At 43.6% G+C, this 144,179-nt stretch overlaps 4 protein-coding genes across 8 annotated transcripts; all 4 read left to right on the forward strand.

Moving 5' to 3' along the window:
• The first annotated feature begins 7,615 nt into the window (after window positions 1-7,615).
• On the forward strand, window positions 7,616-8,539 carry LOC106588440 (myeloid-associated differentiation marker-like). Its single transcript, XM_014177448.2, has one exon. The coding sequence runs from the start codon at window positions 7,616-7,618 to the stop codon at window positions 8,537-8,539; it is 924 nt and encodes a 307-aa protein (XP_014032923.1).
• A 3,865-nt stretch (window positions 8,540-12,404) lies between these two features.
• Window positions 12,405-80,845, forward strand: LOC106588447 (testis-expressed protein 2). 4 transcript variants are annotated; one of them, XM_014177491.2, is made up of 14 exons: window positions 12,405-12,616; window positions 13,387-13,476; window positions 34,935-35,017; window positions 47,857-49,396; window positions 56,094-56,294; window positions 57,465-57,789; window positions 58,037-58,281; window positions 58,439-58,603; window positions 59,376-59,475; window positions 67,356-67,482; window positions 76,604-76,717; window positions 76,898-77,107; window positions 77,490-77,610; window positions 77,737-80,845. In XM_014177491.2, the coding sequence occupies exons 4-14, from the start codon at window positions 47,882-47,884 to the stop codon at window positions 77,896-77,898; spliced, it is 3,285 nt and encodes a 1,094-aa protein (XP_014032966.1). In that variant the 5' UTR covers window positions 12,405-12,616; window positions 13,387-13,476; window positions 34,935-35,017; window positions 47,857-47,881; the 3' UTR covers window positions 77,899-80,845. The 4 variants fall into 4 exon arrangements, with proteins under 4 accessions (XP_014032966.1, XP_014032946.1, XP_014032956.1 ...); XM_014177481.2 differs by having other exon boundaries at window positions 12,411-12,616; window positions 13,384-13,476; XM_014177471.2 differs by lacking the exon at window positions 34,935-35,017.
• Window positions 80,846-81,010: 165 nt separating this feature from the next.
• On the forward strand, window positions 81,011-94,611 carry ccdc40 (coiled-coil domain 40 molecular ruler complex subunit). Of its 2 annotated transcripts, none has more exons than XM_014177505.2 (20): window positions 81,011-81,074; window positions 81,561-81,594; window positions 81,842-82,036; window positions 82,303-82,417; window positions 82,568-82,707; window positions 82,826-82,909; window positions 83,322-83,541; window positions 84,127-84,284; window positions 84,957-85,079; window positions 85,275-85,396; window positions 85,962-86,205; window positions 86,574-86,756; window positions 87,292-87,537; window positions 87,802-88,015; window positions 88,395-88,564; window positions 88,988-89,079; window positions 89,464-89,584; window positions 89,888-90,076; window positions 93,555-93,713; window positions 93,998-94,611. In XM_014177505.2, exons 3-20 carry the CDS (start codon window positions 81,893-81,895, stop codon window positions 94,250-94,252), a joined length of 2,979 nt encoding a protein of 992 aa, XP_014032980.1. In that variant the 5' UTR covers window positions 81,011-81,074; window positions 81,561-81,594; window positions 81,842-81,892; the 3' UTR covers window positions 94,253-94,611. The 2 variants fall into 2 exon arrangements, with proteins under 2 accessions (XP_014032980.1, XP_014032991.1); XM_014177516.2 differs by lacking the exon at window positions 81,011-81,074 and adding an exon at window positions 81,076-81,164.
• A 9,273-nt stretch (window positions 94,612-103,884) lies between these two features.
• On the forward strand, window positions 103,885-119,037 carry card14 (caspase recruitment domain family, member 14). Its single transcript, XM_014177435.2, has 21 exons — window positions 103,885-103,977; window positions 104,913-105,379; window positions 107,261-107,398; window positions 107,797-108,122; window positions 109,918-110,076; window positions 110,269-110,388; window positions 110,540-110,665; window positions 111,336-111,482; window positions 111,649-111,777; window positions 111,926-112,029; window positions 112,808-112,866; window positions 113,182-113,245; window positions 113,608-113,824; window positions 114,000-114,126; window positions 114,934-115,174; window positions 115,441-115,504; window positions 115,738-115,843; window positions 116,218-116,382; window positions 116,631-116,749; window positions 116,979-117,094; window positions 117,250-119,037. The coding sequence occupies exons 2-21, from the start codon at window positions 105,166-105,168 to the stop codon at window positions 117,455-117,457; spliced, it is 2,949 nt and encodes a 982-aa protein (XP_014032910.1). The 5' UTR covers window positions 103,885-103,977; window positions 104,913-105,165; the 3' UTR covers window positions 117,458-119,037.
• The last annotated feature ends 25,142 nt before the right edge of the window (window positions 119,038-144,179 follow it).

A 144,179-nucleotide genomic window follows, 5' to 3' on the forward strand; every position in this document is an offset into this window, starting at 1 on the left:
TGTTTTTCTTTCTAGTGGCGAGATAACAGACAAGCTTTAAACCCATTGGATAGCAGCACTATGCCTATTGCAACCGACAGGACAGTTTGTGGGTTTTTGAAATAGGTTATCGTCACCTTTCTCTCATTTTAGTCTTGTCACATTTCACCCAGTGTAGGCGGCATTTGATCATGATCGTCTAGGTATCGTCATGAGAAATCAGGTCATCGATGACAACTTTCTTCATAGTTATGGTCGACAAACTTTCTCAACTGATCCTGAGCTTCCTATCTTCTTCTGGACTATATTTTTGAGGTTCTCAAATGATGTTCGTCTGTCTATTACTCCTCTGATATCAATGCAGTCAACGTCAGCTATTGCTGAATAATCAATGGCGCCAGCTTGTGCAGGTACTATTACTTTAGAAGCTTTGATACTTTGTGGTGCCGAATTGAATTAAAATCAAATCAAATTGTATTTGTCACATGCGCCGAATACAATTGGTGTCGACCTTAGCGCGAAACATACAAGCTCTTTCCCAACGATGCAGAGTTAAACAAGAAGATAAAATACAAGACAAATGAAACACACAAGAATGAAGCTATATACAGGGATTACCAATACCATGTAAATTGAATTGAATATCTCATCCCAGGTAGTCTGGTCTCTTATAAGGCACTGACCAGAAGTGAGGTGAGCGAAGCCACATAACCCAGGATTGAGTGGGTAACTCTAGTAATGTTTGGGCCATCTGATACAGCTGCAGTATCATCCTGTTTTCAAGTGCAGGGGAGACTGTTCTGGTGTCAGTCAATCCTGTAAACATACTTTTTTGGCCCTACCTGTTTTTCAACTTGGGCTACCCTGAGAACAGTGCCATTCAACCATTCTGTAACCACAACTTGACGCCACATCACTGATACGAAACCAGAGACTTAAACCTTTACAGTATGTCTCTATTACATAGAAACAGTGTCCCCGCAACACGGCTATAGGAGCCTGCTGCCTAACTGACGATTGCTCAAATATCCCCTTTTCGATCTAAAGCGAAAAAGGGGATATCACCTTTAAAGTCATAAATGGTTATCTTAAGAACATTTCTGTAACATCTCAAGCAGATCAACTGTCATTATATGACCCTGAGGTGGTGACATGAAGCACACCTAGTATAGTTTGTAGTTATTGTGTTTCATTGTGCTATTGTGTGAATAGAACTAGTTTTGTATTCCAACTGGCTAAACATATTATATCTAATGAGAGAGAATATAGTTGTATGTATCATTGGATTCATTCCATAGTACCAGCAGATAAGAGCTGAATTGCTTGATTCAACTAACAATGTTCTGATTAAAAAGACAACGTTAGTTGCTCTCTTCAGTTAGAGGGCGCTCTCTATAGACTGGAGGACTGTATGCGGAAGAATGCCCAATCCATATCAACCCCTCCCCTACCCCCTCAGCATTTGTAGGTCATGACGAAGCATTTACCATATTCCTTATCCAACCTCTCAGGTCTCCACAAGTGCATGAGAGTAGGGGTAAGGGGTAGAAGCTAGTGGCTGTTTTGGGATGAGCACCACATGAATGTTCAGTTACAATGACATCCCCTATTCTATTGTACTCCCGGGCTATGCGTTTGATGTATTTGATACCATTCCACCTATTCCACTCCAGCTATTGCCATGAGCCTGTCCTCCCAAATTAAGGTGCCACCAACCTCCTATGGTGTGTGTGTATGTGTGCGTGCCTGCATTTGTGTGTGTACGTGTGCACGTGCACGCGTGTTTGGGTTCACGTGTGTGTGTAATGCGTGTGTGTGTGTCGTATGTGCATGTGTGTGCATTTACGTGTGTGTGCATGTTGTGTGTGCGCTTGCGTGCGAGTGTGTGTGCGGGAGGTTATGACCAAACCTGATGCTGCCCTGTGTTCTTCATGTCCATATCGACCGAAGTAGACAGTGTGTTTACAAGCCTGCCTGACGCGCTCACTGTACACTGTGACAAAGCTTTGATGTCCCCTTCCAAAAACACACACACACTCACACATGCCTGCTCCCAGCCCCAGCATGCAATACAATGTTGTTTGGTTTAAAGCGGAGAACAGAGGCGATTCTCTGCTTTTAAATGATTAGTTCCTAAGTCGGCCGTAATGATATAGTTTGACTGAAGTGTGCAGTTTATTAACTGCATAAAGACGATATTATTAGTGCTGGGGAGAAGGCAATCGGCGGGCTTCGCCTTTCAGCTTAGCAGCGGGAGTCTGTGGCGCTTTGATCTGAATCATTGCTAAATGTCTTTGTGCGATAGAGGGAGCCGCTGGAACCAGCACCGGGACCGGGGCCACATCAATTATTCACTCTCCTCTGCTTTTCTTTCCCTTTCTTTCCCCCACCCTCCCTTCTTTCCTCCCTTCTTCTCTCTTTCCCCCTCTCTCTCCAAAATGAAATAGTTGCTCATCTCTTTTTTTTGTGTTAGGCTAGTGGGGGACAATTCCTCCTCTTTCTGTGAGGTGGCTGTGTCCTTGTGGGTAATCAGTGGTGCCCTTGTTCGTTGCTGTGTTATACCATCTACGGCCGTAGATATACGTACTCAATAATTAGGGCCCTGAGTTTTTCCTGGTCAGATCACATGGTCCTGGCAATAGTAGATAGTTTATGATATAGATCAGTCAGTGTCTATGACTCCTTATAATGCATAGCGGTAAAGGATACATGGCACTGAGAACTGCAGTGCAGAAACTTGCACAGCATGAGAAACAGTTCTACATGACTCATCTGAAAGCCACATAAAGGATACGATCTACTCTCAGTCCTTTGGTTGTGTCTTACATTCAGTTGCAGAAAGCCACAGTTCATCTTTACACTTTGTAAACCCAGTTTATTCACTGTTGTCTAATGCCTATAGTCATTGTCTGTATTCATTGGTTACCTATTCCAATCAGTATTTTTCTTTGAATTTTAAAACATTTACGTGATGTGATGTTATTATGATGTGTATGAAATATTGATTCAAATTCGTACGAGGTCTGGCTGTTTTCGAGAGCCAGTGTAATTCATATATCTACCACATTGTGGCACTGTTACTCAAATTACCTCCTTATACACAGATAGCAGGTAAGATAGACCACTTTTAGCATTGTAGATATTGAAGATCAGTCATACAACAGATGCACCTTTTTCAACAAAGTTTCTTAAAACCAAAACTGATAACGATTCCTCCTGAGATATTCGACTCCATCGTACATAGAATGAGGCAAGCTCCATCACTACACAGTCAGTTTAAGAAATGCATTAACGTGTAAATTCCAAATAAAACTCATTGGAATCAATGGACAATTTCTACTTTGAAATGAAATTCCAACTCAACTAATTCTAATTTTATAAATTCATCCCCAACCTCGAAGTGCTAAAGCCTCATACATTACTTCCAAACAGCGAGCTACCTTGCATTGGCATCGGTAGGTGTTTCTGTTGTATATCTGCTATTGTGTGTCTTTGTGGCGTGTGTCTTCTCTTGTCAGAAGGCCGTTTTTGAACTTGAGCAGTGTGAACACATGGGAATTGATGTATCCCGTGTCTATATATAACACAGAAAGCAGGTTCAACAACTGAAGTGACTGTGTCGGATCGTGACAAGACTCTTTGTGTTTGTGTACAAAGACACACACACACACACACGCATAAACAAACGGACGCACACGCACACACATACACAGACACATCATACACAGAGTACACCAGAGGTGGGACCAATTCACTATTATTCCTGTCACAAGCAAGTCTCAAGTCACAAAGGTTCGAGTCTCGAGTCGAATCCCAAGTAGAACGGGTCGAGACTCGACTTAAGTCCAAGTCGTGCATTCTAAGTTGAGTCGAGTCACACGTTTTTCCAAGTCAAGTCTCAAGTCAAGTAAAAAAAATCTATACCTGCAATGACTTGTTCAACTACAAATCGAATGCTTGGGACTATAAGGTTCCATCTGACATTTTTGTCAAAAATGAGTTAGTCACATTTCATAGATCTTTATATGGTTCTTCTTATGTCTGTGAAGTTCTATTTTTTAGAAAGTACATTTTAAAATGCAAAACTAGAAAGATCTGCATGAAGTCATTTGAACTTGGCACTGTAAGGTTCTATCTGCAGTACAATCACAAGCCTGAACAATTAGAGATGGCCCAATCAGAACACATGTCTTTGCCATCTCCCTCTAAGTATGGTTTAGGCTAGTCTAGACAGCAGTAATGGCACCCAAGCAACAACAAAAAGTCAATGATGTCACATCGTTGTTCAGTGATGACTGTAATTCGTCTGATTATCCTAATACATTTCTTAATGTATTTGATGATGTGTTCTGACTCTAGATTGGTAAAATGGTGTTATTCTATCATTTATTTAGTCAAATAGCTAGTCTTCTTAAAAACGGAACATGTCTAATACGCACGCATACATCATGAACGGAATTCACGGAGGCACACACAGACAAATAAACAAATGTACACACACACTAACAAACACATACACATAAACTTACAAACACACTCAGACCCACTTACTCACAAACACCCAAATAAACACATGCATAGGCAGAAAAACACATTATATACCGTTTGTACACACACACACACACACACACACACACACACACACACACACACACACACACACACACACACACACACACACACACACACACACACACACACACACACACACACACACATTTATCTGCACACCTCAAGCACACACACAAGTGTTGTCAAATGAAAGAGCAACTAAGTTATTCTTCTCCACCTCCGGTACCACTCCCCCGAGGACTGTGTAGAATCAAATGTTCCACATATAGCTCCTCTGAAAAGCACTTCAGTCAAATGATCTACGACACCCTCCAATTGTCAATGGGCCTTGGCTTGCTTTAGGAGTACCCAGCTGTAAATCCAGACCTGATTTATAATAAATATAATCAAACACCATTTAAACAACATTCAGTTCACACTGACCATATTTATGCCTCCATAAACGGGGCCAAAGGGATTGTGTGTGTTTGCGTGCATGTGTGCATATGTGTGTACCACATTATTTACAGTAACCAGAAACGAATTGTTCGCCATCATTTTAGAAAAGGGAACAACATGTCATGTGAACTGTGTCAGGGAGAAAGATAATGATGTTTTGCGACAGCGTTATTGTGGTCACCTGCAGCTACCTACACTATGAGACTGAGAGTGCTGCAACCATAACAGGAAGTGTAGCCAGTGAAGTGAAGAGGTGGGCGGAGATAGCGGGTAGGGTGGCGGAGAGGGGTGGGGGTATACAACCTGGTCTCAGAGCATTTCATATTATTCTCTATGTGAATCCAAGAACCTCCATTTAAAATAAAAATGGTATTTGTCACATGCGCCAAAATCAACAGGTGTAGACCTTACAGTGAAAAACAAGCCTAACCAACAATGCAGTTTTAAGAAAAATAGGTTTTAAGTAAAAAATAAAAGTAACAAATAATTAAACAGCAGCAGTAAAATAACAATAGCGAGGCTATATACAGGGGGTACCGGTAAGTCAATGTGCAGGGCACCTGTTAGTCGGGGTAATTGAGGTAATATGTACATGTAGATAGAGTTAAAGTGAATATGCATAGAAAATAAACAGAGAGTAGCAGCAGTGTAAAAGGGGAGGGGGTAATGCAAATAGTCTGGGTAGCCATTTGATTAGCTGTTCAGGAGTCTTATGCTGTAGAAGCTGTTAAGAAGCCTTTTGGACCTAGACTTGGCGCTCCGGTACTGCTTGCAGTGTGGTAGCAGACAGAACAGTCCATGACTAGGGTGGTTGGAATCTGACAAATTTTAGGACCTTCCTCTAACCCTGCCTGTCATGGATGGCAGGAAGCTTGGCCCCAGCGATGTACTGGGTTGTACTCACTACCCTCTGTAGTGCCTTGCGGTCGGAGGCCGAGCAGTTGCCATACCAGGCGCAGATGCAACCAGTCAGGATGCTCTCGATGGTGCAGCTGTAGAACCTTTTGAGGATCTGAGGACCCATCTGAGTCTCCTGATGGGGAATAGGTTTTGTCATGCCCTCTTCACGACTGTCTTGGTGTGCTTGGACCATGATAGTTGGTTGGTGATGTGGACACCAAGGAACTTGAAGCTCTCAATCTGCTCCACTACAGCCCTGTCGATGAGAATGGGGGCGTGCTTGGTCCTCCTTTTCCTGTAGTCCACAATCATCTCCTTTGACTTGATCATGTTGAGGGAGAGGTTGTTGTCCTGGCACCACACGGCCAGGTCTCTGACCTCCTCACTATAGGCTGTCTCATCGTTGTCGGTGTTGTGTCATCGGCAAACTTAATGATGGTGTTGGAGTCGTGCCTGGCCATGCAGTCATGAGTGAACAGGGAGTACAGGAGGGGACTGAGCATGCACCCTTGAGGGGCCCCCGTGTTGAGGATCAGCATGGAGGATGTATTGTTACCTACCCTTACCACCTGGGGGTGGCCGTCAGGAAGTCCAGGATTTTGTATGATAGGCTACGTTTCGTATGGTATGTATTAATTTGTGGATGTCCTTCACCCATTTCGTATGATATGTTACGAATTACAATTTGTATTATAAGATACATATTTGCAAACGTACAATATGTTACAAATTTGCAAAACGTATTATATGTTATGAATTCTAGCTATGTGGCTAGTTGCTCGGCTAGTGGTTAGGGTTAGGGATTAGGGTTAAGTATAGGAGTTAGGTTAAAGGGTTAGGGTTAGGGAAAGGGTTAGCTAAAAGGGTCAATTTAGGGTTAGGCTTAGGGGAAGGGTTAGCTAACACTATAAGTCGTTGCAAAGTAGCTAAAAAGTAGTAAGTAGTTGGAAGGTTGCTAATTAGCTAAAATGTTAAAATTGTCCATGATGAGATTTGAACTTGCAACCTTTGGGTTGCTATAGATTTGCGTTAAAGGCCCACCCATCCTCCTTGACTTTAGTTTTTTGCCTTATGTAACCATACTAAACATAATATATCATACTCATTTGAGTGTCCTGGCTTTATGTTTACTATGATACGTCTAGTCTATGAGACCAGGCTGGTGTATCGGAAGCACGAGATAGAAGAGTGGTGGTTTTAATCGGGTTTGCATTGTGTTTGCATTGTGAATGGTATTGGTGGTACAGGACAGAGTGGAGATGACCGTTGGCTCATGCGCTGAACTGACAGTTTAAGTGATTTTTGGTGCCTTTCATTTTGGGCCTACCATATTCTGGTTCCGGAGGGTTCTTTCCTGGATTTGGAGTTAGCAGAAATGAGAAATGTACAAGGGGATTCGTCATCTGACTGAAAGAGCTCAACAAGACGGCGTTCTTTTTCTCAGTTGGTGGGAAATGTTTTTGTGAGTTGACTCTATCCTGGTGCAGTACATTCTCCTGGATAAGGTTGTTGACATCCTTTCAGATGGTGGAAGCAAATTTCTGTTTTAACCGAAATAGACGTTACAACTTGAAATTGAGCTTGTCCAAACTGAGGTTTAAAGAAGTATTAGAGGAAGCAAGACACCTCTTTGCTGCTCTACAGCAAAGCCTGTTACAACATTATAAATCTCTGTCTACAGCCTTTTGGACTTTCTCGTTTTGGACTTTGTTTGGGAACCAACACCATGCCTGTAATTGTACTGGAGGCCAGTGATCTAACCAGCCCTCTGTCGCTGGTGCGTATGTGGGCTCTCCTGTCCGGTTGCCTCACCTTCAGCCTGGTAGCCTCCCTGGTTACCCCGGAGCTGAACCCTGACACCCACCAGCCCTCCTTCAGGATCCTCTGCATGTTCACCTGGTGCCTCTTCTTCATCCTCACCCTCCTAATCCACGTGATCAACGTCATCCAGTTCCACAGCCTGGTCCCCATCTCCTGGAAGAACCTGACCGTGACTGTGGCGGCGCTCGCCGCCCTCATGACCTTCAGCGCCTCGGTCACCTTTCCTTGGGCGGTCATGGGTCATGAAGATGTCTGGCCCCGTCCTATCGCCGCCTCCTTGGCATCGTGTCTCACCTTCCTGGCCTATGCAACCGAGGCCTACCTCATCCGCACCCAGACCCAGGACCAGAACGGCTACATGGCCAGCGTACCCGGCCTGCTCAAGATGCTCCAGCTCTGGGGAGGATGTGAGATGATCGTCTTGGTGGTGGAGCAGGTCCGTGGAGCTTTGGTAAAAGGAACCGGGGTAGGGTTGGCAGCTGTAGGTTGGCAGCTATGGGTGTCTGGGGCGGTGTATGCCCTCTGTCTCCTAATGTCCCTGGGTACAGTAATGGTGGTTCTAGGGGACTGTGCTGGGCGATGCCCTCTGCCCTTTGACCGCCTGCTGGCAAGCTTCAGTCTGACAGGGGTGCTTCTCTATGTGGTCGCCACCATACTGTGTTTTACCAGAGTGCTGGAGCTAGAAAAGTCCGGCCAAGACTTCACAGACAGGAAAACTGGGCAAACCCTTGTTGTCATGGAAGCGGTGATGACCAGCATTACTCTGTTAGCTTACACAGTGGACCTGGCCTTCTCTATCAAACTGCTGCGGGATAGGAGTCATGCCTGAAGAAGACACGCCTGGATAGTTGACCTTCAGAACACATAACATGTACATTATGGATATTAACAAAGTCATCGTGTATTATAGGAGAAGGGGACACATTGCCAAAGCCCATGAAATATTAAGTTCTGATGTCAACTTTATATTGATTGGAGCCTTGAAAATGAAAAACAAATGTCATAGATATTTTCATGTACGATATCATGTGCACAGTTCTGGGGATTAGTTCCAGTACATGTAATTCAACTAGTAATTTAACTACATTTTGCAGTAGCTTGATGGTAGTTTAACTCAATTAAAATATTTGTAGTGTTTTCAGTGGTCAATTACTTGTTTGCCTTGTAGTGGTGTAACTTTTACTGCAACTGGGTAGTTCCACCAATTCGGTGCCTTTTGAGATTGTTTAACTTGGTGAAAATAACCTGTTTGATTTCAACTAATTTTAACATTCTGTCATAAAGAGCACATGTTCAACTTAATAAAAAACAAGTTTTCCTATCTCAAAAGGTTAAATAAAAAAAATGATTATAGTAAGTGCCTATTAAGTGCCAAATAAAGTAACAGGGTTGACTGTAACAGGGTTGACTGTAACAGGGTTAACGATTTCATCTTAAATCAGCCATGAATCCCCTTGTGACAAGGGGAATGGAAGCTTGTTGTGTACAACAGGTAGGGGCAATTGAATGCAAGCGTCACCCAAAAAATGTAAGTGTTAAAACATTTCTAGCCTATCTATGAGTTACAGGGTTGACGTGTTATGCTCGACCCACTCAATTATCCATCACAAAACACCAGAAAATAACCGAAGAGTGGAACCAGCCCACCTGCTTTTCCAGAGGATTGAATAGGTCACATTCTAAATGTAATCCGTCAGTTACTAGTTACCTGTCCAAAATTCTAATCAGTAACGTAATTTAGGGATTACCTTAACTCAGTAACATAATTGGATTACTTTCAGTTACTTTTGGATTACTTTCCCCTTAAGAGGCATTACAAGAAGACAACATGGATCCATCAAATGTATTTTGTGTGTCATCACTCGCTCAGGTGGAATGAAGTTATGCTGCGTTTGTAACCAAGTGAGAAGTGTGAATTTACCACATACGACTGGGAAAAACCCACTTTAACGACCCTCCAACTGGTCATTACTAGTGGGAAACTCGTCTATCATCCTGAGCTCCCACTTCTTTCACATGCTGACTTCTGACGTCACCGACTAAAGAAATTACGTTATCAGCATTTTCTGCAGTTAAATGCAACAAAACATTATTTATAAAAAGCAATCTATTCATATGGTTTTGAACACTATAATTTGTTTACAAGCATGATAGCTGTACTTTTAGTGTATTAGTTTACACAGCTTGTTGGCCATTAGCCAATCAGTGTTTCTCAACGAGTTCAAAGTACATGAATGCATCCAACTGGTATTTACGACTTCACAACTGGTAAATTCCTACCTCCCACTTGGTTACAAAGCAGCAATTAACTTGCACCTTATTTCAATGCTGAATTGAATGTCATTGAGAAAACAGAAAGGTGTCATAACTTATTTTTTTCCCCTGCAAACACCCTTTCTGAATTTAAAAGTAATCAAAAAAATTATCATCTAGTCTTTCAAAAGTGTCTGTTATCTGATTACAATCTTTTTTTCTGGCAGCGTAACCGATTACAGTTACAGTTTTTTTGTAATCAGATTACATGTTACTACCCAACCCTGCTTTAACACTACTATTTGACTATTAGATGTTCAATGTTTCTTTTAGGCAAAAAATATTTAAACAGGAATAGTTTTACCATATTAAAACAAGAGTTCAGTTCATGTAACAGGGTTGACCATAAAATGAGGCACAGATTCCTTAAAACGAATCACTAATCACATTAAATAAATGATAATCTTCAGAAATGACTGTCAAAGCAACAAAATGACTAAGGCTTTACAATGATGGTGAATACTTGGATATATTTTGGGGTTAAGTGGGTTACAAACTTCCTGGAAGTCACAGAGGATGCATTGAGGGATATTTGAAAATGCTGGATTTTGGCACATGAGCAAATCTTTATTCAAATAAAAAAATCTGATTGATTGAATTCTCCATGTGGTCTATATTAAAGGGCACGTCATTGAAAATAAGGGGGTTTTAAAATGTAATATTGGTGCACAATTTCTACTTAAAATATCAAAAGGTACTCATTTCGTGGAACAAGCCAACTGCCCACTACATTTCCTACATTTAAAAAAATATATAGCAAAAAAAGAAAAAAGAATAACTCAATATTAGGATGGTGTTCCTAATGTTTTGTATACTCAGTGTATATTTGTATACTCAGTGTATATTCGTATACTCAGTGTGTATTTGTATACTCGGTGTAGCTTTACTCTAGCTCAACTTCTTCCAGTGTGAAGTAATTGGTAACTTGGTAAACTATTTTTATACTCTTAGATTTGTAAAATTAATTTGAAATAATCAATCATTTTCATCTATTGAAACTGACATAATACAAAAAGATTTGACTGATCCTGAGACATATACATAAGAAGACTACAGTTGAAGAGTAAAGTAATATTTCAATAACAGTGAGCGGGGCTTGACAGACTTGAGAAGCAGTGAGGACTTATTAAGGGAATAAATGAAACAAAAGACTAACATTACATTTATTCTGTGTCACAACTCATTACCATAACCCCACTGGGGAGTTGGTAGGCAGACAAACGTCATCACACTGCAGATTTCAGATACTGTGCCAACTGCCATGTTTCTGTCTGGGCAGAATTCTCTTTCATCTTGTCTGCATGCAAGGGGCTTAGTGATTTAATTTAGAATACTTTGAGTTTGTAACTTGTCTTGCTTGTGGTTCTGTCTTTGAGAGATGAAAGATACAGAGTTAGGAAGGAAGTGATTGAATTGATTAGACGTCTTGAACAAACAAGGTATGGTGCAGAGTTGTTTCTCAACACTCTGTTTATTGTTGGTATTGCCTAATATTCTATAAGAGTTTGAATAGAGTCTGTGATGAATCTAAACATAGTCTAAATGTAATTTGTATAAAGTAAACATGTGCATTAAATGTAATGTAGCTAGATTCCAGAGATGATTTTCTGTAGTGGATACAAACATGTCCCAAATGTATTGGGGGAGTAGCAACAGTTATAAGTCATTAACACTAGATGGCGATGCTTTCATTACCATGCAAGCCTTTAATTCAAATAATTCAACTTCAAACTAATTGCACTTTTGTCAACCAAGGACAATCTTAAGCTGTGTGAAAGTCATAAAATGGTTGAGGTGAAAAAAAATCCAACTGTGATTAAATTACATCATGATCTTGATAGTATTCAGTACCGCATCAACATCAGGACCATCAGCAGGTTTACATTTTTTTTCAAGATAGAATCCCATTATATTATATAAGAACAAGCAATTCCCACAAAAGTTATGTTTATTTTTCCAATGGATTCAATGACACAAATAATAATTTACTCTTTGAAATCAAGAAACTCAATGATGCATCATTTCAACTGAATGCTGTGCATTTAGTGTGCGTGTTAGTGTATTTGATGGCTAGATAGTCAAGAACAATTATTGCTTATTTTTTGTAGTATTATGAGACAATCCACAGTGAAAAAATCCGGAGACCAAAGTTACAAAGTGTATCTGTGTGCTTCAACTGTGCTCCAGTTCTAACCTATAAAGGCCAATGTCATTTTCATTGAACATTTTTCGTAACCTTTTTATCTGTGACATGTATTTCAAGTCCATTTTATAGTCCTAAAATTAAAATTAAAACAATCCCAAAACTTCTGTATAATCAATCCCCGAACGGGTTCGGGTTGATGAGCCTACTTATCTACTTTGATTACTCTAGCCTTGGAAGACGTTAATGGTTTTTTTTTCACTCAGGAACTTCTTCTTCCAGCAGTCAGCTGTCAACAGGCTGGGCATGAAATGAGGCTCAGACAACGACGCAGTACTTGGAAGTGATAACAATACAACGTTTTGTTACTGTCCTGTAAACTGTTCATATCCATTCAGTGGATTTTGTGATCCTGCTCGCTCGCTCGAGAGATTATGAACTCGGGACACGGTAAGCTCTCGCTTGTTTAGGCAAAAACACACCTCTTTATCGGAGTTTCAGTTTTGACACCTTTGACTTTGTTGTCGAGAAATGTCACGTTGCCAGCGGTTTGCAAAGATTGTTTTTCACAAACGACTTCGTTGTTATTTTTGTAAAACAAACCGTTTCGAGCAGGGGTTTCACAAGAGTGAATGTTGAAATGTAAAAGCGAGAGTTGTTTTGGGACAATTAACGTTAGCGAGCTAGCAACTAGCTAAGTTAGCTAGTCATTAGGTTTAGATGCATCCCAAACTAAACTAGGGAGCTTGCTAGGGCTTTGGTTCACCCATAGCTAAACGCTAGCGAGTTGCTGTTAGCTGGCAAAGCTAGCAGTGTATGCATAGTTTATTATGCAACATAAACTTACTAATCGATACAACATTGCCCGTGTTTCCTTATAGTTAATAACATAAGCAGGAAGTTGCTTTCATATGTTTTAAACTGTTCTTTGAAGCAATTAAAAGGCCAGATGGGTAACGTTAGTCATTGCATACGTACATTAGCTAGTTATACTGTTCTGGACAACATTTATCTCAAATGCAGACTGTGGGTAAATTGGAATACATCTTTGGAAACATTTCTCACCTGAGCGAATGTTTGAGTGATGACAACATGATGAAACTGCTTAGTAACACAGCAAGTCCAATGTGACGTTAAGTTAGTGTGTGTGTGTTGTGCGATTGCACATGTTTGATGTGCAAAAATCTATATGACCATTGCTGATTTGTTCTCTTTAGCAGATCATTGAACACTATGGACATGTGAGAGTCGACTCTACATGAATGCAGACGCTGAGGCGATGCTGGATTGAATGGCACTGAGGATACGAGGTAAGCACTTTGCCAGTAAATTTGAACTGATCATTGATCCGTTCTCTGACACAACTGACCTTTTGAGAGAGAGGGGGAAGAAAATAAAAGATAATGAGAAAGAGAGACACTGATTTCTGTAGCACACAGCCTTTATTATATTGGAAAAGATTGAGATGGCAGCAGCAGTCAAGGACAGGTTCTAGGCGAACCATAATAAGACAGACAGGGCTCGTGGTAATGACTGGAGCAGAATGAGTGCAATGGTATCAAATGTGTTTTGATGCCATTCCATTCGCTCCTTTCCAGCCATTATTATCAGCCGTCCTCCCCTCAGCAGACTCCACAGATCAGTATGTCTCTTTTCAGCCCAAATGAATACAAGCAAATAAACGTTGTCACTGACATTTACTGCTGCTGAGACGAGGGCAGAATGCCCTCTGCTGTTAGTCTTTTTGAGCGGACCTGAGGTATTTGTCAGGTACTTTGAAATGGATTTGTCTAATTGGCCAAGTGAAAAGTAAATGGCTGTCTGTGGCTGCCATTCAGCACTGATAAAATAAACAAGACAAATAAACAAGTCCTGTGAAGTGATTGTTCAACCGTTTTCCTTAAACAAATGTATCCCAAGAAAGACTCCACAGTTTTGGTTTAGCAACGCTTTGCACTTCTTGTAGGCCTAAGCTTGGCCTTCCTGTTTTGTATATACAAGGTGTATTTGTTTTCCATGGAGTTTCCCATAAGCCTATGTGTAAGGGCTTATCTGTTTGTGCTATTGATCATATGTTTGTGCTATTGATCATTATGCGATGTCCTGATAGTGTGTGCGAAACCTCTCAAAATCGTATTTCACCATGGTAACGGTTTGGGTACAGTGTCATTGGTTAATGATCCACTGTTGGTTGCACCCTTTTTACACTGCCCTCTAGCATGAGTCATTTCAAGGGGCCTCCTCATGTGTACTCAGTACAATATTGTGCTAGGCAAGCTACCGTTAGGCAAATTTTGAAATCAAATTCTACTAATTTCGTCTCTACATCCTTTACTTCACTCTTGCAACACATCACCTAGCCTAACACTAAGGCTATTAATAGAATTGCTCAGTGTTTTAGTCAAAAGCACTTTCCCCACATCCGAAAACACCATCCACACAAGAGACATGGCCTTGTTGTGTGAAATCCTCTGGATTTATGTGTCGAGTTATAACGTGTGAAAGCGAGAGAATGGTTAGTGCCGAAGCACCTGTTTACGACTCACTAAGCTTAGCCTAATTTGTGTAGCAGGTGCATCAGAAAGAGAAGTCGCGCTTGTCTATCTACAGCAAAACACCGGAGGCATAGTGAAATGGATGTCTGTTATAGAGGTCGACCGATTATGATTTTTCAACGCCGATACCGATTATTGGAAGACCAAAAAATCCGATACCGATTAATCTGCAGATTTTTTTATTTTATTATTATTATTATTTTTTTTGTTGTTGTAAGAATGACAATTACAACAATACTGAATGAACACTTATTTTAACTTGATATGATACATCAATAAAATCTATTTAGCCTCAAATAAATAATGGAACATGTTCAATTTGGTTTAAATAATGCAAAAACAAAGTGTTGGAGAAGAAAGTAAAAGTGCAATATTTGCCATGTAAAAAAGCTAACGTTTGAGTTCCTTGCTCAGAACATGAGAACATATGAAAGCTGGTGTTTTCTTTTAACATGAGTCTTCAATATTCCCAGGTAAGATGTTTTAGGTTGTAGTTATTATAGGCATTAAAGGACTATTTCTCTCTATACGATTTGTATTTCATTTATCTTTGACTATTGGATGTTCTTATAGGCACTTTAGTATTGCCAGTGTAACAATATAGCTTCCGTCCCTCTCCTCGCTCCTACCTGGGCTCAAACCAGGAACACATCAACAACAGCCACCCTCGAAGCAGCATTACCCATGCAGAGCAAGGGAAACAACCACTCCAAGTCTCAGAGCGAGTGACGTTTAAAACGCTATTAGCGCACACCCCGCTAACTAGCTAGCCATTTCACATCGGTTACACCAGCCTAATCTTGGGAGTTGACAGGCTTGAAGTCATAAACAGTGCAATGCATTGCGAAGGGCTGTTTGAATGAATGCTTACGAGGCTGCTGCTGCCTACCATCGATCAGTCAGACTGCTCTATCAAATCATAGACTTAATTTTAACATAATAACACACAGAAATACGAGCCTTAGGTCATTAATATGGTCAATCCAGAAACTATCATCTCGAAAACAAAACATTATTCCTGTTACATTGCTCAACCTTCAATGTTATGTCATAATTACGTAAAATTCTGGCAAATTAGTTCGCAACGAGCCAGGCGGCCCAAACTGTTGCATATACCCTGACTGCGTGCAATGAACGCAAAATGACACAATTTCACCTGGTTAATATTGCCTGCTAACCTGGATTTCTTTTAGCTAAATATGCAGGTTTAAAAATATATACTTCTGTGTATTGATTTTAAGAAAGGCATTGATGTTTATGGTTAGGTACAGTCGTGCAACGATTGTGCTTTTTTCGCAAATGCGCTTTTGTTAAATCGTCTCCCGTTTGGCGAAGTCGGCTGTCTTTGTTAGGAAGAAATAGTCTTCACAGTTCGCAACGAGCCAGGCGGCCCAAACTGCTGCATATACCCTGACTCTGTTTGCAAGAGAAGTGACACATTTTCCATAGTTAAAAGAAATTCATGTTAGCAGGCAATATTAACTAAATATGCAGGTTTAAAAATATATACTTGTGTATTGATTTTAGAAAGGCATTGATGTTTATGGTTGGAGCAACGTGTACCTAAGCGATTATATGCAACGCAGGACAGGCTAGATAAACTAGTAATATCATCAACCATGTGTAGTTAACTAGTGATTATAATTGATTGTTTTTCAACAGCCCCTGAACAAGGCAGTTAACCCACCGTTCCTAGGCCGTCATTGAAAATAAGAATGTGTTCTTAACTGACTTGCCTAGTTAAATAAAGGTCTAAAAAAATAAAATACAAAATCGGCCAAATCGGCGTCCAAAAATACAGATTTCCAATTGTTATGAAAACTTGAAATCGGCCCTAATTAATTGGCCATTCCGATTAATCGGTCGACCTCTAGTCTGTTATACAGTAGAAAGGAAAATCAAAGCAAGCCTTCTGTTTCTGTCAGGCAAAAGCTGCCGTGAAACAAATCTGTTTGGATTTCCCTCTGGTAATCGTGGCGACTGTTCACTTTGACCACATTGGCACATGTGGTCGTGAGGTCGAAGTCTTAGAAGGTCTCACGTTAATTTTAGACCGGATAGCGACCCCCTACATAACAAGTTAGCAGAAAGCTAACTGATTTGAATACAGGCTGAAATGTTATGTATTTTTTTCAAGCCAAACATCCCATGCTTGTTGTTTAACTTTGGTGACTGATCTCCATCTATCCTGTTTTGCAATGTCATAGAACAGGTGTGTGTAGGCTGTTTCTTCACAGTGCAGAGGCCTCCCTGTAGAATGCTGGTAATAGCACACTGCGGTGTGTTATTGTGCGTGAGTGTCGTGAGACTGGGAAAATGTGCTGCTTATCACAGTTTTATGCTGGGCCTACGGATTACATCCTGTTGACTCGGCACCTGTTCATGGCTTTGCCCCTGACTCACTACTTGGCCACCTGCTCACCTAAATATTTCCAAGATGTTGGTCTATTTTTATACTCAAGCTAATTTCTCATCCTTCATCAGTCACCAAATTACCATTCATACCATTTTGTAATGGCTCTTTATTATGGTTGCACATTTTGGGGGTATTCAGAGGTGGAAACTTTCTGTGGGAATTAATGAGAGTATATGGGAATTAACAGAAATATATGCAAATTAATATTAATACCATTTAAATTGAGATGTTTTTTTCATTGGCTATATTTACCATATCATATGGAGACAGAAACATCAACCTTTTACCTTATCGTAAGTAGACATAATTGAAAATGATTAAATCCTTCCAATAGAAAAAACTATTTAGTAACTAATTTAACTTTAATTAAATGAGTTGACTCTTCACATGGGATGATTTCACTGAACAACAAAATAAATGGAATATTGAATGATCCCCAATGATCCATCGCATCTCCCAAAAACATTTTCAACATACATCTGTAAAATGATAATCTAGAAACTAAAGCTTTGGTTGTCTTCCTCTCAGGCTTCCATGTCTTCTCCCTGGACCTCCTCAATGTCCACCTCTTGAACATCAGACTGAGCCCTCATCTTCACTGTCACTTTCCAACCTTGAGGATGGCTCATTGTCAGGCTCAAAAAATCTAACATTTTCCCGGATGGCCACCGATTTTTCAACCTTTGTATTGTTCAGCCTGTTGTGTGCTTTTGTGTGTGTTTCCAAACAAGGACCAGTTGCTCTCTGAGGCGGCTGATGATGGTGGGATTTGGAGGATGATGGAGGCAACAGGGGAAAGCGCCTCAGATCCACAAAGTCCCTTCCACCAGGTGGCTGATGAGATATGTTGGCAAGACTGCCATATTGCATCTCCATCCCAAAACCCTCGCTTGGAAGTGTATTTTGCCAGACTGCCAAGAACCTTGCCCTCATCCAGGCCAAGGTGGCGAGACACGGTAGTGATGACACCATAGGCCTTGTTGATCTCTGCACCAGACAGGATGCTCTTGCCAGCATACTTGAGGTCCAACATGTACGCTGCGGCGTGTATTGGCTTCAGGCAGATGTCTTCACACTTTTTGATGTATTTCAGAATGGCAGTTTCCTCTGCTTGGAGCAACAGTGAAGTGGGCAGGGCAGTACAGATTTCTTCTCTTACATCTGCAAGCAGAGTCTGAAAATCAGACCGGATGGCATTGTCTCCCTCAATCCGTGCAATGGCTACTGCTTTAGGTTTCAGGAGTTTCAGGCTGCTTACCACTCTCTCCCAAAATAAATCATCCAGGAGGATCCTCTTGATGGGGCTGTCCATATCGGCAGACTGTGATATGGCCATTTCTTGGAGAGACTCCTTCCTCTCCAGGAGACTGTCAAACATGATGACAACACCACCCCAATGGGTGTTGCTGGGCAGCTTCAATGTGGTGCTCTTATTCTTCTCACTTTGCTTGGTGAGGTAGATTGCTGATATAACTTGATGACCCTTCACATACCTAACCATTTCCTTGGCTCTCATGTAGAGTGCATCCAATGTTTTCAGTGCCAAGATGTCCTTGAGGAGCAGATTCAATACATGAGCAGCACAGCCAATGGGTGTGATGTGAAGGTAGGACTCCTCCACTTCAGACCAAGCAGTCTTCATGTTCGCAGCATTGTCTGTCACCAGTGCAAAAACCTTCTGTGGTCCAAGGTCATTGATGACAGCCTTCAGCTCATCTGTAATGTAGAGACCGGTGTGTCTGTCCCTTGTCTGTGCTCTTGTAGAATACTGGTTGAGGAGTGGAGAGGATGTAGTTAATTATTCCTTGCCCACGAACATTCTATCACCCATCAGCGATGATTGCAATACAGTCTGCTTTCTCTATGATTTGCTTGACCTTCACTTGAACTCTGTTGAACTCTGCATCCAGCAAATAAGTAGATAAAGTATTTCTGGTAGGAGGGGTGTAGAACATTCAGAAATCTCTTCCAATACACATTTCCTGTGAGCATCAGAGGTGAACCAGTTGCATACACAGCTCGAACAAGACATTCATCAGCATTTCTCTGAGTACGTTCCTCCATTGAGTCAAAAAAGACCATGAGCTGTTGCTATCGATAAGGTGTCTGATTCATCATTTTCACCTCGAATAGATGTAGAGGGACTTTTGTCAGAGGTTGCTTGTTGTGAGAGCTGAGGGAACTTTATGCACTTGGCCAGATTATTCCGCATCTTTGTTGCATTCTTCACATATGATTTGGCACAGTATTTGCAAATGTACGCAGATTTTCCTTTTACATTAGCTGCAGTGAAATGTCTCCACACAGATAGTGCCCGTGGAATTGTCCTGTAAAGATTAGAAAACAATTTGTGAAACAAAACCCAAATACAATTCCATGTACAGATAAATAGTTAAGCAGTTAGATTAAACAACTCCTTTGTGAGATACATGTTTTAAAATGAAACAGGTGAATGTTATGGAAATGGGTGAACAGGTATGGACACACGTGAATTTACCTCCTCAGTTAGTAGGCCCAAGCAAGCTAAAACCCACATGGTAGCAGAAACTAACTATCAGAAATTGTTAACAAGTTAGAAATGATTTAAACACACTTTGCTGTGGGCTACTATTTACTAGTTAACAAAAATCATGTATGTCATATAAAATATATTCATCCCACCCAGTATTGTAATCAAAACTTACCAGAAAATATGTAGTCCTTGGCTCAGACAGTGTAGTAGTGTGGGCTCAATAGCATCTCATTGCTGTGCAAGATCTTGAGAATCAGCTGTGATGGAAGAATGCACTGTGCATGCAGAGGTTTGCAATTCCATTGAATTAGGGATAGTTTAATCAAAATATGCCACAAGACCTAGAATTGCCTTATGTGTATCCCACAAAAAGCTTCACTGTTATAAGCTAACTTTTTTTTTATGAATATAAGCAAAATTCCCTTAACTTCCCATGGAAAATTTCCGTATAAAATTCTGGAAATTTACCGGAATGTTTCCGACACTTTGCAAACCCAACTCTTTATAGAGCAGAGCACTGAGTTGTTGACTATAGTTGAGCCCACACTACTACACTATAACTGTTGTGTCTTGTTGCGTCATGGTCCATGTCACAGGTTAGCCGTTCAGAGGCCGTAACAGGTGTGGCAGAAAGCTGAGCAATTGTGGAAACTCACCACAGTGCCCTGCCACAGTCGATCAAGTCCAACAGGCTCTTTCTATCAACCCAAACATGTCTATGCAAATACAGGTCGAAGCTGGTGAAGTTTAGCTCCATGGAATGGCATTGTTGTTATTTTTGATCTAAACAGATTTGACTGGGATTAAGGCAGGAGGTCACAATAGTTCAATAAACAGGCTTTTCTTTTGGCCTTGTTTCCCATTGCCCTAAGTATCCTCAAAATGCACTCTTAACAGATCAGACAGACAAGTTGTAGCGTTAGGCGCTTAGGCTAACTGAATCTTCATCTGCAGTGCAACCCAAAACAAATTATGTAAATCAATCCCCCTTATCAGTTTGTCTCTTATGAGGAAAAATATTTATCGTGTTTCACAGTGACTCATCATTGTGATTTGTGCATTTGGAATGTGCTCTGTGGAATGGTGGCAGAATTGTCAGTGCTTGAGTAATCTTTTTTTAAATATTTTTGATGCTAGTTGTCGGCCGTTTCTATCACCATTATTCTCCTCTTGGCAAGACTGACGTTCTTCCAGGGAGACGGTGGGCTTACCCAGATGAAAATGTAGGGCCTTATGATTTCGGCGATGCGGAAAACACGGACGGAATCGCGGAATTTGGTAATAAAAATTGAATCAACTGTAATATGGGGAATATTGCAGAATTTTCCGTAATTTGGCTGAAATTGCAACAACAAAAAATCAGCAGTAGGCCTAATTATTGTAGTAACCTAAATTGTTTCATAGTTCTAAAATTACAGACGAGTAGGCCGAGAGAAATAATTCCATTTTCGATTGGGGTGTTTTGAGAGGGGGGTCGGTCGTGCCTGGGACCCTTACGTCACCTCACAACTTGGCTGTCACTTTGAGAAACATGTCGAAGAGGCCGTCTGAGAGGGCCAAGTCGTAAAAAAAAACGTACAAATTTGACGTCAACATACTATTGATTGGACCCGTAAAAATACGTGTGATGACCACTTAAAGTCTAAATCCCATGTGAAGAACAAGGAAAAGCACAGTGTTAACCAGAGCCTCTTCAAACAACCATTACTAGTGCAAGCGCATCAGCACATTCAAGACGAGAATTTATTCAGGACTTTGTGGCTGTGTGCGCCGAGTCTGACATTCCCTTAGAAAAGCTAAGAAAGCTACGGCCGTTTCTAGTGAAGCATTGCAAACCGGGAGGAGCGTTGCCCCAAATTGAGAGCAGCCACCGTCAAACGCACCTGCCCCGTGTGTTTGACCAACATTGCCGTTCTACAGAAGATCCGTGGGAAGAAATTTGCCAAGACAACAGATGCAATGGATTTCAGCGTTCTAAACATTGTCATTGGTGAGTTAACTTAACATCCTATTATTATACCGCTGCAATAGCCCACATTTACATTCTGCAGTGTGAATTGCACGCATGCAAATTGTGATATTCCAAATGACGATCTATTGTGGTGAAATATAGAGACGCATAATGTCAGCAGCTGTCTGCCTCTCCATCTAGCTAACTATTGCTGTATCTATATTGTCTTTACACTTGAAATTTAAATTACACTTATTTTGTCACATTATTATTTTAGGTTAAAACATAATTCAAGTTTTTCCTTTTCTTTCATTGCAGGTGTTGAAAACCAGTACTCTCTGGTGATGTCATTTTCATGGACAGATGCGTCTACTCAACGTTTTCCCAAGCTATACTAGCCTCCCTCCTCATCAACGATCTGAAACTGAATGATGCCTGGGAAGTGGTCACAGATGATGCCTCCTACTGCCTGAAGGCATACAAGGAGGTTCTGAAAGGAGTGATGCCCAACAGTGTCTATGTAACCTGTCTCTGCCATGTCATCAATCTGGTGGTTGAGACCTGGCAGCACTAGAAATATGTCTCTGAAGTTGCATCACTTGTGACATGGATGAGATCTGTCTTCAAGAAGCCTGCCAGAAAGAGAAGATAGGCGAGCTTCCTCATTATGGAGTTTGTGCAGGCCAAGGCACCTCCTGAAGCTGTGAGCTCCAGATGGAATAGCTGTTTTGAGGCAGTGAAGTACCATGCAAAGCATGTTCATCTGTACAGAGTTTTTGTTGCAGAAAAGTCATCATCCCAGGCAGTCACAAACATCCTCATCGAGCTGGAAACAGAGAAGGTTGCATTGTTATCTAGATTCTTGCATTACTTTTTTTCATTTATAATGAAATACTTAGTAGAACTCTATTGAAGCACTTGCCTTGATAAAAAATTGTACAATATTATGTTGCATCATAACAAATGTACTGTTATATCTTATTAAATTATTGACTTTTTATTCAATCACATTATTAGACACACTTTCTGATAAAATTTGCATAAATCATAAAACACAGAATTCAGAAAAACTTTTGTGGAAAAAAATGGAATTTTGGAAAGAAATGTACGGATTTCATAGAGCCCTAAAAATGACAGACACGCTCTAGCACATTTACAGTAATGTTGATCATTGTCTCTGTCAAACTCAGGCAGCTTCTGGTGAACAACAGGGATTTATAGTCATATTCATTGATTGAGAGGGGGTGAATAGTTGCTCAATTAGGCCCACTTTTCCCACATGCCTCACACGGGGCACCAAGAGCCTCTGGAGGAGCCCCTATACAAAGATCAGTGTGTACCGAAGGACGGACGGGTCGGACGGTGGATGTGGTGGGTCTAGAATGTCTCACTGGGGTGTCACTGTGGACATCTGCTAAGATGGCTCTGTCTGGACAGTAGGGCTGACCCCATTTAGTCGATAGGCTGTTGGTCGACAGATTTCTTTAGTCGAGCAGTAGTAAAAATAATGGTGTACAGGACACCTGTCTGAGTGGACTAATCCATTGTGGAGGCCGTGGGGATGGCACAGTCCATCAATCTTAAGACATGCATTACTGAAATTTGTATATGGTTCTATTACATAAGAACAATGGTGCAACGTTAATAAAAATTATATTATTTTATAACAAATGCGCTTTCTCCCGTGTTGGATAACGGTGGTTGTTCTGAAACATCAGTGCGCTGCTGAATTGATGCCTTTTCCTAGACCATGTTGCTATGTGTATCATAGCAAAGTTAGCCAGCATATTGGTGTTGAAAACAATGCGGCGGAGGCAGCAGCAGAGTTAGGAGACAAGAAAACAGCCCTTGCCTTAATTGTCTAAGAAAAGTGAGGAGAGAGGAAACCCCAACTTAAGGTCTATAATCAACAACCTAACTGTTGAATGTGCCTGGCTTTATAAATCATCCATATACACTATATATACAAAAGTATGTGGACACCCCTTCAAGTGAGTGGATTCGGCTATTTTAGCCAAAACCTTTGCTGACAGGTGTATAAAATCGAGCACGCAGCCATGCAGTCTCCGTAGACAAACATTGGCAGTAGAATGGTCTTACTGAAGAGCTCAGTTACTTTCAATGTGGCACCGTCATAGGATGCCACCTTTTCAAACAAGTCAGTTCGTCAAATTCGTCAGCCCTGCTAGAGCTGCCCCGGTCAACTGTAAGTGCTATTATTGTGAGGTGGAAACGTCTAGGAGCAACAACGGCTCAACTGCGAAGTGGTAGGCCACACAAGCTCGCATAGTGCGTAAAAAAAAAATCATCTGTCCTCGATTACAACTCTCACTACTGAGTTCCAAACTGCCTCTGAAAGCAACGTCAGCACAAGAACTGTTCATCGGAAGCTTCATGAAATTGGTTTTCATTGCCGAACAGCCGCACACAGGCCTAAGTTCGCCATGCCTACTGCCAAGCGTCGGCTGAAGTGGTGCCAAGCGTCGGCTGAAGTGGTGTAAAGCTTGCCGTCATTGGACTCTGGAGCAGTGAAAACGTGTTCTCTGGAGTGATGAATCACGCTTCACCAGTCTGACGGGTGAATCTGGATTTGCCGGATGGTTGGAGAACGCTACCTGCCCAATGCATAGTGCCAACTGTAAAGTTTGGTGGAGAAGGAATAATGGTATAGGGCTGTTTTTCATGGTTCGGGCTAGGCCCCTTAGTTCCAGTAAAGGTAAATCTTAACGCTACAGCATACAATGACATTCTAGATGATTCTGTACTTCCAACTTTGTGGCAACAGTTTGGGGAAGGCCCTTTTCTGTTTCAGCATGACAATGCCGCCGTGCACAAAGCGAGGTCTATACAGAAATGGTTTATCAAGATCGGTGTGGAAGAACTCGACTGGCCTGCGCAGAGCCCTGACCTCAACCCCATTGAACACCTTTAGGATTAATTGAAACGCCGACTGCGAGCCATGCCTATTCGCCCAACATTAGTACCCGATCTCATTAATGCTGTTGTGGCTGAATGGAAGCAAGTCCCCGGAAAACACTTGTTTTCCGTTAGAACAGCCACTCTGGTGTTATAATTTATTTAGTGTGTATACTGTTCCAGATTGTCAGAAAAAGAATATTTATAATAATAATAGCCAAATAACCCTCCTTTTTCTTGATCTCCTTCGTATTGGTATTATTACTATTATGATCATCATTATAATAAGTAAGCTAATGTCATTATCATTAGTATAGCAGCATTGTATAACCACCATTGAGCTGTAACTTACTTAGGCATTTATTTCAATACTTACAATGCATTTGGAAAGTATTCAGACCCCATTGTCTTTTTTCACATTTTGTTACATTACAGCCTTATTCTAAAATGGATTCAATTCGTTTTTCCCCTCATCAATCTACACAATACCCCATAATGACAAAGCAAAAACTGATCACATTTTACGTAAGTATTCAGACCCTTTTCTATGAGATGTGAAATTGGAAACAGGATGCACATGAGCTCATTGAATATTGTTGATGTTTCTACAACTTGATTGGAGTCCACCTGTGGTAAATTCAATTGATTGGACACAATTTGGAAGGGCACACACTCATATAAGGTCCCACAGTTTGTTATAACCAATTTATTAATGTGATTGTGATACGCAATAGGTCAGGCCCTATTGGTCACGTGCATGCAATGCATTCATGTGTCACGTGAAGAGAGCAAGGGTTGCGTGAATAGGCAATGTTTTTCCTAAACAAATGAGGGATTTCAGTAACAGTCAGAAATGGCTGTAATTATGTTGCAGCTTCAGCAACACCGACAGCGCGATAAACACTGTTCTGTTAAACACTGATGTTCTGTGGTGGACGCTGCAGCAGGGAGCAGAGGGAGACAACGGGTGCTAGTCAGTCACTTGCTATCATTTTATATTTTGACAGCAAGTCTGAGCCTGACATGGCACAATCAAATCAAATGCGGTCAGACTGCCTTTAGTCATCTGTGTGTCATTTTTTTTTAATCTAACTATGCGCTTAAAGCATCAGACGACAAGCTCAGTGGATATAGTTGATTTGATTGAAACACGTCTATATATGGAAACATAAACATTTTGATTGGTCTACTGGACAGCAACTGAAGACACCCGGCTAAGACTTTTGATCAAATTGTCCATTCTGTTAACAGGCCCATGCCTCCTCCGGCACAAAAGGAGATCGCATTTGGTCAAATTATTTCAATATGGCAGCTTTTAATTTTGTCTTCATTGCTCAGTGATTCCTCGTACTCCTGAGAGCACTCTTGTCTTCTCCCCAGGTGTCTGAAGACAGTTGTTTGTGCAGACAGGGTCAATAGCCTCTGATATTCCTCAGAAGTAATGACCATTTATAGAAACATGTCAACCTGTCAGCTATGAACGATAACCGAGGTGGGTCAGGCATAGTCTCTGTACCTAGCAACAGGCACGTCCATCATCCCGACCTAGAGGATACAATGACTTGTTTACCAGGAGAAACAGGGCTGATACAAGGAGGGTGGGAGGGAAACAAATATAGAGTATAAATGTATTCTTTGCAAGCCAATGTCTATCGCTTTTAAGAACATATGGCGAGGCAAACTGTTATTAGTTGCGTCAGGGCTTGAGTTCTGGTTTCGAGCCGAAAGCAGACCGAAATAGAGATGTCTCATATCAGAAAGCCGACAGATGGACTGTCATTTTGGACCTGAGCTGTGGCATTCCAGCTTTTCCAGATCCTCCAGTACAAGAGGCCGCTACGTAAGTGATTAGTCATGGATATTTCTTGGCAGCTCAGCCCGTTTGACCACATTAGTCAATTTCACTATCGATCAAAGTACTGGAATTCATCATTAACAGTCAGTTTAGCCATGTCTAACCCCTTTGGATTCTGCTACATACAGCATTATTAGCAGTGCAGTATCACAAACTATTGATTGTTCCTCCATTTTCTACAGTCTGTCTAGCTAGGTATCAGTTCTTCTTCAGCACTGTTGTGTGCTGTAGCGTACGGTTGCCTTGGAAGCTAGCCGTTGTGGAACTATGTCGAAGTGGCAGGAAAACCCAATTACTTGAGACAGATAAGGCAGCCAGGCAGATATCCGGCATGCGTTGTCTGCCAAGGAGAAAAAAACATCTGCAGAACCCAGTTAGGCTTTCACTTTCTTAGGTGTGTGTCTGTGTTTGCACACTTTCAGTTGTATGCGACTGTGTACCACTGTGCGTGCATGTCCTTGTGTGTCTGGATGACTGAGTGTGTCCGTTCGCCAAGGGGGAGACAAAGTTGGAAGCATTAGAGCCAGTGTTGGTGAACACTGCAGCAGTAGACGGCTGGACAGAAAGGCCAAGAAGATCATCAAGGACCTCAGCCTCCCGAGCCATGGCCTGTTCACTCCGCTACCATCTAGAAGGGTGAGACAGTACAGGTACATTAAAGCTGGGACCGAGAGACTGATAAACAGCTTCTCTCCAGGCCATCAGAATTAAACCGTCAACACTAGCCGGCCTCCGCCCAGTACCCTTCCCTGAACCTTAGACTGTCACTAGCCGGTACTTTACCCTGCACCGTAGAGACAGCTGCCCTATGTACATAGTCCTTGAACACTGGTCACTTTAATAATGTTTACATACTGTTTTACCCACCTTATATGTATTTAGTGTATTCTAGTCAAGGCTCATCCTATATAACTACTGTTGTACATATATTTTCTATTTACATAATGTTTATACTCGAAGGCTCTACGCTGACTTTAAAAAATATATATATATATATATTTTTTTTTTTTCAAGGATCACGTGTGCCCCTAATTTGAAAAATGTAGGGGTACACAAAGAAATTTAGGAGCACAATTAAAAATATTTGCGCTAACAAGCCGTTTTCTTTGTAGTTATGGTGTACAAGCATAACGGTCATGAATCTGCGCTCGGTGTATTCTCCATGGTACTCAGGGGCTGGGGTACAGTGTAGTAATCATTTCAACAATTATCACGTGAAATAAAAATTCCACATATTTAGGTGCAGATGTGAGTAAAATGGTCGCACTTTAGAGCCCTGATACTGTCTATATACACCATTCACATACATATACAGTACCAATCAAAAGTTTGGACACACCTACTCATTCCAGGGTTTTACTTAATATGCACTATTTTCTACATTGTTGAATAATAGTGAAGACACAAACTATGAAATAACATATGGAATGATGTAGTAACCAACACTGATGACAGCTTTGCACACTCTTGGCATTCTCTCAATCGGCTTCATGAGGTAGTCACCTGGAATGCATTTCAATTAACAGGTGTGCCTTGTTCAAATTAAATTTGTGGAATTTCTTTCCTTATTGCGTTTGAGCCAATCAGTTGTGTTGTAACAAGGTAAGGGTGATATACAGAAGATGGCCCTATTTGGTGAAAGACCAAGTCCATATTATGGCAAGAACAGCTCAAATAAGCAAAGAGAAATGGCAGTCCATTACTTTAAGACCTGAAGGTCAGTCAATCTGCAGTCGCAAAAATCATCAAGTGCTATGATGAAACTGGCTCTCATGAGGACCGCCAGAGGATAGGAAGTCCCAGAGTTACCTCTGCTGCAGAGGATAAGTTCATTAGAGTTAACTGCACCTCAGATTGCAGCCCAAATAAATGCTTCAGAATTCAAGTAATAGACAGATCTCAACGTCAACTGTTCAGAGGAGACTGTGTGACTCAGGCCTTCATGGTCGAATTGCTGCAAAGGAACCACTACTAAAGGACACCAATGAGAAGAAAAGGCTAGCTTGGGCCAAGAAACACAAGGAATGGATATTAGACCGGTGGAAATCTTTCCTTTCGTCTGAGTCCAAATTTGAGATTTTTGGTTCCAACCGCCGTGTCTTTGTGAGATGGATTGTAGGTGAACGGATGATCTCCGTATGTGTGGTTCCCACTGTGAAGCATGGAAGAGGAGGTGTGATGGTGTGGGGGTGCTTTGCTGGTGACACTGTCAGTGATTTATTTATAATTCAAGGCACACTTAACCAGCATGGCTACCACAGCATTCTGCAGTGATATGCCATCCCATCTGGTTTGGGCTTAGCGGCACTATACTATTTTTCAACAGGACAATGATTCAAAGCACACCTCCAGGCTGTGTAAGGGCTATTTGACTAAGAAGGAGAGGTGAGTGCAGCATCAGATGACCTGGCCTCCACAATCACCTGACCTCAACCCAATTGAGATGGTTTGGAATGAGTTGGACTGCAGAGTGAAGGAAAAGCAGCCAACAAGTGCTCAGCATATATGGGAACTCCTTCAAGACTATTAGAAAAGCATTCCTCATGCATATCTTGTCTAAATTCATCCTGTGTGTGTATATGTACGTCTAGATTGCGTTTCAATTACTGTTACAGTAATGCAAATGTTTTTTTTTTGTGTACTTGGACATTTTACTGCACTGCTCGAGCTAGTAACAAGCATTTTGCTGCCCCCGCTATAACATCTGCTAAACTGTTTACATGACCAATAAACTTTTGTTTTGATTTGAGATGGATGCCCACAAAGCTTAGACAGGCAGGCTGCTGCCTGAGCTATGCATTGAACTCTCCTAAACAAAGCCAGGATTCTTAACACAGCTAGAAAACTCCTAGGTTTGCTTGAAGTAGACTAGTTGAATATGATGAACTTGAGTAGGCTTTCTTATGTAACACCTGGTGTAACATCTGGTATCTGTATCCACAGCCAATTAGACACAGATCTGAGTTTTCCACCTCATCAGAATGAAGTTGTTTTGGAATCAGTTTCAGTTAGCATCTGAATAACAGACGCATCAAAATGTGTTTTATAACACTCAGGGAGTGCTTCGTCCAAGAGTTGTAAAATACATTGTTTTACTGTGCCAAAACGAGTAAATCCAGTCAGTTTTTATACAGCTGTCTGATGAAGTTCATATTGTTCCACTTGGTTCTTAAGTTGTTGGATTTGAAACATGTCCACCTTTAATTTATTGCCTTCGTCAACAGTGTCAGAAAAACGTTGTACCCGTAAACTGTTTTACAGTACCACTTTCCAGTGCATAGTTCCCACCCTGGTACAGCAATTAAAACTGCTCCAAGTTTTAAGTCGTAACTAAGCTCCCATATCACAATAATTAGCCTATGTAGACCATGCTCCCTCAAACGAGAACTGCAATTGTTATGTCTGTAATTATAGCTTAAGTTCAAACGAGCTCAGCTGTGAGTGACAGCGTGAACACTTAGTTCAACTTGGTAGTCAGTAGCAGACCCAAAAGGCTCTTGGTGTTGGCTTAGCCATCGGGAGAAAAAAACTAACATTGCAGCTTACCTGTAGCTGTAATGGATGACGGTGGCAACAGCCAAGATTGCCTAGCTGCGTCGGTCATGTAACCAGAGCAGTGGAACAAGATCACTGTGTGGCAGGCAGCGTAGCAGATATGTCGCTGTCAAGGCCGTGTAGCTCATTCAAAGATAATGAGGGCCTGTTTAGGAAGTTGAGTGGCGGTTAAGTGAGGAGTGCATTATTTATCATGGATGTCATGAGGGGTCAATGAACCGATATAGCTCACATTGATTCAGCCTAAAGTGTGCATGTTAAATCCTTTCCCCTCCACTGGGGCCATGGAATTCTGAAAGTGACTTAGAATGGGAACCCTGATTTGTCATTATTCTCTTCCATTTAATCAAATACATTTTTATTTGTCACAGGAGCCGAATACAGCAGGTGTAGACCTTACTGTGAAATGCTTACAAGCCCTTAACTAACAATGCAGTTTTAAGAAAAGGGGATTAAGAAAATATTTACTAAACCCCCCCCCTCTTCCATTAACACATTGTGCTGACTGGTAACTCTAGCAGTTATTGTCTGAGGCGTGAAGTTTAATTTGCCCTTTGGCCTGAACAATTAAATCTGCCATCAACACTGGGCTGCTTTCAGAGGGAGAAAATACACACTGTGTGTGGGCAAGTGCCTGTTTCTGTGAAATTGTATTGTTCTTTTGAAAAGCTGAATCAATGCAAATTTTGTTTGTAACATGCGTCAAATACAACAGGTGTAGACCTTACTGTGAAATGAATACTTACGAGCCATTAGCCAACAATGCAGTTCAATAAATAAAGTTAAGAAAATATTTACTAAATAAAGTAAAAAATTTAATAAAAAGTAACACAAAATAACAAGGCTTATACAGGGGGTACCGAGTCAATGTGTGGGGGTACAGGTTATTCGAGGTAATTTGTACATGTAGGTAGGGGTGAAGTGACTATGCATAGATAATAAACAGTGAGTAGCAGCAGTGTAAGAACCAAAGGGAGTGTCAATGTAAGTAATCCGGGTGGCGATTTGATTAATTGTTCAGTCTTACGTCTTGGGGGTAGAAGCTGTTAAGGAACCTTTTGGACCTAGACTTGGTGCTCCGGTACCGCTTGCCGTGCGGTAGCCGAGAGAACAGTCAATGACTTGGGTGACTGGAGTCTTTGACAATTTTTTGGGCCTTCCTCTGACACCACTTAGTATATAGGTCCTGGTTGGCAGGAAGTCTGGCCCCAGTGATGTACTGGGTTGTATGCACTACCCTCTGTAGCGCCTTACGGTCAGATGCTGAGCAGTTGCTATACCAGGTGGTGATGCAACCGGTCAGGATGCTCTTGTTGGTGCAAGTCCAGATTGTAGAGGGAGGCGTTTAGTCCCAGAGTCCTTAGCTTAGTGATGAGCTTTGAGGGCACAATGGTGTTGAACGCTGAGCTGTAGTCAATGAACAGCATTTTCACATAGGTGTTTCTTTTGTCTATGGGGGAAAGGGCAGTGTGAAGTGTGATTGCATCATCTGTGGGTCGAAGGTTTCTGGGATGTTGATGTGAGGCATGACCAGCCTTTCAAGCACTTCATGGCTACTGACGCGAGTGCTACGGGACGGTACTCATTTAGGCAGGTTACCTTCACTTTCTTGGGTACAGGGACTATGTAGGTATTAGACTCGGTCACGGAGAGATTGAAAATGTCAGTGAAGACACTTTCCAGTTGGTCCGCGCATGTTTTGAGTACACGTCCTGGTAATCCGTCTGGCCCGCGGCCTTGTGAATGTTGAACTGTTTTTAAAGGTCTTGCTCGCATTGGCTGCGGAGAGCGTGATCACACCGTTGTCCGGAACAGCTGGTGCTCTCATGCATGCTTCAGTGTTGCTTGCCTCGAAGCGAGAATAAAAGGCATTTAGGACGTCTGGTAGGCTTTATTACTTACATCTTGAAACCAATACCCTTGGCTTGCTATAGAAATGTAGTGCCCTATATAATATGTTTTTTATATTTTTGTCCTAATTTCATTTTTGTTTTTCCAGGTTTAAGTTTTTCACTCTCATTTTATGTTTTTAGTCCAAAACAATACTTAAACCACATCAGGAGACCACTTTTGAGGTCTGGGAAAAATCTCTGAAAGGTAGACATAACTACAAAGTAGCCTAACATTTCATTGAGAAGGTTTTTGGGAAAGCCTTTCCATCTACCAGCAGACGGTTTTAGTTTTTTAAGTGAAAAGAAACATTTGCACCAAAGAAAACAAGTGAAAGACAAAACAGTACAAATAACCTTTTTTTCCCTTTTTTTCTATCATTAGCATTATCGCTAACGGCTACACAAAGTGTAGACTAGACACACACACTGACGGGCGTTCCTGTACCATTTCAGAACGTTGCAGGAAAATACAAATCACTGATGCATTTTGTTTGTGTTTTGTGATTAACTTAGGCAAATTCAATGACTTTTCGAATAAGTTCAATACATTTAGGGCTCCGTCCGATCCGCTTTAGGCGACACCCGCATGGAGGTTGTTTTGGCGGTGTCGAGGGGGAACTGCATTGCAGCGGTCTAATCCACAAGCGGCTCCTGTCATTAGAGGACATTTGCCATTGGCTGCACTGAATCGCATTATGTGAAATCCCATGCAGCCTTATTTACACGTTAGAACACTGGAATGTGAGATGTAATCTACACCTCCATTAGGCTGATAGAAATCCTAATTATTTAGTTTAAAAAAAATTCAATTTGATCGTAATTATTTCTATATAGGCTACATTTTCTCGTTCTGAACTTCTAACACGATTGGGTGATCACCGATGTGGGGTACTCAACGATTTGACCGCTTCTATGCAGTTCCACCTCAGACGCCGCCAAAACATCTGCTATGCGGGTTGGTGTCTGCTATCGCCATGTAACGCTTGCCTACTAAATTCAATTTTAAAAAAAAATATTCTTGAATTCCATTTTTAATGTCTGGATTCTGTGAATCTGTCCCGTGTTTTCCACAACGCAGATTTTATAGGGCCCTAGAAATGGTCTGACGAATTCACCTGCAACCTATATCTTTACCTTAAGACACAGACTTCGGCTCTGTTGTGTTCCTACATATCCAACATTACTAGATACACTGTAGACTTGGAATGCCAGCGATACGGATGTTTTGGAAGATGCATGTAGAGAGACAAGTCAAGAGCATGTTTTTGGGGTTGTTAACCTCGAGTGACGGCTTGTTTTATGTTAGCATATGGTCAGGGTCGTCACGAAGGACCAGTGAACCGTACCGGAGGCCGCTGGCGAGCGAGAAGAGAACGGACATCCTCCAGCTCTCTCTCTGCCCTTCTCGCTCTGCCTCTCTTTCTCAACCTCTCTCTCTCTCGGTCTCTCGCTCGCTGATGGGAATGTCATGAGCACTCTCTCTTTGCCTCTCATACTCTCTCATAGCTAGCATCCTGCACTAGGCTAAGTGCCCTAAGTCTTAGTGGGCACTGGGCATGGCGTCACATACTGGACCCATGCCAGCCAGCCCCTTTCTCACTGAAAAGAACAACTGAACCACAACAATACCAGAAATGTTGTTTGGAATGTATCGGAAATCTATTGAACCTTTTTATCTGTGTAATACTGTAGCCATTTGGAAACAAATAGGCTACTGTTATGTAAGTAGCAGCTCAGACATGGGATAGGCTACCGTTAGGCCTGCAGCATGTTTGTTAATGCCTTTGGGCTTTTGTATAGACCAGTGGGTAGGTCCTACATAGTGTGCAGTATCGGGCCTGGGGGAGAAGTATCAGGCTCTCAGCCGGACCTTTCCTGTTTAACGAGAACAAGACAGAACTTCTCTAAACATCAGGTCCGTTTACATATTTTTATTTTTTTACATAGACTTCTAACTATTCTGGGTGACTGAGCACACTCTCCAATCAAGCCCTGGCCCAGAGCATTGCCCTTGGCAGCAGTGACACAGCTTTTCCCTGGAAGATGCCTCAGGAACACAGTCAGCTCCTTGTTCACAAGTGTCTCTTTGAATTGGCAGTTAGTGAGGGTTGAAGAAACTTCCTGCAAGACCGCTATACCACCACTACATCCCCATTCCAAAAATACTGTTTTAAGCCTGTGCACATACACTCTTGAAGTGTTATTTTCAGTATGACTGAGTTCTAACTGTATTGACAGGCTGCCCTGTGGAGACCCTGTCTCATTGACTGGGGTATTTTTACCCAGCCTGTTAGCACTGGCCTGCGCATCAGAAAACACACACACACTGGTTTTAAACTGGCTTGTGTGTCAACACATTATCTCTCTCTCACGCACACACTCTCGTTCTCCCTTTCACTCTCACACAAACATGTTTATTCATGCACACTAGTACACACTTACTGGTAAACACAACATATGCGAACAGTCAGGCCTCCAGCTCTCTGATCCTCTCATCTAGTGTTCTCTGTGGGGAGACACACACAGCCAGGCCTACAGCAGGCAGCCACCGGGGGGGTGTGTGTGTGTGTGTGTGTGTGTGTGTGTGTGTGGAATTGTCAAGTGCTCTCGAGTTTTCTAAAAGTGTCAAACAACAATGTCCTTAGCATGTGGGTGGTAGTGCGGCTTGTGTTCTGTCCCCTGTATTTACTGGCCGACGCTGTCCTCAGTTGTTTTTTTTTAAGCAGTGTCCTAGTTTAGTAGCTGGCTGTGCTCAAGCATTAGTCAATGAGGCTTTTCACTTTTAGCGGCGTGCAATCCATAGAAGTGGAGTTGGGACATCTCTGAGCGTATTCTTCACTTTTCAAGCGGAGCCGTGTATAGTAACACTGGCACACAGGTTGTACTCTCACAAACACTTCATGTAAGGCAATGGATGTCGTTAGCACTAAAGAAGTTGTCTAATAGTAACTAACAGGAGTAGGGTGAAGGGGAGCGTAAGCTGATCCTAGATCTGTGCCAACTTCCAACCCAGAGCGTAGAAGGTTTCTATACTTCACTTACTAGAGCAAAAGACAGACAATTGATAGCCGTGATCTCATTTCACTGGCCAGCATTTCTCTCTCTCTCCACGCCAGGTTTGACCACAGCAGCTCCAGGTCTGTTGGGTGAGGGAGGCTTGATGGACTAAGATTGTCCAGACTCCAGACAGTGGTCAGGTGTAAGCACACTCACTGGCCTCTCTCTCTCTCTCTCTCTCTCTCTCTCTCTCTCTCTCTCTCTCTCTCTCTCTCTTTCCCTTTACCTCACCTGTCTATTCCCCCTCTTCTTTCTCTCCTCTCTCTCCATTTCCCTACCTCCAATCCCATCCTCCCTCTCTCTCCCAGGTTCTCACCTTATACTACAATAAGACACACACACGCACGTTGCTATCAGCTCACTCAGTGTTCGCTAAGCTCCAGCATACTGCGCTGCTTACACCTATTCAGCCGCCGCCCCTCTGTCCCGTAATCCCCTCTTTTTTATCCCCTGCCTGTGCTCTGTGTCAATGGCATTAGCACAAAGGCATTTTCATACCCGGCAGACTCTCACCCACCAATTCAATAGAATTGGAAAGATTATTACGCCACATGTTTTTATTCTACATTCTGTCTCTCTCCCCCCCGGTTATAGGGGCCCGTCTCGCAGTTTATTGCGAATTTGCAGTGTATTACATCATGTAAAAGCACAAAAGCATCACTGTGAGTGATTCACAGGGAGAGAGAGCTAAAAACATGTTTTTACTTCCCATTTCCTCGTTTTCAACACCTTTTAGGTAGTGTTATCTTAAATACCCTGGTAAATTGCCCTTTCAAAGGCGGCAGCAACAGGAACTGTTCGCGACACATGGGAAGAGGAAGATGCTTTCACCGTTTACCAATAACCAGAGGCTTTGGCTTTGTGTTGGGTTGTGTGGGTTGACATTGCTTTGGGGGTTTCAGTAAGCGACTCAGCAGGTAGTTGCAGTATTAGCAAAGCGGTGGAGAGGTTGAATAAGTAAACAGAGGGAAAGTAGTGTGGGGGGATTATTGCTAATCCCTGCCGAGGATACATGGGCTGGGATTACACAATCTCTCCAACAGGCCCTGGAAGGTTGGGTGTGTCATCTCTCTGACAGAGAATGAAAGTTAAGATCTCTAGGCCTTGTCGTTTTATGTGTGTCTCAAGCAAGCTTGGTTGGTGAGCTACATTATCCATCAGTCCCATTGGGATTGGTAATGGAAGGTAGGTTTGACTCAACCCTTTGCTTTGGCCAATCGTGTCTTCCTCTGAGTTGCTTATAGATTTCAATTTTCTGGCTCATCTTAATACATTTCTCCACATGATCTTGAGGACAATCGCCAAGCACCTGTCAAGCCTCCGCAAAACAATGACGGCGCTGCACGTTCTGACTTCTTGACTCACTCTTCCCCCTCTCCTTCACGCAGACTTATTCTCTCACCACTGTCCCCTGAACGCTGGCTGCCAGAATGATCATGTTTATTCTGGTTTGCCATTTGGAAAAACAGCGTTTTGACATTTGAGAAGGCCTCAGAGGGGGCTAATGATGTGAGGCTATTGTGCCATCCCTCCTAGCAGCCTGTTATTTCTGTCACATGGCAGACCTAAGATGACTTGCAAAACATCCCCCTCTCCTGAGGGTTAAACAAGCTACCATGGAAACAACATTATTTCAGAGGTTTATGGCTGTCAGACCCTAGGCAACATGCTGTTAACGCTCAGAACGAGTTAGAATAAAGGACACTATCTTCAGCCATAGAGCATTATCAACAGCCCTGGGTTGTTTTTTAACCCAGGATAATACTACTATTAACATGCAGTGTGAGCCTATAATGCTGTCCCTAGTGGTTGAACCACAGGAAAGAACATCAAAATATGACATGCTGGTGGTATTCCCTGGGCAGTCTCTCCTATGTCATCAACCCGAGGGAACCTTTTTCACTAGATACCAGCTCAGATTGGTTTGATGTGGTTCAGTTTCAAGTGTTAAATGTGAGAGCAGGGCTGTTGAAAGAATGTCTGATATTTGATATCCTTACTGACCTGAAATTACATCCTTTTTTTGGTGTAATTTCTAGCACCAGCTCCCACACATTGACAGTCTTATTGTCTAGCCCTTTTGTCTTTGACTGAAATTAGCAGTCCAGCTAGCATGAACAGTGAAGAACTCAAACTCAGCAGGGCCCATTTATCTTGCTGCTGGGCGAGCTAGCCGCTAAATCGATGTGAAAGCTAAGCAGATGCTAACATGCTAATTGGATTAGGGCTAGCAAATGAGATGTCGGTGAGCGTGATGGTTTTCCTAATGGCCGAGTTAAAGCATAGAAAATATTTTTTTCCTCTGTTGATTCCAGTTATTGTCGTGGTAGAAAAAAAACAATGCGTCACCATAACAACAAGTTAATTCATTCCAGGAAAGGTTTGTTGCTAGTGGGAGTTGTAGGAAATTGTTAGTCGGCATGATGACTGGATATCAGAATTTTTAAAATATTTTTTTAAGTAGCTTGCTACTTAAACTGCTGGTTGCACAATCCTCCATTAAGGAATATAGGATTATCTGTTGTTCTTGCTCCTTCGACACAGCCTTTCCTGTTGGTGCATTATGGTAAGAAAGCATACAAAAGTTGCTATTGTACAGGTTATCACCTATGCTGGCGAAAGGATGAATAATATTGATACTATTGGCATCACATTACTTTGTATGATTCTGATGGGTTGAAGAGAAGGGGTCGTTTTGTGTCGAGGTCAGAGAGCGAGACGGGATAGAGGTCAGAGGTCACTGGTCCTGGAAAGCTTACCAAGGAGGAAATTAGCTGCAGCAGGAGAGGTCAGTGCACCAGGCAGCTCATTGCCAAACCTGTTCTGTCGGACTAAATCCTCTTGTTCTCACTCCCTATTGTTGTTTTTCTTAACAGGGGCAATGTAAGAAAATGTTGTTGTTTTTTGTGCTCACCTTTTACCGTTATCTTGAAAGGAATTGCTTTTACCTAGGCCTATTTATGTTTTCCTTATTTGTGCGCGTGTCCATGCATGTGGTCCATTCTTAGTAATGTGTGCGCCCCTGTTAGCAATTAGCTGAGCTTATAGCCTCAGAGAATTATAGTAGGTTGTATAGTTTTGTCACTTGTTTGCATTACGTTTAATAAGACCTATATGAGCCCCAACTTGTTAAAACAATGAATACCATCCTCCTCAGGAGTTTTGGATAGAATTTCAAGGAAGTGCCCTTCGAGTCTGAGAACTCAACTTATGTGACTCAGCATCACCCCACTATGGTCATGCTTTCCCATGAAGTCAATCACCTTGATGATATCATTACTCAACCCTCCTCACTCACTGTAGCAGTATGATAACTCTATATTAGAGTCTGTCCTTCCTAGTGTGTGTGTTATCTGGTGAGAGTGTGACTATGAACACCTAAGCCATTTCCACTCATTGACCTCACCTTTCCAGATTTCTCTTTAGGCCTATATGACAAATATGATGAGTCTCATCCTGTCATTCCCACTAGTGTTGTCACGATACCAGACTTATGACTTCAATACCAGGTTTAGTATCACAATACTCGATACCAAAACGATAGTCGAGACCTAACGATACTCGATAACCAAAACAATGCCACAGCAAAAATAATACAGATTTCTTTCCCCAGGTTTCTCTGGTTTCCGGTCTTGAAATCACACTTTCTTAATAGAACATCCAATGATGTTGTTTTTCTATCTCCACAAAATTGCTTAAACCACATCAGCGAATCACTTGTCTTGGAAAAATTATAGAAGTGTATATTTTTGAGTGTGGTTACCCTTTTAATTCAAGTGTGCATGCACTCAGCACTGCTGTTTGTTAAGCTGTCTTTCTGTAGCGCACATGTGAGGGAGTTTGTAAAACAAATGGCTATTGGATTGATGCAAAAATTAATGGTTCTGCCAGATAGGTTACTTTGTAGTTAACTTTTAATTGAGAAGTTTTTTTGGGAAAGCCTTTCCATCATATTTATTTTATTTAACTAGGCAAGTCAATTAAGAACAAATTCTTAATTACAATAACTACCGACACAGGCCAAACCCGAAAAACGCTGGGCCAATTGTGCAACCGCCTTATGGGACTCCCAATCACGGCCATTTGCGATACAGCCTGGATTCTAACCAGGGTGTCTGTAGTGACGCCTCTAGCACTGAGATGCAGTGTCTTAGACTGCTGCGCCACTCAGGAGCCCGAAGGCGGTCATTCATTAGCTTCATTAACGGCTAGACAGTGGTAGATGTACGTGCACCGCACACACCAGATGGGCCATATCCTCTTCAGGAAGTTGCAGGGAATACGAATCACTGATGCATTCTGTTCATGTCTTATCATTAAAATCACAAAGCGAATCAAACTGAAAGTGCGAACCGCCGCATTTAACCATGGCAAGGTGACTGGGAATATGGTGGCAATCAAACAGGCGAAACGTCAGTATAGAGAGAAAGTGGAGTCACAATTCAGCGGCTCAGACACGAGACGTATGTGGCAGGGTCTACAGACAATCACGTACTACAAAAGGAAAACCAGCTCCGTCGCAGACACTGACGCCTTGCTCCCAGACAAGCGAACACTTTCTTTGCCAGCTTTGTGGATGACACAGTGCCACTGACGTGACCAGCTACGAAGGACTGTGCTCTCCTTCTCCGTGGCCGACGTAAGATATTTTAAACATGTTAACCCTCACAAGTCCGGACGGATTCTCTTGCCGCGTACTCCGAGCACCCGCAGACCAGCTGGCTGGTGTGTTTACGGACATATTCAATCTCTCCCTATCCCAGTCTACTGTCCCCACATGCTTCAAGATGTCCACCATTGTTGCTGTTCCCAAGAATGCAAAGGTAACTGAACTAAATGACTATCGCCCCGTAGCACTCAATTCTGTCATCATGAAGTGCTTTGAGAGACTAGTCAATGATCATATCACCTCCACCTTACCTGTCACCCTAGACCCCCTCCAATTTGCTTACCGCCCCAATAGAAACACAGATGATGCAATCGCCATCACACTGCACACTGCCCTATCCCATCTGGACAAGAGGAACACCTATGTAAGAATGCTGTTCATTGACTATAGCTCAGCATTCAACACCATAGTACCCTCCAAGCTCATCATTAAGCTCGTGGCCCTGGGTCTGAACCCTGCCTTGTGCAATTGGGTCCTGGACTTCCTGACGTGCCGCCCCCAGGTGGTGAAGGTAGGAAACAACTAGAGGTCGACCGATTCTGATTTTACCGCCGATACTGATTATTGGAGGACCAAAAAGGCCGATACCGATTAATCGGCCTATTTTCTTTTTTATATATATATATTTTTTGGGGGGTAATTTTTATGTATGTATGTATGTATGTATGTATGTATGTATGTATGTATGTATGTATGTATGTATGTATGTATGTATGTATGTAATGACAATTACAACAATACTGAATGAACAATGAACACTTATTTCAACTTAATATAATACATAAGTAAAATCTGTTTAGTCTGAAATAAATAATGAAACATGCTCAATTTGGTTTAAATAATGCAAAAGCACAGTAAAAGTGCAATATGTGCCATGTAAAAAAGCTAACGTTTAAGTTCCTTTCTCAGAACATATGAAAGCTGTTGGTTCAATATTCCCAGTTCTTCAATATTCCCAGTTAAGAAGTTTTTTTAGGTTGTAGTTATTATAGGAATTATGATGCGTCAACTATTTCTCTATACCATTTGTATTTCATATACCTTTGACTATTGGATGTTCTAATAGGCACTTTAGGCTGGCAATACTAATCTCAGGAGTTGATAGGCTTGAAGTCATAAACAGTGCTCTGTTTCAAGCATTGCTTAGAGCTTCTGGCAAACACAGTAACGTTTGAATGAATGTTTACGAGCCTGCTGCTGCCTACCACCGCTCAGTCAGACTGCTCTATCAAATATCAAAACAGACTTAAATATAATAAACGCACAAATACGAGCCTTTGGTCATTAATATGGTCAAATCCGTAAACTATACGAAAACAAAACGTTTATTCTTTCAGTGAAATACGGAACCGTTCTGTATTTTATCGAATGGGTGGCAACCCTGTCTAAATATTGTTGTTACATTGCACAACCTTCAATATTATGTCATAATAATGTAAAAGTCTGGCAAATTAGTTCGCAACGAGCCAGGCGGCCCTAACTGTTGCATGACTCTGTGTGCAATGAACGCAAGAGAAGTGACACAATTTCCCTAGTTAATATTGCCTGCAAACATTAATTTATTTTAACTAAATATGCAGGTTTAAAATATATACTTCTATGTATTGATGTTTATGGTTCGGTACATTCGTGCAATGATTGTGCTTTTTTCGAGAATGCGCTTTTGTTAAAACATCATCCGTTTGGCGAAGTAGACTGTGATTCGACGATAAATGAACAGGCACCGCATTGATTATATGCAACGCAGGACAAGCTTGTTAACCTAGTAATATCATTAACCATGTGTAGTTAACTAGTGATTATATGAAGATGTATCGTTTTTTTTTATAAGTTAAGTTTAATGCTAGCTAGCAACTTACCCTGGCTCCTTCCTGCACTCGCGTAACAGGTGGTCAGCATGCCATGCAGTTTCCTCGTGGAATGCAATGTAATCGGCCATAATCCAAAAATGCTGATTACCGATTGTTATGAAAACTTGAAATGGGCCCTAATTAGGTCGAACTCTAGAAACAACACCTCCACTTCGCTGATCCTCAACACTGGGGCCCCACAAGGTTGGATGCATTGCCCCTTCCTATACTCCCTGTTCTCCCATGACTGTGGCCAAGCATGCCTCCAACTCAATCGTCAAGTTTGCAGATGACTAAACAGTAGTAGGCTTGATTACCAACAATGATGAGACAGCCTACAGAGAGGAGGTGAGGGCTCTGGGAGTGTGGTGTCAGGAAAATATCCTCTCACTCAACGTCAACAAAACAAAGGAGATGATTGTGGACTTCAGAAAACAGCAGAGGGAGCACCCCCCGATCCACATCGCCGGGACCACAGTGGAGAAGGTGGACGTTTTTAAGGTCCTCTGCGTACACATCACCAACAAACTGAAATGGTCCACCCACACAGACAGTGTGGTGAAGAAGGCGCAACAGTGCCTCAGGAGGAAATTTGTCTTGTCACCTAAAACTCTCACAAACTTTTACAGGTGTACAATTGAGAGCATCCTGTCGGGCTGTATCACCGCCTGGTACGGCATCTGCACCATCCACAACCGCAGGGCTCTCCAAACTACCTGCCCTCCAGGAAACCTACAACACCCAATGTCACAGGAAGGCCAAGAAGATAATCAAGGACAGCAACCACCCAAGCCACTGTCTGTTCACCCCGCTATCATCCAGAAGGCGAGGTCAGTACAGATGCATCAAAGCCGGGACCGAGAGACTGCAAAACAGCTTCTATTCCAAGGCCATCAGACTGTTAAATAGCCATCACTAGCACAGAGAGGCGGCTGCCTACCTACAGACTTGAAATCATTGGCCACTTTTAATAAATGGAACACTAGTCACTTTAATAATGTTTACATATCCTGCGTTACTCATCTCATATGTGTATATACTATATTCTATTCTACTATGTCTTAGTCTATGCTGCTCTGATATTGCTCGTACATATATGTATATATTCTTAATTCTATTCCTTTTCTTAGATTTGTGTATTGGCTATATGTTGTGAAATTGTTAGATATTACTTGTCAGATATTGCTGCACTGTCGGAACTAGAAGCACAAGCATTTCGCAATCACATCTGCTAAACACGTGTATGTGACAAATAAAATGTGATTTGATTTGACATTCCTCCATTCTTTTCCTTCATTAAACCAACTTCTCCTGCAGAGGCACAGAGAGCAGCGTTTAGCAGCCAAGACCAATCCATAACAATCTGTCAGTCTGCTGAAATCATGCATTATTTATTGAGGGAAGGAAGCTGATCTCAGATCAGCGGCTCTCTGTCTGTAGCTGTGAGCGGGAGAACAGCAGAGTAGAAATTATACTGACCTAAGAGCAGCACTTTGACCACACCTTGTGTTTAGCCTACAGGTATGTGCATGTTTGCCTGTGTCTGCTTGTATGTGTATTGTTAACTCGTGCGCATAATGTAGGGCTGCACAATATGTGAAAATAATCAAATTGCCATGTTTTTGTTAACCAAATATTGAGATTTGTGATTTTAGTTGCGATTTAGTTCGAAACACTTTGGTGAACTGTTGGAATCAGAATCAGAAACCTAATTTAATTTCTATGGTTGGTGTTTGGCATGGCAACTAATGGAAAAAACAGGTAGAGTAAAAGTTGTTGTGACAGGGTAGGAACCAAAGTGTTGGTCAGTATCCCAGGGGACCCTTGTTACATTAATGTTGTAAAAGAAAATCAGCCTCTTGCGACATGTCAATATTGCAATTTAATTGTGCAGCCCTAGTGCACGGTATGCATGCAACGGTTGAGGTGGCAGGTAGCCTAGTGGTTAGAGCTTTGGACCAGTAACCGAAAGTTTGCTAGATCGAATCCCTAAGCTGACAAGGTAAAAATCTGTTCTGCCCCTGAGCAATGCAGTCTAGGCTTATTAATTGGATGAGCACTCTCTCCGTGACTTCTCTTGTGACTGTAAGTGGGATACTGTTCCTAGGCCGTCATTGTGAATAAGAATTTGTTCTTAACTGACTTGCCTACTTAATTAAAGGTTAAATGGAAAAAATGGAAGAAAAAAAAACTGTTAAACTGTGCTTGTGTGTGCATGCTGGAGGGCCATAGTAGGTGTCCATTTCACCTTCGGAAGACTTGCTCTCTCCAAAACCATTGCTCAATGTCTGGACTTATCTAAATATGGCACTTGCATTGCTCTCAATGCTCTATCATGCACCCCCTCTTATCTCTTTCTGAAACACAGTTTTTTAAATGTAAATCCACATTTGCATTGATGCTAATGGCAAGGCTTTCCACCACTGTTTTGTTAACCATTTCCCGTTGAAAAATGTTAATCGTGCAATTCAAGCGCTGGCCTAATCAAGCGTTACACGAGAACAGATCCATTATGTAGCCTAGGCTGCTGTCAGACAACCCCTTTGAAGTTAACTACAGTCGTAATGTAATAACCGTCAAACGGGTTTGAAGTGGTAATGGCTTTCACTGTCATGTTGTAAAGGTCATGTTTCAACCGTGTCACTGTCTTTAAATGGCTGAATATTGAGGGGGTTGTGTTGGTTGCAGTTCTAGACTATCTCTCATACAGAATAAGTTAAACCGTGTTTTTGTCCTAGGCACTGAGATAGGCCTATATCTTTAGGCCTAATACCCTTCTTCCCATAAGTGAGGCCTTAGGCCTACTACATCATCATTGTGCGACGTGTGATTGAGCTGCCCCTGCTCATCGACTCACTGGTTTCATTGAAGTAGGACCATTTGCCCAGAGGCCTACAGTATATGCTGACATGAGGTCAGTTTTGCTTTCTCCCTTCTAAATGATTAAGGCTATGAATAGAGGAGGGTAAGCTGATCTTAGATCTGTGTTTACATGTAACTTCTAGAGCTGTTCCGTTGGTCACTTCCAGAGATGTCACCTGACAACTAGGGCTGATAACAAGCACAAGTGTCTAAACAGTACCTTGTTAACCTGGCTTCCAAAGCGATCTCCATCCCTTTTAGTTTGTACCATAGACGAAACCCAGTCTAGGCTTATTAATTGGATGAGCACTCTCTCCGTGACTTCTCTTGTGACTGTAAGTGGGATACTGTGGTCATGTGACGCACGCAGTCGTAGCGTCTTAGCCTAGTGGAAACATCACCATTCGCCTTGTTACATCACTCGGAGACCATTGCCCAGGGTCTATTGCTATAATAATGGTTAAATGATCATTGAACCATGTAAAGGTATACAGTTAAAGGATAAAGCCTAGGAAGCTTGAGATAAGGACAGACTATATTCGTTAAAGGATAGCACAAACATAACTGTTTATGCTATCATGCCAAGGGTATGGTTGTCATTCCAGTATGACTATCCTACCTATAGGCTAAAGGTAGCCTGTGTTTGATCCATTCTACACAGTTGAATACCCAGTATGGATTCCCCATCCATTGTTTAATCACTTGCTTGCCATTATTTCCAAAACAACGTCTCTTGTTTATGGTCAATGACACTAGCAGTCATAAGACAAGCCTGTGTTGTGCGTTGTCATGTGTGGGCTGGATGATGACCTCACCGTTTGCTCTCTATCGACATCCAGACCAAGGGTCATATTTATTTTTTATTTTATTTCACCTTTATTTAACCATGTAGGCAAGTTGAGAACAAGTTCTCATTTACATTTGCGACCTGGCCAAGATAAAGCAAGCCGTTTGACACATACAACAACACAGAGTTACACATGGTGTAAAACAAACATACAGTCAATAATATAGTAGAAAAATAAGTCTATATACAAAGTGAGCAAATGAGGTGAGATAAGGGAGGTAAAGGCAAAAAAGGCCATGGTGGCAAAGTAAATACAATATAGCAAGTAAAACACTGGAATGGTAGATTTGTAGTGGAATATGGTGCAAAGGAGCAAAATAAATACAGTAGGGGAAGAGGTAGTAGTTCGGGCTAAATTATAGATGGGCTATGTACAGGTGCAGTAATCTGTGAGCTGCTCTGACAGCTGGTGCTTAAAGCTAGTGAGGAAGATAAGTGTTTCCAGTTTTAGAGATTTTTGTAGTTCGTTCCAGTCATTGGCAGCAGAGAACTGGAAGGAGAGACGGCCGAAGGAGGAATTGGCTTTGGGGGTGACCAGAGAGATACCTGCTGGAGCGCGTGCTACAGTTGGGTGCTGCTATGGTGACTAGCGAGCTGAGATAAGGGGGAACTGTGGGTTTGGCGACGAGTATGAAGCGAGGGCCAGCCAACGAGAGCGTACAGGTCGCAGTGGTGGGTAGTATATGGGGCTTTGGTGACAAAACGGATGGTACTGTGATAGACTGCATCCAATTTATTGAGTAAGGTATTGGAGGCTATTTTGTATATGACATCGCCGAAGTCGAGGATCGGTAGGATGGTCAGTTTTACGAGGGTATGTTTGGCAGCATGAGTGAAAGATGCTTTGTTGTGAAATAGGAAGCCAATTCTAGATTCAACTTTGGATTGGAGATGTTTGATGTGAGTCTGGAAGGAGAGTTTACAGTCTAACCAGACACCTAGGTATTTGTAGTTGTCCACATATTCTAAATCAGAACCGTCCAGGGCGGGCAGGTGCAGGCAGCGATCGGTTGAGGAGCATGCATTTAGTTTTACTTGTATTTAAGAGCAGTTGGAGGCCACAGAAGGCGAGTTGTATGGCATTGAAGCTCGTCTGGAGGGTAGTTAACACAGTGTCTAAAGAAGGACCAGAAATATACAGAATGGTGTCGTCTGCGTAGAGGTGGATCAGAGAATCACCAGCAGCAAGAGCGACATCATTGATGTATACAGAGAAAAGAGTCGGCCCAAGAATTGAACCCTGTGGCATATGATGAACCAGCTAGACACCAGTCCCAAATGTCACTCTGTCCCACACTGTTCAATCCATTCCCAGAATTACAGCTTTGAGATTAAGCCTAGATGGAACAGTCTCGTTATGTGGATATTTTGGTCCCTCATAGCTTGTTGTGAAAGTGCTTGTTCCCGTTTTGTGGCAAGCACAGAGAGTACACTCCATCCCACTTTGTTTCTATTACCGTCAACAAGCTTCAAACAAGTTCCACTTTCTCCTTTATAAAGGATTTATTTATCTTCAAATAATTAGTCAGGCATTTTATGTATTGCTCTGAGGGGTGTGTGTGTGAGCATGTGAGAGAAAGACCCAGAAAAGGAGGAATAGTGTGTCACCCACACATTTGAATGCTTTCATATGATGTGTGTGTGTGTGTGTGTTAGTCTCTCACCTGGTGGTGTCACAGTGGGGTTATAATCACTATGTGTGGGTGGGGTTATCGGCCTGCTGGGAAGGCTGACGCTGAACAAGCACAGATAGACACAGCATGGCATTCTGTCAGCCTCTACCCGCTCAACCTTTTCTCTCCCACTCACTCCGTCTGGGAATGGGAAACGGTGATTTCATATTCAGATAACCATGCAGTCATCTATTCATCCATATAGCCATGCATTCATGTCAACTTGGTAACTTCCAGGAAAGCCTGCATTGATTTTGACGACTCTACCATTCCCTGTCTTCGTTTATTAGGCTACCTTCTAATCTTCCTTGCTTCTTGTATTCTTGTGATATTGTAGACTCTTACGATCGATTCAGTGCCATTTTATAGGGATCGCCTTGTGATTTTGCTCCCATTTGATCATTGCTATAGTAGCCATGATTTCAGCATTAGCCACCCAGAGACTAGGACATAGTATCGGCCTCCAGAGTGTTATTGTAGGTTCTCTTTCACCAGCCCTGCAAGCCAGCTGGTCCCTCAGTGTGGTGGAAATGCTTGTCAGGACACTGTGGGTTTCCTGTAAGAGCTGTGTTGGACTCATCCCCTATAAAGGACAGGGCTCAGCCAGGGGAAGTCTTTAAGGGCTTAATTAAATTTCCCCTCATTGATTTGGCCCTGCTTTCAATAAGGATATTATAGGGGCCTTCTCATAGGAATCGGCTACTGTAACTGCTTGATTAACTTTTTGTTAATTGCTTAGTGATACGCCTTCTTGTCCTGCTATTGGAGTAGGTTCCTTCTCCAAACCTCGATTTAACACTCTAATGCCCATTGTTGAAACCATTCTTTGTTCTGGCTGAGTTGAGGTTGTTCGATAATGACACACTATGGGGACATCGTGGATTAAATCGCCTACATGTCTATCATTGCCCTCCTGTTTGTGTAGGTTCATGTGTTTGTATTTGCGTAGGGCTGTGTGTGGTCAATAATATTAATACCCATTTAACGCCATATACTCTGTTTGTAGTTGGGAGTTTGTTTGGCGACGATACAGTATGGGGATGTGTGTAACCTTTGCCCTCTCCCTGTCTATCTCCCTAGGCTCTGACCCAGCAGGAGCACTGCGATGGCCAGCTGCGACAGTAGCCATGCAGACACCGCCAAAGCTCCTCCTCCCTCAGCCTCACGGCCGCCAGCCATGCCCAAGCTCCACGTCCAGGGCTCGCTGTCCCGGAAGTCCATCACCATCCACTTCTCGCCCCTGGGCGAGGAGGAGGAGGAGGAAGAGGAGCTCTATGCGGCAGTTGTGTCCTCTCCTCTTCCCCCTGCTGGACCCATAAAGGACCCAGCCATTGTGACGGCCCTGGAGGCCAGCGAGGATCTGATCCTTGATGGAGCCGGGTTGGACTCTGAGGCTCAGGCTGCAGTTCTGCCTATGTTGTCCTCAACTGGTCCTCAAAGCTCCATCACCTCCACATTACCCTCTGAACTGAAAAGCTCCTCTCCTTCCCCTACCACCACCTCCAAATCCACCTCCAAGTCTAGCGACAAACCTTTCTTCAGCCTGGTCAAGTCTCTATCCTCTGACATCATTGAGCCTTCTGAAAATGTCTCCATCTCCCCCACTTCCGTGCGCCACCGCCACCTGATGAAAACCCTGGTCAAGTCACTCTCTGACACCTGCCAGGAATCCCCCCCTTCCTCCTCCTCCTCGCCCTACCGCCTCTCGGACTCCCGCCTCAACCTGCACCTCTTCAAGCAGTTCACGCAGTCCCGTGCCCCAGTAGGCGTCGTTGCCGGGGGTGACTCCAAGACTGCCCCCTCCTCGACGCTCACCTCCCCAGACAGCCGCAACTTCTTTAAGGCGTCCGTGGAGGCGAGCATCGAGGACACTAAGCGCCGTTTCTCCGAGGCCATCTACGAGCCTCTCCAGCTGTTCAATAAGATCATGGAGGACAAGAGTGGAGGCATTGGCAGCAGTGCCTTTCGGTCAAAAGCGCACTTGTCCAGTGCTTCGGAGCTCACCTGCCTGGCCTCCCTCAACAACGGCCAACCGGAGAGAAACAACAACTACAGCATCAAGGAGGAGGAAACCGGGGACGACTGGGAGTCCGAGGGAACCGGAAACGGAGCCAGCTCTCCAAATCCCACCTCTGACACCAGAAGTCCTAAAATGTCTTCCACCGCTTCCGCCTCTCTCAGCCTGGACAAGTGCTCCATGTCAGGCCTGGCCAAGCTGGAGGATGAGGACTTCTGCATCCTGTCTAGTGAGGACTTTGAGGATATCGAGGGGGATTATGGAGACACAACAGACAATACATGTAGCCAAGTCAAACTGCCGCCTAGTGGCAGTCCGGAACTATGCAGTAACGACAAGTCAGAGGGAGAAGATCTGCCATCCAGCATTCCACACTACACCCTGATCATCATCACAGCGCTGGTCTACGGGTACTTCGTGTTGCCCCTGCCCACCTACGTTGGGGGTATGCTGCTGGGAGTGGGACTAGGGTTCATGCTAGCTATCGCTGTGGTGTGGTTGGCCGGACCCAAGCCTTCTGGCAATCGCACCAGACATCCCAGACACCAGGGGAAGCTGAGGAACATGGCCCAGCTGGGCATCAAAGAGCCAAGCATCTTCAAGGTGAGGAACTCCATGATCTTCTAACCCCTCTTCAGGGACCCCCAGATGTTTCACAATTGAGTTGTACCCTGGAACTACCACTCCTGATTCACTAAACGAGGGCTTAATGATTAGTTGAGAAGTGGAATCAGTAGTGCTAGCTCTGGAATAGAGCAAATTCATTGGACAGGCTGGGGATCGCTGAGGAGAGGTTTGAAATCACTGTAAAACCAATTAACTGAAGATATGCGAAAAATCTATGGTCACACGAATAGGCAGTGGTGCTGAACACAGCCCCAAAAATGAAAGATTCATAAGACCATGTTATTATTACTTAGCTAATGGCCAGATTTCTGTTCGTTAACAATGAGACCTGCTGTGGTAAGGTATCACGTTGAACTTTCCCAATACTTGTGTTATCAGAGAAAAGCTGCTTTAGACCGACCATTAGAGATCGATTTCTCAAGGTTGACCTGTAATTCAATAGCCTTGATCCCATTGGTGTTCATTGTACATTTTTAAGAAGAAGCCGGGTGACCATCTTGTAGCCTGGTCTTAATTGCGACGAATTATTATTTTAGCTCCTGCTGTGCAGTACTGTTTTCATAAAAGCACCTTAAAATATGTCCAATGTTCTCAGATTTTTCAGAAGTCCCAGCTGGAGGATTTCCTCCCTACTTATTCCCTCCTAATTCCAGGAATCCTCCAACTGGGACTTCTTAAAAAGCTGTGAACTTTGGGAATTATGCAACCCTAATTTTAAGGGCACCATGAAGTAGGCCTAGATCAGGTATCTTTTATTACTGACTGATCACCTACATGTAACTGCCAAACTAAAGGACACACCACCAAAGTGTCTTAATAGGGCGTTGGGCCAACATGAGCCACCAGAACAGTTTCAATGCACCTTGGCATAGATTCTACAAGTCTGGAACTCTATTGGAGGGATGCAACACCATTCTTACAGGAGAAATTCCATCATTTGGTGTTTTATTGGTGCCGCTCCAGAATCTCCCATAAGTGTTGGGTTGAGATCTGCTGACTGAGACGCACACAGACACCTATGCTCCTTTGAAACCCCTCTTTCAAAGTCACTGAGATCTCGTCTAGATATTGTAGCCAAAATAATGGGCAAAAGGGGATTTTTATATGTGACACTAAGCATGATGGGACGTTAATTTCTTAATTAACTCAGGAACCTCACCTGTGTTGGCAGCACCTGCTTTAAATGTACTTTATCCTTCATTTACTCAAGTTTCCTTTATTTTGGCAGTTTACCTGTACAACGTTTCAGCACCCATCATGATCTGTGACTGGCTTAAAGTCATACTCTAGGATTTTAGCAATGAGGCCATGTATCTACTTTCCCAGAGTCAGATGAACTAGTGGATACCATTTATATGTCTGTGTCCAGTATGAAGGAAGTTAGAGGTAGTTTTGCGAACCAATGCTAACTAACGTTAGCGCAATGACTTGAAGTGTATGGGTATCTGCTAGCATCCTGTCACAGCCTCTTATATTATCCTCTTCTAGTCTCCTGACTAGTCTCTCCTCTAGACAAATACAGACGACTATTGTGACAGCCCACATAAAGTGCCATTCAGAGAAGAAATACGCCTATTTGAGCATTAAATGAGATCGTCCACGCTTCGACTCTCTCACCGCTTTGATGTCAGAGGGAACAAAAGAGCGAGGCTCCGAGGCAAATATACCTCATCCTCCATTGTTAGCGCTAATAGACAATAAATTACCTGAGGGAAGCCAGCAGTGCATTTAGCAGCATTAGCACTCAAATGGATCAGACAGACCATAGCCACTGTGGCTGTATATCATACTCAAAGCCTGTTAGCCTACTTTCTCTTCACTGCTAATGCCCTCCATAGCTTGCCAAGCAGTAGCAGACCCTGTGGTAGAGTGGTCACCCCATATCTCGTGGCCCTCCTCCCAAATGATGTCACCTCTGGACTGTCAACGAAAGCCAGTCGGTCAGTCACAATATAATGGAGAGGGTTCACTGTCTTGTTTGACCCCCACATATTGGAAAGCTGATGATAACATCACCAGCAGGCAGCACACAAACACATTAACTGTCAGGCTTTACTGTCCTGGGCTTGGCCTTGTCAGTCAAAGGGACAGTGAATGGTGGTGTTATGGATACAAAGGGGATAGGCTTTGTTCAGGACTAATATGAGAATTTGGTGACAAGTGTCTTCTCTCTCGCTCTTTCTGTCTCTCGCTCTCTTTCTCTCTTATTCTCTCACATGGCCCTCTCTGTCTCCTACTCTCTTTTTTCTGTCTTTATTTCTGTCATTCTCTCCCATCTCCCTCTCTTCATGTCTAGCTGTGGGAGCAATAGAACCAGCACATCTAGGCCGATATCAAGTTTCCTGCAGGAGACTTGTTGTGTCTGTGATGGCAAAGCTCTAGGGGCCGTCGTGATCTCTGTGAAGAGGAAGGGGCGAGATGAGACTGGAGGGTTGTTGCATCCTAAATGGCACCCTATTCCCTAATATAGTGCACTACTTCAGACTCAGCCGACGAGGAGGCAGCACGTTACTAGATGACTGCTGTCGCGATTTTACTATCCTCTTCAATCTACTGCCGTCGGATTAGGATTTTTATTAGGGGTTCAAGGCTAAACCAGTGGTGCAATATTTCTCTACACATGTTGGAATTAAAGAACGTGAACACTGGTGGTAAAAGCGATGATAGCCACTAGGAGCAACCAGTTTCAATCATCACTATACCTAACCCACAGTGCAGACCGTCAGGGTTGTGGTCAAGTCGTGGATTGTTGTGTGTTTGAATCTGTGATGGCATCACCGTTCTTTTGAAGGTTAAGCATTTTAGAAGTTACTGGTCCCGTCTGTGGCACATAGGGCATGTCCAGGGATTTAGACCGACTTTCCACCCCTTAGATTTGATTAGGCCTAGTAGTTTAATGAACCTGTTGGTAGCAGTGACATTAGAAGAGACACACACACACACACACAGGATGCAGTCTAAGCCAGCATAAGTAATTTAGGAGGAAAATACAGCTAGATAAATCAACACAGTTCATTTTCTACCATAAAGTTTTATAATTGACCTCAACACCAAATATGTTTGGAAGCTATTTTTCAAAAACAAATTATGACTTTTTGACCCACCCACTACATCATTTTGGTCTAACTACAAACATGGGTTGACAAAAAGACTGGGTTTTCATTTTAATACATATTGCCTGTTCATAAATTGAAATGAGAACGCAAACAAACCCAGGAAAGGAGCTGAATGGCTATCTGCTAAGTCAAAGAGACAATGAAATGATTGACTCAGGTCTATTGGCAAGACATGCATCATACTTCTCAACAGCCTACTATGAGCATTACCAAATCCTTCTGATCCATATGTTCTTGACCATTTTTTACCAACACAGGAGTTGTGATCTCAATTTTGACACAATGATTGTGATTTAGTTTCTATACATAGACGGAATCAGATGTTCATGCATTTAACATTAATTTGCTTTATCAGGTGCCTAAAATCATTGTAGTGTCTTTCCGGAAGGGTTCAGCAGTACAGAAGGTTCATACAGTGCATTCCGAAATTATTCAGACCCCTTGACTTTTTCCCAATTTTGTTACGTTACAGCCTAATTCTAAAATGGATAAAATTATACATTTTTCTCATCAGTCTACACACAATACCCCAAAATGACAAATGTATTAAATATAAAAAAACAGAACTTAGACTTGTAATTGAGCTCAGACGCACCCTGTTTCCATTTTTATCCTTGAGATGTTTCTACAACTTTATTGGAGACCACCTGTGGTACATTTAAATTGATTGGACATGATTTGGAAAGGCACACACCTGTCAATATAAGGTCCCATAGTTGACAGTGCATGTCAGAGCAAAAACCAAAGGAATTGGCCTTAGCGCTCCACAACAGGATTGTGTCAAGGCACAGATCTAGGGAAGTGTACCATTGAAGCATTGAAGGTCCCCAAGAACACACTGGCTTCAATCATTCTTAATTGGAAGAAGTTTGGAACCACCAAGACTCTTTCTAGAGCTGGCCGCCCGGGCAAACTGAGCAATCGGGGGAGAGGGGCCTTGGTCAGCGACGTGACCAAGAACCTGATGGTCACTGACCGTTCTAGAGTTCCTCTGTGGAGATGGGAGAACTTTCCAGAAGGACAACCATCTCTGCAGCACTCCACCAGTCAGGCCTTTATGGTAGAGTGGCCAGACGGAAGCCACTCCTCAGTAAAAGGCACATGAAAGCCCGTTTGGCATTTGCCAAAAGGCACCCAAAGGACTCTCACACCATGAGAAACAAGATTCTCTGGTCTGATGAAACCAAGATTGAACTCTTTGGCCTCGAATGCCAGGTGTCATGCCTGGAGGAAACCTGGCACCATCCCTATGGTGAAGCATGGCGGGGGCAACATGTTTTTCAGTGGCAGGGACTGGGAGACTAGTCAGGATCAAGAGAAAGATGAATGGAGAAAAGTACCTTGAGAGATCCTTGATGAAAACCTGCTCCAGAGCGCTCAGAACCTCAGACTGAGGAAAAGGTTCACCTTCCAACAGGACAATTACCCAAAGCACACAGCTAAGACAACGGAGGAGTGGCTTCGGGACAAGTCTCTGAATGTCCTTGAGTGGCCCAGCCAGAGCCTGGACTTGAACCCGATCAAACATCTCTGGAGAGACCCAAAAATAGCTGTGCAGCTACTCTCCCCTTCCAATCTGATAGAGCTTGAGACGATCTGCAGAGAGAATGGGAAAAACTTGCCAAATATGTGTGCCAAGCTTGTAGCGTCATACCCAGGAAGACTCGAGGCTTTAATAGCTGCTAAAGGTGCTTCAGCAAAGTATGAGTAAAGGGTCTGAATACTTACAGTACCAGTCAAAAGTTTGGACACACCTACTCATTCAAGGGTTTTCTTTATTTTTAATATTTTCTACATTGTAGAATAATAGTGAAGACATCAAACAATGAAGTAACACAGATGGCATCATGTCATATCCAAAAAAGTGTTAAACAAATCAAAAATATTTTTGATTTTAGTTTCTTCAAAGTAGCCACCCTTTGCCTTGATGACAGCTTTGCACACTCTTGGCATACTCTCAACCAGCTTCATGAGGAAAGCTTTTCCAACCGTTTTGAAGGAGTTCCTACATATGCTGAGCACTTGTTGGCTGCTTTTCCTTCACTCTGCGGTCCAACTCATCCCAAACCATCTCAATTGGGTTGAGGTCGGGTGATTATGGAGGCAAGTCACCTGATGTAGCAGTCAATCACTCCTTGGTCAAACAGCCCTTACACAGCCTGGAGGTGTGTTTTGGTCATTGTCCCATTGAAAAACAAATGACAGTCCCACTAAGAGCGCAAACCAGATGGGATGGTGTATCGCTGCAGAATGCTGTGGTAGCCATGCTGGTTAAGTGAACCTTTTTAATTCTAAATAAACCACTAGCAGTGTCACCAGCAAAGCACCCCCACACCATCACAGCTCCTCCATGCTTCATGGTGGGAACCACACATGCAGAGATCATCTGTTCACTTACTCTGCGTCTCACAAAGACACTGCGATTGGAACCAAAAATCGCAAATTTGGACACATCGGACCAAAGGACATATTTCCACCAGTCTAATGTCCATTACTCGTGTTTCTTGGCCCAAGCAAGTCATCTTATTATTGGTGTCCTTTAGTAGTGGTTTCTTTGCAGCAATTCAACCATGAAGGCCTGATTCACGCAGTCTCCTCTGAACAGTTGATGTTGAGATGTGTCTGTTACTTGAACTCTGTAGCATTTATTTGGGCTGCAATCTGAGGTGCAGCTCTAATGAACTTATCCTCTGCAGCAGTGGGAATTCTGAGTCTTCCTTTCCTGTGGCGGTCCTCATGAGAGACACTTTCATCATAGCGCTTGGTTTTTACGGCTGCACTTGAAGAAACTTGAAATGTTCTTGAGATTTTCCAGATTGACTGACCTTCATGTCTTAAAGTAATGATGGACTGTCTATTCTCTTTGCTTATTTGAGCTGTTCTTTTACCAAGTAGGTCTATGTTCTGTATACCACCCCTGCCTTGTCACAACACAACTGCTTGGCTCAAACGCATTAAGGAAAGAAATTCCACTAATTAACTTTCAACAAGGCACACCTATTCATTGAAATGCATTCCAGGTGACTATGTCATGAAGCTGGTTGAGAGGATGCCAAGAGTGTGCAAAGCTGTCATCAAGGCAAAGGGTGGCTACTTTGAAGAATCTAAAATATTACATATTTGGTTACTACATGATTCCATATGTGTTTTCATAGTTTTGATGACTTCACTATTATAGTAAAAATAAAGAAAAACCCTGGAATGAGTAGGTGTTCAAACTTTTGACTGGTACTGTATGTTATATTTCAGTTTTTAAATGTTTATACTTTTTTATCATTTCTAAAAACCTATTTTTGCTTTGTCATTATGGGGTATCGTGTGTAGATAAATGAGGGGGAAAAAACTATTTAATCAATTTTAAAATAAGGCTGTAACCTAAAATGTTTTGAAAAAGTATACTTAACGAATGCACTGTATAGTCTACTGTACAAATAATTTTATTGCGCCATACAAAGTAGACATGTTAATTGATTGATTGGTTTAATGTGTCATTGGTTCATTGTTCCATTGGTTTGTCCATTGATTGACCTGACTGATTTTTCTATCTCCCCCTGCAGGGCTGGATGAATGAGATAGTGAACTACGACCCAGAGACATACCACGCCACTCTGACCCACTCTGTGTATGTGAGACTGGAGGGCTCCATCCTGCGCCTGTCCACACCCAACCGCAACATCGCCCGGCGGGCCACGCATAACGAACCCAAGCCCGACGTCACCTATATCAGCCAGAAGATCTACGACCTCACTGACAGCAAGGTGGGTGCATTTCCCCTAGGTACAGATCTAGGATCAGCTTCCCCTTCCCAATCCTAACCTTAACCATTAAAGTGGAAAATTGACCCAAGATCAGATATGGGCGGGGAGGGGTTGTTGGTACATGTGTCACCATCTACTATATAATATACTTGATGTGTATACTTGGTTTTGGTGTCAGGTTTGGGTTTTGAGAAAGGAGAAATCGCTAAGTAACGTAGATATTTAAGATGTCTTATCTGCAGAATATGCTTATATGATTGAGCTGTTGATCTCTTGTTATTAGAATGTCTCCCTTCGGACTCTGGTGTTGGCGGCTGCACTTCCTCCCTCATATGGGCCTCAGTCACCTGGGGGCCCAGAGAAGGGAGAAGTCAGGCTTGTCTGTCACATGACCCTGTTGATAAGCAGTATATCAAAAAGAGAATAGGGCAGAGTTCAGAAGGGAACATTGTTTCCATATGTGAATATGTGTCTTTACCTATTACAAACCATTTGAAGGGATTTTTAAAATGTAACTAGGCAAGTCAGTTAGGAACAAATTCTTATTTACATTGACGGCCTACTGGGGAACATTGGGTTAACTGCCTCGTTCTGGGGCAGAACGACAGATTTTTACCTTGTCAGCTCGGGGATTTGATCCAGCAGCCTTTCAGTTACTGGCCCACCGCTCTAACCACTAGGCTACCTGCCGCCCCAGGGGACGGCGTGAGTAATGGGGAACCAATCACTTGTCTCCACAATGTCTGTGCGTTAGTCCTTGGGGGATATTGTTATCTTCCCTTGTTCCTTTTTTAGCAAGGTGGAGACTAAGTAACAGCAAATGTTCTTAGTACTGAACAAAACAACACGATCTTTGCATTTGGGGACACAGGATGTTTGGGGTTGGTGTCCGGAACCGTTGTACGTCATCTCTGATGTTGCACCTATATAGTATATTACCCAGAGGCTCAATCCACTCAGTGGACTCTCACTCTATTCACTTTGTGGGTGGTGTGACTAGATCCCTTTTATCGATACGTTTTTAATAATGTTAATATCCTGATTGGTGATTGACCTTGTCTCTCCTCATTGTTAATTTAAAATATCCACTACAGTTCAACTTCAATTTAAGTTCCCATCAGACCCACACAGACACACCCAACTCAATCAAATATTCTATTCCCTCTTTAGATCTATCTGGTGCCCCAGAGTCTGGCCAGGAAGCGCGTGTGGAACAAGAAGTACCCTATCCGCATCGAGCTGGCCAGGCAGGACGACTTCATGTCCAAGGCAGAGGGTGACCACAGCGAAACCACACACGAGAGAACCACAGCCACAGGAGAGGAGACCGTGGGGACGGAGGAGGCCAAAAGGTCCAGTGGTCCAGAACTGACCCTGTACCTGTTTGGTCGGACGGGGAGGGAGAAGGAGGAGTGGCACCGGAGGATCCTGTTGGCCTCCAAGCCCTCCAAGACAGGGATGAAGAGAGTCACTGATCTGCAGGGGAGTAAGACTGGTGAGTGGATGGATCCAGGTGCCACACACACACACTTACACACACATTGTTCCGTACTAGTTATTTACAGGAAGTTATCGCTTGACTCAACATGTCTGGCGCTAGCATGCTTGCACAAATATTGTGTGACAATGTGAAAGCGACTGAGGAAAGTGCAAGACCACATTAGTATTTCATAATGCACATGCAATATATTGATCCAGCTGCATCATTCTATTATCTTGTTGATCTTTGACCCCTGTGGCAGCCTTGAGCTCCCACAGCCGCAGCAGCAGCCGGAGCAGTCTGGACGAGGTGCTAGCATCTCAGCCCAGGACCAGGGACTCAACAGCAGGCATAGCAGCCAAGACCAAGTCCCTACTGGACTACAGTGTCTACATGGCCACCCTGGTACCCCCCGAGACTGGCACTGCCACTGCTACTGCCACCCCCATCGCTGCCGCTAGTCCCGTAGTCCAGAGTCCACAGAGTAGCCCTGGGTCGGGCAAGAAGGTGTACCTTCAACCCCCTCTCTTATTTCTTTCTCTTTTCTTTTTTTTTTTACTGTACTATACTCTGTTATACATCATTTCTGTAAATAAATCAAATTACAGTACACAGTTGTGCTTAAGTTAGTATTTATCTCACTTCTTGTGTACCCACCTACCAGTTGCAGAGCAGCAGCAGCTTTGGCCCTGTCGTTATGCTGGGGGAGGAGGAGCCTGTTGCCTGGGTGAACTCTGTGATTGGCCGGGTGGCATGGGACTTCCTGGGCGAGCCCTACTGGGCCGACGTGGTCTCCAAGAAGATCCAGATGAAACTCAGCAAGATCCGGGTGGGTGGCCTTTGACCTCTCATCTATGACCCTGTTGTGACAAAGGGCTCATGTGTTTAAAAGAGCATTCTTACACTGTTGTATCTGTACTGCATTCTGTTACCACTGAACTGCATAGGTTCAACAGAGCAGATCAAAGGGCAAAAAAAATAAGGGATGAAGAAGATGAGGTTTATTTGGCTCGGAAGGAGGGAAGAGGGGTAGAGAGCGAGAAGGAGCCATGCCAAAACGCAAATAAAAAGAGACCAGGGGACTTATGCCTCACAGTGGATCCTTACGACTCTGCAGGGACACACACACACACACTCTAAATGTCAGCCTCTTCCGCTGTGCAGCCCCGCCACAGGACTCAGAGACTCCACACTGGGTTCAGAGAGAACCTCATTCCTCTCTCTCTCTCCATCCCTGCTTTGTGTCCTGGTCCTTCGATTATCCCCAATGTTTCATCTTTGGGGTTGTTACTAGCCCCACGATAGCCCTTCGTCTGGTCCTATTCCCAATGTCGTGTGGTGATGTTGACTGTTAGTCTTGTTGTCTCAGCTAGCCGGCGCGAGGGAGTCGATAGGGGCCTTTGTGGCAGATGAGAATGACTGGTAGATGGTGGGAGATGTAGAAGGAGTGAATGAGTGGCCTGTTACCATCAACCTCTAACTTGCACTTACTATACACCTGCAGCTGCAGACCGTGTGTGTGTGTGTGTGTGTGTGTGTGTGTGTGTGTGTGTGTGTGTGTGTGTGTCAGTCATCTACTTGACTGTTTCTTTCTTCCCCAGCTCCCCTACTTCATGAACGAGCTGACCCTGACAGAGCTGGACATGGGCGTGGCCACTCCCAGAATCCTTGGCGCCTCCAAACCCTCAGTTGACCTTCAAGGTAAGAACCCTGGACGTGTGCTACCCGTGAAGAAAAACTGCAATGGATTGTATTTGTACACGCACTCAAACACACATACTGCGCAACTAACACACACACACACACACACACACTCGCTCAGCCAGGCTCCCACTGTGCGATGTGCTATTAGCAGGGTTGAATTCAACTTCACACCGCCCCATTGATCCCCTCCGCTCCGTGGTGCTGTCGTGGCAGAGGCATCATGTAGAGCTGTGCTGTGCAATCTGTTTATTAGAATCACTCTTTCATTGAGGATGGCCCCTTACGAGAAGGCATGAACCATAGATTCAGTCTAGCATGGCTCTCTATAAGCATAAGGGCAGTATTGTGGGGGTGTTTTGTATGACTATGTCTAATATGTTAACATTTTGGTTGGAGTCATATCAGTACAGGAATTCAAGTTTTCTTATCTGCAGTGTGGTCTCATGTGATATGAGTTAAAGTGCTACACAGGTCTACACACAGTCTGTCTCACACACGCACACTCTCGCAGGCGCGACCCCCACACACACACACACACACACACACACACACACACGTATGGCACACACACACACGTATGTTGATTTACATCCTCTGGTTTACTCGCACATGTCACGCTACTGTTTCACACACACTCCACACTCGGCTCTGTCCTAGTACGGAAGAGTCGGTGTGTTTTGTCACTACTCCCCACCCCTCCATTTCTCTGCCTAATAAGATTGTAATATTATGGCTCTGTGTTGAGTTCACCTGCCTCTGTCATAAACCCTGGACCAGGGGACAACACCACCACTGACAGACACGATGTAATGCTAGCTGACAGAGCGAACAACAACCAAGAGACCACAGTGACGGCAGATATAGCAATGCTAACAATGCTAAGTGCCAACAATAACACCACTGACAGAAACAATGTCATGCTAGCTAACAACAACCAAGAGACCACAGTGACGGCAGATATAGCAATGCTAACAATGCTAAGTGCCAACAATAACACCACTGACAGAAACAATGTCATGCTAGCTAACAACAACCAAGAGACCACAGTGACGGCAGATATAGCAATGCTAACAATGCTAAGTGCCAACAATAACACCACTGACAGAAACAATGTCATGCTAGCTAACAACAACCAAGAGACCACAGTGACGGCAGAGATGACAACACAAACAACAACCGTGACAATGGTGAGGGCCACAACGCTAACGCTAACAACTGCAGCAACAAGAACAAAAGACGTGTCTTTTTACATAGCCACTTAGCCAGTCATGCTAACAGCAATGATCACAACGACATGCTATAGGCTGGTCATTCATTCAGCATTAGAAAAAGCTATGATGGCGAAAGAGGATAAACGTTTGGAAAGGGTTGGGGCTACACACACACACACACACACACACACACACACACACAAACTAGACCATCATATGATCGATAAGTAATGGGAATAGATGATTAATTGAACAAGACGCCAGACTGGTCCGTGTCGGTGATGAATTAGTCTTACAATATAGAATGGAAGCATTATCTAAGAATAGGAATTCTAACGTTGCGTTCATCAACAGAGGGAGAATGTGCAATCCCAGTAGGGGCAATGGCTCAAGTCAATATCACAAAATGACAACATTATCAAGGAATAGATCTAATAAGAAGAATTAGATCATTATGTTCCACAGGAGTCAACCCAATCCTGATAGGCGTTTTACTCACTCAGTTATCACTCATAGACAACGTTATCGATGAATAACATAGTATGTTAGTGAAGCTCTTGTTTAGCCTGTTTTGCTAGTGTGATGGAATGTGTGTTGTGGGCAAATGCCTTGCTAAGTATAATGTAATCAAGTCCTGAGCTGTTGAGTGGCTCACATGGTTATCTGTTAGACCTGAGTAAATAAAGGCTGAGGTACACTAGAGGGGTCATAGACTTGGCTGTTAGCTGCACAACCAGCTTCTCAGTACAGACACGCTGCAGTTTGTATATCACAGTTGAGCGTAGGTTTGGACAGTACATAATATGAATATTACTACTAGTAAATGCCTTCACTTTGGTAGAGTGACTGTCGGTTGGTTGCTTTCTAGCAGAAGCAGTGTATCTCTCGTAACGTCTAACCATCCAGCACCTTACCTTCTGTATTTGCGCAGTAGGTTATCATTATTGGGTGCGTACACATCACATGTCATTTCTGGGAACATACACCCTTACGCCCCACAGTATAGATTTTCCTGCATCTTATTAGTGTGTAAATATTAGGAGAGATGGCATCATATGATATGTAGATTAGGTACTTTACATTCTAGTAATGGCCAAAGATGACTGGCCCACTGAATGCCCCACTCCATTGGGGCATGGCCCTCCTATAGCCTCTAATTGGCTAGGGCCCAGTCTTGAATCTGCTTCTCCCATGGGCCTGAGTTACAGACAGGAAGAGATGAACACTAGTGAAATCATGTGTGTTTCTGTGTCTGGCATTCGGATTGTCGCTTTTCTCTCTTTCTACCCATCTCTCTGTCTTTCTACAGTACCCATCTTTAATTCTCCCAGTTTCTCTGTTCCCTCTCTCTGTTCCCCTCATTCTGTTTCTTCCTCTTTTTGCCAAACACTCTGTCTAGGTCTCTCGGTGTCTCCCTGCTGTTCCTCTGTGAGTCACTGCCACCACTGTTTTGTCATTTCTTTCGCCCCGCGCTCCGATGTGACTTAATGACAGAGGAAATGGATTCCACCACAGGCTAAGAGGGGAACAGATTCTGTTGGATCAGAGTTAGAGGAATGCACTTCCACTACACTCAGGAGGACTGGGTTATGTTCATTAGTCACCAAACAGTAAAGCATTGAGTGAAATGAGGAGGGGCTACTTGTACTTTTCCAATAAGAATGAACACAACCCATTTTTTCTGGGTTGTTAATTGTGTTTTTATGTGAGTTGTTATGGGTTTAAGGAGTAATCAGCTTTCTGGGAAAAGATTATTTTATTGCCTGAGGTTATGCAATGTAATGTTTTGCAATGTAAGATGTTGTCAATAATATGGTGGTTCGATCCAACTAGGTTACAGAGTCCCACTATCTCGCAACCAGATGTTACTTAGTAATGATCATATGCTGCAACTTGGTTAACCGTTTCAAAATAGGCCCCCAAGTAAGTAGGGATTAGGTCAATGTTTAACTCTCACTAACAGTAGAATTTGCTGTCGAATATAGCTGGAAAACATTTTATATCAACAAATAACCTTTAATTCATTACGTTTTCGTCTCTCAAACATGTTTCAATATTGTTTTTATTTTGGCAACCCCACTGCAGTGCCAATCCCCCCCCCCCCAAGCCTGACCACTGAATACCACTGTTCTAGACTGAGTCTAACACACAGCTGAATTGGCAATGTGCAGGTTAACAGACAAATAATTGCTAGAATCCACCAACGTTTGAATAACTTGCATTGGAATAAGTGTATGCAACTATAATGTTTCTTAAGGAAAATATTCCTTTAGTTTACATTCTAAAGAAACATGTATATAATCCAGGGAGTTAGAGGCCCAGTTTGTAGTGTGCACCCTGCCTGTCCTCCAGGCAGCTCAAGGTCTCTGCCTTCTGCCTTTACTGGAACTGCTGGGCAACCACGAGCAATACAACTCCCTGGCAGTGGAATAGAGGGTGGACCTAAGGACCAATGTCTGTCTCTCTCTCTGTGTGCGTGTGCGTGCACACGCTTTTGTGCCAGAGTGTGTACTTTCCTGCGTGTTTTCACGTTGGTATCCTTCCTTCCTCTGAGCCTGTATGCATGGGAGTGCTCCGCTCGTCTGACTCGTCACCAGGCCAGCTCACCCCAATTAAGCCAGAGTTGGCCTTTCTATACTGCTCTCGCAGCTAGCGATTTGGGGCTCCTCTCCCCACGCTATCAGCCCTGCCTTCCCTAACGCTGTCGGACACAGCCTTATTATCACCAGGGCTCGCCAGGGCCACACAGGGTTAGGCAAGGGCCACAAGTCCCCGGGCTCTCTCTCTCTCTTTCACACCATGGGGATGTGGACGGAGTAGGTCTGATTGGATGGGGTTTGCGTCTGCGTGCCTCTGGTGTCACAGGGCTGCCTTGTGGTCACTTAGCACAGCTAGCGTTCAGGATTGGAGAGGACGGTGTTGAGAAAGAAGCACAGCTTCTCCAACCCTTCCCTCTGGGAGTGTAGGCGTATGGTGTCTATAGTTGGTTGTCATGCATAGTTCCTCGTTTTCTCAACCTGCTATGTTTCTGTGAAAGCAACATGAACAGTGAGGCTAAAGGTCAGCCCGGCACATTGATGGCTTGCTGGTTTATGAGCTTTCAACTCAAATGCTACTCTCTTTATGATTTTCATCTCTCTCAAGCATAATCCCAGATAAATTACTTTTACAATACGAATTGAAAATGAATATTATACTCAATGCTAATTACATTTGTACCGAAACTTTGTCTGTCTAGCTATCAAGTTTCTTCTATCAAGTTTCTTCTAAGTGTAAGTAGGCCTAACATCTCTCATTTCAAAGCAGTGTAGTGCCATACAGGACACCTTCAGTGGTCTTTCTGTACTCAGTGTTCTGTGACACGCCATGATAAAGAAGACCATGTGATATAGAGAATGTATGTTATTCAATTACAGACTCGTACAGAGCTTCGCTGTTTGGAGGGAAATATGAGTCTCAAATTGTCCAGTGTGTGTATACTATGTACAGTGCATTCGGAAAGTATTCAGACCCCTTAACTTTCCCCCCCCAAAAATGTACGTTACAGCCTTATTTTAAAATTGATTAAATTGTTTTTTTCCCCCTCATCAATCTACACACACTACCCCATAATGACAAAGAAAAATATGTTTTTTTGAAGTGTGTGTGTGTGTATACACTACCGTTCAAAAGTTTGGCATCACTCAGGCCAGCATCCCAGAGTCACCTCTTCACTGTTGACGTTGAGACTGGTGTTTTGTGGGTACTATTTAATGAAGCTGCCAGTTGAGGACTTGTGTAAATGTAATATTTTGTTTTTTTGTTTTTATAAATGAAAACAAGAAATATCACATTTACATAAGTATTCTGACCCTTTACTCAGTACTTTGTTGAAGCACCTTTTGCAGTGATTACAGCCTCAAGTGTTCTTGGGTATTTCTCCCATTCTTCTATGCAGATCCTCTCAAGCTTTGTCAGGTTGGATGGGGAGTATCACTGTACAGCTATTTTCAGGTCTCTCCAGAGATGTTCGATCTGGTTCAAGTCCGGGCTCTGGCTGTGTCACTCAAGGACATTCCGAGACTTGTCCCGAAGCCACTCCTGCGTTATCTTGACTGTGTGCTTAGGGTCGTTGTCCTGTTAGGTGAACCTTCGCCCCAGTCTGAGGTCCTGAGCAGGTTTTCACCAAAGATCTCTCTGTACTTTGCTCTGTTCATCTTTCCCTCGATCCTGACTAGTCTCCCAGTCCCTGCCGATGGGGAAAAACATCCCCACAGCGTGATGCTGGCACCACCATGCTTCACCGTAGGGATGGTATTGGCCATTTGATGAATGGTGTCTGGTTTCCTCCAGCCTTGAGGCTTTAAATTCAGGCCAAAGAGTTTAATCTTGGTTTCATCAGACCAGAGAATCTCGTTTCTCATGATCTGAGAGTCCTTTAGGTGCCTTTTGGCGAACTCCAAGCGGGCTGTCATGTTCCTTTTTTACTGTGGCTTCCGTCTGTTAGAAAGTGAACCTTTCACCTAGTCTGAGGTCCTACCCTAACCAGAAACCGTGGATAGATGGTAACATTTGCGTGAAACTGGAAGTGCGAACCACCGCATTTAACCATGGCAAGGTGACTGGTAATATGGCAGAATATAAACAGTGTAGTTATTCACTCTGCAAGGTAATCAAACAAGCTAAATATCAGTATAGAGATAAAGGGGAGTCGCAATTCAACGGCTCAGACATGAGACGTATATGTCCTGAAGGTCCTGAGCGCTCTGGAGCAGGTTTTTCATCAAGGATCTCTCTGTACTTTGCTCTGTTCATCTTTCCCTCGATCCTGACTAGGGCAAAGTTTCACCTATCCCTCACATCTCAAGGATAATCAATAGAAACAGGATGCACCTGTTCTCAATTTCCAGTCTCATAGCAAAGGGTCTGAATTCTTATGTAAGTAAGGTATTTCTATTTTCACTTTGTCTTTATGGGTTATTGAGTGTAGATTGATGAGGAAAGAAATTGAATTTAATCAATTTTAGAGTAAGGCTGTAACGTAACAATGTGGAAAAAGTGAAGGAGTCTGAATACTTTCCGAATTAATTGTATGTGTCTGTGTTTCATCTATTGATTGACTATCTGATTAAGAGGGATAGAATTCCCATCATTCCTGCTGTAGGAGAGGTACAAGTGGTGTGTTAGTGGGAAGTCTTACTGTGTTGCCAAGAGAAAGTGTGTGTTCTCTCTCACTCTCTGTCTTGCTCTCTCTCTCTCTCTCACTCGCACGCGCACGCACACACACACACACACACACACACACACACACACACACACACACACACGCCTGCATCATCTATCAACCCATGAGTGCCCCCTAGTGGTGTAAAGTAGCACTCTCCCAAAGTACAGTTCCATGATGTGTGTGTTACCGTGTATGTGCTAGTGTGTATTGACGTACTGTGCTGCTGTGTAATATTGTGTGTGATGGGCCCCCTGTCGGAGAACCCAGGCTTGACCCATGCGAGGGGGGCTTTGGGCCGGGGCCTTGATAGGAGATTTCTCTAACCCAGATTAGCAGGGCTGGGGCTTTCAGAAGAGAACCATGTTTATACAGCGAGCAGCACCCCGCTGACATCAAACGAGCCCTATGAGGGGTATCGCACGGTGTCCAACTGTTTCCCCTCTGTTCAAAGGGTCCTGTGATCTCTCCCTCTTTCTCTCTTTCTCTCTTTTTGTATCCCTCACTTCGGTTCTCTTCCACTGTCAGGCAATGAGAGAAAGATGGAGGGAGATTTGAGAGAGGGATGAACATGGGGGTCCGAGATGCTAGTGGGAGGGGAAGAGGCAGGGGAGCGAGGAAGACTGGGCGAGGGAGGGAGACAGACAGACAGACAGACAGACAGACAGACAGACAGACAGACAGACAGACAGACAGACAGACAGACAGAAGTGAATGTCAGACAGACAGACAGACAGACAGACAGACAGACAGACAGACAGACAGACAGACAGACAGACAGACAGACAGACAGACAGACAGAAGTGAATGTCAGACAGACAGACAGACAGAAGTGAATGTCAGACAGACAGACAGACAGAAGTGAATGTCAGACAGACAGACAGACAGAAGTGAATGTCAGACAGACAGACAGACAGAAGTGAATGTCAGACAGACAGACAGACAGAAGTGAATGTCAGACAGACAGACAGACAGACAGAAGTGAATGTCAGACAGACAGACAGACAGACAGAAGTGAATGTCAGACAGACAGACAGACAGACAGAAGTGAATGTCAGACAGACAGACAGACAGAAGTGAATGTCAGACTGAAGGCTAGTGTCCTGGAGCATTCGCCACAGACTGAGAACCTTAAGCCAGATCTACTCAACTTTTAGGCTCTGCAGATCTGGGAAGTTCATCACTTAGTGTAGTTTCCAATTACTTTACCTGAAGCGCTGCTTTTCAGCACTGATATTTTTCATACTACAGTCAATGGTGGTAGGTTACTGATCAAAGCTGGTTGAAGTAGTTTGGTTTGTCAAAATGATCATCTGATGTGCGTTCTTCCACTCCATTGTGATTCTTCTAAACACACACTGAGATGTGTAACTGCGACTACACACATGGACACACAAACTTGTCGTCCCCCGCCCCACACACATACTCACACTGACCTACATCTGTCTGTCTCTCTCCCCCAGGTCTGTGGTTTGACTTGGAGATTTCGTACAGCGGCTCCTTCCTGATGACCCTGGAGACCAAGATGAACCTGATCAGACTGGGGAAGGACGGCGATTGTATGCGCATCAGAGACGTCAGCAAAGATGGGTAAGGGAAAGGAACGGTCCTCACTAAACACAACACTGACTGGTGTGTGACCTACTCTAATAATGATTATAAACGTTCATTATAGGTTTACGGTGTAGGGTTAACAGTATTTTAACTATGAAACATTTAATGAACATAATTGCTCTCAAGGGTGGTTGCAAAGGGTGGAATAACCTTGTTTTTCCACAGTAAACGTTTGTGTAGCCTACTCAGTGTATGGGAAGTATGAGACATTCTCTTCACTATCCAGTCGGATATTAACCTTATTCAAAGCTGCTTTGTCGACAAATTTGCACTGACGTTTTGGTTTTCTTGAAACAACTGTTAAAGGTTCACAATGTTTTCCTCCTCTGAACACATGATAATGACAGAATTAGCTTTCCACGGGGTCAGAGCTTAGCTACAGTTCTCTTTTAACTCGTCTTCTGTACACCACCCTTTTCTCTGTCCTTCCATCCTTCCGTTCCTGGACGCACCCTTACATGGATATTCTCTTCACCTGGTGAGTGCAGAGTTTCTCTGGGGCCTTGTCATTTCCATTTTCGTTCCATTTCAATCTGTTTTTGTGGTCATTTCATTACATATAGCTTCCATCCCATCTAACTGACATTGTGAATGGGTTCATTTTGTCGGTGTTCAGAATCTGTGTGTCCTCATGTGAATTCTAAAACAAAGGGGATCTCAAGAGGATGCATCAGTCCATACTCAATCAGTGTTTTCCATTAGCACCGGCTGAAGCTGTCTGCTAATCAGCCGATTACAGACTCATTTTCAGCTTGCTACATTTTCCACTTCATATTAACTACGTTACTTTTCATTTAAAAGTTGAAATTCGCTAGTCTGTCGAGCCCTGTCGCACTCGAATGAACGATATGCATCTTCTAAAGAGCTATTGATAGGATAGGCGCCTGTCAGTCACGAAGCGAGCGATGACAGGGAAACGCAGCAGAGAGGAACATGCGAAGCGAGAGGTTTCACTCTCACCAAAATCTTTCCAAAATAATACCAATGCGTTTCTATGGGATTATTTTGGACCTACGCTTCTCGCCTGTCGACTCCCATTGTTAGGGCGGAGACACGAGCATCTCGTCATTATATACAGATCTCTGGTTGCAGTCAAATTTCTTTACACGGAGTAGGTAGAGAGCGTGATGCTCGTGAATGTGCATATCCTATGTAATATACAGTTGAAGTCAGAAGTTTACATACACTTAGGTTGGAGTCATTAAAACTCGTCTTTCAACCACTCCACAAATTTATTGTTAACAAACTATAGTTTTGGAAAGTTGGTTAGGACATCTACTTTGTGCATGACACAAGTAATTCTTCCAACAATTGTTTACAGACAGATTATTTCACTTATAATTCACTGTATCACAATTCCAGTGGGTCAGAAGTTTACATACACTAAGTTGACTGTGCTTTTAAACAGCTTGGAAAATTCCAGAAAATGTCATCATGGCTTTAGAAGCTTCTGATAGGCTAAATGACATCATTTGAGTCAATTGGAGGTGTACCTGTGGATGTATTTCAAGGTTTATCTTCAAACTTAGTGCAATTTTGCTTGACATTATGGGAAAATAAAAATAAATCAGCCAAGACCTCAGAAAAAACAATTGTAGACCTCCACAAGTCTAGTTCTTTGGGAGCCATTTCCAAACATTACCACGTTCATCTGTACAAACAATAGAACGCAAGTATAAACACCATGGGACCACGCAGCTGTCATACCGCTCAGGAAGGAGACACGTTTTGTCTCCTAGAGATGAACGTACTTTGGTGCGAAAAGTGCAAATCAATCCCAGAACAACAGCAAAGGATCTTGTGAAGATGATGGAGGAAACGGGTACAAACGTATCTATATCCACTGTAAAACGAATCCTATATCGACATAACCTGAAAGGCCGCTCAGCAAGGAAGAAGCCACTGCTCCAAAACCACCATAAAAAAGCCAATCTACGGTTTGCAACTGCACATGGGGACAAAGATCGTACTTTTTGGAGAAATGTCCTCTGGTCTGATGAAACAAAAATAGAACTGTTTGACCATAATGGCCATCATTATGTTTGGAGGAAAAAGGGGGAGGCTTGCAAGCCGAAGATCACCATCCCAACCGTGAAGCACGGGGGTGGCAGCATCATGTTGTGGGAGTGCTTTGCTGTAGGAGGGACTTGTGCACTTCACAAAATAGATGGCACCATGAGGAAGGAAAATTATGTGGATATATGGAAGCAGCATCTGAAGACATCAGTCACGAAGTTAAAGCTTGGTTACAAATGGGTCTTCCAAATAGACAATGACCCCAAGCATACTTCCAAAGTTTTGGCAAAATGGCTTAAGGACAACAAAGTCAAGGTATTGGAGTGGCTATCACAAAGCCCTGACCTCAATCCTATAGAAAATTTGTGGGCAGAACTGAAAAAGCGTGTGCGAGCAAGGAGACCTACAAACCTGACTCAGTTATACCAGCTCTGTCAGGAGGAATGGGCCAAAATTCACCCAATTAATTGTGGGAAGTTTGTGGAAGGCTACACAAAACGTTTGACCCAAGTTAAACAATTTTTAAAGGCAATGCTACCAAATATAATTTAGTGTATGTAAACTTCTGACCCACTGGGAATGTGATGAAAGAAATAAAAGCTGAAATAAATCATTCTCTCTTCTATTATTCTGACATTCCACATTCTTAAAATAAAGTGGTGATCCTAACTGACATAAGACAAGGAATTTTGACTAGGATTAAATGTCAGGAATTGTGAAAAACTGAGTTTAAATGCATTTGGCTAAGGTGTATGTAAACTTACGACTTCAACTGTAAGTGGTAACGATGAGTCGAAATCCACGACTTAGCCCATTTTAATTTATGACACCATTTATTTTATTTTGGGTGTTTTCACATAGACAGCCACGCGGAGTTGTGGCGCATTGTACACTATTTACTGTGCATTGATTGATAACAGAACAGCAAGTGTTTACTAGCTTATCATAGGTGTCGATCTGACTGAATAAAGTCTTTCTCCTATATCCCTTTGCCATTCATAAATTATGCATTGTGGTTATATGTCCATGGTATCGCATCGGGACAAGTTAACCAAAGGATTTCCTAGGTTTCCTTTCATAAGATGTCGGGGCTTGCCAGACAGTGACGCTAAAGTGAGTGACTCGTCAGTCAGTGTAGTCTACCGAATTGCATCGGTGAGAGAGTCGTTCATTTGGCTCCCTAATTTTCATAGGCTACTGGTAGGCCTAGGCATTTTGGCTCTTGTATGCAGATAAATTATGAAAACACTCGATGAAGATGGTGAATCATCATTGCAGGAACAATAGGTAGCCTCATTCTGGTCCAAATATGATAATTAGGGCCCTCGTGAAATGCAGGCATGAAAATGGAATTCAACAATGTAAAAAAAAAAAACGAAATTTATTGAAATTGAATTAATTTGACCAAGTTTATCATAAGACATGAACAGAATGCATCAATGCAACTTTCTAAACTGGCAACGAAAATGCCCGTCTCTGTGTGTGGTGCAGGGGTCTACCACTTTGTGTAAATCATTAGCGATTATGCTAAAGAAACAGTCTTCTGGTAGATGGAAAAACTTTCCCAACCTGCACAGTTAAATGTTAACTACAAATTACCCTATGCTTACCTGGCAAAATGATATCATGAGTGGGCATTTGTTGAAACTTGAAACTACACACTACATTTCTGGCTACTCTATGTACTTGTGGAAAACACTGCTCAATCGTTTGACCACCAGAGGGAATCTTTGAGAAGCATTTGATAGTATTCCGTATTGGCATTACCAGAGAATTTAAAACCTTTTTTTGTAATAACATAATATATGGGATTGATTTTAAGAAATTTGGCTTAATTAATTTGAATAATATTATGGTGTTTCTATTCAGGGAAAAACGAAACCCTCAGGGTTTACGTTAGGATGGAATGGAAAATATGGCGCTGTTCAACGTGACGGTCAGGAGTAGGCTACAGGATTGGAGGATTCTAAATAGACAACTTTGTTCCAATATTTCTGTAAATCAGTGATATTTATTCCCATAGTAATTTGTTATGGATCCTTAACTAAATCAACATCTGCATTTTGAAAGTGTTTTTTTAATCATTTTATTAACGAAATGTGTTAATGTTTATTAGGTTACTGTGCGGTCTACAATACATACTGTAGTAAACATGGGAAAGTGTTTAATTCCTTACATAAGGGAGAGCCGGCCATTTCTATACTACAGAATGCGGGGCACGCGGGAGACCGGGGTTCAAATCCCGGTTGGGGAGGAAGGAGTAGGCTGTCCTTGTAAATAAGTATTTCTTCTTAACTGATTGCATATGTGTTATTTCATAATTGTGATGTCTTCACTATTATTTTACAATGTAGAAAATATAGAAAAATCCTGGAATGAGTAGGTGTGTCCAGACTTTTGACTGGTACTTGCTGGAACGGAAAATATGGCACTGTACAATGTGATGGTCGGCAGTACAGTACTGGGCTATTTAGCTAAAGAATCACTGCAGGGCACGAGGAAGGAGTAGGCCGTCTTTGCCTAGTTAAATAAAGGTTACACTAAGAGTATAACATTTCTGCACCCTAATTTTCTAATTCTTGTCTAACCAATACCCAAATGGAGATTAAATGAAAATAAAAATCTCATTGATTTATCAAGACCAGTCCCCATGCTTGCCTCAGAGCAGTGCAAAACGGTGCTAAAATGGTTGTATGCTTTTGCTTCTAACTTTTTATATGCTCTTTAAATAAATAAGACCAACACCATTTTTAACAACACATTACTCAACACTAGTGAGACTCATTTCGCCTATGGTAGGCCTACAGTATATTGAAGAAAAAATTATAATTCAATGATGTGACTCTCCGCCAATAATTACATTTATTGGAGGACTCTAAATTAATATCTAAGGGGCATTTTCAGTTAGGATCTGTGAGAATATCTGAGAATATCTAAGGGGCTTTTATATAATTCTAAATTAATTAATAATCGCTTTGTTTAAAAAGTAATGATGGGCTACACCTGCTACAGTTGTGATGTCTTCACTATTATTCTACAATGTAGAAAATAGTAAAAATAAAGAAAAATCCTTGAATGAGTAGGTGTGTCCTAACTTTTGACTGGTACTTAATTAATTAAATTAATATTATGGTGTTTCTATTCCATGAAAAATGAAAAACCCTCTAGATTTCTGTTTGAATGGAACTGTACAACGTGACGGTCGGCAGTACAGTACTGGGCTATTTAGCTAAAGACTCCCTGTGTCGTGCAGACGAGAGACCAGGGTTCAAATCCCCGGCGGGGAGGAAGTAGGCTTATCTCAGAGTCCCCATGCTTGTCTCAGAGCAGTGCAAAATGGTGCTAAAATAGTTGTAGGCTTTTGCTTCTAACTTCAATATGCTCTTTAAATAAATAAGACCTACACCATTTTTAACAATATATCTACAAATATTTTTTTCAATGATGTGACTCCGCCAATAATTACATATAGAGGATTGGAGGACACTGTATTACTATCTAAGGGGCATTTTCAGTTAGGATCTGTGAGAATATCTAAGGGGCTTTTATATAATTCTAAATGAATTAATAATAATAATCGCTTTGTTTAAAAAGTAACGATATTTTGGAGATTTAGTTTTCATGTAACCTAGAGTGAGCGAGGAAAAAGGCAATCTTTGAACATGGGGTGAGACATTCTCACTAATTTGTAAATAAAGGCAGTTTGTTATTTAGAATTATTTATTTCTGGAGAAACCTTGCTTATATTCAGTCAACACATATCTTAAGAATATCATGGAATATTTGAACATTTTCGTTTCTCCATGCTTGTCTCAGAGCGGCGCGAAGCGGTGCTGAAATAGACGTCCATAGCGGGAAGGCTAGATATTCTGTGCCCACTCGTGATCTCTCTCTTCAGTTACACATCCTTGGAATAGCATAACAGTCCGGGCGGCCCTTGCTGTGCCTGGTGAGCAGTTGGTCAAGTTCTGTTGTCAGAAGCGGAATGGAAGTGTCAGTGTGAACCGAAAACCTGACGAACCGTATGTTGACTCTGCCTGTCGGAGGTGGCGTTCCAGAGCTCACAGGTGTGCCCTGCATGGATTGTGTCTCAATCTCTTTCCTCGCTCTTTTCAATGCCTGAGTGAGTCAATGATTCCAATGATTCGTCTGACAAACAAAGAACTTTGCGTCCTGCATGACCAGGCATGGATCAAAGCTGGCGAGACATTCAATAATGTCATCTTCACAGACAAATCAACCGTGGCCCATGAGCAATTTGCTCAAAATTGCTACAGAAAAAAAGGAAGAAGATTAAGAAGATTAACAAAAGCATAAAGATGTTGATGAAGAAATGCTGTTTTGAGTTAGAAATGTAACACTTTAGAGTAGACATTGCAAGTTGAGGGATTTTCACAACAGTAGCCGGGCTATAAAAAGTATATTGTCCTGCTAATAGGAAACATTTGATTGATGGGCTACATTCTTTATTGTAACCACAATTGTCACCCACAATTTGTATCTACCTTTCCAATTATTTTTAGAGTTTAGGATTTACAAATGTGCACTTTTATTAGTTACGTTGTTTTAGTTCGAACGTGCAGATTTGTTTTCTTTAAATGATTGTTTTATGTAGGATGCTACATTTTTGACCAGTTGCAATTGTAAGTAGGCCTAATAAAAAATTATATTAGGCTGTTAAGCCTCATAGCCTACCTCAGCCAGTTAAGTTATTTTATATAGCTCTAGGCTCCGAAGAAATGGACTCCAATTAAGCCCTCTTTGTTGTTTGTAAAGTCATATTAAAATGAAGATTATTGTTGAAATGAATTGCTCGACTGGTGGAGGTTTTCTCCATCTGCTGGTGTGCAATAATAAGTTAGCTATATTTTCAGCACCAGCCACTGTTCCCCTCCTATTGATTGTGCTGCAGTTTCTGCCAGTTGTTTTTTTAAATTGAACCTTTATTTAATTAGGCAAGTCAGGTAAGAACAAATTATTATTTACAATGAAAGCCTACCCCGGCCAAACCCGGATGACGCTGGGCCAATTGCGCGCCACCCTATGGCACTCCCAATCACAGTCGGATGTGATACAGCCTGAATTCGAACCAGGGACTGTAGTAAAGCCTCTTGCAGCGAGATGTAGTGCCTTAGACCGCTGCGCCACTCAGGAGCCATGACCTACAGTTGAAGTCGGAAGTTTACATACACCTTAGCCAAATGCATTTAAACTCAGTTTTTCACAATTCCTGACATTTAATCCGAGTAAAAATTCCCTGTTTTAGGTCAGTTAGGATCACCACTTTATTTTAAGAATGTTAAATGTCAGACTAATAGTAGAGAGAATTATTTATTTCAGCTTTTATTTCTTTCATCACATTCCCAGTGGGTCAGAAGTTTACATACACTAAATTAGTATTTGGTAGCATTGCCTTTAAATTGTTTAACTTGGGTCAAACGCTTTGGATAGCCTTCCACAACCTTCCCACAATAAACTAGGTGAATTTTGGCCCGTTCCTCCTGACAGAGCTGATGTAACTGAGTCAGGACTGTAGGCCTTGCTCACACATGCTTTTTCAGTTCTGCCCACAAATGTTCTATGGGTTTGAGGTCAGGGCTTTGTGATGGCCATTCCAATACCTTGACTTTGTTGTCCTTAAGCCATTTTGCCAAAACTTTGGAAGTATGCTTGGGGTCATTGTCCATTTGGAGACCCATTTGCGACCAAGCTTTAACTTCCTGACTGATGTCTTGAGATGTTGCTTCCATATATCCACATAATTTTCCTTCCTCATGATGCCATCTATTTTGTGAAGTGCACCAGGCCCTCCTGCAGCAAAGCACCCGCACAACATGATGCTGCCACCCCCGTGCTTCACGGTTGGGATGGTGTTCTTCGGCTTGCAAGCCTCTCCCTTTTTCCTCTTAACATAACGATGGTCAATATGGCCGAACAGTTCTATTTTTGTTTCATCAGACCAGAGGACATTTCTCCAAAAAGTACAATCTTTGTCCCCATGTGCAGTTGCAAACCGTATTCTGGCTTTTTTATGACGGTTGGGGGGGGTTCACACCTAGCTTGGCTATTAGACAATTCTTTAGTAAAGGTTGAATAGTCTATTGTTCAGCTAATAGCCCATCCTGCTTTGCTTGTGGAAAACTAATAATGCTTTTTCCCCTTTCCACATGTTAAAGATTCCAATTGATAGTGTTTTTAGCCACAATCGGCCCCAACCCCAATTAATACATTTGGGCCCTGTCGATAGTGTTCTGGCCTCGAAACCTGCTCCCTGCTTGTTTCTTTACATTATTATGTCGGTCTCAGAGCAAATAGCCTGGATTGTTACTCCCATCTCGTTCCTCGCTCTCTTCCATGCTTCATCCCGCACGCTTGTGGGGGTGCTGGCAGGAGGTACTGTTTTTTTTATTCTGTATATATGAATTACAAATCAGCCTTTACTTAAATCATGTTTCTGGTCTATTGCATAGTTACAATGTGTAATCATTGATGTGCCAGGAGCAGGAGTGGTAAAGACTGTTGAAGTGTATAATTGTAATACATACATGCAGACACAGCATCATTCAAAGAATGGAGTTTGATACAGCTGGTATTGGATAGGACTGGGGGAAAAAACCTGCTAAATAGCGATTTTCGTCAAATTAACTTTATGACAAAAAAATATGCACAATCGTTTGTCTCTACATTAACTAACATATTCCTCTCAATTGTAATTTTTTTTGCTTGACTCGTTATAACTACTTACATTTGCTTCCACCGGAATGTTTTGTCAGCCATCTTTGCTGAAGAAAGTCACCAGGGACGGGTGGCTCGCGTCAAATTTGTCATTGGAACCACTCGATATGATTAGTCATATAAAAACCTTGGGACCCAAATGCATAATGAGGGCTCTAACTCCCCCTTGTGGTGGTCTGGAGCAATGAAGCCGTGACGCTGGGTACCTCTAAGTCCCGAGGTGAAAGCTCGCAACTTTTAAAGGAGGAACCACCGTATGAACAGGCTTTGTAGTTCTAAGAGTCAGCTTTCCCTCTGAAAACAATGGGGATGAATCCATACTGAATCGTGTGTGTGTGTGCGCCAGGTACAGACCACGGACGTACTGCCTAGCTGACAGTGATGAGGAGTCATCCAGTGCTGGGTCCTCAGACGAAGAGGATAGTTCAGAGGTCACCAATGACGTCCCTGGAGCAGAGGGGTGAGTATTTACTTTTACCCTGATTATTTACCTTGTTTACCTTTAAAGTACCTTTCCGTACTACTTTCATGTAATCCAGACTTGATCTTAATGCAGACTTTCACGTAATTCAGACTTTTACATAAATCAAGGTAGATTTGCGCGACAAAGTACAACCCCTAAATTTCTCCTCTCCTTTAGATACATGGGGGGCCGCCAGCCCAGTAAGATCATGCGCTTCGTGGACAAGATCGCCAAGTCCAAGTACTTCCAGAAGGCCACCGAGACGGAGTTCATCAAGAAGAAGATGGAGGAGGTGTCCAACACGCCCCTACTGCTCACCGTGGAGGTACAGGAGCTCAGGGGCACGCTGGCCGTCAACATCCCACCCCCGCCCACTGACAGGATATGGTATGTTCTAAACAGCTTCATATAGTTATACATCATACCTCTGTCCAGCAACAGGATATGCTACACCCCAACACATTCATACCACCACAATACATAATGAATACACTTTAGTATAATATTATAGGGGTGTCGATCAAACACTTGTTGGCATACTTGTGCATTAGTTAATTATGTTCTGCAATGCACTTGTGCCCTCTGCTGGTGACTGATCACATCCCTGGAAAACTAACATTTTGCGTGCCTTATTATTCTGAGTAACCTTTTACCATTAACTTGCCCACATAGTACAATAACATGGCTCAGTGCTGCATGATCTGATATAGTTGAAATCTACACTCTGGTGTTTCTCTAGTGTGTTTGTTGACTCTGTTTTGAATCGCAGGTATGGTTTCAGGAGTCCACCCCACCTGGAGCTGAAGGCTCGGCCCAAACTGGGAGAGAGAGAGGTCACACTGGCCCACGTCACCGACTGGATCGAGAAGAAACTGGACCAGGAGTTTCAGGTATGTGTGTGTGTGTGTGTCTGCATGCCTGTGTGTGCGTAATACCGTACTTTGTCCAAACTGTATGTCAGCATGCTACATCAAATGTAACATCTCTGAATCTCTCCCATCTTCTCTCCGACGTAGAAAATCTTTGTCATGCCAAACATGGACGACCTGTGGCTGACCATCATGCACTCTGCCATGGACCCCCGCTCTTTTGGAACGCCCTCCACCTCCACAGCCGATACGACCCAGAGGGAAACGGAGCCCTCCGAAACAGAGGGGGGCGCCTCTAACGGCATATGAAGGATTGTTTACAGTATTTGCCTGAAACGTGTGAATTAGAATGGGAGCCAGGGGGCCTTGTAGTAGTATAAAGCCTATTGGTGCATAAGGACATACAAAAAGACTTCTGTTACCACATTGACATTCCAATAGCTCCATACCCAAGGGTCTTTTTTGTCACTGGCAGAACAGGATGACCTTTAACAAGCTCACTGACAGAACGAGACAGAGGTCAGTCAACCAACCAGGAAGGAGAAACACTAAAAATAAAAACTCACTTTCTGCTCTGTTTTTTAATCTGTGTAGGATGAACAGACTTAGAAAAGGAAATTTTTCTCAGAATGGCACAAATGTAACAGTGATACAACCTTTGACAGGGGCAGGTTAGACACTAGTGGTATAGGTGGAGCGGTGTGGAGAGTTGTTGTGCGTTATAAGGTTACACAGTGTCCTATGAACACATGGTTATTTCGCATTCACCGTTCACCTTACGTCCTAGATAGGAAACAACTTTTGTTTGGGGACCCAAATCAAGAGAGAGAATAAAGTGAAATTAAATGGTTGAATGAGACATGCAAACGCTAGATTATACTGTTATTGTACGGGTGTGTCTGCAAGAGAGTGCATGTGTGTGAAAAAGCAGGAGTGCATACTTTTGACAATGTCACATGTATTATTTGCCATATGATATAAGGCATCAAATGCACCCTATGCTTTGTCGAGGTGAACACTAACAGTATATACACTTGCGTTGTGACCCCACATCTCTTACTGCTCGGGGTAGAAGTTCCCCTTTACCACAGGTCTAGAATCAGATTACCCCAAATCCTAACCATTTTGTGGATGAGAAAATGTCTGACCCTATAGCAGTGGTAAGGGGGAAAGTTCTACCTACAGTATTCCCCTCTTAACTGTACACCACACCTCTTTATATGCAAATGTTCACTGTGTCCATATCTGTATGGAAGCAGCTATATGAAGCCCCTCCCCTCAATTTTCTCTGGAAGCCACTGCTATAGGGTTAGTCGTCATTACCTAGGCAACACGTGTCTTTAATTCACTAATGCCTATGCAAGTTCCTTGCTAACTAAGGACATGGACATGAGGTGAGCAATGAGAAAATAGTATAAATATATATAATGTAAAGATATGTATTTCTGAAAAGGTGTACATAATGGGCCTAACACTTTTGTTGAATGTATGTATGGATATATTGACATTGGACTGTTTTTTATTGTTTGTTTAATGGAAACTATTCCTAACCAATCACATGGATTATGTTGATTGGGGTATGCCAAGTATTGCACAACTAAAACAAGTTTTGATTTATGTGTTCCTTGTAAACACTATTAATTAAATAGTATCTACAGACATGTATTGCATATTTGCAGTGCTATTGGGTTATGCTCTCTCCAGCATGTACAATACCCATGGCACATGTTGAGACCATTCCTGTCATACTCGGCACCACATAGGTTTTCATGTATTTTTTTCAAATTATGTAGGAAGTGTTATGTATTTTTTTTTATTTACATTTTTTATGTATTTTCAAATGGCCATCATCAACAGTTGCCAATGCTTGGAAATGAGCCCCCTTGCCAGATGTGCTAAATGACACTTTGGTAGAGTTAAACTAAATGATGTAGTGTGCCCTTTGCCAAAACCATCATTAATATTAAAATAAACTGTTAATTCAAACATAATTGTAGTCTCAAATCATCACTATTGAAGTCTGAATCACCTTCTATACTCTACTGTTATGTTTTTTCTTCATTTTTGCAGTTAGGTTTTAAATGCACAGTTTTAGCATTGGATTTGTTTACATGAATTCCTATTTGTGTTTCCATTCATTCCATTTATTTGTCAGGACACTAAAGCACTGTTGTAGAATGTCGTTGATGAAGGAATATCTCATTTTCACTTTCCTTCTCCTTCTAATTGGTTTCTTGTTTAATTTTCGTTTTATCGACTATTCAGTTGGTAATATTATTATTGGAAACCTTGATAAAGATGAGCCAAAAATACTTAAATAAATGATCCAAATACTGCGCTATATTGCATGCAATTTTTTGGGTTGAAAATGTGGTTATTGTATATTAACACAATTGGTCAGAGAAAGAGATTTAGTTTAAAAAGTAATAAAACAATTCTCAAAAAGATAGGTGTTAAAGTTATTGGCACCCCTGTTTTCAGTACTCCAGCACCGTACCTTTGTGAGGACAACGACACTGAGCCTTTAAAGAAAAAGACTGGAGAAGACAGTGGGAGGGATCTTGGACCGTTCATTCATACAGAATCTTTCCAGATCCTTGTTAACATGGATCTGCTAAGACTATTGAAAACAGGGGTGCCAATAATTTTGACCCCTTTTTTTTTTTTTTTGTTAAGCAAAATCTCTTTCTCTGAGCAATTGTATTAGTATAAAATAATAGAATTCCCTAGTTTTTTTGGAGTGTACAATATAGCTCAGTATTTGTATTTATTTTATATGGTCTTTTTGCTCATCTTTATCAAGGGTGCCAATAATTATGGACCTGAATGTAGGTCTAGTACCAGGTTGGAATTGGAATGTTTTGTAACGCTTTGTCTACTTTTCTGAAATACAATGTACAATGACAGAATGATGATATGAATAGCACATCAGATTTATATAATAAGAGTTGATGATTCTGCAAATAGATGGCTTATTTAGATTTTTAAGGACACATTTTTTGAGCCTCATCCATGTCTACTGCTTGGCTGAAAGTTGCTCTCTTAGTTGGGAGAGACCAAGTTTCCCTAAAGGAAGTTCTTTAAAATAATGCCTTTTTATTTTTTACAAATGTTGATTTAGCAGGCCTTGTTCTTTTCTGTTATCGATTTTGTACGACTGAATTGCAATGGTATTGTGGTACAAATTATAAAAAATATCAACTTGCTTTGTAATTATTTGCTCTTGATTGAAATAAAGATTTTTTTAATGAACCAATTTTTTGTCATATACTGAAGTTATTTAAATTGCCACACTCACATGCCATGCATCAATATTTAAAATGTTCAAATTCCATCTCTGATAATCCATGTACTGCAAAGCTTGAATAGTCCACAAATTTCAATATTCATCAGGGGCGGCACTATCCAATGACTAGGCTCTACCCCTTATCCCTTCACGGAAATTAATCGTTTCCTAGCAACGCCTGGCCGGCTAACAAACAGAGGTGAGTCTAGCTGTTTTTAGTTTGCAAATTCAATTTCGTACTACAATCTACAGGGTTATTCGTTGTTGCTGAAGAGGTGATAAAGCAACCGTAAGGTTTAGTAACTTATGCATTCGAGAACATTTAAAACATTCTGGTATTTTAAGCTGTTAGGTAATCTAGCTAACGTTAGCGTTAATAGCATATTAACGAATAAGCACGCTAACGTCAAGACAAGTGGATAGCAGCATTCCATAAGAAACATTATGCGCGTAGTAGGCATAGCCATCATTGGTATCTATCTGTCTTATTTCATTTTTAAGCAAAGGTGCAGTATGAGGGCCTAATGAATGATTGTCTTCAACTTCATAACGTTAGTGAATATTTAAATATTTGTGTCTACTCTGTCATGTCTTCCCAGGTGATGACAGGAGGCGTTGTCAGCTAACTTTTACATTTGCATTATTGCTTCTATACATTATTTTCATTCTCTGACCTTTCTTTCAGTTCTGAAGAGATAACGCCTTAACTCAAGAAGCAGGTAAGGCTTTCAATGAAAGGGCGTTAAAAGAGCAGGTGACATTATTTAGCAGACACTCTTATCCAGAGTGACTTACAGGAGCAATTAGGGTTAAGTGCCTTGCTCAAGGGCACATCAACTGATTTTTCACCTAGTCGGCTGGGGGGGATTCAAACCAGCAACCTTTCGGTTACTGGCACCAAAGCTCTTAACCGCTAGGCTACCTGCCTACATGACTGCAATGAAATCCAATGTTGTTGTCACAAAGGCAACCTTGTAGTGCTGACAGAGTCAACCATCTTGCTTCCCACTGAGTCCAATGGAGGGTGGAGGAAGTGAGGGAGGAGGAGAAGAGGAGAGGAGGGGAACCACGCCACAGGAGGAGGGAAAGTACGATGAACAGCCAGGTGGTGCTGACGAGGCAGCAGAGGACTCTGGGGTTACTGTGCTACCTGTGCAGGAGGTTTGTGAAAGATACGAGTACAGTACAGGATATGTTTTTTGCACACGTTTCTCAAGTTAGGATTTGTGACTCTCATGATATTGTATCATCTGCGTTTTATTTGTAATCATTCAAAATCATGAAATGATTCCCAAAAGACGATTTAGACATGATTTAGGCAATGGTCCAATGCACATAATTAAATATAACAACTTTATTATTTGTATTGTAACTTTATGGATCAAAAAGTGACTTCCTGAGTGTCCTCCTGTCTGTCCTCCATGCAGGGTGGATCAGCAGAGCAGTCAGACAGAGAGCAGGCTGAGGCTGGGGCTGGTTACCCAGTGTCACAGTCAGGAAACAGTGGTACAGGCGCAGCCTTCAACCCCGCCAGCAACTCAGGTCAGCTGGGTTTCAATAAGAGGGAGGGATAGAACAATGGTGGACATTTTTAACTTCTATCACCTTTGTAATTGACTCGAGCGCTGTGACTTGTCAAGCGCGGTATCTGTTGAGGAGTGATCATGAAACATTGTTTTTTTGGGGTGCCAGATAACGGAACGATGCCCTTGCCGCCTCACCCCTCATTGCACCTCTCAGTCCGCCTCTCTGACGGCGATGGGGACGGGTTACGCAGGGCTGCGGAAGAGGGCGATGAGGAAGATGAGCTAATCGTGCTGGACCCTGAACACGTAAAGCAGTTTTCCCGCTTAACATCACTGCTAACATTGTTTGAAATACCTTAAGGTTCAAACCCCGTTGTGCTTATCAGATGAACATCTTACTGTGGTTTCTCCTATCTGCCTGCAGCCGCTGATGAAAAGGTTCCAGACTGCACTGAAGAACCACCTCCATAAGCAACTGGAGAGACTCAACATGGAGATGCGCGAGAAGGTACAGTAGCTCTCTTCTTCTGAAGCGAAGACTCTTCATCCTTTACAATGGTACACAATCAAATCAACATGGACATCCACTTTACAGTATACATAGAGTATGATTCATACCATTTATAGGTCCCCTTTTTGAAGTCACTCTTTTCCCAGGAGAGGGCGCCATTGACTTGTTTTGGCTCAATCTCGAGACGTGACCCTGTGCTTTCGTTTCAAAACACAGAATAAGCTAATCTGAAACTAGAAATGATCTATAAGCGACAACAATTGATTTATAAGGATGAATCGCTATTGTTATAACATTTATAAAAAAAACATCCACAGGCCTTGCAGTGCGTTTCTAATGCATTTGCCCTATGCAATTCTGACCCCAACCTATGCTCTCTTTCCCTCCCCTCCTCCACCCATCTCCCTAGATGGCCATAGAGAGGTCTGAGAGCGAACACCGAGAGGAACTGGGCGTGGAGCTGTACGGCATACAGCAGGAGCTGGCCAGACTCCAGGCCTGTCTGGAGGGCCGTCACGAGACCAACGCGCAAGCGGCCGCCCAGCGCAGACAGGCCCAGGATCAGCTGGAGGGGGTCCGAAGCCAGTACCGCACCACAGCCAGCCAGGCCGGCAAGCAGAGGTCACACGGTGAGACCCATAAAGATACACAGTTAGTATGTCTTTTTTCATTCTGTGCTGAGACCACTCACTGACTTGATAGGGACAGACACTATACAAGGATTGTATGAATACTAAACAACTGTTCAAGAAACATAGACACATTGACTCATCAACAGTCATAAAGCACAAGTTTCTGTGAACGTAGGGTGTTGTCACTTTGTTACAGATGTAGGATCTTCATTTGATCACTCTTTTGTTGTCTGCGCCACAGGAAATGCAGATAAGCTTTGCGATTGACATAAATTCACTGAAAACCCACACTAACACCAACAGTATTGCACTTTTCAGGTAACCTACTTTTGGCCAGCTAATAGCTTAACCACCGATCAAGCAACATTATGCGCTTATTTTGCTGTGACAATATAGGTCAAATTAAGATCCTATATCTGTACTATGGCTTGGGCCAGGAGTTTTTCTTGACCTAATCAAGGAAAAACATCAGGACCCTAGCCTAGTTATAATAGTCCATAACGATATAAAGGCTTTCCTGGTCAGGTGACATAGTCAGGAAAAACTCCTGTCCCTAACTACGTCTATCACCTCCTTCCTCAGTGTCCCAGCTGCAGAGTGAGGTAGAGAACCTGGCACTGCGTCTGTTCTACATGCAGGAGGTTAACGCCGACCTGCGCTCTGACATCACGGTCATGAAGAACGCCTCGCGCAAGGCCCACTCTGAGAAGACCCAGGCAGAGGAGCAGAAACACAAACAGGTCAGGACACACGCCTTCCTTCTTTTACAACTGATTCAAGATCAGCTGATTGGCATGTTAGTTCTAATGTTAACTGTTCTGAGCCAAACCGCAAAACTGGTCCTGGACCAGTTGCTAAGGGTCTAGAAATATATAATTTCAAATAATTATTATTACTGTGGCTAAATCTTCTCAGGCAGTGTATTACAGTGATTCCTTATATGGCCCTCTCTCTCTCTCTACCACCCTCTCTCTCTCTACCCCCTCTCTCTCTCGCTACCCCCCCACCCTCTCTCTGTCTCTACCACCCCTCTCTCTCTCTACCCCCACCCTCTCTCTCTCTCTCTTCCACCGCTCTGTCTCTCTCTCAACCACCCCTCTCTCTCTACCCCCCTCTCTCTCTACCACCATTCTCTCTCTCTCTCTCTCTACCACCCCCTTCTCTCTCTCTACCCTCTCTCTCTCTACCACCCTTCTCTCTCTCTCTCTCTCTCTCTCTCTCTCTCTCTCTACCCTCTCTCTCTCTACCACCCTTCTCTCTCTCTCTCTCTCTCTCTCTCTCTCTACCCCCTCTCTCTCTACCACCCTTCTCTCTCTCTCTACCACCCCCTTCTCTCTCTCTACCCTCGCTCTCTCTTCCACCCCTATGTCTCTCTTTCTACCGTTCTCTCTACCCCCCCCTCTCTCTCTCAGGACTTGTATGTGGAGCGGTTGACCAAACACATGGAGCGTCTGACGGAGCAGACAGCTCTGTATGAAGTCCAGACCATCGCCCAGTCTGAGGAGACCCGGGCAGCCAAGGAGGCCCTCTCTGAGGTACACTACTGTCCACTCCAGGTTGGGTACAGGCTTTTGCTCCAGCCAATCAGTATAACACCTGATTCAAGTATTTAAAAAAATGTAAAAAATAAAATGTGTTACTGCTTAGGCTGAGACAAAAGCTGTACACACAGAAGGAATGGGGAAGGGTGGTGAATGGTGTGCATTTTGCCTGTGTGTCTCTCGATACAGGCCCAGATGGAGATGGACTCTTTGGGGATGGAGAGGAAGCAGCTGCTGCAGCAGTGGAACAGCAGCCTGGTGGGCATGAGGAGACGAGACGACGCCTACACCGCCATGCTGGAGGCTCTACGGTGAGCACCGGTAAACGCCTAGCACTGTGTAGAGTCTACACACATCACAGGCGGCTGCTGAGGGGAGGACGGCTCATAGTAATGGCTGGAATGGAGTGAATGGAATGTTGTCAAACACATGGGAACCGTCTGTTGATGTGTTGGTTACCATTCCATTCATACCGTTTCAGCCATTACTATGAGCCGTCCTCCCCAATTAAGATACCACCAGCCGCCTGTGACACACACACACACCTCACCACACAGTGTACAACAGCAGCCTGGCGGGTATGACGAGACGAGGCCTACACCACAGTGGAAGAGAATACGCACTGGATAGACTTAAAATGGCAACACTATTCCCTATATAATGCACTACTTTTGGCAAGATGTACATTGGCCACTGTCCAATGTCTATTTACAATACAATTTGTATTTGCTGTACATCAGTTCTGCTGGTCTGCTCTGGTCAAACGTTCTCCTTGAGACTGGACATGCTGTACACCTGTGTGATCCCACCATGTACACATCTGTCAATCTCCCTCTCCCTCCCTCTCCCTCCCTCTCCCTCCCTCTCCCCATGCAGCACGGCCACCCACCAGGTCCGCTCTTTAGACACCGAGATCGAAGGCTTCAAGAAGTCCATCACGCGGGAGGGGGAGCGCAATGAGCTGCTGACAGTACTACTGAATCGGACCCAGCTGGACAGCGCCACCTCCAGGAAGCTGATCTCCCACAGCCACAGCCAACAGGAGGCGCTGCAGGTCCAGTACAGCATCTACATGAGGACCCTGCAGGAGACCGAGCAGACACTGCAACGCGTCAACACAGTGAGTGAATGAATTGGCTTTATTTGACACATTTGAAATGCGTATAGGTTGCTTTAACCAGGTGGAATCAACAATACACACATTGAAATGAATCATCAAGGATAAAAACTCAATGATGTCAAAAGACTTGTTTTTATTGTGATTTGTTTCTTATATTTTTTCTCAAGTCCACAGTTGATTTGTTCTTGGCGTATCTATAGTTCTTTCCCTATGCAGGCTCCTCTGAATGCAATATCCGCTCAATATGAAGTGACTGGAATGTTGTATTGTTGTTGTCGGGACTCATGTAAGTGGATGATAGTACGATGAAACACTTCTAACCTCTGTCCCCCTCCCTCCCATCTCCCCTCTTTCCTCCCCCTCTCCAGGAGTGTGGGGTGAGCCAGGTGGAGGTGTCCTCCCTGAGGAAGCAGACAGAGAAGGAGTGGGTGCGGCGCATGGAGCTGGAGGACCGCATCATGTCCAAGATGCAGGAGCATCTCACCCACGACAAGGCTACCAAGTACTCCCGACGCCTCACCGACAAGATGGCCGCCCACAAGAGGGAGAAGGTGAGCGTTGGTCGCCGTATTTTTTGGGGATCCTGAGTGGCGCCGTGATCTAAGGCACTGCATCGCAGTGCTAGAGGCGTCACTACAGACCCGGGTTCGATCCCGGCTGTATCACAACCGGCCATGATCGGGAGTCCCATAGGTTCGTGGACAATTGGCCCAGCGTCGTCCAGGTTAGGGGAGGGTTTGGCCGGGGTAGGTCGTCATTGTAAATAAGAATTTGTTCTTACCTTACTTGCCTAGTTAACTAAAAAAGTTTTCAAGTAATTCATAATATTACAAAAACTATTTAGCAGTGTATTGTCAATCATATTGTGGAGATGTGTTAAGAATGGGAGACTTTGTAGAATTACAGTGCAGAAGGAGTTTCATTCGGTTGTTATTTAATATGAACATTGGTATAACTTGAGCTAGCCAATTGAAAACCACAACAACCACAATGCTACATAGGAAACTTTGTTAGTGCAATGTATCTCTGTGTTCGAACCAATCTCTGTGTGTGCGTCTCTCTCTCTCTCTCTCCTCACCCTACCAGGAGACCCAGCTGTCCCGGCTAGAAAACGAAATGGCGGAGGTGACGCTGGAGAGCAGTAACGTCACCCTGCGTCTGGAGGGTCTGGCCCGCACCCTGGCCTCGCTGGAGACGGAGATGAGCCGCCGCAACAAACTGCTCAGCGCCAGCGAGGCCAGGATCACCAAGTGCGTCACCGTCATCGAGCGCAAGCAGGCCACCATCAATGTTTACAACAAGAAGATTGAGCAGCTCATCGCCAGCACTGGGGTGAGAGTTAACTTACAACCAAGCACTGACCAGTAACCAACTGAACATTTTGGGTTTATTTCCCTTAGAATAAAGGACAATAGGTACTGAATCTAAAATAGGTGGCACCTACAGATCTAGAATGGTATTCTATTTTTATGGTAGCACCATCCTCTACAATAAGACTGGCGCTAGAATGGATTTGAAACGTTTCAGCTTTGAAAAAAATGCACATTTTCCTGACTTTCTATGTTGTCTTGATCACGTCCCTACGTACGTCAATAGCACGAGGACCTGGGCCCGTTGGAGATCCAGGCCAGTACTCTGACCAAGCAGCTGGAGGGGGTGGGAGGAGAGATCAAGGAGCAGCAGCAGCTCTGGCTGCGGCAGCAGGGGGAACTAGTGAGACTGACCCAGGAGAAACAGGCCCGGAGCGCCGCCCTGCTCACACTGCAGACCCAATTCACCATCCTACAGCAGAGGAAAGTCCGCACCGAGAGTACGGTAACACACACGGGCGCGCACATACACTGACCATGGAGAAATGGGCCTGGAGCACCGCCCTGCTCACACTACGGACACTAGTGTCATACACCTACCGGTACCTAGCCCACATGGGCTTACAAGACACTACAGAATAAAATAAATTTTTCCAAATGATCAGCATACAATAATCCTGGCCAGTACAGCTACCATCTAGCTCCACTACACAAATAGTACATGTATCCTTCTCCTCCAGACATTGTGAACGAACTGAGCAATTTCAAACACGCCCTGTCTGAAACAAAATTCAAGACACTTCACCCTTTTTGTGACCCTACCCTAACAAACACACGCTAACCTATGGACTCCCCACCTCTCCGCTGCCTCCCGTCCAGGTGAGATACAACAGGAGCAGCGTGAGCAGGCTCAGCTGGAGAGACACATGAAGGAGCTGATGGCGGACATGTTGAAGCTCAACTCCCTGCTGAGTGAGAACAGGCATCTCCACCAGGCCCTGGAGCAGGGCAACGTCGTCATGGAGACTGACTTCCTGCACAGACTCAAGGTCAGACTGGTGACGGGGGGGGGGGTTTGGTGTTCATGGTGGGGGCTGTTTCTGGTGTTCATCAGTCAAATACACACACATACAAATATGTCCGTTTCAGTCCTAAACCACTGCATTCTATATTGCCCTACAAAAGCAAAACGCAATAACTACATTTTTTTTTTTACTACAAAATCTGACTTCTGTCTAGACAGAAAGCAATTTCTGATACTCCATGATAGATTTTGATCAACAGGCTTGTTCTTGTGTCAGGAAACGAAATACCACAGATATACCTTACAACAGATCAAAGGTTCTTTACCAAATCAAAGGGCAGTATGCTTGACATACTGTATATAGACTTAAATATGACATATAGAAATGGCCCCACACCATTGTGTACTTCATGTGTAACAGTGTATTCCTGTAATGTTGTGTGTTTAGGAGGCAGAGAGAGACTCCATTGAGATGCAGATGAAGCTAGAGAGGATCCAGGAGGAGAAGGACAGGCTGTTCAACAGTCTGGTGGAGTCAGAGTGAGTCAAACAGTAGCAAGTAGTCTGTCTGCCTGTCTGCCTGCCTGTCTGCCTGCCTGCCTGCCTGTCTGTCTGTATCTTGTCCTCATTCGAGTGTGTGTGTGTGTGTGTGTGTGTGTGTGTGTGTGTGTGTGTGTGTGTGTGTGTGTGTGTGTGTGTGTGTGTGTGTGTGTGTGTGTGTGTGTGTGTGTGTGTGTGTTTCACATGTTTGTGTTATGTGTGTGTTTTTGTTTAGTTCACCCATGCTTCTACATCTGCATTGCTTGCTGCTTGGGGTTTTAGGCTGGGTTTCTGTGGAGCACTTTGTGACATCGGCCGGTGTGAAAATGCCATTAGAAATACATTTGATTGATGTTTGTTTGTGTGCGTGCATTTGTGTTTCAGGCGTCAGATCATGCTGTGGGAGAAGAAGACCCAGCTGGTGAGAGAGACCAGGTCGGCTGTGGACTCTGAGGTGGGCCAGGGAGACATCCGCACCATGAGGGCTGAGATCCACCGGATGGAGGTAACATCACACACACTGGAGAAACCAAGAGCAACTCTCACATCACACAATCTTTCACTTACTGTAGATCGATACACTACATCTCCATATAGAAAACGACAACATTGTGTTGCTGCCTTGTACGCAATTTACTATACAAATCATGTTTGATTTGATTCCTTAGCGCACCAAATGTGGAATAGGTAGGACACCTCACATACTCATGCACCTGTTTCCCCCCCCTCCAATGCATTCACTGGGTAATGAATCAGTGCTGTGTGCTGGGAGTAAGAATCAATTATCAATGTGGGTGTGTCCCTACAGGTGCGATACGGTCAGCTGATGAAGCAGCAGGAGCGCCTACTGAGGGAGATGGAGGGAGTGGTGGCTCGCAGGGAGACTATCGTGATGCGCAGTGAGGCCCAGGCACGCACCGACCGCAAGCAGCCCACTCACACCGACTTCCACGGCATCCTGCAGGGCCTGCGTCGGAAGATACTGGACACACAGAAGGTGGGGGTGGGGGTGTGGGTGTGTGGAAGTGGGTGTGTCGGTCAGTTGGTGTGTTGGTGGGTGTGCGTTCCTGTGTGTATGTACAGTACGTGCAGTACCAGTCAAAAGTTTGGAAACCTACTCATTCATGATTTTTCTTTATTTTTACTATTTTCTACATTGTAGAATAATAGTGAAGACATCAAAACTATGAAATAACACATATGGAATCATGTAGTAACCAAAAAAGTGTTAAACAAATCGAAATATACACTGCTCAAAAAAATAAAGGGAACACTTAAACAACACAATGTAACTCCAAGTCAATCACACTTCTGTGAAATCAAACTGTCCACTTAGGAAGCAACACTGATTGACAATAAATGTCACATGCTGTTGTGCAAATGGAATAGACAACAGGTGGAAATTATAGGCAATTAGCAAGACACCCCCAATAAAGGGGTGGTTCTACAGGTGGTGACCACAGACCACTTCAGAGTTCCTATGCTTCCTGGCTGATGTTTTGGTCACTTTTGAATGCTGGCGGTGCTTTCACTCTAGTGGTAGCATGAGACGGAGTCTACAACCCACACAAGTGGCTCAGGTAGTGCAGCTCATCCAGGATGGCACATCAATGCAAGCTGTGGCAAGAAGGTTTGCTGTGTCTGTCAGCGTAGTGTCCAGAGCATGGAGGCGCTACCAGGAGACAGGCCAGTACATCAGGAGACGTGGAGGAGGCCATAGGAGGGCAACAACCCAGCAGCAGGACCGCTACCTCCGCCTTTGTGCAAGGAGGAGCAGGAGGAGCACTGCCAGAGCCCTGCAAAATTACCTCCAGCAGGCCACAAATGTGCATGTGTCTGCTCAAACGATCAGAAACAGACTCCATGAGGGTGGTATGAGGGCCCGACGTCCACAGGTGGGGGTTGTGCTTACAGCCCAACACCGTGCAGGACGTTTGGCATTTGCCAAAGAACACCAAGATTGGCAAATTCGCCACTGGCGCCCTGTGCTCTTCACAGATGAAAGCAGGTTCACACTGAGCACATGTGACAGACGTGACAGAGTCTGGAGACGCCGTGGAGAACGTTCTGCTGCCTGCAACATCCTCCAGCATGACCGGTCTGCCTGCCATGGCGGTGGGTCAGTCATGGTGTGGATTTGGCATTTCTTTGGGGGGCCGCACAGCCCTCCATGTGCTCGCCAGATGTAGCCTGACTGCCATTAGGTACCGAGATGAGATCCTTAGACCCCTTGTGAGACCATATGCTGGTGCGGTTGGCCCTGGGTTCCTCCTAATGCAAGACAATGCTAGACCTCATGTGGCTGGAGTGTGTCAGCAGTTCCTGCAAGAGGAAGGCATTGATGCTATGGACTGGCCAGCCCGTTCCCCAGACCTGAATCCAATTGAGCACATCTGGGACATCATGTCTCGCTCCATCCACCAACGCCACGTTGCACCACAGACTGTCCAGGAGTTGGCGGATGCTTTAGTCCAGGTCTGGGAGGAGATCCCTCAGGAGACCATCCACCACCTCATCAGGAGCATGCCCAGGCATTGTAGCGAGGTCATACAGGCACGTGGAGGCCACACACACTACTGAGCCTCATTTTGACTTGTTTTAAGGACATTACATCAAAGTTGGATCAGCCTGTAGTGTGGTTTTCCACTTTAATTTTGAGTGTGACTCCAAATCCAGACCTCCATGGGTTGATAAATTGGATTTCCATTGATTATTTTTGTGTGATTTTGTTGTCAGCACATTCAACTATGTAAAGAAAAAAGTATTTAATAAGATTATTTCATTCATTCAGATCTAGGATGTGTTATTTTAGTGTTCCCTTTATTTTTTTGAGCAGTGTATTTTATATTTGAGATTCTTCAAAGTAGCCACCCTTTGTCTTGATGACAGCTTTGCACACGCTTGGCATTCTCTCAACCAGCTTCATGGGGTAGTCACCTGGAATGCATTTCAATTAACAGGTGTGCCTTGTTAAAAGTTCATTTGTGGAATTTCTTTCCTTCTTAATGCGTTTGAGCCAATCAGTTGTGTTGTGACATGGTAGGGGTGGAATACAGAATAAAGTCCTATTTGGTAAAAGACCAAGTCCATATTATGGCAAGAACAGCTCAAATGAGCAAAGAGAAACGACAGTCCATCATTACTTTAAGACATGAAGGTCAGTCAATCCAGAAAAGTTTATTCAAGTGCAGTTGCAAAAACCATCAAGCGCTATGATGAAACTGGCTCTCATGAGGACCGCCACAGGAAAGGAAGACCCAGCATTATCTCTGCTGCAGAGGATAAGTTCATTACAGTTACCAGCTTCAGAAATTGCAGCCCAAATAAATGCTTCACAAAGTTCAAGTAACAGACACATCTCAACATTAACTGTTCAGAGGAGACTGTGTGAATCAGGCCTTCATGACAAAGAAACCACTACTAAAGGACACCAATAATAAGAAGAGACTTGCTTGGGCCAAGAAACACAAGCAATGGACATTAAACCGGTGGAAATCTGGTCTGATCAGTCCAAATTTTAGATTTCGAGTTCCAACCACTGTGTCTTTGTGAGACGCAGAGTAGGTGAACGGATGATCTCTGCATGTGTGGTTCCCACCGTGAAGCATGGAGGAGGAGGTGTGATGGTGTGGGGGTGCTTTGCTGGTGACACTGTCGGTGATTTATTTAGACTTCATGGCACACTTAACCAGCATGGCTACCACAGCATTCTGCAGAGATATAGCATCCCATCTGGTTTGTGCTTAGTGGGACTATCATTTGTTTTTCAACAGGACAATGACCCAACACACCTTCAGGTTGTGTAAAGGCTATTTGACCAAGGAGAGTGATGGAGTGCTGCATCAGATGACCTGGCCTCTACAATCACCCGACCTCAACCCAAATGAGATGGTTTGGGATGAGTTGGACTGCAGAGTTAAGGAAAAGCAGCCAACAAGTGCTCAGCATATATGGGAACTCCTTCAAGACTGTTGGAAAGTATTCCAGGTGAAGCTGGTTGTGAGAATGCCAAGAGTGTGCAAAGCTGTCATCAAGGCAAAGGGTGGCTACTTTGAAGAATATAAAATATATTTTGATTTGTTTAACACTTTTTGGGTTACTACATGATTCCATATGTGCTACTGTGCAGCCTACAATACATACTGTAGTAAACGTGGAATAGTGCCTAATTCCTTACATAAGGGAGAGCAGGCCATGTCTGTACTACAGAATGCGGGGCACGTCGGAGACCGGGGTTCAAATCCCCGTTGGGGAGGAAGGAGTAGGCTGTCCTGGTAAATAAGAATTTGTTCTTAACTGATTCCATGTGTGTTATTTCATAGTTGTGATGTCTTCACTATTATTCTACAATGTAGAAAATAGTAAAAATACAGAAAAACCCTTGAATGAGTAGGTGTGTCCAAACTTTTGACTGGTACTGTATATGCTTAATATGTGTGTCTGTTGTGTGTGTGTGTGTCTCCCCACCCTAACAGCAAGCTGAGGAGTGTGACGGGGTCCTCAGGGAGCTGCAGCAGGGCCAGGCCAGTCTGAGCTGCTGTCTGCGGGACAAACAGCTGCAGCTGGGAGAGCTCCACAGTGCCAGAACTGTCCTCACCTCAGACTTCCAATGTCTGCAGGACACCAAGGAGAGGGTACACGATGTAGACACATTCACCCATTCACTCTCAACATTATTCCTGCCCAATGTATTGTTATCCATAGTTGCGACGTGGTTCGCACTGTGCATAGCTATTTGAATATCTCTTTTCATCTCATGTCTTTTTTAATCCCTTATCCATCCTTCTTTTCCTTTCTCGGTCTCGCTCTCTCTCTTTCTGTCTCACACCTAATCTCTCTCTCTCTATCCTCCCTCCCTTTCTCCCTCCCTCTTTCTCTCTCTCTCTCTCGCTCTCTCTCTCTCTCTCCCTCCCTCTAGAACCTGGCCCGTCTGGTCTCCCTCCAGGGCCGGGCCAAGCAGCTCCAAGCGGTGCGTGAGGGTCGCTACAGTGCCCTGTCCACCAGCGAAGCCTTGGAGCCTGCGTTGCAGCGGCAGGAGGAGCGTCTGCACGCTGTGACCACCATCCTGCACCGCGTCCAGCAGGAGTTCCCCCAGCACCAGGGGGCGCTACGACGCCTCTCCCTAGCCCTGGCCGCGCGCCTGCAGACCCCGATTGGTCAGGAGACCCCCTGACTATTACATGACTGAAAACCCCCATCATAGGATTACCCACGGAGTAGATTGGAGATAGAGATCCATCATAGTTGAAGGGTATTACTGTTCAATGGTGTTCTATGTTACTCTGGCTGTTAGGATTAGGGAGCTGGATTTGGGGTGGAAGCTCTCCTCCTGGCCATGTTTGGGCAATTTTGGTTTTCAGAATATTTCAGTTTATTTTGTTTCAGTTTATTTTCAGTTGATAGAATGAAGAGTTGATTTAATATACAGTACACACGGATATCCTACCAGCGTGTGAAAATAATATTGTCCATGGATAAACTGAAGATACACATATATAAACAATAAAAGCAACATTTGCATTTCTTTCTTTAGTTAATATCCACAAACTAGCTAAATCTTAAGTATGGAATCACTAAAGCCAGCCTGTGAATGATCATATGTCATAATAACAGAGAAACATCATACAATGCCATTAATCATCACTTAACATAAATGAAAGGTTCTGTCCATCATTGTCAAATATCAGATAATAATCAGTCAATTGGCTGGTTCCCCCACCCAATAAGCATTTGCTGACATCATAGTCAGGAAGTGGTCCCAGATGGTCCCCTCCAGGGTTTTCTTTGTGAATCAACACCAGGTCCCTTTGGAGTTGATTCTCTATTCACCTCTGGATATCTAATCCATTTATATAACCAGATTATCACCCCTAATCTCATGCGTTCCTGAAGTGCCTTTTGTCACGGTTTGGGGCTCCTTCAAGGGAAGGGAACTCCCGAACTGTCCCTAAATCAGTGATGATCTGGAACCAGGCCAGTCACCAATTACATTCCCCCTCTTTTCAACAGCTTTTGTTATTATATGTTTCACTGACGCATCAAAAAGTAGTTTGTGTACTTACTGTCATAGAAACCTTTGTTATAGGAATCTTTATTGTCAGTGATGGCTGTTATTTAGAGGCTTGGCCTCAATCTCTCAGATAGCTTTGCCAGTGGCTTTGTTTGCCTGTTACATGACCGGTTATGTGCTATTATAATACACACAGTGAATTGAATTGGAAGGGTGAGGCCTGGCCAGGTTACACATCAGTGAGGCCACAGTCCTTCAGTTGGTACAGATCAATATCAGCTGGTGGATCACCCACTAACCTGTTATGTTTCGTCCTAGGATGCGTCTCAATAGTCTATAAAGGCTTCCTTTCCTCGCATCCTCTCGCTCATCTGCTCTGATCTAAGGATACATGATAGGTGAAAGCATATAGTGGATGCCTACTAGGAATTTGCTTTCAAATCAGTGAATTACAGTTTTACAGCACAAGCACAGGAAATGTATTATTTTGATTGAATTCCTTTCAGTAACACTTTACTTAAAGCACCCAGATATAATTCTTTATAACTTGTTATAATTCTTTATAACCCTTTATAATGTCATTTTACAAGGCTTATAATGTGTTTGTGTGTGACCTGTATTCGAAGGCCTATAGCTGCACTTTCAATGTGGTCTTACAGGTATTGTCAACATAAGTACTTGGAGAGGTGTACATTAAGGCAGCCCAATTCTGATATTTATTTTCCTCTAATTGGTCTTTTGACCAATCTCATTCGATCTTTTCACATCAGATCTTTTTCAGAGCTGATCTGATTGGTCAAAAGACCAATTCGGGGAAAAAAATATATGAATTATGGCTGCCTGTGTAAATGCAGCCTTCGGACACATACCGAATTGACATATTTTTTAAATACGTAGTTGGTATGTTCTGCACTTCCACTGTGACACCAAATGACTGTATACCAGTCTAGTCAGACTCATATATGGGCATCTGTCGGTGTTGATTGAGAAATCAGTCACAGTGAGGTGGATTCATATTGTTTCTCATAACTTAAACTTGAGAAAACTGCTTGTTGTTGTTGGTTACATTGGTTGTTACAAAAACATCCTAGTTCCATTGGTCTTTGTACTACTACACCCATGTATTGCACACAAAGTGTCTAGGTTACTTTTCCTAAAAACCTCAAAGCAGCTCCAAGTAAATAGCCTACATAGGCCGTAGGAAGTAACTCAATGGAATGAATGTGGTTTTGGAGGGGCAACCACTGATGTGTCATCTCAGGGACTGTTTATTTTCCAGTTAAGTTCTGACATCATTGCAAATGTCATATTTAAATAGCAATCAGGATTCCACATTATTCAAATATATTTGGCATGAGACATCACATGAGCTAAAAATTGATACACTATACAGTACCAGTCAAAGTTTGGACACACCTACTCATTCAAGGGTTTTTCTTTATTTTTACTATTTTCTACATTGTAGAATAATAGTGAAGACATCAAAACTATGAAATAACACATATGGAATCATGTAGTAACCCATTTTTTTTTAAACAAATACAAATGTATTTGAGATTATTCACAGTGGCCACCCTTTGCCTTGAAGACAGCTTTGCACACGCTTGGCATTCTCTCAACCAGCTTCACCTGGAATGGTTTTCCAACAGTCTGGAAGGAGTTCCCACATATGCTGAGCACTTGTTGGCTGCTTTTCCTTCACTCTGCAGTCCAACCCATCCCAAACCATCTCAATTGGGTTGAGGTTGGATGATTATAAAGGCCAGGTCATCTGATGCAGCACTTCGTCACTCTCCTTCTTGGTCAAATAGCCCTTACACAGCCTGGAGGTGAGTTGGGTCATTATCCTGTTGAAAAACAAATGATAGTCCTATTAAGCACAAACCAGATGGGATGGTATATCGCTGCAGAATGCTGTGATAGCCATGCTGGTTAAGTATGCCTTGAATTCTAAATAAATCACAGACAGTGTCACCAGCAAAGCACCCCTACACCATCACACCTCCTCCATGCTTCACGGTGGGAACCACACATGCGGAGATCATGCGTTCACCTACTCTGCGTCTCACAAAGACACCGGTTGGAACCAAAAATCTCACATTTGGACTCATCAGACCAAAGTTCAGATTTCCACCGGTCTAATGTCCATTGCTTGTGTTTCTTGGCCCAAGCAAGTCTCTTCTTCTTATTATTTTGTTTGTTTTTCCGCATTGTTTGCAACTTATTTTGTACATACTGTTGCTGCTACCGTCTCTTATGACCGAGCGGTGTTCGGCGGTCGACGTCACTAGTCTTCTAGCAATCACCAATCCATTTTTAATTTTCCATTTGTTTTGTCTTGTTTTCCCACACACCTGTTTTTCATTCCCTCATTACGTGTTGTGTATTTAACCCTCTGTTCCCCCCATGTCTTTGTGCGCCGGTGGATGCCGGTGGTTTTGAATATTAAACTGCTCCGGTTATTACCCAGTTCTGCTCTCCTGCGTCTGACTTCTCTGCCACCATTTACGCACCCCTTACAAAAAGAGCTTCTGGAAATCAGAACAGCGATTACTCACCTTGAACTGGACAAAGAATTTCTCTTTAACCTCTCTAGGGAAGGTGGGACGAAATCCGTAACAGCCAGTGGAATCCTGTGGCGCGTTATTCAAATACCTTAGAAATGCTATTACTTCAATTTCTCAAACATATTACATTTACATTACATTTAAGTCATTTAGCAGACGCTCTTATCCAGAGCGACTTACAAATTGGTGCATTCACCTAATGATATCCAGTGGAACAACCACTTTACAATAGTGCATCTAAATCTTTTAAGGGGGGGGGGGGGGTTAGAAGGATTACTTTATCCTATCCTAGGTATTCCTTAAAGAGGTGGGGTTTCAGGTGTCTCCGGAAGGTGGTGATTGACTCCGCTGTCCTGGCGTCGTGAGGGAGCTTGTTCCACCATTGTGTCAGAGCAGCGAACAGTTTTGACTGGGCTGAGCGGGAACCGTGCTTCCTCAGAGGTAAGGGGGCTAGCAGGCCAGAGGTGGATGAACGCAGTGCCCTTGTTTGGGTGTAGGGCCTGATCAGAGCCTGAAGGTATGGGGGTGCCGTTCCCTTCACAGCTCCGTAGGCAATCACCATGGTCTTGAAGCGGATGCGAGCTTCAACTGGAAGCGAGTGGAGAGAGTGGAGGAGCGGGGTGACGTGAGAGAACTTGGGAAGGTTGAACACCAGACGGGCTGCGGCGTTCTGGATGAGTTGTAGGGGTTTAATGGCACAGGCAGGGAGCCCAGCCAACAGCGAGTTGCAGTAATCCAGACGGGAGATGACAAGTGCCTGGATTAGGACCTGCGCCGCTTCCTGTGTGAGGCAGGGTCGTACTCTGCGAATGTTGTAGAGCATGAACCTACAGGATCGGGTCACCGCCTTGATGTTAGTGGAGAACGACAGGGTGTTGTCCAGGATCACGCCAAGGTTCTTAGCACTCTGGGAGGAGGACACAAGGGAGTTGTCAACCGTGATGGCGAGATCATGGAACGGGCAGTCCTTCCCCGGGAGGAAGAGCAGCTCCGTCTTGCCGAGGTTCAGCTTGAGGTGGTGATCCGTCATCCACACTGATATGTCTGACAGACATGCAGAGATGCGATTCGCCGCCTGGTTATCAGAAGGGGGAAAGGAGAAGATTAATTGTGTGTCGTCTGCATAGCAATGATAGGAGAGACCATGTGAGGATATGACAGAGCCAAGTGACTTGGTGTATAGCGAGAATAGGAGAGGGCCTAGAACAGAGCCCTGGGGACACCAGTGGTGAGAGCGCATGGTGCGGAGACAGATTCTCGCCACGCCACCTGGTAGGAGCGACCTGTCAGGTAGGACGCAATCCAAGCGTGGGCTGCGCCGGAGATGCCCAACTCGGAGAGGGTGGAGAGGAGGATCTGATGGTTCACAGTATCAAAGGCAGCAGATAGGTCTAGAAGGATGAGAGCAGAGGAGAGAGAGTTAGCTTTAGCAGTGCGGAGAGCCTCCGTGACACAGAGAAGAGCAGTCTCAGTTGAATGCCCAGTCTTGAAACCTGACTGATTAGGATCAAGAAGGTCATTCTGAGAGAGATTGCAGGAGAGCTGGCCAAGGACGGCACGTTCAAGAGTTTTGGAGAGAAAAGAAAGAAGGGATACTGGTCTGTAGTTGTTGACATCGGAGGGATCGAGTGTAGGTTTTTTCAGAAGGGGTGCAACTCTCGCTCTCTTGAAGACGGAAGGGACGTAGCCAGCGGTCAAGGATGAGTTGATGAGCGAGGTGAGGAAGGGTAGAAGGTCTCCGGAAATGGTCTGGAGAAGAGAGGAGGGGATAGGGTCAAGTGGGCAGGTTGTTGGGCGGCCGGCCGTCACAAGACGCGAGATTTCATCTGGAGAGAGAGGGGAGAAAGAAAGAAAAAAATATGACTATTTTACACCATTTTAAAGACAAGACTCTCGTTAATCTAACCACACTGTCCGATTTCAAAAAGGCTTTACAACGAAAGCAAAACATTAGATTATGTCACCAGAGTACCCAGCCAGAAATAATCACACACCCATTTTTCAAGCTAGCATATAATGTCACATAAACCCAAACCACAGCTAAATGCAGCACTAACCTTTGATGACCTTCATCAGATGACACGCCTAGGACATTATGTTATACAATACATGCATGTTTTGTTCAATCAAGTTCATATTTATATCAAAAACCAGCTTTTTACATTAGCATGTGACGTTCAGAACTAGCATACCCCCCGCAAACTTCCGGTGAATTTACTAAATTACTCACGATAAACGTTCACAAAAAAACACAACAATTATTTTAAGAATTATAGATACAGAACTCCTCTATGCACTCGCTATGTCCGATTTTAAAATAGCTTTTCGGTGAAAGCACATTTTGCAATATTCTAAGTAGATAGCTCGGCATCACAGGGCTAGCTATTTAGACACCCACCAAGTTTAGCACTCACCAAAATCAGATTTACTATAAGAAAAATGTTATTACATGGAATTGAGGAGTACACCACATCAGTCACTGGCTTCATCAATAAGGGCATCGATGACATTGTCCCCACAGTGACTGTACGTACATACCCCAAGCAGAAGCCATGGATTACAGGCAACATCCGCACTGAGCTAAAGGATAGAGCTGCCGCTTTCAAGGAGCGGGACTCTAACCCGGAAGCTTATAAGAAATCCCGCTATGCCCTCTGACGAACTATCAAACAAGCAAGGCGTCAATACAGGACTAAGATCGAATCGTACTACACCAGCTCCGACGCTCGTCGGATGTGGCAGGGCTTGCAAACTATTACAGACTACAAAGGGAAGAACAGCCGAGTGCTGCCCAGTGACACGAGCCTACCAGACGAGCTAAATTACTTCTATGATTGCTTCGAGGCTAGTAACACTGAAACATGCATGAGAGCATCAGCTGTTCCGGATGACTGTGTGATCACGCTCTCCGCAGCTGAGTGTAAGACCTTTAAACAGGTCAACATTCACAAGGCCGCAGGGCCAGATGGATTACCAGGATGTGTACTCTGAACATGCGCTGACCAACTGGCAAGTGTCTTCATTGACATTTTCAACCTCTCCCTGTCTGAGTCTGTAATACCAACATGTTTCAAGCAGACCACCATAGTCCCTGTGCCCAAGAACACTAAGGTAACCTGCCTAAATGACTACCGAACCGTAGCACTCACGTCTGTAGTCACGAAGTGCTTTGAAAGGCTGGTCATGGCTCACATCAACACCATTATCCCAGAAACCCTAGACCCACTCCAATTTGCATACTGCCCCAACAGATCCACAGATGATGCAATATATATTGCACTCCACACTGCCCTTCACACCTGGACAAAAGCAACACCTATATGAGAATGCTGTTCATTGACTACAGCTCAGCGTTCAAAACCATAGTGCCCTCAAAGCTCATAACTAAGCTAAGGACCCTGGGACTAAACACCTCCCTCTGCAACTGGAACCTAGACTTTCTGACAGGCCGCCCCCAGGTGGTAAGGGTAGGTAACAGCACATGCACCACGCTGATCTTCAACACAGGGGCACGTCAGGGGTGCCTACTCAGTCCCCTCCTGTACTCCCTGTTCACTCATGACTTGAAGGCCAGGCACGACTCCAACACCATGATTACGTTTGCCGATGACACAACAGTGGTCGGCCTGATCACCAACAACGACGAGACAGCATATAGGGAGGAGGTCAGAGACCTGCCCATGTGGTGCCAGGACAACAACCTCTCCCTCAACGTGATCAAGACAAAGGAGATGATCGTGGACTACAGGAAAAAGAGGACCAAGCACGCCCCCATTCTCATCGATGGGGCTGTAGTGGAGCAGGTTGAGAGCTTCAAGTTCCTTGGTGTCCACATCACCCACAAACTGGTCCAAGCACACCAAGATAGTTGTGAAGAGGGCACAACAAAACCTATTCCCCCTCAGGAGACTGAAAAGATTTGTCATGGGTCCTCAGATCCTCAAAAGGTTCTACAGCTGCACCATCGAGAGCATCCTGACTGGTTGCATCTCTGCCTGGTATGGCAACTGCTCGGCCTCCATCCGCAAGGCACTACAGAGGGTAGTGAGAACGGCCCAGTACATCACTCGGGCCAAGCTTCCTGCCACCCAGGACCTCTATACTAGGCGGTGTCAGAGGAAGAAGGACCTAAAAATTGTCAAAGACTCCAGCCACCCTAGTCATAGACTGTTCTCTCTGCTACCGCACGGAAAGCGGTACCAGAGCGTTTAGGTCCAAGAGGCTTCTAAACAACTTCTACCCCCAAGCCATTAGACTCCTGAACATCTAATCAAATGGCTATCCAGACTATTTGCATTGCACCCTTTCCTGTGGCGGTCCCCATGAGAGCCAGTTTCATCATAGCGCTTGATGGTTTTTGCGACTGCACTTTAAGAAACTCTAGAAATGTTCCGTATTGACTGACCTTCCTATCTTAAAGTAATTATGGACTAGCATTTATCCTTGCTTATTTGAGCTGTTCTTGCCATAATATGGACTTGGTCTTTTATCAAATAGGGTTATCTTCTGTATCCCACCCCTACCATGTCACAACACAACTGATTGGCTCAAACGCATTAAGAAGGAAAGAAATTCCACAAATGAACTTTTAACAAGGCACACCTGTTAATTGAAATGCATTCCAGGTGACTACGTCATGAAGCTGATTGAGAGAATGCCAAGCGTGTGCAAAGCTGTCATCAAGGCAAATGGTGGCTACTATGAAGAAACTCAAATATGAAATATATTTTTATTTGTTTCACACTTTTTTGGTTACTACATGATTCAATATGTGTTATTTGGATGTCTTCACAATGTTTTTACAATGTAGAAGGGATAAAGAAAAACCCTTGAATGAGTAGGTGTGTCCAAACTTTTGACGTGTACTGTATATACAAAAGTATGTGGACACCCCTTCAAATTAGTGGATTTGGCTATTTCCGCCAAACCCGTTGCTGACAGGTGTATAAAATCGAGCACACAGCCATGCCATCTCCATAGACAAACATTGGCAATAGAATGGCCTCACTGAAGATCTCAGTGACTTTCAACGTGGCACCATCATAGGATGCCACCTTTTCAACAAATCAGTTCGTAAAATTCCTGCCCTGCTAGAGCTGCTCTGGTCAACTGTAAGTGCTGTAAGTGTGAAGTGGAAACATCTACAAGAAACAACGCCTCAGCCGCGAAGGGGTAGGCCCCACAAGCTCACATGAAGCTCCAAACAAACAGTTCTTGCAACACTCACTACCAACATCAGAACTGCCCCAGGAAATAACTTCAGCATAAGAACTGTTTGTTTGGAGCTTCATGAAATGGGTTTCCATGGCCTAGCAGCCGCACACAAGCCTAAGATCACCATGCGCAATGTCAAGCATCGGCTGGAGTGGTGTAAAGCTCGCCGCCATTGGACTCCTGAGCAGTGAAAACACGTTCCCTGGAGTGATGAATCACTCTTTACCATCTGGCAGTCCGAAGGACTAATCTGGGTTTGACGGATGCCAGGAGAACGCTACCTGCCCAAATGCATAGTGCCAACTGTAAAGTTTGGTGGAGGAGGAATAATGTTCTGGGGCTGTTGTCCATGGTTCGGGCTAGGCCCCTTAGTTCCAGTGAAGGGAAATGTTAACACTACAGCATACAATAACAGTCTAGACGATTCTGTGCTTCCAACTTTGTGGCAACAGTTTGGGGAAGGTCCTTTCCTGTTCCAGCATGACAACAACCCTGTGCTTAAAGCGAGGTCCATACAGACATGGTTTGTTGAGATCGGTGTGGAAGAACTTGACTGGCCTGCACAGAGCCCTGACCTTAACTCCATCGAACACCTTTGGGATGAATTGCAAAGCTGACCACGAGCCAGGCCTAATCGCCCAACATCAGTGCGCGACCTCACTAAAGCTCTTGTGGCTGAATAGAAGCAAGTCCCTCCATCAATGTCCCAACATCTAGTGGAAAGCCTTCCCAGAAGAGTGGAGGCTGTTATAGCAGCAAAGGGGGGACCGACTCCATATTAATGCCCAAGATTTTGGAATGAGATGTTCAACGAGCAGGTGTCCACATACCTTTGGTCATGTATTGTAAGTCCAACCACAGCCTTTTAATATTCAATTGCCCTAGGAATGTTACCAGGAAATAGATTAATATGTCTTTGTTCATTGTCTCAAATAACCCGGATTATTTATTTTTTGATTGGTTGATTAGTAACTTTGTATGTTTAGTCAGTTTAGTTGCCCTGCTCGCCCTTGCACTGTCATTGGCGGGAGGAGCGCTGCTCGCACAAGTAGGGTCGTTCATGGTGATAATACGTATATAGGCTACACCGGCGACTTCCAAGAAAAGGTAAATGGCACTAATCAATTTTAGTTACGTTTTGTAAATATTATAAGAAGTCATTTTAAGCTATTTTAAGTAGGCCTATGTCTTTTACTTTAAATAGATGCGTGTGAATTGTACTCATTTCCTGAAATTCCTCATGCTTATCTCCCTGCATTTGCCAGTTTTTTGTAGCCTACTTGAATACATGCTATCGTGTACAGACCAAAGGCAAATGTGTAGCCTACCCTTTGTATCTAGGGTTTTGTTATTATAGCCAAACTTTGGCATTGTATTAGTTTACTTGTGGTAATAACAGTCACATATGGTAACAACACAATATGAAGCATGCATATACAGGTGGTACATTTCCAGCGAAGATACCCTATCTCTTGATCTATTGTTTTTCGATTAAATCGAGGAGGGGACTGTGGATGTGTGTCTGTCCATCCGTCCTTTCGTGTAGTCACACGCGATATCTCGGACTGTACTGAAGATAATATTTGACGAAACTTCGGTGAATTATGCGTTTTGCTATAGAGATCCGGCATTTACGAAATTGCACTGATTGGCCCAATGCGGGAGCTATAGTAATTGGAATGAATGAATGAATGAATGAATGAATTAGTGAAGTTAATTCTGTATCTTTATGACAGTGGTTGTGAATCACAAAGATACAGAATTATTCATTCCTTCATGTGACGTGGCCCCATTCAACAAACAGTGCAATATGGCTTCAGTAATTAAGAAGCTTTGTGTTCTAGCAGCGGATATTGAATCAGAGCCATGTAGTGCAAACAAAAGATACACTAGGCCTACATCAATGAAGCACGAGTACTACGGCACAATATGATGTTTACAATTGTGAAATGTACACATTTTCAGGTTATTGTGTGCATGCATGGGCAGTCCCTTGGTGTGTGGGCACTGATTTACTGTGGATTATGTTTCTTGTCTTTCAGGTTTTCCCACACACACACACCATTGCATGCATAGACGCCTACACCAGCTGGGAGTGGAAAATAAATCTCTCTCACACAGTGCTGGAGTTCCTGTGTCTCTGACAGTTTGCTGTTTTCCCAGCACCAGACAGCGATGATGCTAGGTGTGTGTGATTGAGTGTGTGTGTCTTCAGGGACTGCGTCTGCCTGCGACCATCATTGACTGTGACACTCGCCCGAAGTGTGTCGCCTCACACACACGCCTACACTGATCATGGCAGCGGAGTGTGTTCCGGAGGGGCCCGACCTTAAGGAGATGGGTGACGAAGATGTATGGGAGCTGATCAACGACAACCGCCATCGTATTTCCCTGGGTGTGAAACCATGTATGTTGATCCCCTACCTGCGCCAGGCCAGGGTCCTCACAGAGATGGATGAAGACGAGATCCTCTCCAGCCTTAAGCTCACCAACCGCTCCATGAGGACCAGTAAGACTTCTATTCTATTCGTTTCTATGATTTTCTATTGTATTACTTTTGAATGCTCTCTGTATTTTTTTCTATTCTGTTGAATTATATTCCATTCATTTGTATTTGATTCTATTGGTGTTGATTTTTTTTTCACTTGGTTTTGTTTATACATTTCTTTGGTGGAGTAAGTAGTAAGCCTTGTCCCAGCCAGAACGGCCCATCGGGGCATGAGCCTATTTTCTGTTTCTGTAGCGTGAGGCAGCCTGATGTACAAGTATACCCCTTGGGCAGTTTTTTCTCAAGCAGAGAGACATCAGGTCCCATTTTTTGACTTTTTCGTATGAATCGACCATGATCCAAACTTCCAACCAATGCAATCTCAGGGTGGACACTTTAACCACAAGGTCACTGAGTTGGTAGGAGTTTGGATGAGTAAGAGATACTGTTATAGGGTGACCACACACTCACCCAGTTTTGGTGAGGAAATGTAACTTCCTTATGTTATAAAATACATTTGACAAGAAAAATATGATTATTCATGTTTTGAATCATTCAGTGCAGCCTTTCTCTAACAAATCATTAGAATTACTGTCACGTCCTGACCAGTAATAGGGTCTATTTGTTATTGTAGCTTGGTCAGGACGTGGCAGAGCGTATTCATTTTCATGGTTTTGGGTTATGTTTAGATAGAGGGATATTTTGTGTAGGGTGTTTCTGGGGTTTATTGGTGTTTGTGTATTGTAGAGGGGTTATTTGATTTATGTGTTCCGGGGTGTTGGGTATGTTCTTGTGTTTTATTTGTAGGGGCTGTTCTAGTTTATGTATTTCTTTGTTGGCCTGTGTGGCGCTCAATCAGGAACAGCTGTACATTGTTGTTGCTGATTGAGAGTCATATTTAGGGAGCTTGTTTGCACCTGTCACTTTGTGGGAGGTTATTGCTGTGTATAGATTTGTTGCCTTACCGGCCTGTTATTAGTCGTTGTGTTGTTTTTGTGTACGTGTTGTTTTGGTTCACCTTCTTGTCCGTTTAAATAAAAAGATGAGTGCACATTTCCCCGCTGCGTCTTGGTCCGACAATGATTTGTCTTTATCAGACGAAGAAGAATGTGACAATTACTTTTAAAAGTTGGATTCCGTAATCTAATACGTCCGTTAAAAATCACCGAGCTCTGTTGACATAGCTTTTGAGGATTTTTCATTTTGTTGTCGTCGTCGCAAAAAAACAAAGGCACCGAGCTGAATGAAATCTAAAAGGCCTTGAAAATAAAACCCATTCTATATGCTCAGTGCTCCATTGACATTTCACAGAGATACGCTTGTTTGTTTTTTTAGAAATCTTCATAAAAGGACAGGAATTTCGAATTCAAATAAAAAGCGTATACTACAATATAAAAATACTACATGGCATTCCTCAAAATCCATATCCATCTTACCTATATATTGTTTTATGTCCAGCGGATTCAAGAAGAAAGATGACGAGTTCAACGGGAAAGTGAGCCTGTCATGTAGCCTTAGTTCTTGCACAGAATCCAGTTCCACGGGCCAGCATCCCTGTGGAACGCTTTCAACACCACGCCCTGACGCTTTCCACTCCACGCCCTGACAAATTGAGGCAAAAGGGGGTGCAACTCAATGTTAGGAAGATGTTCATAATGTTTTGTCCACTCAGTGTATATCTACGCACTTGAGCATGTTTTATAACTGGTGATGAAAAATTGTTCTGCAATTCATAAATGTTTATAACTCAACAAGTCCATATTTGTATGGTGTCTGTCCCTATCGAAATCCTAAATGAATGATGAAATACAACAGTACATTTTTATGAATAACAGTCCATAATAACAATCCATCTACGTGTTTGATTTACGTTGTGCACTCCCTGTCCTTTATCTTCTTTAGGTCACATGCTGGACCTGCTGCGTATCCAGGGGAGGAACGGCGCTATGGCCCTGCTGGAGAGCCTGATGATCCACTACCCCACCCTCTACACCCAGGTCACAGGCCGCAAGCCCAGCACCGAGCCCTCTGGCTTCAGTGGTGAGTAGCACGCAACACATGACCTGTTTCCCATGTGGCTCATTTAGGCCATGTGTTAAAGAGTAGGGAAAGGGGGATACCTAGTCAGTTGTACAACTGAATGCATTCAACTGAAATGTGTCTTCCACATTTAACCCAACCCCTCTGAATCAGGGCGTGTTACCTTGTGTGAAGGATGGTGGCTCTTTTTTAAGTTGTCCTGTCTGCTTGAAAACAGCACAATGTGTTCATTCTATTCATCAGTAAACAGTATTCTCACTGTAAATTATTCACATAATCTCCATTGGTGTAAATCATTTAGTAAAAATATTTGGCTGGGAAATTATACATAGCCCAACCAGTTGTCATGGGCTAGCAGAAGGGTGTAGTGCGTCCATCTTAACCTGATTTCCTCCCAGGCCTGATTAAGTGCTCGGACTTGACCGAGTACTTGGTCAGAGCCGTGACAGGGATGCAGAAGGAGCTGCAGGAGGCTCGGCAGGAGGCCAGTCGGCTGGGGTCACGTTGCACCTCCCTGGAGGTGGAGCTAGGTCAGACTCTGGAGTGGCAGGAGGAGTCTCGCCGTCTTAAGGCTGACCACGACCGCATGAGGAAGAACTTGGCTGCCGCGCACCACGACATCTTGAAGCTGAAGGACGAGAAGTGTGACCTGTATGTGCGGTACACGGCCGCCATCGAGGAGAGGTCGGCCGCCAACATCCACTGTAGCGACCTCAACCTGCAGGTTAGGGTAAAAGGGTTAGCTGTGTGATGTTCAGGAGTGATGGTGACTGCACTGCGTTACATGAAGTGATAAGTTGCGGTATTGACAGTGTTGCTACAGGGTTGACAAAAAGTATTGTAAAGTCGATTGAACTAATAACAGCATTATTTTGGCGTAGAAACGTGTTAACTTCTATGGGCTGGTGGGACGCTAGCGTCCCAGGGCGGAAAATTCAAAAATAACAAAATGTCATAATTCAACTTTCTCAAACATACAACTATTTTACACCATTTTAAAAGATAAACTTCTCGTTAATCTAACCACATTGTCCGATTTCAAAAAGGCTTTATAGCGAAAGCAAAACATTAGATTATGTTAGGAGAGTACATAGACAAAAATAATCACACAGCCATTTTCCAAGCAAGGACATGTGTCAATAAAACCCAAAACACAGCTAAATGAAGCACTAACCTTTGACGATCTTCATCAGATGACACTCCTAGGACATTATGTTACACAATACATGTATGTTTTGTTCGATAAAGTTCATATTTACATTCAAAAACAGCATTTTACATTGGCGCGTGATGTTCAGAAAATGTATTCCCACCAAAACGTCCGGTGAATGTGCACATCAATTTACAAAAATACTCATCATAAACGTTGACAAAATATATTTAAGAATTATAGATAGACTACCCCTGGATGCAACCACTGTGTCAGATTTTAAAATAGCTTTATGGAGAAAGCACATTTTTCAATATTCTGAGTACATAGCTCAGCCATCACGGCGAGCTATTCAGACACCAGCCAAGTTCGGGGCAACCTAAACTCAGAATTAGTATTAGAAGTATTCTCTTACCTTTGCTGATCTTCATCAGAATGCACTCCCAGGACTGCTACTTCCACAAGAAATGTTGTTTTTGTTTGAAATAATCCATATTTATGTACAAATACCTCAGTTTTGTTCGTGCGTACAGATCACTTATCCAAAGGCATAACGCGCGAGCGCGGAACGAGAAAGTCAAAATGTTCCATTACCGTACTTAGAAGCATGTCATACGCTGTTTAAAATCAATCTTTATGGTATTTTTAATGTAAAATTGTGATAATATTCCAACCGGACAATAGCATATTCATTCAAGAAGGAAAAGAAGGAGGGGCGCGCTCGCGGGACCGAGCATATCCAATCCCTTTGTTGCCAGGCAGACCACTCAGTAACTGAGCTCCTATTATCTTCCCAGTGACAGGAAAATGCTCAAACCACTTTCTGAAGGCTTTAGACAGCCAATGGAAGCCTTAGGAAGTGCAACGTCCCCCACAGACACTGTAGTTTCGATAGAGAGTCAAAAGAAGAACTACAATTCTCAGACTTTCCACTTCCTGAGTTCTGTTATACTCACAGACACCATTCAAACAGTTTTAGAAACTTGGGAGTGTTTTCTATCCAAATCTACTAATAATATGCATATTCTAGTTTCTGGGCCAGAGTAGTAACCTGTTTAAATTGGGTACGTTTTTCATCCGGCCATGAAAATACTGCCCCCGAGCCCAGACAGGTTAAAGCTCCTGCAGCTCCTTCTTACTACTTTTCTTCTCTCCAGCTCTGTTTCGTCAACAGTACAAAAACAAGAACAACAGCCACGGGGTGGACAGTGGCACTGTTTCCCTACTGCGGATTCCATCTTTAGGAGATACATTTCATTTACTTTAAGAAACAACAAGGGACAATAGAAAACATGTTGAAGCAGCTGTGGTCAAATACTGCGGTCACAGTATTTGTGAGAGTAGTCTTCTGTTTTTCTATGATGGGAAGGTATATCAGCTTCAGTTTGAGCTGCGCAAAGCCCAGACAGAGACGGACTTCGAGAGGCAGCGCTCGCTCAAGTGCACCACCCCCAGCGAGACGCAGCAACTGCGGGAAGAGATTAGCACTCTGCGCCGGCAGCTACTGGTGGCCGAGAAATTCACCCCGGTGAGTGAGGAAACGAGCTCAGAATTCTACAAACAAACTGTAGAATTTCTCAGAGACGCACTGCGGTTCTGACTATTGTCTCTTCCTTTGTCTTTCTCTCGGTTTCTCTCACTATCCCTCTTTACCCTTTTATTTTTCTCTAATTTTCTATCCCCAATTCTCAGTATCCCTGTATCTTTCTCCCCCCCCCAGGCGCGTGAGGATATCCTGGCCCAAGACCTGGCTGAGGCGAGGGATGGCCATATGGAGCAGGCTGAGCAGCTCAGGTGCTACAGAGAGGAGAATGAACAGCTGGCCCGCGAGAGGCGGGAGGTGTGTGTGTCTAGGAGATTGTGAACAACCCTTTTGAGTTGGCCATTTTATTCAACAGCAAATATCTGCTGAAAGGCTATATGCTTTGTGTTACACAGTACATTTTAGAGTGGCCAAACTCTAAACACTGCGTGGGTGTGTTTGCTCTTAGATGGTGGAACATAAGGAGTGTCTGGCGCTGCAGGTTCAGAAGCTGACTCTGGACTGTGAGATGTACCAGCAGAAGAGTACTGTCATACAGAGCCAACTGAGGGAGCTACAGGCAGAGAGAGATCACGTACGGAACTATTACCTTATACCTTCTGTCTGTCTGTCTGTCTGTCTGTCTGTCTGTCTGTCTGTCTGTCTGTCTGTCTGTCTGTCTGTCTGTCTGTCTGTCTGTCTGTCTGTCTGTCTGTCTGTCTGTCTGTCTGTCTGTGTCTGCCTACATACCTGTCTGTATATCTGCCTGCCTGTCTGTCTTGCCTGTCAGTCTGTCTGCCTATATCCACCTATCTGCATACTGACCTGCCGGCATGTCTGTCTTTGCTAGTCAGTCCACATACACCGAGTGTACAAAACATTAGGAACACCTGCTCTTTCCGTGACATAAACTGACCAAGTGAATCCAGTTGAAACCTACCTCTTATTGATGTCACTTGTTAAATCCACTTTAATCCGTGTAGATGAAGGGGAGGAGACAGGTTAAAGAAGGATTTTGACGCCTTGCGACAACTGAGACATCCGTATGTGTGCCATTCAGAGGGTGAATGGGAAAGACAAAAGATTGAAGTGCCTTTGAACGGGGTATGGTAGTAGGTGTCGGGTTGTGTCAAGAACTGCAACACAGCTGGGGGGGGGAAGGGGTGTAACTCAATATCAGGAAGGTGTCCTTAATGTTTTCAACACTCATTGTATGTATGTATGACTTATTGCCGCCCTATCTGTCTGTCTGTCCATCCTTCCAGGCGTACCTGTCCAGAGACGAGGCCCAGGCCCAGATAGCCAGGAGCCTGGCTGAGAAGGACACGCTGCGCAGCCAACTGGTGGAGCTCCAGGAGGTCTTCACCCTCAGGGCCTGCGGGGCCTACCGAGGAGGCCCCAACACACCAGGGGTAACACACACACACACACACACACGGTATACATGTGCATACACACATGCACAATGTATACACACTCACGCACACTCCATACACACATTCACATGGTATACAGATTGACTTACAGAGCAGATTGTAAATGAGATACTAAAGACGAATGTGTATGTGTCTGTTCCAGGAGAGGACGTTTAGCTGGGAGAGCCAGGGCTCCAGCAGTGACAGCCTCCCCTCCAGCCCCCCACCTCGGCCCCGCCTCCGCCGCATGCATGCAATTTGCCTTGATTCCTTGGGGGAATGCAGTATAAAGGTGTGTGTGTGCGTGTGTGTGTGCGTGCGTGCGTGCGCATGCAGGATTTATATCAGTCATGTCAGCTGTTTATATCATCTGAGTTGACTGTAATGATTTGCATCATAAACTTGACTTCTGGTAATTGTGTGTGTGTGTCTGTGTGTAGAGTGGCGATAACACTCCAAGTAGTGTCCGGTCCCAAAATGTGGAGCCTCCATGCCCAGAGTCACTGCGGAGACGAGAAGAGACCCTATGGTACAATCGAGACAGGTAAGGGGTGTGTGTGTTTTAGACAATGTGTGTGTTTAAGACACAGTCCGACTCCTCATTCAGAACCAGTTGGACATTTACACAGTAGCACAGTTGGCGTGCTTCCTTCTATATTCCGAGTGATGTGATGTCACTGTCCAAAGTCTGCTTTTTTTACCAGGAAGGCCATGTGTTTACTCTGTGTGTTGCCGGGAAGAGCTTCATTTCAAGGCTTTTTTCCCAGCGTCCCCGGCCCTTCTTTCTGTTCTAGTAACATGAGACCATTCTACAACAGAGCCATTTTACTATTAAAGCTGTGTAGAGGTAGATTTGATCTTCCTATAAACTATGTGGGGTCTCTCCCTGTGTCCCAAATGGCATTCAATTCCCTATATAGTACAGTAGTTTTGATCAGAGCCCTATGGGTCCTGGTCAAAAGTAGTGCACTATATAGGGATTAGGGTGCCATTGGAAACGCACCCTTGGTGGTCATATTTGATCGAGGATTCAGGTGTTTTTTTAAAACTAATTATAGGTTGTTTTCACAGGTGAACGGCTGCCCATGTTCATGTTTATTGTCGTAGTTTTGTGTTTACAGTGAAGACAAAAGTCTGTCCAAGTGCCATGAAAGCAATTCTGGATTTCTGCAGTCGAACTCACTCAACCAGTTTATCTGTCACAGCATACATATGATACCTAGAGAGAGGGAAGGAGAGGTTAGAGAGAGAGAGAGAAAATAAGGACGAAATAAGAAGACGCCATTTTGTAAACAAGTGTTATTCCCTCTTCTTGTCCCTAGCTCGGAGACGGCTGAGTGTGACGTCTTACTTGACAATGACTTTGTGTTCATCCCCAGTGGTACGTAACTGAATAAACTCCAACCTTTAACAACCTCTTAACTTACTGGGACTTACCAGCTTCTGTGTGTGCGTGCATGCGTGTGTACTTAAAAGTGTGTTTGTGTGTGTGCTCTTGTGTGTTTATCTTTGTGGGGAAACACCCAGATTAGACTTCCTGAAAGCAAATGGAAATGTTTTGGTTGGCCACTCTCCGAGCAGATATTTAATTAGCCTTGAGTGAAGTCTGGTAGGCCAGGTAACACATTAACTGTTTGACGTTCCCTCTGTGGACACATTCTTGAACAGTCTCTCTTTTGTTTTATTCGATTTACAGGCAGTGAGGTTGAGCAATCTGTTATGACACCCACACCTTCCTGCCAAAGCAACAACAGTGATGGGTGAGGAACTTTAATTTACCTTGATGTACTGAAATCTATGGATTGTGCACACATTCACTATCTCTAAATGTTGATGATGAGTGGAGGGAAGGCTGAAGCAAGCATAAGTACAGAGGAACAAAGCCATCTAGCCTACATATTGCAAGGAGAGGGTATTATGATGATGAGACATGAAAATGATTTGCTCCTCTAAGGCGCCGTTACCAAACTCAAAGCATTTAACAATACACTTGGTGAACCCGAAACTAAAATAACACGCAATTTGGTCAGATGCTCGATTGTTTACGAACTTTCCGTAGTCTGTCCACGAGAGAGTAATCTAACAACGAAGTACTCTCATCTCTCTCTGTCTCAACCCCCAGTCTCTCCAGGGCATCAGCCCCCCCGTTCCTGCTGCGCTCCCGGCCCCGGGCCATGCGCATCACGGGCCGAGTCCTGACCATCTCCTTCCAGGGGGAGGCGCTGCTGAGCCAGCTGCAGGTGGTGGGGGGTAACAAGACGGGCGTGTTCGTCCACCAGGTCGCTGAGGGCTCCGCCGCCAACACAGTGGGCATTAGTTCGGGGGCACAAATACTGGAGGTGCGCGTGTGTGTGTGTGTGTCTGTCTGTGTCCCCACAACTCCAGTCTCCTATCCAGCACGCACCTGACAGATCCATTCAATGCAGCCATTTTGAGTCATAACTCCCCCCTCTTCCTTATAGTTTCTGTGAAGGGACTATATTTCCAATGGGTGTTTGTGCTACTGGGTTCCAGGTGAAGTATGAACAAGCTCAGCAGGCTCTAAGGATGGTTCTGGAGGACTCCACCCTGGAAGAAGCCATGTGGGCTCTGGGGCAGGTCCGAGGCTTCTGCCACCTCTCCCTGAGGCCCAACCAAGATGGTGAGACCCTGGTCCTGTTAAAATATATAAATATGTCATCATTATGTTCAAATAATTGATATGTCATCACATTCAAATACCCTGCCCAGTGTAAATACTTGTAAAATGCGTCCTTTCTTTCTCCCTTGCTTGACGTTATCCTTCTGATGTGACAGAATTGTAAAAGCAAGGATGTTCTTCAAAATGTTAACGTGACTTTGGTGGAGTCTGTCAAATCACTCTAGAGCTAGAGAGATGTAAAAATATGCGTTCTTAGCTGATTGGAAAGAATGTTGTTTGACTAGTGTGTGTCTCTGGATTTCGTCACAAAAAAATGAGTGCAGGAGTTACTCATTCTCATGATTCGTTTGAGGTTCAAGGGCTATCTGTTTAATGTTTCATAGGTATTTAGGATGACTGTTTGTTTTGAGGTAACATAGCAACATAGGGGTGAAAAACAGAGTGACATACTTGGGACACTTAACCCAAAACAACTTCAAAGTAGTCCATTTCAGCACCTGGCTGATATTCACAACAACAGAAAAGAGTGCCCTCGTTTTTCTCACTGGTTCTCACTGGAAAGATATTGACATGCTACAATAGCATTGCATAAGTACCATTCTCTGTGTAATGTGTATCACTAAGAATTATTACATGAAACAGGTAAAGTTATGCTTCCACTTGACATTTCATAAATATGCTATTTTAATGTTTCTGTATTCATATTGGTTGGTTGTGTGTGTATATATCACACCTGTAACATTGGTGCCGTGACCCAGATCTGTCAGTCATAATCCTCTATGGTCCCTCCCCTTTTCTCTCTCTCAGCCTATGAGAAGCTCCTGCTCCAGCTGCAGAGTGGCGAGGCCATGTCAGGTGACTCCTTCTACGTGCGTGTCAACATGTCGTTACCCGGGGGCTCGCAGGACGCTCTGACCGTTTCCTGTAACGACATCCTCCACGTCACATGCACCCGCCCAGCGGGCACTGACTGCTCCTGGAGGGCCAGCCACGTCCACCCTTGCCAACTGCTGGACCTCAAGACTGGCAACTTGCCCAACTACTACAGGTACTAGACCCAGTACCCACCATGGGATTGTTGACATGGATTCCTTCTATCCTAGCCTGGTTCCAGATCTGTTTGTGCTATCTTACCAACTCCTATGACCACTATAGCACAGACAGATCTGGGACTAGGCTATATTTATCCCCCTCTGGAGAACTAACATGTACTACATGTAATCTATGTTTGATACAATGACATACTGTTGGCCAATGCATAAATGACATGCTGTATAAATGATATTAGTGAAGATGTGGTCATTGTCATTGCAGGGCCCAACGCCTGCTGATCAGAGCTATCGAGGACATGAGCTTCCAACCCATGACACTTAGAAAGGTAACATCATTCACTAGTTTCATAGTTTGCAGAACTACTCGGACCTAAATCCAACTCGCTTTAGGGTTCTGAGTTACAGTTAAGTGACACTCCTGTGTTCCAAAAATGTTTGTTTTTGACCTTTCTAAAACGTGTTAACCGAACATTCATGAAGAAAATGTTGTAGTCATCTGAATATCCCTCCGAACCGCTGTCAAACATTCGGGTTAACACATGGTTTGCTGGGTCCTCAGGCCCAGGACAAGAAGAAGACTGTGAGGATCGTCAGTACGGGGAGACAGGGGAGGAATCCTCTGTGGGTCTGTATAGAAGACAGCAAGGACAAGAGCACTGGGCCAGGTATATATCAGATACAGTCAAGGCTGGCTAGGAAGTCATTTTTGTACACAAGAATATACAAAATGTAACAGAGCCAGAACCATAGAGGCCATATCATGACAGACTATCCTCCATGTTGGAGCCAAACACTCCATTGAATTGTCAAGATGGCGCCCATTGAAATTCTGCATCAAACCAAGTTTGCTAAACTGTGCAAAAACATTGCTAAAGCAGGTTGGATTAACTCCAGGGTATCGCGGCATGTATCGTCTTTTCATTTTTGGCAAGGAAACAATATTGCGTTACTGGTATCGTCACAGCTCTAATACCTGTAATAATGTCGCCTTAGTTATCGACCTGAACCCGGTGTGTCCTAATATTGTCCTCTGCTCTAGGGGATGCCTCTGCACCCAGAAGCTGTTTGACCCTCATGCCCTACACCCTGGTCACTCCCCACTACCCACCCGTCTGTCGTCCGGTCCTCCTGCTACCCACAATCCTCGGCCGTGCCCTGGATCAGAAGCTGGCCGAGTGGCAGGGCTTTCAGTTGTGTGAGCCAGGTTAGGGAGGAGTCTTTCTTTTTCTGACGTTCTTCTCTCTCTCTCTTTTTATTTCATCCAATAACTGCATATCCTCCTGCCCGATGCCCAGAGAGGAATTCTAATGAGATGATCTATTATTAGCACGGTAGTGGAAGGTGATGTTAATAAAGATGTGAATGTTTGTTTTCCTCGTACCTGCTGTCTCACCTTACCCTATACTTATCTCTACCCCTCTCTCCCTCCCTCCCTCCATCCCCTATCCCCAGAGTTATTGAGTTCCAGCGAGCACGCTGCCAGGCTGCAGAGGTCTGAGGTGCTGGAGGAGTGTGAACAGGGGGGTCAGCGGTGTTACACCCTGCAGAGTGTTGAGAGGGTCATGAAGCAGGTGGGATAGTCAAAATGACAACACTGTATTTGACATACTAATATTATATAACTTTTTTTAATGGTTTATAGACTGACTTGAACCGTTTTCCACGAACGTCACGAAAAACAACCCATAATACCTCCCTTTTTTCAGTGGCCCTGTTATTTGATCTACCCTGTGTTCCAGAAGAATCTGTGCAGGTGCAGTATTGACCGAAACTCCTCTCCTCTTCTATCTCTACTCTCAGGGTACCCACTGTGTGCTGCCTCTAGGCCTGGACTGTGTACGCCGCCTCCACAGGGCAGAGATCTTCCCCATCATCATCTTCATCGGCCATTCCAAGTGCAGAGCACGCAAACTCAAGTAGGCCATTGTGTGACTTTTGATATACGAAATATGAATGGTAGCAATATTGTTCCATTGCCTCTCATACATGGTGTACGTATGTGTTTATTTCTCTTGTTCTCTCTCTCGCTCGCTCGCTCAATCGCTCCTGTTTTTTCCCCCCTCTCTCCCAGGTCTAAGGTGCAGCGTCAGGGCTGGTCCGAGGAGCAGCTGCTGGAGTGTTCTCGCAGCGAGGAGTCCCTGCTGGACAAGCTGCCCTGCCTCTACCGCAGCGTCAGCCCTGACGCATGGTACGACAAAACCACTCTGCTCACCACCCTGCGCTCCATCATCTGGGAGGAGCAGAAGAAGATTGTGTGGGTGGAGCCTGATTTGTGGTGATTTTAGGGCATCAGAGGCATCAATGTGACGTTTGTTGATGAGGTACTGGTGGCTAAATTGGATGTCTTTGAGTTCCTTATTTGTAAAATAAATGATTTGGAATATTTGTAAATGGATAAAACGGAGAAGGGTTCCAATAGGCATTGCATACCTGGGCATTATGAGATAAGGGAAATGGATGGTCTATGCATGTGTATCTATGATAGCTACCTATACATATGAATTATGTAATGAAGGTAGTAGTATGAGTATGAAGGTAGCATGATGAGATGTACCAGCACTTTGGTTTAGCTTCATTAAGTTTTTCCCAACCTATATTTACTTGTATTGTGTTTGGGAACACTTTTTCAATTATCTTTATTATCATAAAGATATTATACTGTGTATTGTATTATATATATATATCATGTACTGTATTATATACAGGATACAGGATTTCAACAAACCTGTGAAACCATAGTCATACCCAAGTCACACCAGAAATGTAATGTAGGCATTCCAGTCAGACTATGTTGACTAACTGTCGGACAGTTTTAAAGTTTCCATACAATGAGGGATTTAATTGCCTATTCTGGAGTGTGCAACTCAAAGTAGGGTTAAAGTGTAATGATAGTAGGCATTATATGGATTAATGTTGGAACATGTTTTTAAAGCAGTGGTATTCAAAGTCTGGGTTAGGGACCCCTAATTGGGGTCATGGGGGAACTGCAGTGGGGTCGCCAAAATAAAATTATTAATAAAATATAAAAAGGAAGAGTACAGATTATTTTATTCGACAATATACAAACGTGAGAAAGGTCATTTAAAAAATACAATTGTATTGAGTCAATGTATTTATCGATTTATTTTCATTTTGATAAGATATGAAAATGCAATAAATTGAAGGTTATTTGATTTATAGATTTGAAGGTTGTATCAATACATTTGGGGTGGGGTTGCGAGAAATTATTGGGTGGAAAATGGGGTCCTCAGAATTTTTATGAATAACACTTCTTTAAAAGGTGACAAAGTAACTGGTATTACACGATAGTTGAATGTTATGATATATACAATGACTACACAGAGCTCAGGTATCATTGACCCTCAGTCACTCACTGTAGGAATGAGAACGAAGAATTGTCAATCAGAGATTTTCTGCTGTGCAATGCTTAGGCCTACTTGATTTATGTCCAACCCCTCCCTCTCTCTTCCACCTACATCCTCTCTTTATGACCTTTCACTGCCCTCCAAAATAACCACCAGGTACAGTATTAGGCACTGTCCCTGGGCCAGCTGTTTAAAACCTACTTATTGTGTTATGAGATTTATATGCATGTGTTATATCAGTTGTGCCATCATTTTTGGTAAGAATGTTTATGATAATTGCCATCATAGATATAGGCTATGCAATTCATTAACAGATGGTGGTGGATTAGTTATGACAATACTTTTTTTTATTTTATGTAATTAAACATTTTTATGATGTGTTTGTCTTGCCATGTGATTGTTGTACAATGTGTTTACAGATGCTTTACAATCTTTTGGAAATACTATTATAAAATATGTAATTATTTTGTAACTAAATACATTTTATCATACTATTCCTTTCGTATTTGTACATTTATGTAAAAGCAAAGTCCTCAAGAAGAATGCATGCTTGGTTTCTTCCAAATGTCATCATTCATTTTGCTAACACCGACAATTAATTGGACTTTAAGCTTGAAGTGTGTGCGCACGCACCAGCTACATTTTAACGGTTGATGCTCCAATGTAACCAGCAGAGGGGGCAAGATTAAAAGGTGAACCTAGGCAACCCACAACATTTCTGTTTCTCCAATTTGTCAAACATACTGCATTTTGTAAATTATGTTATAGCCTATTACTTATCCAACGTTTAGGTAAAGCAACAATTAAGCTTCACGTGGGAGTTTAGATAATTAGCGTCTTTAGGAATTGTTGACAACGTTACAACCCGTGCCTGAAAACATAGGTAAGTTAACAAGTAAATTACTGTAGCGGTATTTTAGAACTATGTCATAGCAATAGACACATTAAACACCACAAACATGGACGTTGATAGCAAGATTTGTATCGAAAAACTTTGAGTTTGGCTGAATAAAGTGTCTGCAGTAATATTTGCAATGCAAATACTAATAGGTTTTATTTGGGGTGTCTTTGATTTGCCTAAATATCTATAGAGCAATGATGAAATTGAGTAGAACAAGTAATATGTTTTACAGACCTTTGGCTGCATTTAGACAGGCAGCCCAATTCTGATATTTTCTTCACTAATTGGTCTCTTGACCAATTATCAGCTCTGAAAAAAAATCTGATGTTAAACGATCTGATGTGATTGGTCAAAAGACCAATTATTGAAAAAAAGATCAGAATTTAGCTGCCTGTGTGAACACAGTCTTTGAGCCCTACCATTCACTCTCTCAAGGTGGGAGAGTGTGTAGGATCTTAATTAGATTTTCCAGCAGCATACCACCCTGTATCCCACTGCTGTCTTGCTTCTGAAGCTAAGCAGGGTTGGTCCTGGTCTTGGTCTGTCCCTGGATGGGAGACCAGATGCTGCTGGAAGTGGTGTTGGAGGGCCAGTAGGAGGCACTCTTTCCTCTGGTTAAAAAAATATCCCAATGCCCCAGGGCTGTGATTGGGTGCTGTCTTTTGGATGGGATGTTAAACAGGTGTCCTGACTCTCTGAGGTCATTAAAGATCCCATGGCATTTATTGTAAGAGTAGAGGTGTTAACCCTGGTGTCCTGGCTAAATTCCCAAGCTGTCCCTCATACCCTCATGGTCACCTAATCATGCCCAGCTTACAATTGGACTATTCATCCCCCTGTAACTATTCCCCAGAATGTTGCTGTAAGTGAGAATGTGTTCTCAGTCAGCTTACCTGGTAAAGTAATGGTAACATAAATAAAAAGATCACCTGTTGCAGGAGAACCATCCTGCAATGCAGGAAATGTGAAACTTGTACTGTATTTGAGGTTTAAAAAGGCTTCGGAAGTTTGTAATCTCCGCTAAGGAATTTCAGACTTGTTCTTCGCTTATGAAAAATGTACATGAATTATTATAATAATTATTTTCCTGCTGTAGAAAACTCAAATTAATCTCCGATACCTGCAGCTTAAAATTGGAGATGCATGCAGAACCTCTCATTCATTTTTCAACCAAAATGTATTAGATGTGTGCTAAATTACTTTATAATGATATAAAATTGTCCATTTAAGTATTTTACAATTAACAGACCCCATGACCACATCCTCTGGCGTATCATTCACATTTTATGGGGTTTCTCACAAGATAAGCATGTGATATGACATCATACTCTTAACTTTGGAGTTGGGAGTTATGAGATTTCACCACTTTCAAATTTAGCCTCAAGTTAAAACTTAACTATCAAACGTTGCTTTGGGTTTGGGTGCATCGACTGCATTCCTGCCTATAAATGTCAACGGCCACACGGGGGAGTCGTAAGAAAGAAATGAACAACAGTTTGTGGGAGTGGTTGAAAGAGAAAAAAAAAGATGGTGAGAGGGAAGAGGGAAGATTAAGAGTGAGTGGGAAATAGATTTTGGGATATCACCACAATGTGAAAACAGCACGTCTTTCCTATTTTGCGTGCATGTGGCAGACTGGGCAGGCTATTCTCTGGCCGTATGTCAGGCTTGACTTCTCTGATATATCTACTGGCAGGAAAACTACTCGCAGGAAAACAGAAGACTGAATCAATGTCCTCCTTTAGCTCTTGTTGTGATTATTGACTTGGTTGTTTATTTGTGAAGACTTCCACTGAATCAATTTCCCCACTGGAAGACGGTCTTGGCTCCACCAGAGTCCAAAATCCCCTCCAGTTGCCGAGAAACCACTCCAGTCATTTGTGTGATGTCGGAGTTCATTAAAGAGTGACATGCCTGCACTGTGAATGCAGCCAAAACCCTGCTATGGAGGGGAGAGAAGGAGGAGGGGGTTTGGCCACAGCCCACACACCCTATCCCCCATGCCTCTCACGCACGCTGTCTCCCTCGCTCACACATACACACGCGCGCACACACACACACACCATGTCTCTCACACAGACACACACGCTGCCCCCCCCCACCACCTCCCCACACACACACACACACACACACACACACACGTTGTCTTCCCTCCAACACCCCTGCACCATAGGGCTACTTTAACCTGCTTTGATTGTTTTCTTTCACCACGCTAGCTTGTGAACTGGGCTGGGTTTCAGTATTGAGGATTAAAGCAATGAAGAACGGGTTTGGCAGGGAAAACTATCGTGGAGGACCAGGATTTGATGTTTAATTGATAGAGTTTGGATGTCGGAGCTGCAGGCATGTCACTTGCAATCACTCCAGATTTATTTCAGTGTGCCTGCACGCTCCCCATGCCTCCTGTGCCTTTTCTATACTGGTTTCCTCTCATTTAGCAGCACAGTCTATCAAAGAAAACGGTTTCACAGCCAAGCATTGCATATTTAAACATGGGAGGGAAAAATCGTGGCTCTAATTGAAAACAACAGCCCACTCATAACTCTGAACTAGAACTTAAAAATGTGCTCTTCACATCAGTCATTCGAAACACTTCGAAAAGAAACGCTCTCTCATTTCGACTCTTGCCTTTCGTTTCCTTTGGTACTGTGCCATGGCTCCTGCTGCTATGTGCTGTACAATAAATTAATGCTTGATATTTCGCTCTCTCTCTCTCTCTCTCTCTGTCTCTCTCTGCTTCTCGCTCTCTCTGTACAGCTACACTTCTTCAAATTTTTTCTCTCTCATCTATACTCCAGGTCTTCTCTCTCTCTCTCTCTCTCTCTCTCTCTCTCTCTCTCTCTCTCTCTTCCTTGCTGAGTGCTGACCCACTGCTGACCTGGCATGGTGTGAAGCAAGTGACCAAGGAGTGGCTGCTCCCTCGTGTGAATCTGTCCAGACATCTGTCATGCACACACTTATTCTCTCTTTCTGTCTCTCTGTCTCTTTCTCATTTTTTCTCTATTTTTCTCTCTCTCTCACACACAAACACAACACACACACACACACACACACACACAGAGAACTCAGAGATCTCAGCCAGCTCCTGCCTGCCCCCTGTGTGTGTACCAGCATGGACCAAGCCCTCATGTTCCATCAACATTGTCTCTACACACAGTTAGAAATATCATTTGTGGAGTTTTTTTTATCCATTACAGATCATGCATTGCACTGCTCCAGCAAGATCTTATCATTTTTGTTCTTATCATTTGTAGTCACCGATTTCCATGGGGCACATCTTTGGTTAACTGTTCACACCTGTAGTAGGTTACAGTAAATAGTACAGTCTCTCTCTCTCTCTCCCTCTCTCTGTCTCTCTCCCTGTCTCTCTCTCTGTCTTTCTCTCTCTGTCTTTCTCTGTCTGTCTGTCTGTCTGTCTGTCTGTCTGTCTGTCTGTCTGTCTGTCTGTCTGTCTGTCTGTCTGTCTGTCTGTCTGTCTGTCTGTCTGTCTGTCTGTCTGTCTGTCTGTCTGTCTGTCTGTCTGTCTGTCTGTCTGTCTGTCTGTCTGTCTGTCTCTCTCTCTCTCTCTCTCTCTCTCTCTCTCTCTCTCTCTCTCTCCCCTTCTGTTTCTCTGTCCTGTCCTCTCTCTCTGTATCACCCTCTCCCTGTGTTTCTCCCAGTGAATACCAGGGGTGCAGTGAGGCTGGTGGCAGTGTGTGAGGCACCATTGTGTGAGGGGTCGAGGAGAGTCAGGGGCCAGACAATGGCAGGGTCAGAACACTCACGGGACGGAGTGGCCATCCACAGAGCAGTCAGCCAACACAGCCACGCACACAGAGAGAGAGAAAGAGACAGAAGAAGGAGAAGAAAGAAAGAGACTGAAAGAGAGCGAAGTGAAGTAACAGGAAGAGCGCAAATGGGGAAGAAAAACAGGAGGGATAGATAGAAATAATGAGAAAGAGAAAGAAAGGGGGATTTACGGGCTTCCATAGTGTGTGTAGGAGGACTGAAAGGCACTGTGATAACAGAAACAGACGGATGACAAAGAGAAGGAGCTAGTCAGCAGAGTGAACCAGCTTAATCAGCAGAGCTAGCCAGGTGGACTAGTAAGGCCCAAGCAGTCAGTCTCACTGTTATCCTTTTCTCACTGCTGAGCCAAGCGGAACTGGTCTTGCCTGGTTACACGCCCACTTTAGTTATTATCATTTGGTGGGTGCTTATATTTGTCCTATTTCCCAGATGTACAATTGTGTATGAATACACATGTGAATTGGAAATGTGTTTATCCCAGTCTCCCTGAGACACCCTCAGAGAGTGGGGTCACGGCCAGGATCTGCCATTATTAATGGCGACCCTGAAGCAATTAGGATTAAGTGCCTTGCTCACGGGTGACAGATTTATCACCTTGTCAGCTCGGGGATTCAAACGAGCGACCTTTCGGTTACTATCCCAACACTCTAAGCATTAGGCTTCCTGCCGCCCTATAAAGCTGTTGGAAGCATGCTGGAACAGTATGAACATACTATACCAGCGCTAGCAGTCTATGGTTGGGGTCGGCACGATAGAGTGAAAATGGTATATGAGTGGACAGGCCCCAGTCACCATGCAGCTAGATACTCTGACCAGCATGGTCCTTGAGGCTCTACGATGACCATTTATTAGCTGACCTGCTGAGCACTGCTGAGACCCTGAGAGAAAATACCAATACCTTTTAATTATGACATCATTTCCTCTCAAGCATTCCCTGGATCGCGATGAGCTTCGTTCTCTTGATACTGCTTCTTTTGGTGGTTATTACTTACTTATTACTCACAGTGTTTGGGATATTTGGTTATGCAATTTATGTAAATGTATGTAGATTATTCAAATGACTCTAAATTGCCCCCTTCATTTGCTGTCAGTGGTATTTGTATCATGTGTGGTTGTTGCATGAAAGAAAACGTTATTTTAAAAGTAAGAGTATTGGTCAGTCTATCCTTGAAGAAGTGTGTGTGTGTGTGTGTGTGTGTGTGTGTGTGTGTGTGTGTGTGTGTGTGTGTGTGTGTGTGTGTGTGTGTGTGTGTGTGTGTGTGTGTGTGTGTGTGTGTTGACTCGAGGGGAGCCTTCAGCCCTTGGTTGATCTATGCTCCATCTGACGCGGAGCGAGGGGGGATCCTGAATATCTGCCCACAGCCAACTGACCCCCCTTCCACCACACACACACACAAACACGCAGACACACACTCACACACACACACACACACACTCACAGGCACACGCACCCACAGACACACCCAGACACACATCCTTCCTCCTCAGGTTACCACCACAGCCCACCCCCTCCCTCACTTCCCTCCTCCTCCCTCTCTCATCCCTCCAGGATGGGGAGAAAGAAAAGCAGTCCGAATTGGATGTCAGAGGGAATTAGATGGAAGACAATTTGATTTCTCCGTCTACCCTGCTTCCTTCTTTCTTCTCCTCCACGGAGATGGAGAACGAGAGAGAGGCAGGCAGGCAGGCATCGGTGTCAGCCGAGGAGTTGATGCTCGCAGACAGGAGACAGTTACTGAGAGAGAGAGAGAGAGAGAGAGAGAGAGAGAGACTGGCAGAGAGAGGGAGAGAGATGGAGTTAAAAAGAGACAGAGAGGAGGAGGAGACAGACAGAAAGACAGGGAAACAGACGGACTGAGAGGTAGAAAGCAGCAGCCCATCCAGCCATTTAATAGTCCTCCCACTCAGTGTCCAAATGGAGAGATTGACACGTGCTAGCAGGAGCTTTAATAGCCATTGTAATGGTCCACAGCGCAGGTGGGCGGAGAACCAGGCCTGAACCTTCTTACCAACCCAAAGTAACTCAATTTTCCCACTCACACCCATTTTAGAAACCCTTTAGGAAATGGCAGGAGTGTCGAGTTAGTTACCTTCCAATTCCATGTTGCTGGTGCTCTTAACCACTCTAGGAAAGTGAACACATTGCTAGCGTCCCAAATGGCACCCTACTCCCTATATAGTGCACTAGCTTTGACCAGGGCCCATTGAGCTCTGGTCAAAAGTAGTACATTTAACAGGCAATAGGGTACCATTTGGGACACAGCCATAGATTTCCTACAAACCACTGAGGAGGAGGCAGGGGAGGTGGATTAGGTTGAGAGTGGCCACTCTGTGGTAATGTGGTGGGGGTTTGGAGGGTTGGGGGTTGGAGTCCCTGGTGGGTTGTGGGAGAAAAGCTGTGGTAAGGCAAGTGGTAGTAGAGCTGCATGAAGCCTACTAGGACTAGGATAAGGGGAGTAACATTCTTAGCCTCGATTAGCCATGCCAACCAAATATCTCTCCCCCCCCCACACACACACACACACACTGGAGACAAGGTTCTCCAGTTATTTTAGTATTTCAGACAGAAGTGTGTTGACTGTTGAGTTGTTGCACTTGTATTTCACCATAGCTGCGGGTTGCCAGATCCCAGCAGTGCGCTGCAGATCCCCTCTCGCTGGGTCCCAAACCCCCTTTGGCTATGGGGCTTCCTGCAGGGGGTGCAATCTCTACCGCAGACCCCCGAGGTTGCCAGATCCTTCAAACTCTCCATCCAAAGGTTGCCAGAGCCCAGTAACCCCTCATTGCGGTCCCTCACTGCTGCTCCCCCAACCTTGCAGCTATGGGGCTGACTGCAGTAGTGCATGAGTTGCTATCCTCCTCAGCCTCGGGTTGCCAGATATTCTCCCATTAAGCCGATTCACGGCAGAGAGGAGGGAGGCGTAGCACTGGCTGTGGTCTGGTGCCACGCTGGGCCTGGTTATTATCTCCAGATGACATCAGCATGAGCAGCAGATGCCTTTTTGGCCACAGGGGCCGGAGAGAGAGAGAAAGAGAGCGAGAGAGAGGGCTGTTCACAGCTGGATTGGGCTATTTATTACCTCTACTTATCAGGCCATCTCTCACTCTGCAGGGAGACACTGCCTGGTTCATCCCAGAATGGCCTTGCTAACTCATGATAATAATGTCATCAAGATGAATGTGTATTTAGAAAATATGTATACATTTGCAGTATATGAGCAACTCTACATACAACAATATTTTTAGTAGTACATTTGTAGTAGCGGTATCTAGTGTTGCACATTTTCGGGAATATTCAGAGGTGGAAACTTTCCGTGGGAATTAACAGGAATATATGAGAATTAACGGGAATATTTGGGAATGAATGTAAATATATGCAAATTAATATGAATACCATTTAAATGTAGATGTTTTTTGCATTGGATATATTTACCATATCATATGGAGACAGAAATATCAACCTTTTACCTTATCATAAGTAGACATAATTGCAACTGATTAAATCCTTCCAATAGAAATAAAAAAACAATTTAGTTACTAATTGAACTTTAATTAAATGAGCTGACTCTTCACATGGGATGATTTCACTGAACAACAAAAGAAAGGGAATATTGAATGATCCCCAATGATCCATCGCATCTCCCAAAAACATTTTCAACATACATCTGTAAAATGATAGTCTATAAACTAAAGCTTTGGTTGTCTTCCTCTCAGGCTTTCATGTCTTCTCCCTGGACCTTCTCAATGTCCACCTCTTTAACATCAGACTGAGGCCTCATCTTCATTGTCACTTTCCAACCTTGAGGATGGCTCGTTGTCAGGCTCAAAAAGCCTCAAATTTCCTCGGATGGCCACCAATTTTTCAACCCTTGTATTGGTCAGCCTGTTGCGTGCTTTGGTGTGTGTGTTCCCAAACATGGACCAGTTGCGCTCTGAGACAGCTGATTTTGGTGGGATTTTGGAGGATGATGGAGGCAACAGGAGAAAGAGCCTCAGATCCACAAATCCCTTACACCAGGTGGCTGATGAGATATGTTGGCAAGATTGCCATATTGCATCTCCATCCCAAAGCCCTTGCTTGAAAGTGTACTTCCTTCGCCAGACTGCCAAGAACCTTGCCCTCAACAAGGCCAAGGTGGCGAGACACGGTAGTGATGACACCATAGGCCTTGTTGATCTCTGCACCAGACAGGATGCTCTTGCCAGCATACTTGGGGTCCAACAAGTACACTGTGGCGTGTATTGGCTTCAGGCAGATGTCTTCACACTTTTTGATGTATTTCAGAATGGCAGTTTCCTCTGCTTGGAGCGACAGTGAAGTGGGCAGGGCAGTACGGATTTCTTCTCTTACATCTGCAAGCAGAGTCTGAACATCAGACAGGATGGCATTGTCTCCCTCAATCTGTGCAATGGCAACTGATATAGGTTTCAGGAGTTTCAGGCTGCTTACCACTCTCTCCCAAAATACATCATCCAGGAGGATCCTCTTGATGGGGCTGTCCATATCGGCCATTTCTTGGAGAGAGTCCTTCCCCTCCAGGAGACTGTCAAACATGATGACAACACCACACCAACGGGTGTTGCTGGGCTGCTTCAATGTGGTGCTCTTATTCTTCTCACTTTGCTTGGTGAGGTAGATTGCTGCAATAACATGATGACCCTTCACATACCTAACCATTTCCTCGGCTGTCTTGTAGAGTATATCCATTGTTTTCAGTGCCATGATGCCCTTGAGGAGCAGATTCAATACATGAGCAGCACAGCCAATGGGTGTGATGTGAGGGTAGGACTCCTCCACTTTAGACCAAGCAGCCTTCATGTTCGCAGCATTGTCTGTCACCAGTGCAAAAACCTTCTGTGGTCCAAGGTCATTGATGACTGCCTTCAACTCATCTGCAATGTAGAGACCGGTGTGTCTATTGTCCCTTGTGTCTGTGCTCTTGTAGAATACTGGAAGAGGGGTGGAGATTATATAGTTAATTATTCCTTTCCCACAAACATTCAACCACCCATCAGAGATGATTGCAATACAGTCTGCTTTCTCTATGATTTGCATGACCTTCCTTGAACTCTGTTGAACTCCGCATCCAGCAAATGAGTAGATAAAGTATTTCTGGTAGGAGGGGTGTATGCTGGAACATTCAGAAATCTCTTCCAATACACATTGCCTGTGAGCATCAGAGGTGAACCAGTTGCATACACAGCTCGTGCAAGACATTCCATCAGCATTTCTCTGACAATGTTCCTCCAATGAGTCAAATAAACTTCTGATTCCAGGAGGACCATGAGCTGTTGCTATCGATAAGGTGTCTGATTCATCATTTTCACCTCGAATAGAAGTAGAGGCACTTTTGTCAGAGGTTGCTTGTTGTGAGCACTGAGGGAACTTTATGCACTTGGCCAGATGATTGTCATGCCCTGACCTGAGAGAGCCGTTTTTCTCTGTTTAGTTAGGTCAGGGTGTGATATGGGGTGGGCATTCTATGTATTTGATTTCTATGTTTTGGCCAGGTATGGTTTCCAATCAGAGGCAGCTGTCTAGCGTTGTCTCTGATTGGGAACCATACTTAGGCATCCCTCCTTGAGTTGTGGGATCTTGTTTTTGTGCAGCTGCCTTTGAGCAGCCCCAGAACGTCACGTTTCTTTCTGTTTATCCTGTTTCGTTTCGGTTTCACTTCAAAATAAAGGATGTGAAATTACCGGCACGCTGCGCCTTGGCTTATTTATGACAGGGAGTTTGAGGACAGTGATCGTGACAATGATTCTGCATCTTTGTTGCATTCTTCACATATGATTTGGCACAGTATTTGCAAATGTACACAGTTTTTCCTTTTACATTAGCTGCAGTGAAATGTCTCCACACATCAGATAGTGCCTGTGGCAGTTATCTGTAAAGATTAGAAAAAAAATTGTAATAAACAACAAATACAATTCCATGTACAGATAAATAGTTAAGCAGTTAGAATAAACAACTCCTTTGTAAGATAAATGTTTTAAAATGAAACATGTATGGAAACAGGTGAATTAACATTCCTCAGTTATCAGGCTCAAGTAAGCTAAAACCCACATGGTAGCAAAAACTAACTAGCTGTAACAACGCCTCCTAGTAGGAGGGGGGGGGGGTGTAGGAATCAGGAGCAGGAGAGCAGAGAAGTTCCAGTGTAACACAACGTATAATCAGGCGGTCCCGAAGGCACAATACAAACACATGGGAATAACCGCACAAACGTAGTCGCCACCCACAGGGAATGAACTGCGCACACGGAGGAGAAACCTCGACTCCACAAACAAAAGCGCAATAGCACACGGTAAACATATACCGAATAAATAAACAAAATCCCGTGGTGCAGGCACGCACCCCTTACAAGCAAATACACAACAAATAATCCCGCACAAAGCCTAGCCTGCAGCGGGGTGTATATAAACCCACCGAAATCAACAAAACTGAACACAGGCGTGAAAAACCAGACAGACACAAACGAAAAGGAAAATGGGATCGGTGGCAGCTAGTAGGCCGGCGACGACGACCGCCGAGCACCGCCCGAACAGGGAGAGGAGCCACCTTCGGTGGAAGTCGTGACACTAGCAGAAATTGTTAACAAGTTAGAAATGATTTAAACACACTTTGCTGTAGGCTACTAACTTTGCTGTAGGCTGCTACTAGCTAACAAAAAATCATGTATGTCATATAAAATATATTCACCCCACCCAGTATTGTAATCAAAACTGACCAGAAAGCATGTAGTCCTTGGCTCAGACAGTGTAGTGTGGGCTCAATAGCATCTCATCAGTGTGCAAGATCTTGAGAATCAGAGGTACATGTGATGAAAGAGTGCACTGCACATGTTTTTATTTATTTAACTTAGCAAGTCAGTTGAGAACAAATTCTTATTTTCAATGACAGCCTAGGAACAGTGGGTTAAATGCCTTGTTCAGTGGCAGAACGACAGATTTTTACCTTGTCAGCTCAGGGGATTCGATCTTGCAACCTTTCGTTTAATAATCCAACGCTCTAACCACTAGGCTACACTGTGCATGCAGAGGGTTGCAATTCTATTGAATTAGGGATAGTTTAATCAAAATATGCCACAAGACCTAGAATTGCCTTATGTGTATCCCACAAAAAAAGGTTCACTGTTATGAGCTAACTTTTTGGATGAATTTAAGCAAAATTCACAAAATACCAAGGCTTAACTTCCATGGAAAATCTCCTGAAAAATTCAGGAAATTTAACGGAAAGTTTCCGACCCTTTGCAACCCTAGTGGTATCTAGCACTAACATGAATATTACTTTCAAATGCTATTAAGACAAATTAATAATTATAATTATGCGGCCTGTTAAAAATAGTAATTAGTAATGCCAATAATGATGTGATATAACAGTTAATTACTATATGGATGTATAGGCCTGACAGCAGTGCTAGAATATTTTAAAGAAATTGCATTTATTTTAATATTAATATAAGACGCTTATGACTTTAATGAATAGTAATAATCCTGAGAATAGTAATGGTAGATAGTAATAATAATGTATTAACTGACTGTTCAGTATGTAGGTCACTACCATGACGTGTTCGTGTGCCTGGCTGGTCTCACAGTAAAGCTGCTGATTTATTTATGCCTGGGTTTTATTTGAGGGACAGAAGAGACAGGCGAGATTAAACTACCGTGGAAACAAATCACAGCGGCGAGGGCGGAATTAGATTAAAGCACCTGCACAACGCGCCCGCCATCAGGTTTTAGCTAGCGTTTTGTCACTGTGTTTGTGTGTGTGTGTGTGTGTGTGTGTGTGTGTGTGTGTGTGTGTGTGTGTGTGTGTGTGTGTGTGTGTGTGTGTGTGTGTGTGTGTGTGTGTGTGTGTGTGTGTGTGTGTGAATGAGTGAGTGAGTGAGTGAGTGAGAATTTACTCTCTGTCTATCACCCCTCTGTTATTGTACACCCCTCTCCAGGTTATTAATATATATCCCAGGCCTACATCGCCCAATTTAATGAGAAAAAAAAGCAAGAGTCAGGAAATTATATTTCTAATCAGTCTCCTGCAAAGGCCTCTTTTATTAACGCAGAGACGCTGCTCTCTCGTTTCTTTTCCCTCTCCTCCCCTCTCTCTCGTTCTCTCTCTCTCTCTCTCTCTCTCTCTCTCTCTCTCTCTCTGTTAATGGCCTAGCAGCCAGCTATACTACTTATCATATTAAAGCTCTCAGCTCTGAAATACACACTCCTTCCACTCTCTCTCTCTCTGTTTCTCACCTTCCCTTCCTTTCTCTCTCTCTGACCCACCTGTTCCACCTCTTCTACAATAATTAATGGTGGGCTGTTATTTAATTGAACGAAAAACCCCAGCATCTCGACGCTTCCAAAAATCGTAACGGATTTTATTTAGCTAACGTTTCATTCTCAGTAGAAGTGCGCTGTTATGAAAAAGTGCCAATACGTTATAGTATTTCTATTTCAGGGAAATACTGTAGTAGACAGATCTGCACCACGACCGAGGTTTGCGTCAGAGCTCTAAAAGGCCTCATGAATTTGTATAACAATCACGTTAGCCTGAGCCCACAGCACGTACAGTAGATGATATCAGAGAGCAAACGATGTGCGCTAAGCGCCAATTTGTATTACCATTATGCAGATCAGTTCATCAGAATGTGATGGAGATGGTGATTTTACATCTTTTGTCATTTCCATTCCTCTTGAAGAGAAAAGAACCTGCTAGTTTGACCTTGTTTGATGCAATGAAAGGCAATTGAATTGCTATATTTACCTTCTAATGTATTTGTTTTACTCTATTTGCAAAAGGCAGTTATTTCTGCCACTGTGTGTGTGTGTGTGTGTGTGTGTGTGTGTGTGTGTGTGTGTGTGTGTGTGTGTGTGTGTGTGTGTGTGTGTGTGTGTGTGTGTGTGTGTGTGTGTGTGTGTGTGTGTGTATGTGTTAGTACTGGGAACAAAAACTTTCTCACCAACATTACACATACTAAACAGTTGCGTAGAGTTGCATCAGTTTGCGAGTTCCACCCCTTTGGGAGTCCTGGCTCTGGCGAGTTGTGTGATGTGTATGTGGTGTTGTCAGCGATGCGTAACTGGGGGCAGGGAAGTCAAACGCAGGAGAGCAGAACTTGGTAAATAGCCGGAGCCGTTTAATGTACATAACTACCGGCATACAAAAATAACAAAACGCATGGGCACAAAACCCGTATCGCAGCAGTCACATAAAGCACACATACTTACAATAAACAATTCCCCACAAGGACATGGGAGAAACAGAGGGAACATATACAACATGTAATTAGGGAACTGAAACCAGGTGCGTGAAAACAAGACAAAACAAATGGAACATGAAAAATGGATCGGTGATGGCTAGAAGACCGGTGACTTCGACCGCCGAACACCGCCCGAACAAGGAGAGGAACCGACTTCGGAAGAAGTCGTGACAGGTGTTGACCCGACAAGGATGGATTCATCACCAAAGAAAAATTATCAATTATCAGTTCATTTTCAAAATAGATAAAACAAATGGAGGGAAGAAAAGTCAAGAAATACTTCAACAATAGGATCAGAACCAATGTTTATTCTTAACTTTTTTTAATTGATATCATATCATTCTTTAAAAGGGCAATCTGCAATTGCTACATAAATTTTTTGACTTTTAAATGAAGGAATATATAGCTATTGATTCTAGAAGAAAACAACTTACAAATGCCTCATGTGCTGAGTTCAACTGTCATACCCTGGCAGAACCCAAATTACAAGCTTTTTTCACTCCATTGTTTGTAAACAATGTAACTGTAAACAAACAAAGCATAGCCTCAAACATGTTTAAAACTATGATTTTGATATCATGGATGGTCAGTATTTACATCCATAGCTCTGTCTAGGAATTTGAGAGTGGTTACGTACCTCCAGCACCATCCCTCAGCTGTTTACAGTATCAGTGGTGGGGTGTCATGTTTGTTATTGTTTGAACTGCAGATTGCCTCTTTAAATCACTGTGTTACGTTTCATTAAAGTAAACTACTGAAAACACCACCACCATCATTAACGTGGGCCCTCGACTTATCTCACACATCATTGAATTTGCATATTTTAAAGTGCCCACATCACTCTAACAAGATATTGGGAATCTCCTAGATATCTGATTTTCACAATGGTCTAATGACAACTGTGACATACAACTCATTTTAACATAAAAAAAACCGCTACTGATTAATAACAGAGTTGAACAGTAAATTACCATAATATAAATCTTAGCTAGTTACCCATGAAGTGCTTAGATACAACCTCCGCATCGAAGAAGGCCCTGTAGAAAATCTCATACCATTCAATAACCCAATGGGTAACATCATCATGTTTCTCCCAAAAATGCATATGGCAGGAAGAAATACATTTTGGATGCCGTGTTGTGTTTTCAAACACTTGTCTACAGATCATTCTTTTTGCGATGCGACATCACCATTTTCTGCATGGTCGCGTGTGACTTGAGGTCAGTTCGTCTTAGAAGTTTCTTTGTTTTTGGGTCAGTCCTTTGCCTGTAGAAAGGTAAGAGATGTGTACCATTGTCATAAAAATGGGGTCAATGTATTCATTAACTTAGCTATTTAATTGTAATGTTTACAGACATAACAAACTACACAAGATTCTCCCAGTCCCGGCAAATACTTGTTTATACTTCTTGATTGGAGAATTTTGAGAGAAAAAAATCAATCAGGCTTCATAGCCTTTAACTACAGACAACAAATTATTGCATTGTTGCTGTCAATGTGTTGCTTCAGTTTTACAGTTCTGCACATAAGGAATGACAAACAATTGATTCAATTGATTCAAATTGATTCTGTCACAACTGAATGACCATAGATTTACTTGTAATAATTTGCAATGCACTATTAGTGGTAGTACATTAATGTATAAATCTAACCAATATTCAGAATCCAGCAACACACTTACATTTTTAGATGTTTCTCAATGGCCTTTCGCTCATAAACCGTTCCATCCTGGCTTTTCACTGGATCAATAAACATCTTCTTGGTTAGCGGACAAATTAGATCTGAGGGTGTGAACTTCTTAGTCAACTCCTCACCCACCAATTTCTGTAAGTCAAAAATAAAGTATTATCTTACCATGTATGCTGTTAAACAAAAGTACTTGCTGTTCAAACAAATGTAGAATCTGACAAACCTGGAAACCAAGAAATTGTGCTATTTGTACACAGTAGTATACTGCATACAACAGTGGTATGGTGTTTCAGCATTTTATTCTTATTGATAATGAGGATTAGTCTGATACCTTGCTTCAAATCCTGTACGTGTGTGTGTGTGTGTGTGTGTGTGTGTGTGTGTGTGTGTGTGTGTGTGTGTGTGTGTGTGTGTGTGTGTGTGTGTGTGTGTGTGTGTGTGTGTGTGTGTGTGTGTGTGTGTGTGTGTGTGTGTGTCGGGATGGGTTAAAAGCAAAAAGTCACATTTCTGTGAACACCGTTTACATGTTTTAAATGTTTACATTTCAAATTTAAAAGTTGATTTTGGCATTAAAACAGGGGAAATTGGTTTACAATTGCTAGTATATCAAAACCAAAGTGTGGATTGCGGTCACTATTTGTCCCTAGACTGCTTTTAAGGTAAGGAAACACATCTAAATATGTAAAATCGCTTAATATATTTTTTTTTATTAAAAGGGGGGGGATATGTGAATTCACCTTTTCCATGTAATACATTGAATCGCATGCATATTGCGCCGAGTGACTCTTGGCCTCTTGTTCATATATTTCGCTGCTGCTCAGGAATTCCTCTGCCGAAATACTTTCACAAAACATTTTCATTTAGATAATATTAATGCAGGCATGAATTAAACATATTCAATATAATATATACAATCTACCATTTGGAAACTAAGATGGATTTTAAATTCATTAGAATTACTCTTGTATATTGTCAACTAATTGTTTAAGTCAACCTGTCCAGTGGATCTTCAGGTTCAGGGATGATGAGCAGTCCATACACAGCATCCAAGATCTCTCTCGTGGTTATGTGAGCCGAGTAGTTGCGATCAAATATGTTGTGGCAGATACGGCCCACACTGTTTACATTGCAGTGGTACACCTTTGTCCACATTAAGGATTATTTCATAATGGTTCATGTGAAAGCATATAACAAACAGAATATTTCAGCCTGAAATCACACCAGAAACATAACAATAGAAATATATTTGTGTTCCATTTTAGTCTGATCTTTTGAGAGTGGCGACATTTCAAATCCAGGCATGTTATTGTTATGAGGTGTTTTCATTTCCCAACCTTATCCTAAACACTCCCTAGCCTGCCTCAATAAAACCTCTTGCTAAAATCTCCACTGCGTGCAGTGCATGTAAATCTTGGTGGGGCAAACTCCCACATTTATTTTAGATGCATGCCAGCAAAACCACTACACAACACTAAACAATACATTAATTGCACTATAACGGTGACGAACGGTGCCCACAAACTGTTAGGGCCGACATAAAGCTGTCCCAACAGCAGAGCTTTCTTTTCAGCACCATGGAGTAAATCCTTACCACTGTTACACCTGGCTATCAGCAGAGCCTTGTCTGGCAGCGAAACAGTACATTCAGCCTAATTTACTGCCTTTTAAAAAACATAGCTGATATGACTGACTTGCTTAAACAAATGTGTTTTCTACTGACAATTGAGATGCACAAACTATGGCATAACGGGACTACGAGCGGATAAGAGGTTACCCGTAATTTGATTTAAGACATTAATGAGAGCTAGGACGGACATAGTCAATCTAACTATTTGTTCAGCACTTTTGAAATATACAGCGACAGAATTCAGAACATGGGCCGTTCTTACAGTATTCTCCCTGTAAACCAAGTCAGAACCGGGGAGAAAGTGACCAAATTATTAGGCTGAGGCACATGGGTTACTAACAGCTTACTACACAACAGATGGCGCCGGAGAAGGCAGACGTTTTACGTGCCCCCAGCCAATTGTGTTTTTTTGTTTGTTTATTTGCGTTGTTTGTAACTTTTTTTTATTTTTATTTTGTACATAATGTTGCCGCTACCGTCTCTTATGACTGAAAATAACTTCTAGACATCAGGACTGCGATTACTCACCACGGACTAGCAGACTCCTTTTTTTCCTTTCACGATTCTGACGAGCCTGACGCTGTCACGACTTCCGCCGAAGTCGGCCCCTCTCCTTGTTCGGGCGGCGTTCGGCGGTCGACGTCACCAGCTTACTAGTCGCCACCGATCCATGTTTCCTTGTTCGTTTTATTTTGTCTTAATTATACTCACCTGTTTTCAATTCCCTTATTATGTTCCTTATATAACCCTCTGGCTTCCATTTCTGTTTTGTCCGTGATTGTTCTTTGTCAGTGGTTGTTGGAGGTGTTTCTCCTCACCCTGTTGTTTTGCTGTTGGAGATTTTGACTTTGGTTTTTGAGTAAACAAGTCTGTTTTGAACTCAACCTGTGTCCTGCGCCTGACTCCACTACGTCTCCAAACCAAAAGCGTTACAGAGGCGAAGGATATACTGCTTCCTCAGGAACAGGCCCCGATCCCCGTGATCTGCGTGAAGAGGAGGTGAAGAAAGAGGGGCCGAAGAGCGGGTTGCCTTCTGAGAATTCGTAGGCGATTGAATAAACCCCCACTTCCCTAGATTCTGCTAGCAAACATGCAATCCTTGGAGAATAAAATCGACGAGTTACATGGAAGATTAAACTACCAACGGGACATTAAAAACTGTAACATCTTATGCTTCACGGAGTCGTGGCTGAACGACGACAATATCAACATACAGCTGGCTGGTTATACAACGTACCGGCAGGATAGAACAGCGGCATCTGGTAAGACAAGGGGCGTCGGACTATGTCTTTTTGTAAATAACAGCTGGTGCACGATATCTAAGGAAGTCTCGAGCAATTGCTCGCCAGAGGTAGAGTATCTCATGATAAGCTGTAGACCACACTACCTACCGAGAGAGATTTCATCTTTATTCTTCATAGCTGTTTAGATACCACCACAGTCAGAGGCTGGCACTAAGACAGCATTGAATGAGCTGTATTCTGCCATAAGCAAACAAGAAAGTGCTCACCCAGAGGCGGCGCTCCTAGTAGCCGGGGACTTTAATGCAGGGAAACTTAAATCCGTTTTACCAAATTTCTATCAGCATGTTACATGTGCAACCAGCGGAAAAAGAACTCTAGGCCACCTATACACACACAGAGACGCATACAAAGCTCTTCCTTGCCCTCCATTTGGCAAATCTGACCATAATTCTATCCTCCTGAATCCTGCTTACAAGCAAAAATTAAAGCAGGAAGCACCAGTGACTAGATCAATAAAAAAGCGGTCAGAGGAAGCAGATTCTAAGCTACAGGACTGTTTTGCTAGCACAGACTGGAATATGTTCCGGGATTCCTCCGATGGCATTGAGGAGTACACCACATCAGTCATTGGCTTCATCAATAAGTGCATCGATGACGTCATCCCCACAGTGACTGTACGTACATACCAGAAGCAGATTACAGGCAACATCCGCACTGAGCTAAAGGGTAGAGCTGCCGCTTTCAAGGAGCGGGACACTAACTTGTAACTTATAAGAAATTGAGCTATGCCCTCCGACGAACCATCAAACAGGCAAAGCATCAATACAGGACTAAGATTGAATCGTACTACACCGGCTCTGACGCTTGTCGGATGTGGCAGGGCTTACAAACCATTACAGACTACAAAGGGAAGCGCAGCCGAGAGCTGCCCAGTGACACGAGCCTACCAGACGAGCGAAACTACTTCTATGCTCGCTTTGAGGAAAATAACACTGAAACATGCATGAGAGCACCAGGTGTTCCGGAAGACTGTGTGATCACGCTCTCCGCAGCCGATGTGAGTAAGAGCTTTAAACAGGTCAACATTCACAAGGCCGCAGGGCCAGACGGATTACCAGGACGTGTACTGCGAGCATGCGCTGAACAACTGGCAAGTTTCTTCATTGACATTTGAATGATCAAAGATGGCGTAGCAGTAAAGACGTGTTTGTCTTTGTCCTGTGAAAATATAATTTTTTTCCCAATTTTTTGGGATACATTTCAATCTTTTTTTTCCCATTTTCAATTAAATATACCTTCCTGCAACCCGCCTCACCCAATGTGGTATGGATCTGCAATTTTTAGACCTTATAACTGGAACCTCCATCAGAAGCTAGCCAGCTAAATAGCTACTAGTTATTTAGTCATTGCTAGCCACTGCTAGCGGTCTTTACCTTTAGCTCAGACACCAGCCGCTTTAACCCGGATAGCCCGGATAATACCTGCCAGTCTGCACAGCGCGATATCAACCCTGAGTATATCAGCCTACTTTTTTCCACAACATCACCGGATTCCTTCCGCAAGCTCTGGACCATCACACCGGCTCATCACAGCTAGCTAGCTGCTACCGAGTGGCTATTGTGGCTAACACCCTTGTCCAGAAGTACGCACCAGTTCGCCTCCAGCTTGCCTCGAGCTAGGCCCATCTCCCGGCTAGCAAACGAAGTACACCAACTACAATACCTCTCTTGCCTATTGGCCTGGACCCTTTGTCGACACGGAGCCCCGCCGATCCATTATGACTGGTCTGCTGGTCTGCTGACGTAATTCGGCCGATGTGCTCTCAACCGGCCTCTGCGTCGTGGATGATGGTTAATGACCCATCTGCTAGCCCTGGCCTGCTTGCTTCCTGAACGCCGTGTCTCCCGCTCGCCTAGCGTAGTAATCAACTACCGAACGGCTCCCTGTTTCATCTATTGCTGCTCATTGGACCCTATGATCACTCGGCTACACAGCTAATGCCTGCTGGACTGTTCATTGACACGGTACTTCATTTTGTTTATCTGTCGGCCCCAGCCTCGAACTCAGGCCCTGTGTGTAGCTAACTGACCCTCTCTGCCCATTCATCGTAATTTACCCGTTGTTGTTGTCTTAGCTGTTTACCCGTTGTTGTCTCACCCGTTGTTGTCTTAGCTCTCCCAATCAACACCTGTGATTGCTTTATGCCTCTCTCTAATGCCAATATGCCTTGTATACTGTTGTTTAGGGCAGCTCTCATTGTTTTATTTTACTGCGGAGCCCCTAGTCCCGCTCAACATGCCTCAGATAGCCCCTTTGTCAAACCCCCCACCCATGCGGAGACTGCACCTAGCTTAACTGGCGACTCCAGAGATGCAACCTCTCTCATCGTCACTCAATGCCTAGCTTTACCTCCACTGTATTCACACCCTACCATACCCTTATCTGTACACTATGCCCTGAATCTATCCTACCACGCCCAGAAATCTGCTCCTTTTATTCTCTGTTCCTAAAGCACTAGATGACCAGTTCTTATAGCCTTTAGCCGTACCCTCATCCTAGTCCTCCTCTGTACCTCTGGTGATGTAGAGGTTAATCCAGGCCCTGTGTGTGCGCTCTCATTTGTTGACTTCTGTAACTGTTAAATGTTAACATGCATGTTAACATCAGAAGCCTCCTCCCTAAGTTTGCTTTATTGACTGCTTTAGCACACTCCGCCAACCCTGATGTCCTAGCCGTGTCGGAATCCTGGCTAAGGAAGGCCACCAAAAGTTATGAAATTTCCATCCCCAATTACAACATTTTCCGTCAAAGGGGGTGGAGTTGCAATCTACTGCAGAGATAGGTCAGTGCCCAAACAGTTCGAGCTTATACTTTTAAAGATCCATCTCTCCAGAAATAAGACCCTCACTGTTGCCGCTTGTTATAGACCCCCCTCAGCTCCCAGCTGTGCCCTTGACACCATATGTGAATTGATTGCCCCCATCTATTGTCAGAGTTCGTATTGTTAGGTGACCTAAACTGGGATATGCTTAACACCCCGGCCCGTCCTACAATCTAAGGTAGATGCCCTCAATCTCACTCAAATTATCAAGGAACCTACCAGGTACAACCCCAAATCCGTAAATCCATAAATTATGGGTCCACGGTCAAACGACCAGCCCTCATCACTGTCAAACGCTCCCTAAAACACTTCTGCGAGCAGGCCTTTCTAATCGACCTGCCCGGGTACCCTGGAAGGATGTTGACCTCATCCCATCAGTAGAGGATGTCTGGTTATTCTTTCAAAGTGCTTTCCTCACCATCTTAAATAAGCATGGCCCTTTCAATTTTTTTTAACTACGAACAGATATAGCTCTTGGTTCACTCCAGACTTGACTACCCTTGACCAGCACAAAAACATCCTGTGTCGTACTGCACTAGCATCGAATAGTCCCCACAAAAGGAAGTCAGGAACCAGGGAAGTCAGGAACCAATATACACAGTCAGTTAGGAAAACAAAGGCTAGCTTTTTCAAACAGAAATGTACAACCCTGCAACACTAATTCCAAAAAGTTTTGGGACACTGTAAAGTCCATGGAGAATAAGAGCACCTCCTCCCAGCTGCCCACTGCACTGACGCTAGGAAACACTGTCACCACCGATAAATCCACGATAATCAAGAATTTCAATAAGCATTTCTCTACGGTTGGCCATGCTTTCCACCTGGCTACCCCAACCCCGGCCAACAGTTCTGCACCCCCCGCAGCAACTGGCTCAAGGCCCCCCCCCCCCATTTCTCTTTCACCCGAATGCAGACAGTTGATGTTCTGAAAGAGCTGCAAAATCTGGATCCCTACAAATCAGCTGGGCTAGACAATCTGGACCCTCTCTTCCTAAAATTATCTGCCATCATTGTTGCAAAGTCTATTACTAGTCTGTTCAACTTCTCTCTTGTATCATATGAGATTCCTAAAGATTGGAAAGTGGCTGCGGACATCCCCCTCTTCAAAGGGGGAACCACTCTAGATCAAAACTGTTACAGACCTATATCCATCCTGCCTTGCCTTTCTAAAGTCTTCGAAAGCCAAGTGAACAAACAGATCACTGATCATTTCGAATCCCACCGTTCCTTCTCCGCTATGCAATCCGGTTTCCAAGCTGGCCACGGGTGCACCTCAGCCACGCTCAAGGTCCAAAACGATATGATATCATTACCGCCATCGATAAAAGACAGTACTGTGCAGACGTCTAGATCAACCTGGCCAAGGCTATCGACTCTGTCAATCATCGCATTCTTATCGGCAGACTCAACAGCCTTGGTTTCTCTAATGACTGCCTCGCTTGGTTCACTAACTACTTCTCAGATAGAGTTCACTGTGTCAAATCGGATGGCCTGTTGTCCGGACCTCTGGCAGTCTTTATGGGGGTGCCACAGGGTTCAATTCTCGGGCCGACTCGTTTCTCTGTATATAGCAATGATGTCGCTCTTGCTGCGGGTGATTCTTTGATCCACCTCTACGCAGACAACAGCATTCTGTACACATATGGCCCTTCTTTGGACACTGTGTTAACAAACCTCCAAACGAGCTTCAATGCCATAAAACACTTATTCCATGGCCACCAACTGCTCTAAAATGCTAGTAAAACGAAATGCATCATCTTCAACCAATCGCTGCCCGCACCCTCCCACCCGACAAGCATCACTACTCTGGACGGTTCTGACTTAGAGTATGTGGACAACTATAAATATCTAGGTGTCTGGCTAGACTGTAAACTCTCCTTCCAGACTCATACTAAGCATCTCCAATCCAAAATTAAATCTAGAATCGGCTTCCTATTTCGCAACAAAGCATTCTTCACTCATGCTGCCAAACACATCCTCATAAAACTGACTATCCTACCGATCCTTGACTTCAGCGATGTCATTTACAAAATAGCCTCCAATACTCTACTCAGCAAATTGGATGCAGTCTATCACAGTGCCATCCGTTTTGTCACCAAAGCCCCATATACTACCCACCACTGCGGCCTGTATGCTCTCGTTGGCTGGTCCTCGCTACATATTCGTCGCCAAACCCACTGGCTCCAGGTCATCTATAATCTTTGCTAGGTAAAGCTCCGCCTTATCTCAGCTTACTGCTCACCATAGCAGCACCCACCTGTAGCACGCGCTCCAGCAGACATATTTCACTGGTCATCCCCAAAGCCAACACCTCCTTTGGCCGCTTCTCTGCTGCCAATGATTGGAACGAATTGAAAAAAAAATCACAGAAGTTGGAGACGTACATCTCCCTCATTAACTTTAAGCGTCAGCTGTCAGAGCAGTTTACCGATCGATGCAGCTGTACACAGCCCATCTGTAAATATCCCATCCAACCAACTACCTACCTCATCCCCATATTTGTTTTTGTTTTTCTGCTCTTTTGCACACCAATATTTCTACTTGCATATCCTCATCTGCACATCAATCACTCCAGTGTGAATTGCTAAATTGTAATTACTTCGCCACTATGGCCTATTTATTGCCTTACCTCCTTACTTAATTTGCACACATTGTATACAGATTTTTCTATTGTGGCCAGGTCGCAGTTGTAAATGAGAACTTGTTCTCAACTGGCGTACCTGGTTAAATAAAGGTGAAATAAAAAAAAAGTACCAAAAAAAAAGTCAACCTCTCCCTGTCCGAGTCTGTAATACCAACATGTTTTAAGCAGACCACCATAGTGCCTGTGCCCAAGGACACTGAGGTAACCTGCCTAAATGACCACCGACCCGTAGCACTCACGGCTGTACACATGAAATGATTTGAAAGGCTGGTCATGGCTCACATCAACACCATCATCCCAGAAACCCTAGAACCACCTCAATTTGCATACCGCCCCAACAGATCCACAGATGATGCAATCTTTATTGCATTCCACACTGCCCTTTCCCACCTGGACAAAAGGAACACCTACGTGAGAATGCTATTCATTGACTACAGCTCAGCATTCGTCACCATAGTGCCCTCAAAGCTCATCAATAAGCTAAGGACCCTGGGACTAAACATCTCATTCTGCAACTTGAACCTGGACTTCCTGAGGGGCCGCCTCCAGGTGGTGAGGGTAGGTAACAACACATCCGCCATGCTGATCCTCAACACAGGGGCCCCTCAGGGGTGCATGCTCAGTCCCCTCCTATACTCCCTGTTAACTCATGACTGCACGGCCAGGCAGGACTCCAACACCATCATTAAATTTGCAGATGACACAACAGTGCCTGATCACTGACAACGATGAGACAGCCTATAGGGAGGAGGTCAGAGACCTGGCAGTGTGATGCCAGGACAACAACCTCTCCCTCAACGTGATCAAGACAAAGAAGATGATTGTGGACTACAGGAAAAAGAGGACCGAACACGCCCCCATTCTCATCCACAGGGCTGCAGTGGAGCAGGTTGAGAGCTTCAAGTTCCTTGGTGTCCACATCACCAACAAACTAACATGGTCCAAGCACACCAAGACAGTCGTGAAGAGGGCACAACAAAACCTATTCCCCCTCAGGAGACTGAAAAGATTTGGCATGGGTCCTCAGATCCTCAAAAGGTTCTACAGCTGCACCATCGAGAGCATCCTGACTGGTTGCATCACTGCATAGTACGGCAACTGCTCGGCCTCCGACCGCAAGGCACTACAGAGGGTAGTGAGAACGGCTCAGTACATCACTGGGACCAAGCTTCCTGCCATCCAGGACCTCTATACCAGTCGGTGTCAGAGGAAGGCCCTAAAAATGGTCAAATACTCCAGCCACCCTAGTCATAGACTGTTCTCTCTGCTACCGCATGGCAAGCAGTACTGGAGCTCCAAGTCTAGGTCCAAGAGGCTTCTAAACAGCTTCTACCCCCAAGTCATTAGACTCCTGATCATCTAGTCAAATGGCTACCCAAACTATTAGCATTGCCCCCCCTCCCCTCTTTGACACCACTACTACTCTCTGTTGTTATCTATGCATGGTCACTTTAATAACTCTACCTACATGTACATACTACCTCAACTAACCGGTGCCCCCGCACATTGACTCTGTATTGGTACCCCGCTGTATATAGTCTCGCTATTGTTATTTTACTGCTGCTCTTTGATTACTTATTACTTTTATCTCTTATTCTTGTCCATAT

This window comes from Salmo salar, chromosome ssa02 (genome assembly GCF_905237065.1).
Source record: "Salmo salar chromosome ssa02, Ssal_v3.1, whole genome shotgun sequence".
NCBI classification, from domain to species: Eukaryota; Metazoa; Chordata; class Actinopteri; order Salmoniformes; family Salmonidae; genus Salmo; species Salmo salar.

Bases quoted from the DNA above. Each gene is read 5' to 3' on its own strand.
- card14 (XM_014177435.2), top strand. From the start codon at position 105,166: ATGGCAGCGGAGTGTGTTCCGGAGGGGCCCGACCTTAAGGAGATGGGT. The intron at 105,380-107,260 runs GTAAGACTTCTA...TATCTTCTTTAG, and splicing joins CAACCGCTCCATGAGGACCA to GTCACATGCTGGACCTGCTG. The intron at 110,077-110,268 runs GTGAGTGAGGAA...TCCCCCCCCCAG, and splicing joins TGGCCGAGAAATTCACCCCG to GCGCGTGAGGATATCCTGGC.
- LOC106588440 (XM_014177448.2), top strand. From the start codon at position 7,616: ATGCCTGTAATTGTACTGGAGGCCAGTGATCTAACCAGCCCTCTGTCG.
- ccdc40 (XM_014177505.2), top strand. From the start codon at position 81,893: ATGGAGGGTGGAGGAAGTGAGGGAGGAGGAGAAGAGGAGAGGAGGGGA. The intron at 82,037-82,302 runs GTTTGTGAAAGA...TCCTCCATGCAG, and splicing joins CTGTGCTACCTGTGCAGGAG to GGTGGATCAGCAGAGCAGTC. The intron at 90,077-93,554 runs GTGGGGGTGGGG...CCACCCTAACAG, and splicing joins AGATACTGGACACACAGAAG to CAAGCTGAGGAGTGTGACGG.
- LOC106588447 (XM_014177491.2), top strand. From the start codon at position 47,882: ATGGCCAGCTGCGACAGTAGCCATGCAGACACCGCCAAAGCTCCTCCT. The intron at 58,282-58,438 runs GTGTACCTTCAA...CCCACCTACCAG, and splicing joins GCCCTGGGTCGGGCAAGAAG to TTGCAGAGCAGCAGCAGCTT. The intron at 77,108-77,489 runs GTATGTTCTAAA...TTTGAATCGCAG, and splicing joins CCGCCCACTGACAGGATATG to GTATGGTTTCAGGAGTCCAC.